Source organism: Arvicanthis niloticus, chromosome 5 (assembly GCF_011762505.2).
Source record: "Arvicanthis niloticus isolate mArvNil1 chromosome 5, mArvNil1.pat.X, whole genome shotgun sequence".
NCBI classification, from domain to species: domain Eukaryota; kingdom Metazoa; phylum Chordata; class Mammalia; order Rodentia; family Muridae; genus Arvicanthis; species Arvicanthis niloticus.
The window spans coordinates 27,257,046-27,378,941 of NC_047662.1; the positions used below are offsets into that span (position 1 = coordinate 27,257,046).

Consider the following 121,896-nt stretch of genomic DNA (forward strand, 5'->3'; position numbering starts at 1 on the left):
GAAGACTGAGACAGGAGGATTGCAAGTTCAAGGCCTGGCCGGGCTGTAGGCTATGTTCAAGGCCAGCCTAGGAAACTTACCTATCTCTGATCGAAAAATACTGAAACCTCAGTAAATGAATCTTTGTGGTAGAGAATTTACTGTGTATAAGACCCTGGCTTCAATCCTCAGTACTGAAAAGAAACCCAAAAATCTACCACCACACATAGTGATCCCGGAAGGTAAGATCCCAGGAACCACAGGTCTTAAGTCAGAGCTGGTTTGAGATCTATTTCATGGACTGTTCTCTGGGCCCCGAGTATCTAGCCTGAACCCCTTGCTTTCAAACTGAGCAAACCCCTCCACCCTGCTGTCTGATTCCAGGCCCTCACTCATCTTCCCTCACCATCTGAAGCTCTATTTTTGTTCTGTCCTTATCCAACCACACACCTGCTTCCTGTCCCTAAGGTCCTGGCCTGAGAATCCAGTCCAGAGAGGCCTGGCCTCCTGCAGTTTAGCTGTGGGCTGAACGCTCCATGTGGGCAGCCAGCACGGCCCCAAAGGGAGCCCTGGAAGGTGACTTCTCACCTGTGCTGCGTGCCATAAATCCAACTTTGAACCTGTGAGGAAATCCCCAGCTAGGGGACCTGGTCTTTAGTGTTATGGCAATCTGAAGTTATACATGACCTGGCTTCTGGGTTTACTGTTTGCCCCCACCCCTTGGCTGGAAGTTAATTTCAGATCAGCAGAATTGTGATCCAGCTTACCCCTCCCCAACACTGCCATCCTCGGGACCCGCAGCAGAGCCTGAAGCATGGTGGCTGTCAGTTAGGTGACAAAATCAATGAGCTTTTTTTCAGCCCACAGTTGGTTCCCCAGGCACAGACCCGTGTGGAGCCTGGACCTGAGGAGCCTCAGTCTCTGAGTACACTGACCCTTAAGCTGCTGCAGGCTCTGATCTCCAAAGCCTTCTATACTCAGCTGCCTTCAGTCCTTTGTTCCCAGGGGAATCTGAGTCTTTCCTCACCTGGGAAACCAAGCAGGGACCTCAGGGATGGAAAAGGATAGTAGAGGAGAACAGGGTTACCAAGCAGACAGGTCCTGCCAGCCATGTGGTGGTGGGGAACAAAGGGGTTAGGGGTTCAGGGCACAGGACATGACACAGACAGATGGAGAAGAGACCCAATATTATTACTCACACAGAAAACCCAGCTGACAAAATTTGAGAAAAAAATTACTCAAAAATGTTTAAGTACTTTATTTAAAAATATTATTTATTCTTATTTTAAGTGTATGAGTGTTTTGTTTTGTTTACGTACGTGTATGTCTACCATGTATTTGCCTGGTGCCCTCAAAAGCCAGAGAGGCCATTGGATCCCCTGGAACTAGAGTTACAAATGATTGAGTGGGAGCTGGGAATGGAACTTGGGTCCTTGAAAGAGCAGCAAATACTCTTGACTGCTTAGTCATCTCTCCAGTTCACCCCACAAAAATATATATTTTATTCTTAATTACGTGTGTGTGTGTGTGTGTGTGTGTGTGTGTGTGTGTGTGCACATAGTTACAGGTGCTCATAGAGTCCAGAAGACAGCACTGAGTTCCCTGGAGCTGGACTTGGAACAGTTGTGGGCCCCCCACTGTTGGTGCTAGGAGCCAAATCCCGCTCCTCTGTGTGAGCAGTAAGCGCTGTTAACCAGTGAGTCACAAGGTCCCTTTTCAACAGCAGGTATTACCAGGTTTAAAGAATAGTAAGAAACACTGGTTGCCAAGCTCAGAGCACATGCCTGCAATCCCTGCATTTGAGAGGTAGAGGCAGAGGGATTAGGAGTGTAGGGTCATCCTCAGATACGTAGAGAGTTCAAGGCCAACCTGAGCCACACAGACCATGTCTTGAGAGATGTAAGAAGACTGATAATGAGATGAGAGTAAAGCAAGAACTGAGTCATTCAGTAGTTTTTATGTAGTCGCAGAGGGAACCCTCCTGAGAAAGCTAGAATAGAGTCCACTGTGGTAGAGGTGACTGAGGCAAAAGTATTACACTGTTCTTTCTTGCTTATTGCGGCAGGTTGAGACTTGTGAAAGACAAGCTGGAGGACAGTGAGTTTGAATAAGGAAGAATGATGTATGGGTTCAGGCAGATTTCTCTTCTTGGGCATCTAACTTTGCTCCCTCGTCTGACCTTGTCACCAGCCTTTGATAAGGAATCCATGCGGTCGGTGGGTGGTAGTAATTGGGGTATGGAATTAGATTTTCTGATTTTGAATTTTTTTCAGTAAAGGAAAATTTTTGATATGATATTTTCATTTCAAAAACAAATAAATACACAGAGAAGAGCAGATTAAAATTAGCCTATTTGGTGCTAGCATTGGCAGCACATATAACAAGATTGAAACAACACAGAGATTAGCGTGGCCCCAGTGCAGGAATGACATGCCAATTCGTGAAGCATTCCATAGTTAAAAAGGCAAAGGCACTTGCTGCCAAGCCTGATGAACTGAACTCGATCCCGGGACCCACAGGGTAGGAGAGAACTGACCCCTGAAAGTTGTCCTCTGACCTTTACAAGTGTGCCATGACAGACACGCATATGCACACACATGCACACACACACACAAATAAATAAAATGCTATTTAAAAACGAAATGCATGTTACGAGGATTTTAACAATTGTCTGGGAAAACACTTCCAAACCATTCAGGCTCACTTCAAAAGTCCCAGAGGAAAACAGACAGAACTTAGGTCTGCACAGCGCTCAGGCTGAGAAATGCAGTTCTGACCACTGCCATTCATAATAGATTGTGCTACTGACCCTGATTCCTCATCCTTCCCTGTCCACAGCCTTTGTCATCTGACTCCGAGGCTTTTCCCACTGACAAGGCGGCATCTTTATGCCCCCCTCTTGTGGTCTGCTCTGCCCAACAAGGTGTAAAAGAGATAACTAGATTCTAATTTTGAGTCAAGATCTGCAGAGGTCTTTATGTCTGTGGCTGCCCTGCTTCTAACCCTGCCAAGATCACAAGCTTGGGTCCACCTGTAAGTGGCCACGCCATCATCCTGGCTGAAATAGTCTAGATCTGTCAACAACCAAGCAACCAGCAGACCTATAAAGGTCCCATCCAAAGCCAACAGTGCCATTTAGTCAAGCTAATTAACCCCAGGCCCAGGAGCCATACATCTCTCCTGATGTATATTGTGGAGATTGTGTGCTTCTTACACAGCCGAAACTGACAGATACACTCTGCGGGCAACTCTTGGGTTAATTTAATTCATTCTAGCTTCATTCCTCACAGTTGCCCATCATCTCAGACTGTAACCTCCACCAAGAGGAACATTATCTCCAAAGACAGACAGCCCATTTCAAAAACTGTCCATATTTTAAGTTTAAATTCTTTCTTTTAAAGTTTTCTCTCTTAGTTCACACAAGACAAGAAGCCCTTGGCTCTCTGGAGCCTCTGTCTTCCCCTACACTGAAAAGCTGCCAAAAGGTGAAGATTGGATTTCCCCGGGGTCAGACCTCACTCTCCAGGGCTGGCTCTGCATGCCTGGCCTGAATCCCTCCGATGATCACCTCCCTGCCAACAGCCACACCTCTCTATTCCTTCCTCCATAGCAGCTGTAGAACCCCACTACCCAGCCTGTTCAGAGTGCCACCTGATCCTGGAACTGCATGGAGAATAAGGACATAAAAGGTGTAGTCCGTGCTCTCCAGGAATTCAGCAGGTGAAGAGGCTTTGACGGTCTAGCCCAGGGATCTCTGTCAGGACAACACATCCTTCACTGGATGCCTACACAACCAAGTTGTTTGTTCATGCTTATCTATTTAGTATGCACTAAGAGGTCAAAGGACAACTCGCAAGACTCAGTTATCTCCTCCTACCATGTGGATTCCAGGCAGGGTTGGAACTGACATTGTCAGACTTGGTGACCAGCACCGTTACCTGCTGGACCACCTCATCAGCTGCCAAACTAGGTACTTTATATCATCCTGTACCTTATACCAAGATACTTTATATCATGCAGCATCTTAAGTCCTTGCAACACATCCTGGAGTTTTATTATCTTTTCTTCTTTATTTCTGTCTTTCTCTCTCCCTTTCTCTCTCCCTTTCTAACTTTCTTTCTTTCTTTCTAACTTTCTTTCTTTCTAACTTTCTTTCTTTCTAACTTTCTTTCTAACTTTCTTTCTTTCTTTCTTTCGTGTGTGTCTATCTATGTGTGAGACAAATCAGGGGCTCTGTTCTACCACTGAGACACACTCTCAGTCCTGTATCTATTTTGTTTGTTTGTTTGAGACAGGGTCTTATTATGTAGCCCCAGATGTCCTGGAACTTGTTCTGTACACCAGACTACCCTTGACCTCCCAGAGATCCACCTGCCTCCCTTCCAAGTGCTAAGATTAAAGGCATATGTCACCACCACCACCCAGCTCTGTGTCCATTTTTTATTTTATTTATTTATTTATTTATTTATTTATTTTTTGGTTTTTCGAGACAGGGTTTCTCTGTGTAGCCCTGGCTGTCCTGGAACTCACTCTGTAGACCAGGCTGGCCTCGAACACAGAAATCCGCCTGCCTCTGCCTCCCAAGTGCTGGGATTAAAGGCGTGCGCCACCATGCCTGGCCGTGTCCATTTTTTGAAAAGACATTAAAGCTCAGAAAATTCATATGACTTTCCCAAGCTAGAGTTTATACACAGCAACATCTGAATGTCAGTTCAAAGCCCTACGTTTCCCTATGCACAAAATTGCCTTTGACCTCATCTACTGAAAATTTTTGTGACTTCCCATGGCCAATGGACTAAAAGCCATTCTCTTTAGTGTGGCCTCTGGGGCCTCTCCTGTTATGCTCACCCTGAGCCAGCATTCCCAGGCTTTCCTACATTCAGAGGTTTAGATTGCTGTCTAATCTAGGATATCCCATGCCCATTCAGACCCACCTCCTTCTAACTCCCAGCTCCAGAGTCTTCTGCTGGGACTCCCCTGTGTTCGCACAGCACTGTGGCAGACTTGCCCTGACCCAGGCCAGTCTCTCCCACATCAGACATAAGGGTGTGCAGAGACACAGATGGAGTTGGTATCCATGATGCACCCCTCACAGGGCCAACATCAGTTATCAGTGGGTCTAGAAAACTAAGACTGTAATACTGACAAAACAGGGCAGTGGACACAATCTTGGTGCCAAAAATGGCTAGTTTCATTCAACCAAAAAACCTGTTAAGTTTCATATAGACCAGGTTGACTGCAAACCATGAATTATGACTCTCCTGCCTCCATCTCCTGGGTGCTGAGATTATAGGTGTGCATCACCAAGTCCAGCTGCTGAAGTGTTGGAGGGGGGGTCAAACCTGGAGCTTCATGTGTGTGAGACCCTTAACCAACTCAGCCTTGTCCCAGCGCCATCCAGTCAACGTTTCTTGAGCACCTCTATTCAGTCAAGATTCCTATTACAAACAGCAGTAACAATTCAGCCTGATCTGAATGGAAATCCACTGAAGAGATGCGCAGGATCCGTGGGAAGAATCAAAGTGAGTACTAGAGCAGGCAGGCGCTCCAGCTAGCTGACACTGTACTCAGAGAATCCATGCAGAATGCCACCACAGATGTCCATCCATGCCTGTGGGCATGCTTTCTCTAAATGACCCCTCTGTTACCCCTGGAAGTTTGGGTGGACCCGCCTCTCTGAGTTCACAATCTAAATTATGTCACATGTCCTTGAGTATTCTGCTTCTACTGACCTCTGAAGGAATGGGAGACAGTTCTTCTCTGCCCCACCCCCGAGACTGGAAGGAAATTCCATGAAAACTAGTAAGGGGCTGGGGTGCTGTGCAGCCAATATTTTACATATACACACACACTACCACCACCACCACCACCAACAACAACAACAATGACACGAATTTTAGAGGCAGGGTGAGGAGGAACCTTCGAGATCACCTGTTAGAATATCTCCCAAAATGTAATCAATGGAATGATAGGCAGTCAGGATATGAGAAGAGATCAGGGGTCAAATAAGTTATTTGAGAAACACTGCTTTGAACGTCTTTAAACCCATCAGAGCTTCTACTGTGTACTGTGCCTACACAGGGATGAGTGGCATCCTTGCCTCTCATGGTCACACAATCCTTTTCTTGAAGAGTGCTCTACAGGACTAAATCCAGCAGGCCATGTTGAAGGAAACCCAAGAAACCTATCCTTCATTATCAGACAGGGAAAGTGAGGGGCTTTCCTGTCCTCATGGCCTCTAACAGGCAACCCAGGACTCGGGGAAAAGATCAGTTCCCAGCAGGCATCAGAGTGATGGAGGTCAGGACCTGGGCCAAGGGACCAATCAGACCCCCCCTAGCTTGGCACCAAGTCTTTATTCTGCCTGCTGACCCAAGCACCCTCCAGGTGCAGCTAAACAATACATTCACTCTGTTCCCGCAGGTCTCACTTCCATCCTCAGGGAAATCCCCACCAGGACAGAGGGACAATATCATGAGAAACACTGGGAAATAGGACAAGATCTCCAGCTGTCCCAGGAGCCAGAAGCATACCCAGCAGTTCGCAGGTGCTCAGTTCCTCAATATGGAGTGGGGTGCAGATGCCTACTGCTGGTTCTTCCACACATCTGGGTGACCTTGGAGAAAGGTACATTCTCTCAGCCTTGGTTTCTTCAGCCGGTTGACTCAGTTCCTATAAACATCCAATGAAGTATTAAGCATTCTTTAGATTACAGTCATTATCATATTGGACATCAAATAAGAAGCAACACTTTTCCTACTTAAGACCTAGAAAGACCTTTCAAGTAGATCACATAACACACACACACACACACACACACACACACACACACACAAACTATATACATTCATTCTTACATGTATACATATACACAAGTACTCACACATACACACACAGTCACATACAGCCACATGTGACACACACATACTATACACACACACACACAAACACACTTGTGCATACACACATCATGACATCTTGTCTCTTCATCTCTATAATCTTCCTCTGATGGTCCAGGCTTTGTAGCATAGGCACGCCTATCTTTCTCTGGTGAATTTCTGTTCTCTCTTCACAATCCCAAGAGCTGCCGCCTCTTCAGAGAACTCCCCCAAGACTCTGCTCTCCTCAGGCTCAGGCAGGTGCCTGCTTTTCACACTGACTCTAAATCTTCATCACTTAGGCACCTAGGCCAAAATGTCTCTCACTTGTTTGCACACTCTTGGCTTCCAATAGTCTGTGACTTAAGAGCCGTCAGTCATCTGTGAGCTGATGCTGTGGCATATGCAGTTGAGTGAATAAGCTCAAAACCCAGCTCTCATCTCTCCTTACTGAGGGCAGCCTCAGGCTTTGCCTTCTGTCAGCTCTCAAAACAAACTCCACATGGTCGACATTTCCCCTAAAGAAAGCACCATGCACACAGCCTCCGAGCACTAAAGATTTTGTAAGGATGGAGGAGAGAGATGCACACCACACAGTCTCCAGATACTTATGGGATGTGTTTATTTGTTCTTCCAGGGACTAATATTCTTGAACCAAAACACAATGAGCTTCAGAAACTTGCCAAGGGGGCAAGACACATCATTAAGTTAGGGTAGCTGTCCTCGGCCTCCCTGGGGAAGCAAGGCTACAGTTTCCCCTCAGTGGTGCTATGCTGAGAGAAAGGGATTAGAAAATGGTTAGGAAGGGTGAGAGAAACCCCACTGAACTCTGGAAGATATAGAGGCTACCATCAAACGAGCTGTCCTGTTGCCTCAAACAGAAACACCATGCAAGGAGAGACACTGAGAGAGCCAGTAACACCCACCACCAACTGGAGAGGTGGCCATGGAAAGAGAACAGCTGAGTATGCTGGTCCGGGTTGTTCCCGGCCCAGCCTCCCGCCAGTCCTGGGACAGAAAATAGCCTGGCTGACCCAGAGCACACAAAGCATTTCCTGTGCGGCCCTGGGGACCCCTGAGCTGTACTTTCTCAGGGGTGGGGCTGCCTGAGGGGGTGAGGGCAGAGGAGGAGGGGACAAGCCACCTTGAACTCTGTCCAGCACCAAAGTGGCCAAGGATAGGAGGGAGTGGCATGTCTGTGCCGGGGCGCATGCATGTGTAGGTGTGTGTGTCCCGGTTTGTGCTGGGGTGGAGTGGTGGCCATCTCTCTGTGTGGCTAATCTTGGGCTCTACGTGCGTTTTCCTGGGAACTGAAAACTGGATAGACACACAGCCAGTCAGGCTGGCCACCTCCCTGCCTTAGGTCCCAGAGTGAAGGGCAAGTAGATACCTACTGGTGTCACAGACATCCACCCCCTTCAAACCCTCCAGACTCAATATTCATGGAGCAACTGTTGCTCTCCCGTTACCTTGTCCCATCCCACAAGACACACCTAGTGTGTTCCCTACTGTGTCAACAACTTGGTTCTGACTTTGTGGAGAACCAAGCGACCAACCAGAACTTTTACCAAGGGCCTTTCCCAGGAAACAGAAGAGGGGTCAAGGACATTCAGGCCTGACTTTCAGAACCCAGAGTAGCTGACTGTGAGGATGTCCCTTTGGGACGATTCCAAACATCCCCAAGTGACTTCTCCATGACAGAGCCTAGCCCTTCCTCCCTTCCCTTGCTCAGTCCTGGCCCCTGTCTCCCAGGCTTCTGTTTAGAGTACTTGTCTTTAAACCTGCTCCTCCGCCTCACCCTTAGACAGTTCACGGCCTACCTCTGTGTGGTAGTTGTGACAGCTTGTTATTGTTGTTGTTTGCTTGTTTTGCTTTTTAATTGCCTCCTGTTGTACAACACTATCCTCTGAGCAGAACTGCCACCAGCTGTGTCTGCTTTCAAAAAGCCATCACACAGGACTTCTTGAGGTCCCCTCATAGGAGGGGCAGGAAGAGTCACTGGTCTCTCAGCTGTGTATACAGCCTCTCCTCCAAGCCAACTGTATGCAATTCTGCCCTAACTGCACACAGCCTTGGGGGTCCCTGGGAGAGGATAGCGTACACTGGCCAGGAAAGTCTGAGAGGAAGGGGGCTCCATCTGTGGAGCCATGGGGAGGTCATCATTCATGTTGTGTGCAGACCTTTGTATGTGGCAGATTTCGGGCTAGGCCATAGCTCTGTAGGAAACCTAATAAACTCACCGCATCCCTAGGGTAAACTGTAGTAGGGATCAAGCTTTGGTTTGTCACTGGGACCTTAGGGAGGATGTCACCTACCTTCCCCATCTCCCAAGAAGAAAATTCTTACAATAGCCTGACATAAGGAGATAGACATTACTGTCTGCTTGTCTTGCTGGCAAGAGCAGTGTAGCAATTGTAGCAGCAGCAAAGAGGTGGGATTCCTCTGAGAGGAAGTTGAGCTTTCGTGTTTCAGGGTGGTAGACATGTTTGCACACTTGCATGCACGCACACATGTGTGCGCACACACACACACACACACACACACACACACACACACACACACGTGCACATGCACGCACGCAGATATGTTTTCCAAGTGAAACACTGCCTTTCAGAACACCCAAAGTCTGAGATCTCCTGTCTTAGCCAAGTGAGTCTCCCTGACCCTTGTCTTCTGACACACGGTACCACTAGCCAGGTCCACAACCCTGGCCCCCATGGAGTTCCCTGTTATAGATTCAGACATGCTGAGCGCCTCCACCTCCATTACAGGACACAAATGGAGGCATGGTGGAAGGAGAGTGCCCACCATGTATCTCCATTAACTGACCCAGTTGCCTTCTCAGGGGAACAGCAGTTCTGGTAAAGGCTTTTCTGGATGAAGTTACATCAGGAAGTTAATCAGAGTGTGATTATATCAGACATGTTACACCTCTCAGTGCTATGCACCAGAGGACAGCCTGAGGCAGAAGTTTCGAGGAGGCCGTGACCTTTCCCAGACCAGCTCCCAGGACTGGGTCAGAGCCTTAAGACAGGAAAGGAGGAACTCCCAGCAGAGTCCACGGGAGCAATCTTTCCTGAGGAATGTTTGGAGAGAAACGCACAAGCATGCTATTTTGAGGTTCAGGGACAAAGCATTACCTGAATTTGCTAAGAAGAGTCCCCAACACACACACACACACACCCTTCATGAGACTTTAAATGGATTTGTAATGACTGATGGAAACTTGGTGTAGCCACACATAGTAGCACGTATATTGATCCCAGTACTCAGTGAGCAGAGACAGACAGATATCTGTGAGTTAGAGAACAGTCTAGATTACATATTGAGTTCCAGGACCTTGTCTCCCAAAACCCAAACAAACAAACAAACAAACAAATAAATAAATAAACAAACAAAGCCATAGATCAAAGCCAACCATCTGCTGTAAGATCTAAGGCAGTGCTTCTCAACCTTCCTTCCTTTTGATACAGTTCCTCATGTTGTGGCCCCCAACCATGAAATTATTTTTGTTGCTACTTCATAACTGTAATCTTGCTACTGTGGTGAATCATAACATAGATATCTGTGTTTTCCGATGGCCTTTGGGGGGTTGTGACTCGTAGATTGAGAACCACTAAGACATGAGTGGTGTATGCTCTGCATAGACAGGTCTATGCTATGGGGCTGATGGAAACCTGGTGTCACCTGGAACCCAGGCTGTCTGCAAATTGAGGCCTGCAGGGCAACCTCTGGACACAGAATGAGAACTCTTCCAAGTACCCTGTAGCCCTGTCGTGGCTTGGGAGGTCTGTAGGGTTCCGTTATGAGACAGTAAGTGGTCACCATGTGAGCTATGACCCACCTCTAGTGGACAGGAGTCAGGGGTCCACAGATGTGGAGCTGAGACAGAAAGGGAAACATTCGAGCCAGGCTGACTCCATTTGCAGCTGTAGGTTGGTAACTTTGGTGGAGGTAAGGGGGGTGTGGGAGGGAAGAGAGAGAGAGAGAGAGAGAGAGAGAGAGAGAGAGAGAGAGCCCTAGCTGGTGACTTACATGTTAGTCTCTAGGGTAAGTTACATTGTGGTCCCTTGTTTAAGCCCATGCATGCCCTTTCCGGTCAGTCCTTGAATAGGAAGGACAATAAGCTACAGAGTCAGGGAAAAGAAAAGAACACCCTGGGGAATGGGGGTGGGGGGGGGAGAGCACAGGCTGTCCCTTGGGCTTCTCCCAACAATGGTATGTGTAGCAACATTGTTTGTTTCTGGAACCAAGACCCCTCCCCGGATACCCACACCTCTCAGTGGCAGTTCTATGAGGCACAAGGAGGAATGGATGGGTCTTTGGAAACCTCCTGGTGCCTGGGGCACCACCTCTATGACCACAACTTTATTTGGCCAGGAGCAGTTGAGAAAGAGGTCAGACAGGAAGAGAACAGATTGTTCTACATAAGAGATGAGAATGACTCCGGGTTTAGACCGAGAAAAGGTGGGCTGACCCACCTGAGTGTTTGGCCCCTACTCCAGCCTCAGGAGCCCTCTATTGTATAACAAATGATAGACACAGACAACCCTCTGGGCCAGAGACCCAAGTCTGGAGATAAGTCGGTCTCCCATGTAATTCCAGATCAGCTCCTAACCTAGACACCTCCTCAGTGCCCTTAAACCCAAAACTGCAATTATGTGTTAACCTACCTCCCCAAGGTGGACAAGCCCACAGTGTTAGCATTCTGTCTAAGCTCCACCCCACAGTTACCTGGCAATAGCCAGGTAGGCCTGACCCATGATAAAAGGGGCTGTTTGTCCCTCCTCTCTCTCTTGATCCTCTCTTGCTCCCTTGCTCTTCCCTCCCCCCTCTCTCTCCACATGCTCATGGCTGGCTTCTACTTCTCTACTCTCTCCCTTTCTCTGCCTCTACTACCCTCTTGATTCCCCTCCTCATGCCCTGAATAAACTCTATTCTATAATATACCGTTGTGTGGCTGGTCCCTCAGGGGGAAGGGATGCCTCGGCATGGGCCCGCTGAGACATCTCCTTCCCTCATACCTCACCACACCTCCATAGAACACATCCCCTCCTTTCTTTATCTTTTTATAAATACAACACAGAGGGCCTTCGAAACCATGCCCACCACTAGCAACCTCGGTGCCAGGCATGCTGGGACTTCACTGTTGGTAAAACACAAAACCAGGACCTGGGCAGAAAGAGAGTGAGCTACTTCCAAAGGTGTCACCCAGCACACGAGCTGGTGGATGTCAGAACAGAGATTTTGAAGTTTCAGGAGATGGGTGTGATCAGAACAGGATGTCAGGTCACAGTTTAGAGACACAGAGGCCAAGCCCTGCTCCTGCAGGAGACAGAGAAAAGGCCAAGGCAAGGCTAGTCAGGCGTCAGAAGTAATCAGAGGCTATAAACCATAAACCAACCAGACAGGTGTCATGGAGCCTAGATGACTAAGTTCTGAGCATGTCCACAATTCACTGCACATTCAGACCCAGGTATGAGAACTCTTGGCATGGGTCAGTACAGCCAAGCATACTGTCAGGAGCAATAGACAGTCACCGGCAGGAGCCACCATCCACGATCACAGGATGACCATGCCGTCAACAGCTATGTGGACGGCTACTGTTTCTACGTAAGACAAAGGGAACAAGGGAAGAGCATCAGCCCTCAGGCTTTGGGATAAAGAACCTCATAGTGGTTCTGGCTTCCAGAGGCCTAAGCAGCACAATTCACATCTGGTGTGGGTCATGATACACACACACACACACACACACACACACACACACACACACAATTATCAATGAGGAGGTGACCTGTGTCTGGGCCAACTTGAGCAGCTTTCTTAGACCAGCTACCAAGGCAGCCCACGCATCCTCCCGATGAACATCACGAATGGGGCAGGGTGCAGGGATAAAGAATACAAGCCCTAGAGACCCAGAATGCACAGAGCTGTAGTATGGTCCCAGCTCTCAGCTCCGAGTTCTCTGTCCTAGTGAACGTAGATCTAGTGCAAGTCAGGTACCAAACAGCCTCCATCCAGCTCAGCACCCAGTAGGACAAGCCTCCATGACAGAGTGTTCCTTCTCTGCTGACCAGCAGAGTAATCACTAGACATGTGTTGTAGCTGAGTACTTAGAAATTGACAAGCCAGACCTCACCTGACGTCGGTTTCTTGCTCTTTTGGCGACCACAAGTGGGCTGGTGGCTTCCATGCTACACAGCCCTGTCCAGGCCCTCCCATGTAGTGGGCCCAGTAATGATGCCGCAACTCAGACGGGGCAGCACTTAAATGGACAACCCTCTGGGGATGTCCCTCCCCTCTGCCCTTTATGCATCCAGCACGGGCCTCCATTCTCTTCCAGTGAATCACTTTGGGACACCTGCCCATCTCCAGATCTGGTAAAATCTCCATGCTAAGTAAGGTGTACACTCCCCCAAGTCTGTCTCAGTACCAGCTCAGCTCAGACAGTATCAAAGGATGCTCCATGTGTTATATTTGATCCATCGTCTGTGATATTTTATCACAGCTCCAAGAAGACATTAAGAGGCATGAGGAAGTTTGTCCCTCTTGCTCTCTACCATGCCCTTAATTTACTAGGCCTCATGGGTAGCATCTCGACTCCCCTCTCAGATATCTTTGACATAATCTCAGAAGACTTTATCCTCAGGGAGACATCAGACCAAAACCTGATGGTTTCTGTAACAGTATCCAGCCACTATATAAATACAGTGCTCTCAGTTCCCTGAAAGTGGTCCATTTCACATCCAAATTTTTATAGATTGGGAGAACTAGATCATCACAGCAGCAAATAGCCTTTTCTATCCTGTCTAGCCTGATATTGCTGTGCCCCACCTTAAAGACATTCCCATTTCCTTGGTCTCTGCCCAGCTCTCTCACTTGCTCTCCTATATGCTAATGCTGTGTGGTACCTTCTTCGTTAAATGCTTCTCTGAAAATGTTCCCTCTACCTCTCAGCCAGGGCATCTGCAGAGGCTCCAGGTCCCAGGTGGCAGCCTCGAGTTGTAAGCACCCGATTGCCCCCTCTCTCTCCTGCACCAGCCCACACTTAACAACTTCCTTCACAGGAGTGACAGGCTAGACCCTGTTTATCACACTCAGCCTCTCCAAGCTGGTAAGCTTTCACCCCACAAATCTCATAGCCACTTCTTTCTCCCCTCCCCCTCAGCTCTCAGCCACAAAGCTCTCTCTTCCTGCCCACCGCTCTGATTCCTGCAGCATTTACATCCTGCCCTGCCAGCCACAGCTCAGTACCTAAAAAGTCTTTCAAAAATAAATAAATAAATTAATTAATTAATTAATTAAATGGGGTTTAAAGTAGCCACTTCCCTCTACAAAGGAGGGTCTCAACCCATGCATCACCACCCCCTTTGGGGTCCAATGTAAGATATCCTTGCATATCAGATATTTACATTACAATTCATTAGTATCAAAATTACAGTTGTGAAGTAGCAATGAAATAATTTTATGGTGGGGGAGGGGGTCACCGCAGCGTGAGGACCTGTATTGAAGGTCCTCAGCATTATATACTGATCTATAACCTGGTCCATTCACACAGTTTTTTTTGGGGGGGGGGGGCTCCCACCATGATCACACTCTCTCTTTGCTGCCACCCCCAGCAAGCCACTGCCACCTGCTAAACTGTCTATCTCCCCCCAGCACACACGCCCACATTGACTGAAGTTCTGTCTCAGTGTTCATAGTTTTCAGTGGGGTCACACAAAATCATGCTGAAGATTTAAAAACCTGTGGTGGTTTAAATGTGTTTAGCCCAGGGAGTGGGGCTATTGGAGTTGTGGCCTTGTTGGAATAGGTGTGTCACTGTGGATGTGAACTTTAAGACCTTCATCCTAGCTGCCTGGAATTCAGTCTTCCACTAGCAGCCTTCAGATAAAGATGTAGAACTCTCAGCTCCTCCTGCACCATGCCTGCCTGATTACTGCCATGCTCTCGACTTGATAATGAACTGAACCTCGGAACCTGTAAGCCAGCCGCAATTAAATGTTGTCCTCGAGTTGCCTTAGTCATGGTGTCTGTTCACAGCAGTAAAACCCTAAAACAGACAAAACCCTTACATGCTGTCACCATATAAATAAGTGTGTTGATTGTCTCCTATTGGCCCAAAGCTGTCATATCTGTCCGGACTTATTCAGTGCATGCTAATTTTATTTTTTAAATTAATTTAGATAATAAGACATGTCACTTCTAAGCTCATGAGACTTGCCTGAAGTCAAGACAAAGGCATTTGGAGGCTGGAGAGATGGCTCCTCAGTTAGGAGCACTGGCTGCTCTTCTGGAGGAACTGGGTTCAATTCCCAGCACCTGCATGGTGGCTCACAGCTGTCTGTAACTCCAGTTCCAGGGGATCCACCGCCTCCTTCTGGCCTCTGTGAACACCAGACATGTAAATGGTGCACAGACGTGCATGCACGCAGAGCACAATACACATAAAATGAAATTGAAATTTAAAAAAGAGGTATATGCTTTTTCTGTTTCAAAACTAACTTCCTAAGCTTTAATCTGACTTCTTACATTTTCATTTGCCTAATTTAAAATATATACATTTGGTATATTTCAAAATTGATGAGTTTTCATTTTTTAATCAAAAAGCTGTTTTCAAAAAATTCTAACAATAACCAAAATTATAAGGTTAACAGACAAAGGGTTTGTTTGTTTGTTTATCCTGTCTTAGAAACAAGGTAATTTACAGCTCTTGCTTCAGATATAATTTGGAATTTACTAAAACTGGGTCTCATAAAATACTAAAATGTCACAAGAACTAGGATGCATTTGAAGGTCTGCTGTTGTATAACATTGTCTTAAGCTAAAACGACAAAGGCAGAGTTTGAACATCTCTGCAATCTTGGAAGCTCCTAGAAAGTTACATGATACAAAAATAAATAAATAAATAAAACCAAAGAATAATATGTGCTCAAGAGCTAGAGAGGTGGCTCCATGGCTAAGCTCTAGAACTCTCGGCTCCTCCTGCACTTGTTGCTCTTGCAAAGGACCCTGGTTCAAGTCCCAGTACCCACAATCGCAGGGCATAACCATCCACAACTCCAGTCCAATGGGATCCAATCCCTTCTTCTGATCATTGAGTGCACGAGGCATGTATATGCAGACAAAACACTCAGACACATAAGATAAATCTAAAAGTAATAAATAAATAACACATGTTCAATAACCAAGTTAGTTATTTATTCACTCATATGACTGTTAGGTTAGAACATAGGACTAATGAGACCTCATTTCCTGCCATCTTACAGAGGGTTAGCACATTCCTATGGGGAGTTTGTCTGTGACAGACTCCCCAGGGGCCTCCGGAAATGCTAAGTCCCCCAGGCACTGCAGCTTGCTATCTCCATCTTCTTCAGACAGTTCTCATAATTGTTCCTGTGCTTACTACAGATGCTGTATAAAGAGGTAAATAGCATGCCTGGGTTTGTAAAGCGGTCTCTCTAAGCATCCTGGGAGAACTATGGGCCTCTAGGAAGTCAGAAGCTTTAGTTAAACATGACCCACCCATCCATTGAAGGCACCTGCCTTTCCCTTCACCCCCCTCCCCACATCTAGGTTCAGAACTTCCCCACAATGCAAGACAACCCCCCTCCCATACACAATTGCCTTAAAGCAGGCTCCCTTAGCCTTCCAAGCCAGTCCAGTCCGGTACTTTCCCTCTTCTTTGGACCTGCCACATCTCTCTGGTGTTAAATAATAGGTAATAAGTCATCGTCCTCATCCTCATCCTCATCCTCAAGGACCGATCTTTAATGTCTACATCCTCTACTGTATCAGAGACACAGGAAGAACAAAAGCTGACCTAAACGGTTTTGTAGAAGATAATCACTTACTGATGAACTAAGATTTAAACTATTTGGGGTTTTATCTGAGTGCACAAACATTGTTAAATGTTCTAAGTATTAAGAATAAGACCTAATCATTTTATGTTATAAAGTATTGTACAATAAGTGGTATACATGATTATGAATGTAAGTATGACTGTTTCTGTATATAATAGTTTAAGGTGAAAGGGATTTTGCTCGAAGACATCTTCTGTTAATAAGGTTTAAATGTAACTTCTTCCCCTCTCCCCTTCCCAGAGGCAGAATCTCACTATAGAGAGCAGGGTGGTCTCAGACACATGTGGATCCCCCTGCTCCATTCCCAGCTATAACTTATGCCTTTATGATATGCTTTTGATAATAACTAATTTCCACAGTACAAGATGATTTCCTGATTTCTTATTTGTTTATTAACAGACTTAAGAGTTACAGACATAAAGTGTAGATTTGGTAAAAACAGGTATTTATCTAATGAATGCCTTTAGATTAAAAGAAGATTTATGTGGGAAACTTATAAAGGATGATTATAGTAAAAATCACCACTTAATTGTAATTCCCAAGGTTAAAATTTTGCTATACTTTGATAGAATTGATGTTAACTTTCTGTTTGCAACAATAGAGGTTTTTAAGTAAAGATTTATTTCTTTTATTTTATGTGTCTGGGTATTTGCCTGCATGCTTATCTTCGTCATGTACATGCCTGGTGAGTGAACTGGATAGAAGAGGATTTCAGATCCCCTAGAACTGGAGTGACAGATGACTGTGAGCCTCCCTGTGGGTCTGGGAACAGAATCCTGGTCCTCTGTAGGAGCAAAAAGGTGTTCTTAAACTGCTGAGCCATCGCCTCTGAAAACTAAATATATTTTCTTATTGAATGAAAGCCTTAATTTACTAAATAAATACCTTCCTAAAGGTAAGAACAATTCTATTATAAAGAATTTTTCCGGTTTGACATTCATACTAAATAGTCAACATCAGACTTATTTTGCTAAGCAACTACTTAAATCTGACCCTATTGTACAAGTTCCCTGGTGTCTATTCGCATCTGGCTATATAAAATCCCATTCTGTCCTTTCATCCTGTGGATTGATAATTAAATACCCACTGCTAATTTTGAGTTCTCCACAGTAAACCCCCGTAAAAGTAAAACTAACCGGACGATCACACTAATTCAAAGAGGGTGCCCTCCATGCAGCTCGGGTCATGGCTGTGCACAGCTGTGTATCCCACACGCTATGTTTACATTTCTCACTGACCCTACATGATGTCTAGCTTCCTCCTTCCTGGGCTCCTGACTGCACCCCAAGTACTGACCTCTCATGTCTGGGCTTCTACTCTTATCAGAACTTCTGTCCTTGCTTCCCTTCACCCTTCTGAGTCCTGTTCACTGTCCACTGTGCTGGTCTCCAAGTTCACCCATCTCCAAAAGGGAAGCTGAGGCTCACGAGAACATCTGCCTGCTCTCTTCAGTTATGAAGAAAATCAAAAGTCTTTTGCATATTACATACGTTATATGGCCAATTGTCATGTGCTATTTAAGCTCACTTGGAAGCTGGCGAAGGAAGTAGATTTAACCTGCTCACTTCAGATTCCAGTATCTCAACATGTCCTCAAACTCATCTGTCCTGGGACAGGTTGGCCCTTGAATCTGTAACAGGAAGGAGAGAGGGAGAGAGGGGAGGAGGGGGAGAGAAAGAAGAGGAGGAGGGGGAGGGAGAGAAGAAGAGGAGTGGGGAGAGAAGGGGAGGAGGGGGAGAGAGAGAAGGGGAGGAGGGGGAGAGAGAAGGGGAGGAGAGAGAGAGAAAAAGAGGGAGAGGAAGATGAGGGAGGAGGGGAGGGAGAGAAGGAAAGGGAGAGAAAAAAGAGGAGGGAGGGGAGATAGGAGGAGGGAGAGGGAGAGAGGGGAAGAGAGAAAGGAGAGAAGGGGAGGAGGGAGGGGAGACTAAGAGAGAGATGGAAAAAGACAGGGGGAGAGAGGAGAGGTGTAAGGAGAGGGAGATGAAGAGGAGGAGGAGGAAGGAGAGAGGAGGGGGAGGGAGAGAAGAGGAGTGGGAAGAGAAGGGAAGGAGGGGAGAGAGAAGGGGAGGAGGGAGAGAGAAAGAAGGGGAAGAGGGAGAGAAAGGGAGGAAGTGGAGAGAGAGAAGAGGAGGAGGGAGAGAGAGAGGGGAAGAGGGAGGGGAGTCTAAGAGAGAGATGGAAAAAGACAGTGGGGGAGGAGAGGTGTAGGGAGAAGGAGATGAAGAGGGAGCAAGAAAAGAGGGAGATAGGGAGAGAGAGGAGGAGAGAGCAGCAGAAATATAGCACTGTGCCTTGAAGAACAGCTAGAAGGTAAATTGCTCCTAGCATCAGTGACTACTGTCACCCCATAGCATAAATGCCTCTCTGGGGATGGCCAGCAGGAAGTTTCCCCATAGGGAGGCCCGTCTGCTTAAAAATCCTCGACCAATAATTCCAGCATCGGAGTTTTAACAAGGTCCCTTTAGTTGATTTCTCTAGATGCCATGGATATGCATTTGACGGCGGTTTGCTATTTATCTTCTGCTTGTCTCTATTTTCTACCTACATGCATTCAGATGAATAAAAGATGCCAAATATTAGCCTTGAGCAGTAATGCTGACCTTAACCTGGTACGATTACAAATAAAGGTGACGACAGGTCCTTACTTCAACCATCTTTTTAAAAAGAGGTTTTAGTTTATTGCTTGTGTGTAGGCGTGTGTCAGTTATGTGGTGCTACAAGTGAGCACAAGGGCCTGCAGATGCCAGAGGCAGTGGATCCTTCAGAGTTGGAGTTACAGACAGTTGTGAGCCCCTTGATGTGGGTGCCGGGAACTGAACTCAGGTCCTCTGGAAGAGCAGCCAAGGCTCCTACCTACTGAGCCAGCTCTCCAGCCCCAGCCTCTAACCACATTTTTTTGTTTGTTTTGTTTTGTTTTTCAAGACAGGGTTTCTCTGTATAGCCTTGGTTGTCCTGGAACTCACTGGGTAGACCAGGCTGGCCTCAAACTCAGAAATCCGCCTGCTTCTGCCTCCCAAGTACTGGGTTTAAAGGTGTGCGCCACCACCGCCTGGCTAACCACATCTTTTGATGTAACTATTTCTCAGACACTATATCTCTCTAAACCAAGTTTTTAAATATTTTCACTAGGGTTCAAGTGCTTGGGGCTAGAACAATGGCTGCTGTTCTAGAGGACCTGAGTTCAATTCCCATGGTGGCTCACAACTGTTTGTAACTCCAGATCCAGGGGATCGGATGTCCTGTTCTGACCTTCCATGAGCAGGAAGAATGCACATGGTATACACATGGTATATATTGCATATATAGAGACAAAATACTCATACACATGCAATAATAAACAAAATACATTCCTTGTCTTAAAAGTCAAACGCTTCACTGTCTTTGTACAAGAACTACTTCATTCACTAAATTTTAAAGCCGAGCCAGTAAGTGACAGGCAAACTTTTTCTATTTTTGCATGTTGACTGAGTCCAGTGGACTAGATAGCTACTCCTTTCTTAGGCCAATTCCAGCCCCTCCACACTAAGGGACCCTGAAGATTCAAATCACCTCCCGATCAAAGGCCTGCTGCCTTCACCTGCTATTTTTACTACTTTCAAAGTTGTTGGGTTTTTTTTTTTTAATTATTTAAATATTAGCCATAATATTTGTTACATCCATTGTTATTTCAAACATAGAGAACAAAAATAAGTAATTAACCCTGGACTATAATACAGCTGATAGATAATACAACCCAAAATAATTTCTTTTAAAGATATTTATTTTATTTTATTTTATGTGCAAGCATTTTGCCTGCACGTGTGTCTGTGCACCTGGGGCTTGCCTGGTGCCTGTGGCAGTCAGAAGAGAGCATCCAGCTCCCTGGAACTTGGACTATGAATGCTTGTGGGCCTCCATGTGTGTGCTGGAGACTGAACTTGGGTCCTGTGCGAACACAGCCAATGCTCTTACCTACTGAGCCATCTCTCCAGTCCCCATGAAATCCCTTTCTTGGTGGCTTTCAGTAACCATTTCTGCCTCGTGAGGGTCAGCCTTTCTGACACGTTAACCCCCTCAGATTCCAGAGTAAGCTCCAAGCTATATTAGGATGTGAGCTGCCATGTTCTATAGGCTGAACCTTCAGGAAGAAGTCACATCTGCGCTGGGCCTTCAACAGTCCTGCCCTGTGGGGACGTCACAGATCCAAATGTTGGGCTACATCAATCAGCCTTTGTAATATATGGCATGGCATTCATGTAACTAACACTCAAAAACTTCTTAATGAGATTAACTTTAAGAAGAACCATAGCATCCTACTGAGACTGGCCTTTTCTCTCTGCCTTGCCCATGACCTCTAAAGACAATACTCCAGGTCTTAAGAGCACTCCCTCCTCTCACACCTGTTCCATTTATTAGCTCCTCTACCAGCCTGCACCCCTTTCTCCCAGGAGTTCTTCATGGACTCCCTGACTTATGACTGAATAATCCTAAGTACCACATGCATGCAGTCCCTGTGAAGGCCAGGAGGGAATACTGAAGCCTCTAGAACTGGAGCTGTAGACAGTTGTGAGCCACGGTCTGGGTGCTAGACATTGAACCTACATCATCCTGAGGAGCAGCCATGGATCTTAGACATCGGGTCGTCTCTCCAGCCTAAGGTAGACTCTTAGACTCAGCAGCAGCTCTGCCTCTGCCCCAGAGACCAGAACTTGACTACTTTCTCTAGATAGGGCGTCCTCCACCCTAATCCCAGGACATCCAGTTTCAGCTCACAGGACATTAGATGAGTCCCTCATCCTCTGCCCCTTGGTTTTCCTTCTCTACGTCTGTCTTATAAAATCTTCTATTTCTTTTTATCTATAACAAAAGGCTGGAATGTAAGGATATGATATCAGAATTCAGGCTCTGCACAGGTCTCCTCTCCTACATACTGATTGGTACCCTACTGGGACATTGTCTCTGAGCCCAGAGACTTGCTGGTGCCAAGACAATTCACCTGGGAGTGTCACATTCTGCCCTCCATCCCATCCCTGACTCTTGCCTGGGAATCAGAAAGCCTGACTCAGGCTCTGGCTATGAGATGGCCCAACCCCCTCCTCAAAATAGGACTGGGTATCCATCCCTTGTGCAGTCACCAAAGGTAGCCACTGATGTGGATGTCAGGAAGTGCATGCTAACAGGATCCTGATATAGCTGTCCCCTTAGAGGTCTGCAAGAGCCTAAAATATACAGAGGTGGATGCTCACAGCTAACCATTGAACTGATCAAGAGGTTCCCAACGGAGGAGTTAGAGAGAAGACTGAAGGAGCTGAAAGGGTTTGCGGGCCCCATGAGGAGAGCAACAATACCAACCAACCAGAGCTCCCAGAGTCTAAACCACCAGCCTGGGAGCACATAGGGAGGGACCCATGGCTCATTGTCAGGCATAGGTGGGTGAAGAAGTCCTTGGTCCAGTGAAGGCATAGGTGGGTGAAGAAGTCCTTGGTCCAGTGAAGGCTGGACACCCTAGTGTGGGGGAAATCGTGGGTGGAGAGGTGGGAGTGGGAGGGTTGGTGGGGGCATAGCCTCATAGAAGCAGGAGGAGGGAGGATGGGGGTTCCTGGTGGGGGAGAATGGGGTAAGGGAATAACATCTGAAATGTAAATAAAATATCCAATAAAAATTTAAAAAAAAAAAAAAAAAAGGATACAAGATGCCAGCCCCTGCTACATAAGTGCTCATTCCTCTCAGAGGCTTCTCCATGAGCTGTTTCTGGTACTAGAATTTGATTTCTCACTGAAGACCCTGCCCAGATCTTGCCTCTGTCTGTTCGTGGCATCAAGGATTCTTCTAGAAAACTCCTTAGTCCCTAGTAATTGGTCTCAATGTGCTCTTGAATCCCCACCCCATCTGTGCTGGATAGTTTTATGTCAGCTTGACAAAAGCCAAAGTCTTCTGAGAGGAGGAACCTCAACTTAAAAATTGCCCCCATAGATTGGGTTGGTGAGGCACTTTCTTAATTAGTGGGGGGAAGGGTCCAGTCCATTGTAGGTGGAACCACCCCTGGAGTCCTGGGTGCTGTAAGAAAGCAGACTGAGCAAGCCATGGAGAGCTAGTCAGTAACATTCTCCATGGCCCCTGCATCAGCTCTTGCTTCCCGGTTCCTGCCATGGCTGTTTCTGTCCTGACTACTTTCAGTGATGGATTACAATGTAGAAGTGGAAGCCAAATAAACCCTTTCCTCCACACATCACTTTTGGTCACGGTGTTTCATTACAGCAAAAATAACCCTAGCCAGGACACCATCACAAACCTAGCAAAAGCATATGCTGGACGTTCTTCAGCATAGCCAACTGTTCTCTGCTCAGAGTAGAGCTGAACAGCAGGGATGTGGGGAGAGGATGAAAACAGAGCCAGGTGATGGGACACATAGTCCTTTATTTTGACCTCACAGGAAGTCTGCAAAGAAAATATCATTAATACTTAAAAGTACTAGACTTCAAGGTGGCTCACAACTGTAACCCAACATGCAACAGGAGGATTGCCACCAGTTCCAGGTCAGTCTGGGTTGCACCCTGAGGTTCCAGGCTAGTGCGGTGTACAATATGAGACTCCATCTCAAAACAACAGCAAAATCTGAAGGCACTACCATACAAGCAAAGAGACGGAGACTCAGAAAAGCCAACAACTTGCCAGGGCAGCTATTCATACCAAATCTACGATCTGACCACAGTGTCTTACTCCAAAGTGCACAGCCTTCTGCCTCCCAGAAGCTGGGACAGAAATCAGCCTCCTTCTGGCACCGACAGCTTACAGAGCTGAACAGGACAGAGCCATAGGCTGCCACAGAACTCCGTAGGCTCATCCCCTTCTGGGCTGGGTTTGTCCTGTTACAACTTTTAGAAACTAAATACAGCCAGATTCACACATAAGGCAAAAGGCACATGGCCAAAGAAATAATATCTGCTGCTTCTTTGCTCATTAGCACAGATGATAAAAATCTTGGTGTAAAGGAAGGGAGAGAAAAGGTTGGCTGATGTTAAAATACCACACACACAGTTTGCACGCACTGATTGGCTCACTGGAGGACCACTGGGGTCAGACGTGAGCCATGGAGGAAGACAGGAGTGAGGAAGGCACTAACAACGTCTTAGACGCCTGGAAAGTACCAGAAACCCAGTTAAAGTGCAACAGATTATCTTAATATCTGCCCTATGACTCTTCTCATTCTACAAGACCTGACTGAAGTTCAGATGGGTGAGGTAACTTGCCCAAAGTTACATGATTGACAGTGATGGAGAATGACCAGAGAACCCAGATCTCCAGACACCATGTCTATTTTACATCACATGGCCCCTGGCAGAGGGCTAAAAACCCCACTGACACCAAAGAAAGGCTCCAGGGCTAAGGAAGTCCTGGGGCACCTTTCCAGTCATCTGGTACTGAACTTGAAGCCAGACTCCTGGGCGGCCATCCCTTCTTCCTGAAGTCCACTCTCCCACGAACAAGAAAGAACTCCAGCCCCCAGCCCCATTGTGCATCGGATGACAATGTGAAGCTGGCGTCCCCTTTCTTACCCACCACCTTCCTTCCCACCCTGTGTGGTGCTGCCAGTTAGCACAATAGTGTATTCTGTGTCCAAGGGCCTCTGCTGGCGGCCCCCAGGCTTCGGCAGCCCCAGTAGACAATGGTAGGGCCCAAAAGGCCTGATAGCCAGTGACAAATGTATGTGAATGACCAGCTCACGGGAAGTGGCCTTCAATAGTCCGATAGCTTCCTGTATCCTGACATTGTGAAGGCCCACTTCCTGCTCTGTCTCCGAAAATACAGTCAGGCAACCAGGGTGGGGGTGGGAGCAGGGGCAGAGGCAGAGTTCCCCATTACCCCTTCCGGGCTCCTACACTATTCTGAGGACAACACCAGTCTCTCTTGCCTTGTGATTGGAGAGTGAATTCCTCCTGGCCTCCGACAGTCAGCTCCTCTGCCTTCGGCCAGCCCCCACCCAAGTCCAGTCAGCGCAAAACGACCTATTTTTAAAGATTCTCACAACCTCAGCCTTCCTCAGTTTCACCAGCCACACCCGGTCTTTCCAGGATCTCAGGCCTTCTACTGCTGGGAAAGGCTTTTCAGGACTCCTCGAGTACCTCCGTGGCCCTCTCAGTACATTTCCTGGTCAGAGCTGGTCACTCTGCTCTGAACGATAACCTTCCTGGGCTCACAAAGGATTCACAATGCAACCTTATCTTCCCAGAGTGGACGACCCTCAATTCCTTCAGCTTCCTTTAGGTCGTGAAAAGCAAGACAAAAAAACTGGGAGAGCATGGAGTATTCCCTTATCTCCTTGCTCTGGATGGGCTAGGAAAAGGCTTTCCCAGGGTTGTTAATCCCCACTGCACCTGGCCTCCCAGCAGAGGTTAGGCAAAAGGCAAAAGACCAAGACCCAACTAACAGGACAGCAGCAGGCAGGAGAGAGGTGGATGGTGTGTGATGCTGGGCGCTGTGTAGAGAGCTTTGCCTCTCAGTTGGTTGGTGAGGTTTGGCAGCCCGGTGGTTCACACCTTTAATCCCAGAACACAAAAGGCTGAGGCTGGAGGAATGCCGAGAGTTGGAGGTAGAACCTATGCCTCACAGCTCTACCTGGTGCAGGGATGCAGGTTTAGATGCAGAAGATGGGGAGGCTATCATTCTCATCTCTTATCAAACCCTTCTTATCAGATCTTAGGACCACCACCCATGCTTGAGACATAAAGAAGGACCAATGACTATTCCCAACCTACGGGAAGCCTATCTGTTGTTTTCCACTTTCAACAAAGCAGGCCCTGACTCAGCCTTAAGCCACTGTAGCTGCCGGGCTTGGCAGGACTGGCATGGGAAAGGGGACAGGTCAAAAGGTGCCAATTCGTTTAGTCCTTCTTAGGCCCCTGGAACCTGAGAACCCCTAGAGTCTATTCAGGAATGGGGGAACAAAGATGTCTCTAGAGACAAGAAGGAGGCAGAGGGGAGCAGCTGGCTCCAACCTCTCACCCTCTACCGCCTACTGTCCAAAGGGAAGAGAGACAAAGGGCACAGTAAAGTTGGAAGGGACAGACAGCTTTGCCACAGGACGTCTTGTGCTATTTGGGAATTAGTCAGCCTTTTAGCCTCGGTTTCCTTGTCAAGGCCAGGCAAGGCACTCCAGATGACCAAAAGAAATATAAAGTATCCAGTCCAGACACCTGAAGAAGCCCAGTGAGCAGTTTTCCTTTTCTTCTTTTCTGGGATTCTTCTGTTTCAACTTCCCCAGAAGGACAGAAGGTAGTGGATGGCCAGAAAAAGAGAATACCCTATCAAAAAAAAAAAAAAAAAAAAAGCCCCTGAAATGACTTTGACATCACCTAGTAGGACTGTGTGAAAAACAGTAGAGAACTCAGGGAAAGAGAACTCAGGGAAGAAAGGCAGGGAGCACAGACTCCCAGCATGCATGTGCATCGCTTCCCCACGGGGCCTCAACTCTTCCCGGAAAACACGTGAGCCGAACGTCTTTACTAGCATGTGAGCCTGAACCAACCCAGATAGATAAAATTTCTGGAAAAAATAATATAAGTGATGTTTGGATTCCCCGAGCCATCTCCACAGCTCATGTCATAGCTAGTGGAGTGTACAGAGGCTTGCAGGGCTCAGCTACAACTAAGGTCAAAATCATCTCATCTCTGACTCGGAAAGCTGGTGGTCCCAGTCGGGAAGCAAGCGGAAAGGCGTCTACGTTCTGATAAAGTGAGGGGAAGGATGAGACGGTGCCTGAGGCCTATTGACTGACTGCTCCCTCACCCCAGAGAACACAGCGATAATGAACTCCCAGAGCCTTCCGGCCCACCCTAAGGTCTCTTTTGGGTGGGAGGAACCACCAGAGTCAGCAGACCTGCTCACAGAAGGCCAGCACCTTCATAGGCAAAGCTGTGTGCTGGACAGAACATTCCTCAGACACTGTCATCTGTCCTTAAGCCATGGGCTCAGCGAATCCCTCCAAAGATGCTCTGTCGAAGTTCCAGACTCCAGTGCCTTTGATGGTGATTAGATTACAGCGTGCCTGGTAGGACGGACCCTAACAGAACCTGGCTGATGCTTTGGGTTTGGTTTTTTTTTTTTTTTTTTTTTTTTAATTACTATTATTTTGAAGAATGGGAGATTGAACCTAAAGTCTGGTGCTTGCTAGACAAGTACTCTACCACTGAGTCACAGTTCTCTTGTCTGTCTGTCTGCTTGTTTGTTTTGAGTCAGGGTCTCACTTTGTAGCCTGAGCTGGCCTGGAACTCAGACATAGATCATGCTGATCTTGAACACCCAGCTCAACTTTTTTTTTTTCTTTTTCATTTTTACTGTGTCGCTTGTCAGCTCTTCCTCCACTGTGTTGAAAGATTTTTGGTGAAGGATATTAAAGCTGGATTTTTTTTTTTTTTGGCAAAGGATATTAAAGCTGATGTTGGGGTCCAGAAGTCACCCCACAAACTACACAAACACTGATCTCAGTTAAACAGGGATGGTTTATTGAACACACACTCCAAGAATGACCGACCAGGGCAACCGCTCAAGCTCAAGAGCTGAAAGTGGTGTGCTGGACCTTTCTCACGGCAAGCTTACAAAGACCAAAACTACAAGAACAACAATTACCTCATACGCAGGTACTGGAAGTGCTGCCCAGTGGTCAGCCCTGACTCAAGCCGTTTTAGACATAACAGTTCATATTGACTTTTAATTTTCTAGGTCCTATGTGAAGCTTATGGTTGTGGAATTTCTTAAGATTAACAAACCTCATAACATACAGAACACAACAGGGTACATGGTCAGCATGGCCCCTGCTCTGAGTCATTATTTTTCCGTGTCAATGACTGGCAAGCATAGTACAGCAACAATATGAAATAGCTGGAGGGCATGGAACAAAATGGCTGCAGCTATGCTAGGGGGGCAGGCATCAATGCTGGACACTTGGCAGATTACTGGAGCATACTAGAAACATCAACTTCATGGACAGAGCAAGAGCATGGATGGTAGGGATATGAGGAGAAATTAGGCCCCAGCAGCAGAGCCAGATAGCATGGCAGGGACTCTGAAGAGAAGAATCAGAGTCCATGTGGCAGAGGTGTGTGTGTGTGGGGGGGTGCTTTATGAGAATTCGGAAGGTTTCAGAGTGAGAGCCTGCAGCCAGGCTCTCAGGCAAGGAGGCAAGGAATGGTGCGGGAGGCAGGATGTGTATGACCAGTATTCCTTTTGATGTAAACTTGCTTCCCAGGTAAGAGATCCTGGCACCAAGAAGTCTGTTAGACTCACAGACAATGTCTCAGTAGGGTGCCAGTCAGTTTGTGTGAAAGGGGAAGAGACAGCTGCCAAGTGCTGGGGCTTGAACAGCAGCTGATATTTTGTCTACGCCCAAGAGTCCTAAGGAGTCTATACCCATGAGTTCCAAGGAGTCTATACCCATGAGTCCTAAGGATTGAACCCAAGTGTCAAACCCAGCTCGGGCATTTTTGCCTAATGACCATCTCACCAGCCCCCTCCCCATTTAACTTTCTTTTTAAAACAGGATTTTTATTTTTAATTGTGTGTATATGAGTGTGTGTGTGTGTGTGTGTGTGTGTGTGTGTGTGTGTGTCCTTGGGCCTCTAGTTCCCATCGCATATTTAACTAACCACTGGGCTATCTCTCCAAGCTTTTTTTTGAAACAAGGTCTCAGTTGCCCAAGTAGGCCTTGAACTCAAGCTCTGCCTGACTCAGCCTTCCTAGCAAGAGGATTATAGGCGTTTGCCAGTAGGTTCTTCCATTTGTTTTGTTTGTTGTTGTTTGTTTTCTTTGTTTTTAACCAGGGTCTCTGATTGCCCAGGAATTCACTATGTACCAGAATGCCCAAGCCTACCTCTACTTCCTAAACACTGGGATTATAGACTCGTGCTGCCAAGTCCAGACCATGATGTGACATCTTTATAAAACAAAATTTAAGCCAGGTCCAGTGGTTTATACCTATAACTCCAGCAGCCAGGAGGCCTCAAACTAGGCTGCGTGGCCAGATCTTGACTCAAAAACAAAACAAGGGGCAATGAGATTGTTCCTTTATTAAGGGTGCTTACTGCTCTTACAGGGGACCCAGGCTGGGTCCACAGCACCCACGTGACAGTTCACAACTAGTTCCAGAGAACCTGATACCTTCTCCCATATGCTCCTTCATACATGGTACACATAAACCATACAGCGTTCTCTCTCTCTCTCTCTCTCTCTCTCTCTCTCTCTCTCTCTCTCTCTCTCTCTTTCATACACACACACATACACACACATACACAGACACACACACACAGACACACACACACACACACACACACAAATAGAAAATACATCAATAGGTCTTTAAAACAAAAAGCTGTGGGGGCAGGGGAGCAATGCTGCCAGGCTCTTGATCTTGGGCTCCCAGGCCCCCAAACTGAGAAAACAACCTTCTGCTGTTTAAGCCATTTTGTGACCCTTTCGCTGTGAAAGCCCACCCTGCAAGCTAGAAACCTCTCCTGGTTTGTCCAGGGACCAAGAGAGATTGGAGCTTCTTCTGCATGAACTCCCAGCTCAGTCGCATAATGGTTTAGAGCTTCACAAACTGTACAAATGTCCCTTTCAGTTCATCCAACAGGCTTTAGGTGGAAAATCAGAGTTCTTACCACTCCGCAGCCCCTGACCCAGTTGTAGGCCTCTGTTTCCCTCTATACTAAGCACCCCTCTTTAGAACCCAGAGGCAGACCAGGGTCTTGAAGTGTGGCTAAATGGTGCTAAATTCTGCTGACCACATTAACGAATTTATCATAACTGCATGCTTATGATTATGTGATCCAAAAAAGGCCTTGGTGTGTACAGTCCTCAAATCACTCTGCCGTGAGGTCAGGTAGGTATTTGGCCCTCGTTTGACAGATTTAGTTACTTGGAAGTTGCTGTCCGAAGTGCACACAGTTCTAAGTGGCAGCCACGGGCTTTAAGTGGAAGCCTTCTAACTCTGGAACTGGTTTGTTGTTGCTTTTTCTTTCTTTCTTTCTTCTTCTTCTTCTTCTTCTTCTTTTTTTTTTTATTATTTTCTGGAAAACTTAAGAGAAGTCTGGGATTTGAGCCCACCAAGGCCCAATATATGTCACATGAGGTAAAAGGCAGCCAGGACAGGGCTTTAGGGACAAGAGTGAACTGAACAGTCAGTCCCTTGTCATCTGACAAAATGATAAACATACAGGGTTCCCATCTGTGGGAGAGACCGTGACCTCCTACCCTCCCTGCACGGGGAAACAGCTTGAAGAGCATCAAAGGGCCAGAGCTACCCCGAGAGTCGATCTTTTGTCTGCAGACTGGAAAACAAAAGTCAAAGAGGCAGGAAGAGCAGGCTGCAGCCTGCAGCAGGGCAGAGAGACGGGGATGCCAGCCCAGGGGCTGTGGCAGCACCTGACAGCCAGCAGGTGCCCAGGGTGTCCCCTTGTCACATCAGCTACCCTGCAGGCCAGAGCTGACCTCGGTTGGTGTGATGACAAGAAGCAAGCTGGGAAGGGGACAGGGTGAGGCTCAGGACAGGCTCTGCCAAGATTCCCATGTTATCTTGGGCGAGCCATTTCCCGTGCAAGCCTCTGCCCTTCTGTTAGCTTGAGGAGAACCAGTCAGTGCCCGTCGTTGTCTCTTCTCTTTGAATTCCTCGGGGACCAGGACACGTGCAAAGAGGGTTCTGGAGAAGCACCAAAGTCATTACACCAGCTCGGCTTGCCGAGTTGTGTTTTTGTTGTGGCTGTCATTTGATTTCTTTTTGGGCTCATGGATCAAAACTAGGACTTCATGAGCGTGACCTGCAAACTCTACCACTGAGCCACTTGCCTGGTAAAAAAGAAAATTCCACAGCCTGGTGAAGGGCAGACATCTCTTTTTGTTCTCCTGTGTTAAGTATCTAATCTGGGCCTCATACATCCCAGGCGTGTGCTCTGCCCCTGTGCTACAACCCTACTGGGTTGTATGTAATGTCAGGCTTTTAGTTTTTGCTTGCTTTTGCTTTCTTTCCCTCTTTTCTTTCTCTCTCTGTCTCTCTCTGTCTCTCTCTGTCTCTCTCTGTCTCTCTCTCTCTCTCTCTCTCTCTTTCTTTCTTCTTTCTTCTTTACTTACTTAAGATGGAATCTCTCTGGACAGTGGTGACACACATTTGTGACAATCCCAGCACACAGAAGGCAGAGGCAGGCAGATCTCTTAGTTCTAGACCAGCTTGGTTTACAAAGTAAGTTAGTTTCAGGACAACCAGGGCTACACAGAGAAACCCTGTCTTGAAAAAACAAAAGGAGAAGGAGGAAGAAGAAGAGGAGGAGGAAGAGGAGGAAGAATAGGAGGAGGAAGAAGAAGAGGAGGAGGAGGAGAATGAGGAGGAGGAGGAAGAGGAAGAGGAGGAGGAGGAGGAGGAAGAAAATAAGAAAGAAAAAGAAGAGGAGGAGAAGGAAAGTGAAGTCTTGTGCGCCCAGGCTGGCTTTGACCTTCTGATCCCCCTGCCTCCTCTTCCCATCGTGCTAGAATTACAGGTGTGTACTGTCATGCCAGACTTATCCAGCTTCTTGGTGACTGGGGAGCTCGGCTAAAGGGAAGAGGGTGCTAAGGAGAAAATGAAAGAAGAATGGAAGCATTCCAGGCCAGCTCCTGTAGACTCTTTCAGAGATCGTCCCAAGGACTTCCTTAGCCCAGAGGCTGCTGGGACCTGCTGAGTGTGTGAACTCCACCTGGCAAGTGCATTAAGTGACTCCTTGGGCTGCTGGCCCAGGTCCTTGCTGGGTTCCTTGGAGTTTCCCCGTCCACCCTGCTGAGCTGCTGCGGGGCTTTGATCACCACTACACGAAGGGTTTCCTGAATGCTTTCCTGAGGACATTGTTCCCCTCTGCAGAGTCATCAGGGTCAAATTCATCATTGGCTGAGCTGGGCTGGTCCAGGTCCTACCCGATGGGGAAACACAACCCTCTGCCCAAGCCCCACTTCCCTTGGAAAATTAAACCACAGTTTGTGTTGGGGGAGACAAAGCTGCCACAAGCAGAACACTGCTTTTCCTGCCCTGGTGCCACACTGCTGGACCCTCAATACACAAACCATTGACCCTGCTCCCTAAACACTGTCTCTGCATTCAGGGCAATTCCTCTCCCTCCCAGAATCACTCAAGGGCCCCTATTTCAGCATTTATTGATAGTAACTATTATGTGAGACATCTTCCCGAGGCAGAGGGAAGACTTGGTCTTTGCCTTCAAGGACCTAAAGCAACATGGTTGCAAGGGTTTCAGGGGAGTTGGCAATAAGGGTGTCATCGCGGAAGAGCTGGCCTTGTCACTTGTCTGCCGTGTGGTAATGAGGCAAAGGAGAGATTCCCTCACCACTCGTGGCAGGCAAGAGAGCTGGCCCTAGGGTCATAAGAGAAGCTGACCTTGCCCCTCACTGTCTGCAGCACTCAGGAGAGCCACCCTGCACCTTGCCTGGGCAGCACAGTAAAGTTGGCCCTGCTGGCCCCGAGGGCATGAGAACAGGAGAGCTGGCTCTGCCCCTTGGCAGCTGCATCATTGGGTGAGCTAGTCAGGGCAGTGCTGGAGAGCTCACCCTAGTGGTGTGGGTGCAGGAGAGCTGGTGGGCTGACTAGTTCAGCTACCACCCAAGCCTAAATCCAGGGCTTTGAGTTCACTCACCCCTAACGTCTACCCCATTACGAGCTGCTGGAGTACAAGAAGCAGGCCTGACCTACAGACCCAAAGCTGCAGTATCTGAGAGGAGTCCAGGTGAGGACCCAGTATTTGATAGTGTAACAGAAGCCAGAGGCCTCAAACCAGATCAATGACTCATTGCAATATTTGCTAGCAAAGAAGTGTGCACAAAGGGGATATACTGCACGACACACCATGACACATTACAGCTTCCACATCGAGATTTTCTTTCTTTCTCTTTCTTTTTTTCTCTTCTTTTTTCTTTTGGGGTGGTGTAGTAAAATTTTTGTTAAAAAAAAAAAAAAAAGAAAAGAAATATAAGAATGTGTTTTTGTTTTAATCCCAGGTGTAGGATATGAGGCTGCTTCATAAGGTGACTATGATCTGCCTAGTGCTCTAGCAGGGGTGTGGTTTTACCAGCTACAGATAGTTTTTGCGAGTGTGTGACATTTGGAATTCCGGGCACCTTTCAGAGGATATTTAAATGATAGAGCCCTGTAGTATGGGGCTGGTCTGGTTGACTGGATGGTGGTTGGATGCAGTTTGTTGTGGTTTGCCAAGTAGTCGTGGGCAAAGAAGAAATTAAGTATCCTGATGTTGAGATCAAACTTGCCCCCAAAGAACTCATGTCCTTAATCAGTAGGAAGTAGTCCAATGATAAATCTGAGGATATCTGTAGCAGGTAATATTTAGAAAACAGTACCTGGTCCGGCTTGTTCCCAGGCAGCACCATGTTCCTACTGGCTCTGACTGGGGCTCCGGCTAGCTAGATACACAGCCCTGGCACCCACGAGATGCCAGCGTGCGAGATGGCTCTGCCAATCCACCATGCTGTCCACAATGCTTGGCTGAGCCCAGACCATTCCCGCTCTGCCTGCGGTACCCGGTAGAATAAAGACTCTTACTGCTTAAAGATTATCCAATAGATTTATATATTTGGAAATGCTCAATTGACAAGATGCCCTCACAATTAGAATTGTTGTCCAATTATCTAACCTAGATATTATAACTACCTTAGACTGCTAGAGACATGCATACATCCGCAGGCATCTTCTCTCCTTCTTCGCCTCCTTCTCCTTCCTCCCCTTCACTCAGCCTACCTTTCATACTGCCCAATGACTGTGCTTTGTTGCAAATATATATAGGGAAAATATCCAGCTACAGATATCACTGCTCCCCTTTCACCTCTATCCTTTTTTCTCTCCTACCTAGTGTTAGGGGGTTGAAAGGGTAGAAGAAAAGGGGTGGAGAAGGGTGGAAGGAAAAGGAACCCACAAAGTAACAAAAGTCTGGCTATGGAGGGGAGTGACAAGGGAGGAAGGTAGGTATGAAGTGACTTTTTAGAAGGACAGAGGGCTCGGTGACAGGGAAGAACTGAAATGGAACACAGAGTGCTGTCAATGTCAAGGGATATGGCCACAAAGACACCACTAAAATAAGATTGTGATGGGGTTGGGGGCTAAATCGAGAACACCAGATATGTCATCCCAAAAGCTTTTAGCCCAAACACCTTCAGCCCTGAAGTGGCTGAACATCAAGCAAGAAGCAAAGGCCCGAGCACAGAAACACCGCCAGGGGCTTGAAGGACTTAGAGAGGCCTAGCTGCACATCTTACAGAGGGTGTCACATCCTGAAGTCACACATGGACAGTGCTAGGCAGCCTGGTGATGCTAACTGCTTCAGGTGCACCTAGCAGCTCAGGCTGAGGGGCAAACGGGATGATCAGAAGAAAGGAGTTGGATGTGAGGCACAGGAAGAGTGAAGGGGCACAGACCACACCTCTGGGCTTTTCCCAACAACGAGAGCCACCTTGCAGGGAAGCTATCGATTTGTGTAAGCCTCAGTGATCTCGAGGACTCATCTGATATGTTTTGAAAGCCATGGCTTGCCTCTGTGTTGTGTAAAAAAAAAAAAAAGATTTCAAAAGCAGATAAATAATGTTAGCAAGTGTAATTCATAATGAATAAACTGTTTCCAAGAGGTTGAGAGCCACGGCTGGTGCAGGATGAAAACTCGTCTCCCAATTGCTAATTACTCTTGACTTTGTAGCTGACCCCCTCCAGAGACTTCTATTTAGCAAATACTTTTGAAAGAGGCTGTGTACAGTGACAGAATCAAAGACCACTTGCTTATATTTCCCTGCTCAGACTGGCCGACATCCCACTCAAACAGGCTTTCCTGGGTCATTATCAGCAGGGGGATCTAGTAATGGCGATCCTGTTGTGCGTCGGGGGAACCAGGAGCCAGGAGACGGGAGGGCAAACCCTACACCAGCTGGTTCTCTTGTCTCCAAGTCCAAGGCTCTGTCTCCTTCACCCATTCTCCAGATCGGTGAACTTCTGCTGGCTTCCTCATTTTCCAGCTCTGACTTTGCGCACCAGAGATCTGAAGCCTGAGCCCCCTGAGCCCCCTGGTCCAGTTGGAGCCTATAGAAATAAGATGTCCTTAACCAGAGGGTTGTGAGGGACCTCTGTCACCACCATTCAGCAAAGGCTGCTCTATCCTCTTCCCCACTCACCAGGATCACATACAGCTATTAGAAAAGACGTTCTCAATGTGTGGGTCCCAACCCCCTTGGGAGTTAAGCAACCCTTTCGTGGGAGTTGGATATCAGGTATCCTGCATATCAGATATTTTACATTGTGACTTATAACAGTAGCAAAATTACAGCTATGAAGTAGCAATAAAATGCTTGTACGGTTGGGGGGTGGGGGTCACCACAATATTAGGAACTATATGAAAGGCTCGAACATTAGGAAGGTTGAGAACCACTGCTGAAATGTTCATGTTATGTATCAAAAACTCTTACCCCTTTTATAGGCAAAGACACCAAGGTCCAGAAAGCCTCAGAGACTCAGACAGGAGCATTTTGGGGTAGCTGCTCAGGCAGAAGACAAAAGTCAAGTCTGCACCTGGCTCACTGTTCCTTCTGCTCCACTCCCTAGCTCAGCTCAGTGAGCACAAGGGACCAACCAGAGTGAGAGAACATGTCAATCAAGACAGAGCCACTCGGGCTAAGGAGATGGAGCAGTCAACGTGATCTCTGGGGCTTGCTGGCCCAGCAGTCTAGCTCAGTCGTCCAGCTCTGGGTTCCTCGTGAAACTTTATCTCAAAAAAATAAGAGGAAGAGCAAATGAGGAAGATGCCTGATGTTGACCTCTGACCCCCACACACAGGCAAGCGGGTGCGAATGCACCCATACACACTTGTATGCGCATATGTGCAGGGAGCCTCTTCACTCTTACTGCCTGGTTCCCAAACCAGACTTCTGTGATGCTAATTCCTCACTATCTCAGAAGTCTGCTGACAGGCTCAGCAACCCAGGGCCCTGAGAGGCTGACAAAAGTCAGCATGTTCCCTGGCAGGCTTGTCCTGGCAGCTGCCCAGCCGCCGTACACTAACCCAGCCAACAGACACAGGAAAGAGCCTAGAAAGTGGAAAAGCACCAGTGAGCCACTGAGGGGACAGAAGCAAGTCCTGCCCTGCTCAGACAGGATAAGCCTGCCCCAAAGGCTTCATCCTGGGGCTGGGGAAAGACCCAGGGAGGGCTGGAGAGCACACAGAAAGTTCCAAGTACATTCATTCAGCGATGTACCTCAGTGAACCCTGACTGTTGGCTCAGTCAATAGATGGCCACACGTCTCCAAGGTGAATCGTGCCGACTCACCAAGATAACCATGCTTTGCTCACCACAGCAACCCTGACCTGCATTTGGCCACATGTACCTAAGTCCTGCTACTTTAAAAAAAAAAAAAAAGTCGCCTGCACAGAGGCAAAAGAGCAGGCAGCTTCTTATCGCTGCTACTACAGTAGCCACAGACCTCAGCCAGCCCGTGGGAAAGAAAGTTCTGGCTGAGAATATTAATAGACTCACTGGAGGCAGAAATTCAACAAGGACATGCCCCAGGAAATAAAATTATTTAAGAGGAGGCACAATCAAAGTGAGACTGGAAGAGAGAATCTCTTGGATTTCCAAAGATGGCAGGCCAGGCGCGGGTAGGAGGTGCACCCGTGGGGACAGGGTTATTCTAAAATATCTGAAAAAAAAAAAATCTAAAAACGTCTATGGGAAAACCTTCTTGTTGTTTCTGCGTCTTTCTTTCCATCCTTCAATGTTTTCCAGACTGTATGAAGCCGCACCACTCTCACTTGGGATACTCAAAAATGGTTGTGCTTTTTGTTTTTTCCTTTGGGGGTGTTTCGCTTTTGATTTTTTGACACAGGTCTCACTATGGAGCCAGGCTAGGCTTAAACTAGATATATGGCCGAGGCTTCCCATCCTCCTGCCTCAGCTTCGTAAGTGCTGACTATAGGCATTCCCTGCCACACCTGGCTCCAAATGTTTCCATGGAAATCCAACTCTGGGGTATAGTCAAAGGGCATCCCCCTTCGATCTTCTCGGGGAGGGAATTTTTTCCTCTGTGGTGATAACTGGAACATTTTGGAGCACGTGCTCCCTAAGAGGGGCATTTTGAGAGGTCAAAGATTGGGAAGCTTGACTTTAATTATATTCTTGTTTATTGCATGTGTGTATACACACACTTGCCACATCCTATGTGTTCAAATCAGAGGACAACTTGTGGAAGTTGGTTCCCACCTTCTACTACGTGGGATTCAAGGATCAAATGCAGGTTATCAGGCTGGGTGCCAAGTGCCTTTCCCCACTGAACCACCTCACTGTTCCTCACGTTCAATTCTTGGTTGTTTTTGTTGCTGTGAAACAGTATCTCTTATATCCCAGGCCTTGAACTCACTGTGTCTGCGGCGGCCGTGAACTGTTTCATCTGTGTTACTGTTTATATGTGGTTTGCGTGCTGAATGTACATGCCACGGCGCAACCCAGATGATGGCTAGACTACAACTTGGTGGAGTTGGCTCTCTCTAGCCACCATTTTGGGTATTCCTGAGATTGAATTCAAGCCACCAAATCACCCACTGCGCAGTCTCACTAACCTGACCCTGAAATTCTGATCTGCCTCTATGTCCCAAGTGCTGAGATCACAGGCACGCCCACAGAACACGCCTGGTTTATATGGTGCTGAAGACAGAACCCAGGGCTTCATGCATGGGTAGTCAATTACCTACTGAACTAATGTCTAGCCTTAGCTTTTCCTTAATGAATTGTCAATATTTAGAAAACAGGTTCTACAGACAGAAATAATAAGAAAAACTTCATTCTGTTTCTAGCGTCTCTAATGGGGGAGATATAGAAAACTTAGTGCCCCTGAGTGAGCTAAACAAATGGGAAACTGAGTCTTTACTGCCCCCTATTGACAGGCCTGTGGTTTCTACTTTCCAGCCTGGCTAAACCAGTCACTCGCTTGGCACCTGACTGCCCCCTGCAGGCATCAATGTTGACTCAAATTTAGCCCAGTGGAACGGTCACAGGCCTGGTAATACTTAGAACGGCCACAGAGTGGCAGCACCGCGCTATTAATGAAGCACATCACTGGCCTAGCCCAGGCTTGCCAAAGCTCAGCTTAGATGATGCTTTCAGAGCCAGCAATCTTTTCATCCTTACTTAGGTGGCACACAGTTACTCCTAACACTCTCCACAAGATCTGTTCGAGCAATGATGGCTCAGCTCTGCAACTCCCTTAGGCACACAGGGGACGCTACTGACTGGATTTCCATTCTTCCAGGTCACCACTTACCCCTCTTCCCAGTATACCCACTCCATAGCTGGCTTCTCTATCCGAAGTCATCCATGAGACCTCTGGGTAGACAGTTCCTGAGATAAACAGGAGAGGCATCTTCCTCAGTGAGAGGCAGATCATGCGTACTCAAATAAATTCCATACTTTCTCCACTCACTTGGGTTAGCCACCCGCTTCTTCTGGCCTTCTGCTCTCACCTCCCCAGCAATATGCTGGAAAGATGGTTTGTATTATGCATGAAGACATACTTCATCCACTAAGGTGCAGACACACGCACACGCACGCACAAAAATACTTCATTCAAGGTCATTTGCTGTTCCTACCACTGACTTCAAAATGGAAGAAAACCCTCACATAAGACAGTCATTGCAGTGTTTAAACTCATGAACAAGCAAAACAATACCCACATCCTGCACTAGGGAAACTTGAGAATCAAGTTTAATAATTTGTACAGCTATTAAAGAAAGTGATGAAGGGGACTAGAGAGATGGCTCAGTGGCTAAGACCCCTCTCCTCCAGAGAACCTGAGTTCAGCTCTCAGCACCCAAAACCAAGTAGCTCACAATCACCTGTGACTCTAACCCCAGGGGATCTAACACCTTCTTCTGGCCTCAGTGGGGGGGGGGGGGGCACCAGCACATACTAACACACACACAAGCAAATATTAAGACAAACAAAAACAAAGAAGAGGACTTGAAAAATGTTACAGCAGGTACCTACTTGCCAACTTTGATGACCTGACTTTGGTTCCTGGGATCCACATGGTAGAAAAGAACGGATTCTCAGAAGTTGTCTTCTGCCCTCCACACGTGCACTAAGGTGCAGACACACACACGCACACGCACCACACACACACACACAAATACTAAATAAACAAATAAATATTTTAAAGTACTAGAGGGGTTAGAGAGATGGCTCATGGGTTGAGAGCACTGACTCTGACTGCTCTTCCAGAGGTCCTTAGTTCTTCCCAACACCCACATTGCAGCTCACACCTATCTGTAACTCCAGCTCCAGGATACAGCATCTTCACCCAGACATACATGCAGGCAAAACACCAATGAACGTAAAACATAGTAATAAAAAGTATTAGAAACACAGCCTGGAAAAGAAACAATGATAGAATCCATCCTGGTAGCACAATCCCAGCTACTCACAGGGCTGAGGCAGGAGGGCCAAGAAGTCAAGAACATCCTGGCAACCTAATAGGACTGTTTCTTAATTAAAGATTGAAAACAGGGAGGAATCCAAACTGTTAGACAGTGACTAACATGTGTGGGGCTCTGGGTTCTACCTCAGCAACCTCCACTCCAAAAACAATGCCAACTACCATATGGTAAGACAAAAATAACAATCTGTAAAAATAATATAAAAGGATAACCTTGGAACCCCTTTTAAGCCTACACAGAAAGCTAGGGGTCAGGGGGATACATGCCTTCCATCTCAACTCTTAAGAGGCAGAGGCAGGCTGATTTCTCTGGATATGAGGCCACCCTGGTCTCTGTAACAAGTTCTAGGCTAGCCACAGTGACTCTGTTTCAAAACAAAGCACAATTTAAAAACCCACACAGACATGAGCAAAAACAACAAAACGTTGCCAGCAGCCGACCCCTTATCATTCCTGCCAGGTGTTGTGAAAATATCTCTGAGTGTATGTGCTGCCATGTTAGACCCTAGGGATGCTGCAGCCTTGTGCAATCACAATAAAATGACTCTTGGGATCCTGTGTCTCTGGGAGACTCAGCTAGCACTCGGCAAAACACAGCTTCCAGCTGTGCTCAGTCTTGGGAAGTCATCAGACAATACTGATGACATACCCCAAATGTCTGCTCTAACTCCAAGAACCCAGACCCCATCCAGAAAATAGAACTCCATCAATATGTGTCATGTGCCTCTTTAATTGAGTCCTCACTCCAATGAGGAAGGATGGAAGACAGTGATTATTTCTAGGCTTATGCCCCATCAGCCCCAAGGTAAACAGCCTGAGCTCCCCACAATAGAAACATGTTTTCCTTCCCCTGAGAATCCCATGCCTGAGCCAATAAAGGGAAGGAGGCACACAGAAAAATAAGAAAAACTCATTGAGGGAGCCAGGGACGCTTCTGAATTCTTTCCAGTGCAAGAACTAGATATGGAGGTGCCCCTCCTAATGGCAACAATAAACCCCAACTATTCCCAGCTGAGACCGAGCCCCTCCCCAGGGAGCCTGAGACCATGGTTCTTTCCCCAGGGCTCGTCCCTGCAGTGCTCCCAGGTAAGATCAGAAGCCTGCCCAGTCATGGAGAGAGCCCATTGAGCAGATGCAGTCTTCCTCTTTGCTGGCCCCTACTGCTACAGCTGTTCAGCCATAAAGAACCAGCCAGTACATGGCGTGTGTGGCTGTGGGTGCCCAAGGGGCCGGAGTGGGCAGCAAATCAGACGTATGTTCTGAAGCTGGGTTGACATGGTGGCAGGACATGGCATATCCCTGTGCACCACAGGGGCCTGAGCCCTCCATTAATTCTTCTCTGGACGGTTTCTGTTCAGGACTGCTTTAGGGGCAAATTCTAGCTTGTCCTTAAGGCTCACCACCTGAGTGTGGTCCTTGCCTAGCATCTCATCCAGCTTTCGGTCCTCTCGGCGCTCCAAGATGCTCTTTTCTTCCTCCACAGGCTGAGGAGCCTTTCCCCTGATGAACCACTCCAGGTGGTAGCCCACAGCCCCGACCACAAAGGCCACAGGGAAGGTGACGTAGGGGGCATAGGTTCGCACCACAGTCCAAAGCACAGGCCACATGACACCTGCAGAAGAATACAGAGAGTGTTAGGGAGACATGAGCGTCCCCTCCTCTAGCAAGTGTGGATAGCACATGGGGTGCTCTACTTACCAGCCACCCAGCAGAGCAGCCAGCAGCCACTGTGCTTTGTGCAACAGTTGGGTCCCGAGATACTCTAGGAAGTTGCAAAGGATCCGACTGTTAAGAAAGGGGACAAACACCTCCGTGAAGCACACAGTGCTTCTGTGTGCAGATGCTCCTCACAAGGAAGCTCCAAGCCTAATGAATGCAACTTCAGACCTGCTATGACCTCAGGTCCCCTCCTCCAGATATCTGTCAACATCTCGGGAAGGGAAAAGAAGTCTTTTCTCTGCTCTATGAAACTTCACATGCAGACACACAGCCTCACTCTGAATTCTGGCCCTATGATGATAAGTAGTTCCTTTTCCTTGGGTAAAGCACAGAGGCTTAAGTATGGCCCGTTACCTAACTGTTCTGACCTAAGATGGAGAGGGCCTTTTGAAGCCTATTCTGCCTTGGCTTTCCTAACAACCTACAGTTAACAAATCTTGATCAAAACAACTTCAAAATACATGACCTGCAACCACTGACACACACATGCTTACACAGTTAGCCCCTGAAAACATCACATATAATACAGTATTCCGGAATGCCCTAGAACCCTAATACTTTTTTAAAAAATCCCTGTGGAAAACGCTGTAGAATAACAAAAATTGTGGAGCTGCCCCTAGGGCCTCCTGCAATGAAACACCAAAGTAATATGCAAACCCACTCACTCAAATGGCAATTGATTACCACTATTAAATTACTATTTATACCATTATTTAATTACCGCTACAATCATAAAAGCCCACTGGCAATGAATGTAAGAATGCTAGCTACCACCATCTACTGAGTGCTTCTTCCAAGCTGGGCCTTGGGCTAAGCACTTCACACACACAATGCTCTCCAGCTCCACATGCACCCTCCAATCTTAGTCATCAGCATGAAGCCACTTGCCTGTGTTTATGGTTCCACAAGTGTTTCTCCAACATTGCCCTCTCTCTTTCTCTATTCTAGGGCGAGACACCCAGACCTTATGGAGGATTTGAAAGCTCCTCCTTTCTCCCTTTAGTTCTGATTCTTGTTGGGGGAACTAGTGTGTCTTGTAGGCCCGAGACTATACATGGACCGTCAGAGGTGAAGAACTGCAGCAGATTCAAGTTTCTCTTCCTGGTCCTTTGACCTAACACCATGCCCTGTGCTCTACGATATCTCCCCCTGGTCATCGCCTGACCCTCACAATACCTCTATGATGTAGGAACTATGTGCCCAAATTCTTGTCCAAGGCCATAGTGGCTCGAAGACACTGTGTCAGCTTGCCAAAATCGCAGGCCCACTGGTTTGGAGGTCGAGTCTGGGCTTTTTTTCTAGCAGAAAGAACACTCTGCAGATGTGAGCATGGTGCCCATTCAAACCCTGGATGTATGGAGTGCCTCCTGCAGCTCCCCATTAGCTCAGCTTCTCATTATATCCAAAGACTTCCTTGTGAGCGGTAAACGAGACTTGAGAGATCCTACAATGTACACATTAACAAAGAGGGAAGCTCCGAAACCCTAAACTCCACTCTACTTTCATTTAAGTTTTGGGGTTTGTTTGGTCAGTTGGTTTTGGTTTTTTTGAGACAGGATTTCCCTGTGTAGTCCTGTCATTCCGACTCACTCTGTAGACCAGGCTGGCCTCTCACTCAGAGACTGGCCTGTCTCTGCCTCCTGAGTGCTGGGATTAAAGGCATGTGCCACCAACCACAGGGCTTGTTTTTATTTTTAAGACAGGCCCTTGTGTCGCCCACCTGGCCTCAAACCCTCAGTGTAGGAGAGGAAGACTCTGACCTGCTGATTGTCCTGTTTCCAGTCCCCATGTGCCTATGATTTCAGGGTCACACCAGGTGCAAGTCCTTTATACTCTTCCTGAGTGGAGACTCTCAATTTTCCAATTTCTCTTAGGATGTATCAAAAGAACCAGTCCATGAGTATTATTCTTGTACATATAAAGCACAAGTTCTATGTGGCCTTGTTCGGATTCCAGTCATCCATGTATCCGACACAGCCTTCTCTGCGGCAGGCACTATGTGGGCCTATCCTACCTGCCTACATCTCTCAAGCACCCTGGAGCTCCAGAAGTTTAAGAACCAAGGATGTTCGGATCGTCCTAGGCTCTGTACCTCTTCCCACCCTTGCTGTCCTCCCTGGCAAAGAGCTCCAAAAAAAATGTTTGAGGGTCGAATGAATGACAGGCAGCATAAACACGTTGCTTTGTTTATGGGAAACTACAGGAGTCTTCCACCCGCACTCACAAAGGGCTAGGGATACTATCATAAGCAGCTAGACTTTATGAAGTATCAAAATGTAAGTAGCACAAGTGTTTGGCAAATACTGCGACGCCTATTTCCAGCCCGACACGCAGGGGAGCCAGCCAAAGGCTCCAGGTACAGGTCAACCGGGCCGCCAGGAAACCTGTCCCAGTGCCTGGGCCCACCGGAAGCTACACTCCAAATTCGAGAGCAGTCATAGAGAGGTCCGAGAAGGTGAAACAATCAGCCTTGACAGCTACTCCAGTCAAGTTGGGATGAGAGCACCAGTGAGGTCCGGGTCATCAGCTCCTGTCCCCTGTCCGGTCACGCCACACGCGTGGCCTCATCACCCTCCTGCCTGCAGGTGCCTGAGGCCGACAAATTCTGACCGCAGCCCACACTCGGCCACCAAGAGCTGGCCGAGACAGTCAGGGAGACGGTCACTCCCTCAACTAGGAGGTCCCCGTGGGAGTTCGGGCCAGCGATCCTGGGAAGCGAAGTGCCCTTAGCCCTAGCAACTCACCTGCGGCCCAGCCCGCACAGCCCGGACCGGCCCCGCGTTACGCCCGCTAGCCGGGAGCAACACGGACGTCTAGGCTCCCAGTGGCCAGCAGGGCGCCGCCCGAGGCCCCGCCCACCGGCGTCCGGGCTCTCTCGGAGAGTAGCGATTGGCTGAGCTCTGGCCAAGCTACAGAAGAAAGGAAGCCAGGCACCCGCCCCTATGTCGGTCTAAAGGAAGAATAGTATAGCGCCCCCTGGCGGCTCGGAGGCTCCCCTGTGACGTTGCCACATGCTAGTAAAGGGAAGTGAATAGTCAGTTTTCATTGATCTAAATGAAGTTCATTAGGCATCATTGGTCAGGTGTTACCGAAACCGAAAACTCAAACCTCTGACCTCCAGAAGCTCCCTTAGCGGAGAATAACCTAGTGCTTTAAAACCTCTTGGGATCTGTGCTTTCAGGCTGTGTGTCCTTGGGAACGTCATTAATTAATCTGAGCCTCGTTTCTTCTGCATAAGGAGCGTTAACACCATCCATTTTCGCAGGGATTTTGTGAGGGTTAGATGATGTTTGTAAAGTATCGTGCCAGGAGCACAACACACAGGGAGCTAGACTGTAGCTTTAGTGAGTCTACAAATAGCTGAAAGTACCAAGACCCTTTGATTACAAGTACCCACCCTCCTTCATGTTTCTGCCCCTGAGCAGACTTGTATTTATCACATACAGGAAAAAGCCTCATGTCCCAAGATCTTTAATGGTCCAACATAGTCCTGCCTTCCCAACCTGCCCACACTGATCTCAACCTGACCAGTCTCCTTACCAATAACATACTAAAAAAATCAACGTTCGGAGCCTGTGTGTCCATGTTGTTTCATCTACCTGAAGTGCTCCACCCACCTTCCCTGAAGTTAGCTGTGAGCCATTTCTCAAGGTCATGGGTACGCTCACAGGACGCTTCTTCAAGACTGTACCGTGGAGTTAGAGATTCTTCCTATTTTAGATCCAAGAGCCCAAGCTAAGCTTGAGAGCGAAGACAGGAGGAAGAAGCTGCCAGAAATTAGCAACCATAATTATCAGATCTTGATTATTTGTGCAGTGAATCTGTGGGGGAAGAGAAGAGATCAGAAATGTCTAGAACACAGGCTGGCATTTAGTTAGCCATTCTACAAGCTAGACATTGGAGGTACACATGGGGACCGCCCTCGGGCGTTTTCTGGATAAAGAGGAAACAGGTAGGCCCACACAATGTCATAACAGAGGACACTATCAGCCCATACAAGAAGAGTGAGTAGAGGCTACCTGGAAGGACAGATCCCTAAGCTGGGTTTTAGTAGTGACTAGAAGTTCCCTCCAGCAGCTCCGGGTAAGTGCAGAAGCCCTAGCTTAAGTGGAAATGACAGCACCTTGAGAAGTCCTGAGGTGCAAGACCAACCTCGGCTATAAACTAAGACTCTATATCGATTGAGGGAGGCAGAGGCAGGCGGATCTCTGTGAGCTTGAAGCCAGCTTTGTCTACTTAGCACTTCCATATCACACAGAACTACATGTTGAGACCCTGTCTAAAAAATACAAAATAAAATATCAAATATTAAAATTAGTTACAGATTCAAATCTTGACTCTGTGGCCTGCTAATCTAAGAAAATATATTTATAACCTTTTAAGAAGGATTTTAATTATGTGTATGGGGGTGGGGCGGTGTGCAATGGGCACTGGCACCTGTGGAGGTCAGAAGAGGGCGTCGATCCCCTGGAGCTGATGATACAGGTCATGAGCTGTCAGACATGGATGCTGAGAACCAAACTTGATTCATCTGCAAGAATGGTGTGTTCCCTTAACCACCGAACCATCTCTACAATGCTATTCGTGTTTAAAAAAAAAAAAAAAAAAAAAAAAAAAAACAGTAAGAAAATACCCTAGGGCTGGCCAGATGGCTTAGGAGATAAAGGTATTGCCAGCAGGCTGATGGCCTGAGTTAAATCCCCAGGACCCACATGATAAAAGGAGACTCTTGACTCCTGAGCGTTGTCCTCTCAACTCCCCACAGGGTCTGTAACATGTGAGCATCCACCTACACACCCACACACAAATAAATAAAAGTAACAAAAACATTTAAGACATCCTCCAGGGTTGCTGTTTTAAACCTTGTTAATGTACAGAAAGCATTTGCCACAGTTCTTGGCATCTGATCAATGAGTGTTTGGTAGTGAATGCTTCTTGACATGCTAAGATTCTCCAGATTTGTGCTTCTTTCTGCAGTGTTCATTCCAGGTATTACTTCACTAAAGGGGGAAAAATCCAAGTAATATCTTCAAGTTTGCCCAGCCTACAGCACCTATGCTTCTAACTGCCCCTCAAAGTCAACACCGTTGCCTCTTACCTGGACCGTATCAGCAGCTCTCCACCCTCCCACTTCCCGTCAACACCATGCCCATTACTTTGGCCAAAGGACCCTCATAATTTAAATACAACAATAGAATCCCCAGTTTAGCCACCGATCTCTTCTGGCCACGTTATCCAACCCTGGGCTGCTCTGCCTTGTTCTAGCTTACTTTTCCAATCACTCCAAACAGTCATCTTTCCAAGCCTTTGCTGGAACTGAATGTCCTCCCTTCCACTCACTGTGCTGCGGATGGATATTCACTCCTGTTAGAAAATACGCTGAAATCTAATTACCATTGTAACCATGCAAAGAGGTTGGAGTATGTTTAACAGTGATCAGGTCACAAGGACCCCAAATCTATGGGTGAGATTGCAAAGGGGTGTTAGTCTCCCTCAGCTCCTTTTCCTCCTCTCGATCGATCTCCAGCATGAGGGAATTCAGGAAGAAGGCCTTCACCACCACGCAGGCCACTGTGTTGTTCGTTCTAAGAGCAGGTGGGTCTCATACAACCCACACGGGCCTTGAACGTCTGATCCTCTGGCCTCCAGCTGGGATGACAGGTATGTGCTGGTAGCTTCTTGTGTTTGTTGGGTTTTTTTTTTTTTTTTTTTTTTTGAGATAGTCATTTTCTTTGTTGTTTTAAATTTTACTAAAAGTTATGAGTGTTTTGCCTACGTGTATATCTGTGTACTTCATGCATTCCTGGTGTCCTTGGAGGTCAGAAGAGGCTGTCAGATCCCCTGAACCTGGAGTTACAGTTTATGAGCCATCATGTAGGTGCTGGGAACCAAACCTGGCTCCTCTGGAAGAGCAGCAGCCAGTGCTGTTAACAGATGAGCCATTGCCAGGCAGTGGTGGTGCACGCCTTTAGTCCCAGCACTTGAGAGGCAGAGGCAGGCAGATTTCTGAGTTCAAGGCCAGCCTGGTCTACAGAGTGAGTTCCAGGACAGCCCAGGCTACACAGAGAAACCCTGTTTTGAAAACCAAACAAACAAACAAACAACAGATGAACCGTCTCTTCAGACCCCTTCTGAGTCAGTCTTGCTATGTGGCCTACGCTGGCCTTGAACTCGATGCAATCTTCTTGCCTCCGTCTCCAAAGTACTAGAATTACAACCAGGCCTCCAGTTGTTGTTGTTGCTGTTGTTGTTTTATTAATGGTGGTGCTTTTTAAAAGATTTATCATTTTGTGTGAGCATTTTTGCCTACATGGATGTATGTGCATCCATCACATGCATGTCTGGTCCCCAAGGAAGCCAGAGAAGGCATTAGAGCTCCTGGAATAGGTTTTACAGACAGCCATGTGTCTGTGGGTACTGGGAATGGAATCTCAGTCCTCTGCAAGAACATGTGGCCTGAACCACTGAACCAGCTCTCTAGCAATACCGTTACTTACTGTGGAGATGGGATCTTGATATGTTAGCAAGGCTGGCTCAGAAGGAGGCTCAGATGCTCCACCTGCCCAGACTCCCAAGTAGGCGGGGTTTTAGGTACACACTATTGTGCCCTGCCGTAGGAGGTTTTTGTTTTTGTTTTGTTTTGTTTTTTTCATTTTGCTTTTGTTGCTTTGCATTGTTTAAGATGGTCTCACTGAGCAAGGTGTCATACGTGCCTTTAATCCCATCAAAGAATCTCATGTATACCAGGATAGCTTCAAATTCTCTATGTAACTGCAAAGGACCTCAAACTTCTCATCCTCCTGCCTCCACTACCCACGTGCTGGGATATGACAAGCATATGACATCACACCTAACATTTGCCATCTAGAAATAAGACCTCCCAGCTCCAGAACTCTGTTCATTAGAAATTCTAGAATCATCGTTCTGTTATAGCTGTATATGTCACGTGCTCAGCTCCTCTGAGAACAGGTCCCTCTTCAAACTATAGCTTTCTGCTCCTGTGCCTGGTTACTATCAGGCAGAGAACCACTTGTACACAACGACTGTATCTCCTGGGGCACAGAATACTTCTGAGGCACAGAATAACTGCCTAGGTCACAGGACCAATACCAAGAGACCAGCCTCAAACGCTGAGGACATTTTATTTTGATAGTTTTGAGACAAGGTCTCTCTATGTAGTTCTGTCTGTCCTGGAGCTTGCTAAGTAGACCAGGCTAGCCTCAAACTCAGAGACCTCCCTGCCTCTTCCTTCCAAGTGCTAGGACTAAGGTGTGTGCCACTATGTCTGGCTCCTGGGGACATTTTAAGCATATGCTCACACAGGATGACCTACTGGCATTGACCTGCTTCCTTTTGCGTATTTACATCTACTACAGGACCAACAGGAAACCTACCCCTGTTTCTGAGCAAGGACACAGATCCCTGTGAACACTGTAACATGGTCCAAGTATAATGCAGACTCTGAGTCTTCCTAGCTTCGGGAATAGGGGTAAGGAGTTTAAGCGCTTCAAGCTTGTCTCCTCAGCTGCAAATCACAAAACCTGCTACACAGAATTGTTCTGTTCACTCAAAAATCACTTGCATCCCAATTTCAGGATGTTAAAAAAAAAAAAAAAAAAAAGCAATCTCAAGAGAAACTCAGCAGAAAATAGACAACTTTTAGTCCAAGTTCCCACATTTGGTTGTATGTCAGAATCACCTGCAGCATTGTTTGAAGCCCACTGGAGGGGGGCTGGAGAGATGGCTCAGCTGTTAAGAGCACTGGCCTCTCTTCCAGAAGACCCAGGTTCAATTCCCGGCGATGCGCAACAGTACCCACACGCAGCTCCAACCGTCCAAAGTCCACTTCCAGAGGATCTTCTGAATTCTGAGGTACACATGTCACACACATACATGTATACAGGCCAACACTCATGCACATAAAATTAAAATATAAAGGAGAGGCATGCCTTTAATCCCAGGCCTCAGGAGACAGAGACAGGAGGATCTCTACCATTTTGAGGTCAGTCTGGTCTACAGAGCAAGTTCCAGGACAGTCACAGCTACACAAACCCTATCTCAAAAAAAAAAAAAAAAAAAAAAAAGCAAACAAAAACAGAAACTAAGAGCTCGGTAAAGTGGGTAAGGGTAGTAGGCCAAAGGATTGCAAAGATGGGGACCCAAATTTGGATCCCCAGAACCCACACATAAAACGCATGGCGCTGAAGCGGATGCTTGTGAGCTCAGTACCGAGGAGGCAAAGATAGGACCCCTAGGGGTTGGTGGCAGTCATTAGAGCAGAATAGACAAACTGTAAACCTGAACATCAAAAAACAAAGTGCAGAGTGACCAAAGACATACACTATCAACCACTGTTGCACACGCGCGCGCGCGCGCACACACACACACACACACACACACACACACACACACACACACAACTTTTAAAAGACACCTCCGTGGTGCCTGCCAGAGACTAACATTTCCTGAACAAAAGAGTTGGCTGGTCCATCCAGTGTGGCCCCAAACAACTGCTAGTGCCAAGGCTGTTTCCTCCTGCCTCAGGGTAAGACATCAACCCCAAAGGGATTATAAAAAGGACTTTTGAGGGGTGGGGGCTGTTGTCACGTTCCTTCTAAATTGGGGACATCATAGCATCATAGATCTAAAAATGTCATGAATTGGCATCGGACCTGACTGGGCCCACTGCTGCTGGCTTTGTGACTCTGGAGAGCCCACTTAAGCCTCCTTGAGCTTCAACCCTTTCTCTGTGAGGCACTAGTCCCTTGGCTGACCCTTAGGAGGCATTCAAAACAAACAAACAAACAAACAAAAAAAAACCACCTAGCCATGCCTCCTTTAAGTTTCTTAGTGAAGTCGTGTCCTTTATAACTCCTGCAAAGTGTCCACCCACAGGAGGCATCAGAGAAAAGGGCAGCACGAATCTGGAGTTTGCAGCTGCTGACTGGATTAGACTGGAGCATGGAAGAGCACTTGTCTGTCCTCTGTGGAAAGCGAACGTGCGCATTCGATGATTTCTAACAATAACCTGGGCCCCACCCACCCTCCCACCCCACCTATGCTCGTTAGTACAACTGCCATGTGCCAAGCACTGAACGTGGGACTTTCCTTTCTGGAAAGGCTGGGAGCAAAGGGACCTGGTTTGAATGAGGGGCAAATGGGTTCATTCCCTCTCCTTTACATTTCAGCAGGACTCCTCTCAGAAGGCACAGGTCCTTATTGGGACGACCAGGACCCCCTTTCTCCCAGCTAGCTCTAACCCCCAAAGAGCTCAGGTAACCCCTGAGGTCCAGAACCAAGAGTGCTCAAGCCCCTGGCCCCTTCTCTTCCTCTCCCCCACTCCCATCTTATCAGATACCCCCTTTCCCCAAGGTGGCCTCTTCTGGAGAGAGCTGGCTCCGGTGCAGTTCTGCGGTTTTATTTTTCCTGGGATACTCAAAGGGATGTGGGAACAGCCACAGGTGTGGTGAGGGAAAGCCCCTGTCTCCCCTCCCCAGATGTGGGTAAGAGGAGAGGCCCAGGCGCCCTGGTCCTGGATTGGTCCAGCCACTGTGGTCCCTGGGCCCTGTGGGCAGAGGGCTAAGGGTGGAGCCCTGGGAAGGTGGGGCGGGCTCCTAGGCGGGGTTCGGGATTCTTCATAAAAAGCCACGAAGCTTGATCCCCACGAAGCCCAGCCCCGCGGGGTGTGGGGGGGACGCAGAGCCCAGATGGGGGACCCGGCCCGGCCTGGCCCGTGGAGGGGTAAAATAATGGCAGAGATGGTGCCCATGGGGGGCGGGGGGAAGGTGGGGGTCAAAGCGTCGGACCAGGAAGATGGGAGTTCCAAGTGAGGGGCGCAGGGCGGAGAGGCACGACCCCCAGCCTAGCCCGGGCGCCTTTGCGTGGGATCAGGAAGGTAAAAAACCCACGAAAGCGCGGCGGGCAGGAGCCGGGGCGTGCGGTGCCGGCAGGGCGGGCGCACGGAGCAGCCCGCGTTCACAGTGACCTCGACGCTGGGTGTACAGTACGGGTAGAAAACCGCGGGCCCGGGTCCGGTTGGGCGGCCCGGGCGGGTCACAGCCTGGTCTGGGCCTCGGGGATGTAGATCTCGATGCTGTCCGCACTCTCGGTAGCCGAACTGTGGCGGAACGAGGCGGCGCGCTTGGCCGCCAGGAGCCGCTTGCGCGCTTCCTGCCGCTGCCGGTCCACCGAGTCCAGGGAGCGCTCCTTCACCGGCACGCCCCGCCCCCGCGAGGGCTTCTTTGGTATCGGCGGAGGGACCTTCTTCTCCTCCTGTCGGGAGAGCGCAGAGCTGGGCCGCGGGGACCACCGCAGCATCCCTACTCGTGCCCCGCATCCCTCCATCCCCAAGGGGATGGAATTTGTATCTCCCAACGGGACAGCGCCTAGAATTGTCCACTAACGCCGGGGACCGGAGGGTGCAGGCGCACGTTATTTCCACAAGGTCAAAGCTGGTCAAAGCCCCTGTACGGGTCTCCAAATAACGACGGGGCTCGAGCGCCCTCTGGTGGAACGGTTTTCAACAGCTAGCACCTGCTTGCAAGCTGAGGGGTTGTGGGGAGCATTGTCAAAGGGCTTCAGGGGCCTGCCGGGCCTCACCTGCGACACCCATCTCAGACGTAAGTCTAGCCAGTAGAAGGCTGAATATCGCCTAAAAAAAATCTAGCTCTACTCCCCACATTGCAGTTGGCTAGAGTGTGCAGCAGTGTGAACAGCTGGACAAAGCACGGGGCCATGGTCCGGAGCATGGCTGGTTTGTCTAAAGCTGTTCCTGCTGCCCGGGCGTCTGTTTCCCTGTGACTTCTCCATACCCACACACCCCTTCCTGAGAAGGACATTACAGAGTGTGGCTCCCTGGCCTGGCGGGGGCCCACAAGCACACCTTAGGCTCCAGGAGTTTCCAGCTGTTGGCCTTGAGTTGTTGTAGCTCCAGGAACTTGAGGGTCACATCCTCAATGGAGAGCTGCAGGAGGTCCCAGAAACCGGCCAGGTCCTGGAAGGTGGGCACAGGGAACGCAGTGGGGTCCTGCCGTGGTGGGACACACAGGGGAGGCAGCCAGTCAGGGAGGTCTGACCGCAGGCAGGCTCGGGGAAAGCTATGCTCAGTCTCACTGTCAGGAAGCTCAGTCTAGGGGAATGGGTTGAGGAATGGGAGACAGGGACGAGGAAAAGCCCAGGTCTCTCCAGCCCGGGCACAATGGGTCAAACCTCAAGGCCCAATACAAGTCACATCTGACCTTTTGGTTTCTTTAGGCCACACATAATCCACCCCTCCAAGTCCACAGACCTGGTCTTCTCTCAGTCACGCTCCACACACCCCACTCTCCCCTCACAGACACTCACCAAGCTTTGCTGACACAGCCTGAAGAACTGCTGGACCTTCTGAGACAGGAGGAGTTGTGTACTGCCCACGGCGCTTCGAATCTTCTCTAAGACTAAAAGAACAGAAGAGAGGCTCAAGGGGGCTGGGGTGGAGGTGCTCAGCTCCTGGCTAGTGCACTGGCTCATCTCCTCCAGCCCCTTTCCCATCATCCATTCTTCAGACTTGATGACAACAGCTCCTATCCAGCCACCCTGGAAGACTTTCATCCTCAGTGAAGTTCCTTCCATTACACAGCCTGCATTTACCAAGCGCTGGTCCTTCTGTAGGAGGAAGGCCTCCCAACTGTGTCGCTGCCCACTCCATCCCCTCAGCCCTCCATCCTTGGCCAGGACATTAGCTCAGTGGTCAGTCACTGGCCATATTCTGTCACTGATCGGTACATGCCTCCTTGGTTTGTTAAAGATTGTTGATTCATCTCAGGGACTTAAAGCTGATCTTTCTGGTTACTCTCCCATCCATTTAGGGATTCTGTGGGAAGCCTATGGCTCCCCTCAGAATGGTCTCATGGGGAAGGGGTATACCGTTTGCGACAGGGCTATGTTCCATGCCCACCCTCCATTTCTTCCTCAGACTTGTTCTGTCTTGAACTGCCTCCTCTGAATTCCTCTCTCACTGAGGAATCCCAGCATCCTCTGGAGAGCCCATCTTAACAGCTCAAATCAGAATGTCTGTCATATGGTCCCAGCTTCACTGTCAAGCTTACATTGGATCCGTACAGTCTCAGATCTGAACAGATTGTTCCCCATGGAGTTATTGACTTAGACTGGTAGCCACCTACTAGAAAATCCAGCCTTTTGCCTGGTCATGATCCTCCTGAGTCCTACCCTTAGCCTCTAAAGATGGCCCCTTCAAGGGGCTCCTAGCATGTCCTGTTCCCAGTAGGAACCTCGGGTTCTAGCACTGAAGGATCAAGGAAGAGACAAGCCCAAGCATGAAGGGAGGGACCTGCTGGTGCATTGCAGTCAGGACCACCATCACGATACCCCGTGCCTGCGCAACCCCAGCACAGGATGCCAGCGACCCTCTCCCCTGTGTGGATGGCAGGACTCACTCTCCTCGGGCAGCTCATAATCCTCCGCCTCACGCTCCATCTGCTGGCACCAGTGTTCCAGTTTCTCCACCTCTGCCCGCAGCATCTTGATGAACCACTCGCCATCCCGTGGGCAGGGGGACGTGCGACCTGAGTCAGGGAGGCTACGTGAACCCCGCTCCATCCAGGAATCACGGCGGCCAGACCCGGGGCCGGGGGCAGGGACAGGGGTAGGGCCAGGCGACCCATCGGTGGCCGGAGGCTCATACGGCAGTGGGTAGCCCTCGCGGTAGGCCCACTGGCCCTGCGTGTGGACCGTGCGGAAGACTGAGTAGGTGGGGGCCCGGGGCCCGGGCTGGGGCTCAGAGGCATGCCTCTGGAAGGAGCGTCCAAACTGCAGGGCCTTGTCTTCCGTGGCCACAGTGGCCAGGCCAGCCAGGCCCTCCAGCTCCAGGTCTGCTTGCACACCGGCTGTCACGCTGTTGGAGCGCTTGAACCTTGCCCGCCTGTGGAAGGAGATGCCTGTCGTCTCTGCTCCGGCTCAGGTCACCCCAGGTCACCACCCTTACCCCAAACTCCAAGAAAAAAAAAAGGAAGGCTATTGAGACGAGGAACCTACAAACTGGTGGCCACCAATCCATACACACGAAGTCAGTCCTTGGAGCTGGTAGGTATCCAATATACCTCTACTTTTTGCACTGACACTAAACAGCCAGTGACAGTCAAAATATTTAACTACCTGTACCTATGACCAGAAGAGATGCTGGAACACTCCACACAGAGCAGACACTGGCCTGCAGAAGCCAGCTTTGGGACCCTGTTGGTGGTAGCTTTTGACCAAGGCATACAGAACCATTTTGTTATTTCTTTTGTTTGGAATTTTGCTGTTTTGAGACAAGGTCTCACTGTGTACCCAAGTTAACCTGGAACTCACAACAAATCCCCAGGCTTCACTCACACAGTGATCCTCCTGCCTCAACTTCCCGAGTACTGGTATTATAGGTGTTGACTCACCACACCCAGCTTACAATAGAGTAGTCTAGAAAGGCTGTCTCTGCTGGTTTACACTGGCTGTACAGTGATTCCTAGGCCTACCGAGAATTGAGTAAATGGGGCTCAAAGGGGTCCCAGGCTATCCAGCATCGGAGTGGCAGAGCCAGGATTTGGCTCAGGGCAGCACCAGCTACAGAAACGCCTGTGAGCAGCTTGGAATGAAGAGAGTGTACAGCCTGGAAGACTTCACCCCTGGGGACCCCGACGGCTCAGCCCAGAGCCTGTCCAGACAGTCTGCCAGAAGCAGTGGAGCTGAATTAAGCTGTTGGCAGGAATGACACAGGGCCTGAACATTTCTTGTCTTTAAGTTAATTATATGCAAATCCTATGCAAAACAGAAAGTCAATTGGCCTTGTTCATTTTTCCCACTCTGAGTTCAGAGTAGGGGCTCTTTTCTGCAAAGAAGTCAATGAGCCCTGTGAAGCCTAAGGTTGGGGCCAGACAATACTTTAAGAAGTGGGAGTTAGGTGGAGGTGGGGAGGGCAAAGATGAACAGAAGTTGAAGTAGTCTGGGAATTCAAAAAACCTCAAAGGAAAGGCCCATGGGTCTTTATCTACCTCCTCCTCCTTATGGTCGAAAGAGAACAGAGGGTCCTATGGGACATCTCCATGGGCCTGTCCAGCTTCTCAAAAGTCTCTCCCAACCTCCCCACAACCCCTCCAACTTCAACCTTCCTCCTGTGGCCCAGGCCTTCTCTCCAAGCCTGCCTGCCTGCTTCCTTCCAGCTGGCAGGCTGCCTGCTGGGAGCCTGTTGCCATAGAAACCAGACCCAGAAGGATGCTGCAGGACTCAGGAAAGAGAGATGCACTCATGTGCAGTCTCCAACGAGCCCTATGTCCCCACCCCCACCCAGAGAAACGAAAAAAAAAAAAAAAACCATACTTTCGTTGCTTTCCACGTGCCCTTCACCTTGATATCTGCCCTGAGCACCATTCGTGTTCATTACTGGTCCAGCCACCTCCAATCAGATACCTCTGCATTCATTGAGTATAGTGAAGGGGAAGGAAGAGCCCTAGACCAGGGAACACACCTGAGTTCTAATGCTAGCTTTGTCACTGTGCCTTAGGGAGGTTTTCCATCCAAGCCATCTAGTATGTGTGAAGTTGCATGTAAAATACAGTCAAGTAGCCCCAAGTGGTGGTATACACCTTTAATCCCAGCAACTCAGGAGGCAGAAGCAGACAGATCTCTGTGAGTTCCAGGCCAGCCAGGACTATATAGTGAGATCCTATCTCAAATAACAACCAATACTCTGATTTTAAACATATTATATATAAATACATATACATAACAAATACCATGTACACACATATAAAACCATAGGAATGCGGCTTAATGTCCCATAGGCATGGGACAATAACTGCCGGCGTGTTTCCTGTCTAAATATCTTGTGTATGTTAAAATCTAGAGCCCAGCAATCCCTGCCCAGATCAGTATTCCTAACGGTAAGTTCTTCTAAGTCATTCTCCTGCTCAAAAACCTTCCCATGCCTCCCCACTGCCAGCTAGGGAAAGCTCAAACTTCAGGCTAGCCCTGACCTGAAGCCCTAAACTCTGGATGCACCCCCATCTCCAGCCTCCTCTCTGCGTTCTCCTTTGATCCCTAAACAGATTACATCCTGACCACCAACTTCTTTTGAGTATGCTGTTCCCCAGCCTGAGATGGCCGTTTTCAGTCTGGCTCCCTGATCATTCTCTGCTCAAATCCCTCTTGGTCTGTGAGTCTCCCCACCCCACCCCACCCCAGCTCCCCTCAAGGTCACTCGTCAGTTCTGTAGCCCCTCAACAGTTTTCCTGCATTTAAAACAACCCCACTATTTTGATTAATTAGTCTCTCTCTCTGGTGAAAGCCATGTGCTCTAATTATACTCTCAGGACACACCTTGCTTCTTTATGAATCTTTGTGCTCTTGAACTCCAGTTGGCTCTATAGATCCACCTTCCAAGCTCCAGCATTTGCAAACACCAGGGGTCACGATACGTTTTCCCAACAACTACATTTCTGAAGAGGTATCATCCCAACATGTTCCCTGCTGTAAGTTTTGTTGGTTTGGTTTTTTTTTTTTTTTTTTTTTTTTTAAAGATTTATCTATTTTACATATGTGAGTACACTTTGCTGTCTTCAGACACACCAAAAGAGGGCACCAGATCCCATTACAGATGGTTGTGAGCCACCATGTGGTTGCTGGGAATTGAATTCAAGACCTCTGCAAGAACAGTCAGTGCTCTTAACCGCTGAGCCATCTCCCCAGCCCTGGTTTGGGTATGTTTGTTTGTTTTTATCTTTTGAGATAGTTTCTCTGTATAGCTCTAGCTGTTCTGAAACTCATTCTGTAGACCAGGCTGGCCTCAGAGATCCACCTGCTTCTGCCTCCCAAGTGCTGGGATCAAAAGTGTATGCTACCACTGGCCGGCTCCTGCTGTAAGAGTTTTGAGTCCTAAATAACCCCACAGGTTCTTGTGTTTGAACAATTGGTCCCCAGGTTTTGACAATGTTTGAGAGGTTGTGGATGCTCTGAGACCTGGAACTCAAGTAGCAGAAATGGGTCACTGTATGGTGGACCTTGAGGACTATCTATTCTATTTCCGATACAGGCCTTGCCTCTCTGCTTCCTGATCTACAATAAATGAACAAGCCACAAACTCTTGTCATCATGCCTGCCCCCAGTGACAGCCTGCACTCTTTGAAACTCCAACCCAAAGTAAAGTTTTCCTCCTTGAAGCTGCCTCTGTAAGGTCACTCCCCATTAAACACACTGTGCTCTTGGGCTCCACTAGTCTGACCCCTTCATCTGACCTCTGGAAAGTCCTAAAAGGATTCTAATCATCAGATTCCACACTGTCTAAGACAGAAACATGAAATGCACTAGGCCTCATGGGTCTGAGTCCCCCTTCTTGAGAAACCATATCAACCCATATACCCCAAGAAAGGCTGAGAGAGCTGAGAAGCTCCTGGGCTCAGTGAAGCATGGCCCTCAGATATCATTCCCAGCCAAAACTACACAGGACAGGCAGGAGTCAGCTATCCTTGTGAACTAGGCATTAGTGTGGGGCAAGATCATAATAAAATGAACATTACATCAAGGATCTAAAACCCCAAGAAAAGCTGGACATTTCACAGGTAGGTGAAGACAGTACAATACATAGCAAGAATGCAACCAGAGAGGATGGGGGAGGGGGCAGGAGAAGTCGAGATGGCTCAGTAGGTGAAAGTGCTTGCTGCCAAGCTATATAACCTGAGTTCAAGCCCCAGGTCCCACAGAATGTAAGGAGAGAATCAACTCCTTCAAGTTGTCCTCTGACATTGCATGGTGCACACAGGTGTACATGCACATGCATATGTGTGTGCATACATACACACAGATAAATGTAATTTCAGAAAGAAAAAAACCCATTAAACCAGGAGGAGTATGAAAAGGCAGACAGAGGAGAAGAAGGCCTCAAGAAGGCCCAACCAAGCATCCAGCAAGGGTAAGCAGCTGATTGAGAATGAAGGTTGGCCAAGGCTCTGCTCCTGCTGACAATAGGCAGAGAAGGTTCGGTAGGGTGTGAGAGCCAGTGTGTGGGCTGCACTGGCTGTCAGAAGGTGGGCAAAACTAATTATAAAACAAGCTTATCAAAGATGGTGTCTGAAAAGCAAGCTAGAGTAAGGGGAATATCCATTGAAGGAGGAGAGCGTGTTTGTGGAGCTCTCCATAGCCATACCTTGGCGGGAAGGGAAAACCTGTGGGAGATCGGTGAGATAATAGTGTCCAATAAGGTTCCTTTCTTTTGCCATTTCTTCTTCTTCTTCTTCTTCTTCTTCTTCTTCTTCTTCTTCTTCTTCTTCTTCTTCTTCTTTTTTAAATCTTAAGTGCATCGCTGTTTTGCCTGTATGTATGTCTGTGTGGGGATGTCGGAACCCCTGGAGCTACAGATAGTTTTGAGCTTTCACATGGGTGCTGGGAATTGAACCTGGATCCTCTGGAAGAGCAGTCAGTGCTCTTAACCACTGAGCCATCTCTCTAGCCCCAAGAGGTCCCTTTCTTAATCCCTGATAGGTATGCTATCTTCCATGGCAAAGGGGACTTTGTAGACTTGCCCAAATTCAGGCTCCTGAGATGAGATGAGTGTCTTAGATTATAGATTTGATGATTTGTCTTAATAGTCAACTGTCTGGGATTCAGAATCACTCAGGAAGCAGACCTCCGGGCATGTCGGGGAGGCCACTCCTGGAGATGTTTCACTGAGAGGAACCAGAGCCACCCTAAGCAAACTGAAAGCCGGTTAGGCATCTTGTTACTCTGGGCATTCATCTCTTGGCTTCCTGACTGTGGATGCAATGTGACCACCCACCTCAGGCCCCTACTGTCTGCCTTCCCTGCCTTAAAGGACCATGTCCCCTAATCACAGAGAAAGCTTCCTTCCTTAAGTTTTTGTAATAGATACTTTATAACAGCAACGAGAAGAGAGAAACATGCCAGATGTCTGCAAATGAATACCATGGGTCATTCTAAATAAGGGAGAGAGGCCAGGAAGGAGATAAGTGAAGGTCTGATATGCAGCTCAGGGGAAGACTACTTGCCTCACACACACACACACACACACACACACACGCACACGCACACGCACACGCACACGCACATGCACACACACACGAAGCTCTGGGTTCAATCTCCCAATATCACAAGAAATAAAGAAGCGAATAAACAGGAAAAAGCAACAAAATGGCTTCTTTCTTGAACCTCTAGAAGGGACATTGTATTGCTCAGACTTTGATATTAACCCAAATAAATCTAGAAACTTCTGAGCCCCAGAAATGTAGGATGGATGAATTGATAGATAAAAAGATAGATAGATATAGATAGTATAGACATTATAGATATAATATAAATTATATTAAATTATATATAAACATAATTTATATTATAAAATTTATATTATTTATAAAATTATATCTATATATAATTTTATCATCAACTATCATGGTAGGGATGAGAAACAAACACAATGGGTAAAGATAAATTGGATGAATCAGAGAAGAGAAACAGTTCAAGTGGAGAATGAGATAACAATTAACATTTTCTGAGCACTTAGTATGTGCTAAGTTAATTAGTAGTTCAGTGGGAAAGAGCTTTGCCTAACTTGACTAAGTTCTCTGAGTTCTCACAATCAGGCCGAGCATCAGGGTGTCATCACCATCCCTACTCACAGATGAGAAAAGCTACCCTTAACAGGCAAGGTGATTTCCTGAGACGGGACAGTGACTAGGCCACCTCAGGTCACTGTGCCTCACCCCAGGCCACCCTATACTTAGGAAGACAGCAGCAATCAGTTGCCTGACCACAGATGCAGGGCTGACGGCTAAGAAGAGGGAAGAGGTACAAGCAGGGTAGGTGCTGGTGTGGACTAAGTGGACGCAGGTCCTGAAAGATGGCCCCTGCCATCACAATGAAGTGCATGAGGAGCCAACCTGCTGGGGATTTGTGGGGGTCAGGAGAGGAAGAAGAGTGAGCTTTGGGGGCGTGGGGGTGTCAGCAGATTGGAGGGGTTAAATCTGTGTGCTCTAGAGCCAGACTGCCTGGCTCCAAAGCCAGCTGGATGGTTGGAGCCTGTCATCTTTTAAGTGAGATTGACAACAGTAGCAGCTCCAGGGTGCTGGGAGATAATGTATGGGAAGAAGGGCCAGCACCTGGCCCACCATTGTGCGAGCTATTGTGGAGATGCAGGGAAGTTTGTGGCTCTCGCTGCCACAGAGAAAAGAAGCTGGCCTAACACAATAGCCCAGTGTAGCGCAGTGGGCCCCAGCTCGGGCATTGTAGTCATTAATTATTCTGATTGCTGTTGATCATTTCCATCTGTTCTCCCGCAGCACTCGGAACAAAACCTCCTTTATCCTCCCCATCACATGGCACGGGAGTCCGTTATTTGCATATCCGTCTTTCTCACTAAATAGAGCAGTTCCTCAAACGTCAATGTTGGCTGGGTGGCTGATGGGTTGGTTGGCTGCTGGGATGTGGGGAGTATTAATTATCCCCAACATCCACTCTTCCTTTCTTCCTCAGTCACAGAATCCCATGATCTGAAGCTGGACAGGTGGCCACTTGGGATAACAATTCATTTCCCAATCTCCTTTATAACTTACACGGTGTGGCAAAGTTCTAGCCCATGGGATGTAAGCAGAACTATTGTGTACAACTTCCAGAAACTGTTCTTTGAAACAAAGTGTTGGGCTGGGAATGTAGTTTGTTGGGAGAGAACTTTGCCTCGCATGCACAACGCCGTAATGATGATGTTAAAAGTAGGGTAAAAGGCAGCAGGATGGCTTGGTGCATAAAGGAACATGCACCACGCCCAGTCACAGGAGTTCCATCTCTGAGCCCCATTTAGTGGAAGGAGAGAAGCAACTCCCACAAGCTCTCCTCTAACCTACGTACACATACACACACAAACACAACGTGAAAAAAAGGAAGGTTATAAACTTTTTGTTGTCCCTTCCTCCTCCCTGATGACTATAATATAGACTCAATGACTAGACCTCAAGGACTATTTTAGAACATGAGCCACCATGTGGAGAAAGGAGTAGGCCAGGAACAGCCTGGGCTCTGACCCTGTACAACACCAACCAGCCCTTTGGCTACCTTAGCAAGCAAGAAAACAACTTCTGCCATGTAGAAGTCGCTGTCTTTCATGGGTTTTCTATAATTCATGCCCAAACCTAATCCTAACATTAACATGAATTTTCAAGGTCTCAAGGTCCAGAACTTGCATCCCCGTTTGGTTTTGGACTTGACGGTCATGGCTGTGGTCTTCAGTAGCTGTAAATATCAGGCAGGAACAGGCTTCCGCTGTCAGTTTCCACTCATGTGAAACTGAAGCCTGGGAATCGTTATCATGGCTACTTCGGGGAGTTGTCCCTTCTGTGGCTCTCTGGGCAGAAATTGGATTACCCCAAGAGACATAGTATTCAGGGAACATTCAGTACCCACGAACTGGCAAGGGTTTTGCCAGGAGGGTTTGGCAGCAGGATGGCGGGGGTGGCAGAGGAGTGGGCAGGGGAGAGGGAATAGGGACATGTCAGTGCACCAGTCTCTGGAGAAGTAGCTTATCTCTGAAAGAGCAGCCAAGACTCAAGCCAGATCCAGCAAGACAGAATTAGCCGTCACAGGATCAGCTAAGAACCTCTCTGGACACTCATGAAGAAGAGTGAAATTGTGACATTTACAGGAGAGGGACATTATCATGTTAAGCCAAGTAAGTCAGACTTGAAAATTAAGTCAGACTCGCAAAATAGCCCTGGTTTTCTCAGATGCAGAATCTAGATTTGTGTCATATATATATCAAAATCAGAATGGAGACAGTTTAGAAAAAAAGGGACCAAAATGAAGGACAGAAGAGTGTAACAGGGGTGGAGGCGATGGCTAATATAGGCAAGGTACAATGCTATACCAGTTTTAAATTAGAAGAGATCCACCTGCCTTTGCTTCCCCAGTGCTGGGATACAGACTTTTGAGTCCTAGCCTACATGACACCATATTTCTAAACATAAAAAAAAAAAAAAAAGCCGGGCAGTGGTGGTGGTGCACGCCTTTAATCTCAGCACTTGGGAGGCAGAGGCAGGCGGATTTCTGAGTTCAAGGCCAGCCTGGTCTACAGAGTGAGTTCCAGGACAGCCAGGACTACACAGAGAAACCCTGTCTCGAAAAACCAACAAAACAAAACAAAAACAAAAACAAACAAACAAACAAAAAACAGTAAGATCACCTTTTCTTTGGTCCCATGAATAGCTTTTCTGCATATGCTGTATTTTTTAAAATTATAGTCCAAGGGGCTGGGGCTGGGAAAACATGTGCAGTAGGAACGTCTAATTCTGATTTCTATGAGAGGCTTGGATGACCCCGAGGCTAAGCCACAAAGGGTGGAGGGGGGGGGGGGGGGTGTTTCAGTCTCACTCTGTTCAGCTCAGTAGCCTGGTATCTACACAGTACTTAACAAGTGTAACAAGGACCCGGTAACCAGGTAAGCAGGGATGAGGGATAGAGGAGATGGAACTGGTGAGTTCAGTCTCACTGATGATGGGCAACTGAAAGCATCCACAGACAAGCCTCAGAAAGAAGAGGCAGTACACTGGAATTCCACCCAAGACGCTAATATGGAGCGCACTGACAGGTACTATCTTTACATTTATTTGTTTGTTTGTTTTGTGCATGGGTGCCTGCCGCAGTGCAAACATGGAGATCCTGGGAGAGCTTGCAGGAGTTGGTCCTCTCTTTCCATCATGGGTTCCAGGGACTGGACTAGGGCTGTGAGATTTGACAACAGGCAGCCCTCTTGCTGACGATGCCTAGCCATTTTTTAAAACCAACATACAGGCTGGCGAGCAAAAAAACTAAGAATCCAGAAAAAAATGGGTGGCAGTTGTTGAGGTATGGTCTGTTACTATGTATTGTAATGGTAAATCCTCACATACACCAAGTGATGCTACATGACCTTGCTCCTTAATTTAAAACTATTGGTTGAGTAAAGATGCCATCTGCCTATAGCTCTGGAGAGGTAGGTGGGGTTTCAGTTCCCAGTCTGGGGGTCTGAGGAGGACTGGGAAGGGAAAGAGAAAGAAGGAGAGAAGAGAAGATGCCATGAGGTAAACGATCATGAGAATTGGCCATGAGGGCTAGCCAGTCTGAACAAGAGAGACCCAGACAGAATACGGCAAGTCATATCTTGGGATAACTGGCAGGGAAGTAGACATAATAGCATAGAGATTAGATATCTGCCCAGGTCTAGTGCTGATTAAGGCTTATTAGAAATATAAAAGTTTTGTGTTCTTTTTAATCTGAGAACTGAATGACCAAAGGTGGGGTAGAACTTCCCCACCATGACCACCAAGATTTAAAAATTAGTACAACGGACAGTGGGTAGAGGGAGCCCTGGAAGCTTGCCCAGCGAGGCTACTGGACTCCACAGCTCACCTCTAGGGTAGCAGTTGGGGCGTGGTAAATGGTGAGTGAGTACTGGGACAGACGGGATGGCAAGTGTGGGTGTATAAGAAAGGATGCCTTCAGCAGACAAGCAAAGAAGGCTGGCCAGAGAGATGAGCCAGATTCAGCCTGTCCCCACCTGTCCCTCCCTCTAAATTCCCAGTATGATCACCTGTCCCTGAGGCTCAGTTCTTCATTATCTCCCCTCCCCCACACTCACCACCAAGCCCTCACCACCTTCCCTTCCCCTTGCCTTCCAACTGCTTCTCCATTTGATCCACTTCTCTCTGGGTTGGCTGCTATCAGCCTTGTGGAAATGACTGATCAATACAAGAGAAGGAATGGAGGAAGCACCTACCCACACCCAAGCACCTAGAAGAACTGGAGAAAATAAAATCAGAATGGTGTTTCTACTCCCGTGCCAGGCTTGAAAATAGGAGACAGCTTCAGGCTCCAGAAACACAAAGCAGACTTAAAACCTGAGTGGTGAGTGGATTTCGAAGCCAAGCAAACCACAGGAGGATCGAGCCAGACATATGCTGAAGGCTGGAAGGGAGGGAGAGAGGAGAGACCCCAGACCTAGGCTCCATGGGGAGCTGGAAGGAGATTTCCTGCATAAAGCCAACAGCCAAAGAGGTCAGCTTTGTTTATAAATGCAGACTAAAGAAAACCTGACGCCCATGTTTCAGGAAGGCAGCCTAGAAGGAGAATGCTGGGAAACCAGAACATGAAAGCTGTTTTGTACGGGGATGTGGGGTTCCAATGTGTTCTACCAGGGAAACACAGAAACTTCAAGCTGAGATATTAATTTTCAAATGGATCTAGCACTCAAGTAGTACCCCAGAGAGGAGGAAATGTCGCACCCAAGGAAGGAGTGGGCAGTAACAGACTGAGAACACAAGTCACTCAGACATGTTTGTAAATCTACACTATTAGACCACAGAGCACAGAACAGCTGATTAGCAAAGCCCTTTGAAGAGGTATAAACAAACTGCTATATAAGCATACACACAGACTAGGAAGAGGGAGCTAAGATGGCGAGGTAGGCGTGCCTATAATGCCAACCAACCGGAGGCTGACCCAGGAGGATCACCACGCCTTCAAGATTAGCCCTATGTCACAACAGCCCCCTCCAAGAAAATCTCCATGAAATAAAGCACTCCAAGGCTCTCGTTTATGGCTACAGGGGACCACTGACTAAGTGTGTTACTAGAAAAAGCTAAAAGTGTTATCAATCGTATTTATAGATTTTATTTTGAGACAGTGTCTCCCTATGTTGCCCTGAATGGCCTGGTACTTGCTATGAAGACTAGAATGGCCTCAAACTCACAGAAATCTACCTGCTTATGCCTTTTTTTTTTTTTTTTTTAATACGGGTCTCACTATCTTTTCTAGGTTAGCTTCAAACTCTTGGAATACTTCTGTGAATCTGTTCTTCTTTCTTTTTGAGGCAGGGTCATATTACATAGCTCTGGATGGTCCAGATCTGGCTATGCAAACCAAACTGGCCTCCAACTCATAGAGATCTATCTGGCCTTGACTCCTGATGGCCGTCATGCCCAGTCCATGGGAGACATTTTTACACATGTCTCTGCCTGAACTTATGAATTAAACATATCAAGAAAATGGAAGATAAACATCTGGAAGTTATAATTTATAAGCCTAATCATATATGAGATATCTAACATATATGAAATATACATCTATTATATGTATGTATGCATGAAGGAGAATATCTCAATAATCTAAGAAACTGGACTGAAGAGCTGACTTGGCACTGAAGAGCACTGGCTGCTCTTCTAGAGGACCCAGATTCAATTCCCAGTACCCACAGGCAGCTCATATCCATCTGTAACTCCAGTCCCATGGGTTCCAACAGCCTCTTCTGGCCTCCACAGGCACAACATGTATGTGGTACACAGATATACATGCAGGCAAAACACCCATATATATAAAATAAAATATAAAGTTAAAAAATATTTAAATAGAAACAATCTAAAGAATGAAAGTCAGACAAAACACATACTATAGCCACATGTAGCAAATTCAGAAATTAATAATGAGAATATATACTCCATCCCTCTAAAACATACATACAGAAAATAAAAAGACAACAAATTTCTTCTAAATAATATACGGGTTAAATTAGAAATTATGGGCCAAGTGGTGGTGCACACCTTTAATCCCAGGATTTGGGAAGCAGAGGCAGGTGGATCTCTGTTGAGTTCTGAAGTCAGCCTGGTCTACAGAGCGAGTTCCAGGACAGGCAGGGATACTCAGAGAAACCCTGTCCCAAAAAATTAAAACCAACAACAACAACTACGAGGAAGAAGAAGAAGAGGAAGAGGAAGAGGAAGAGGAAGAGGAAGAGGAAGAAGAAGAAGAAGAAGAAGAAGAAGAAGAAGAAGAAGAAGAAGAAGAAGAAGAAGAAGAAGAAGAAGAAGAAGAAGAAGAAAGGGGAGGAGGAGAGAAAGAGGGGGAGGAGGAAGAGGAGGAGGAAAGAAGAAAAGGAAAGAAAGAAAAGGGGAAAATACTTATGAAACTATTTAAACTATTTAAAACTGAGCTATTTAAACTATTTAAAAGGATACTAAATTTGAACACTTAGAAGTTCCAACAATCACAGTATAGTGAGATGGGATCTTAGAACCCTGAAAGCACACATTAAAAGCCAGGCGTGGTGACACATGCCAGCAATCCCAACCCTTGGGAGGAGGAGTCAGAGTGACCAAAGTCATCCTTGGCTATACATCTAGTTCAAGGGTAGCTGAGATTACATGAGTCTGTCTCCCTCCCTCTGTCGCTCTCTCTCTGCACATATTAAGAAGTAGGAAATACTTCTCACCAAAACTAAAAGACAAGGTTCAAAAACTAATAAGAATACTTTAAAATGTGTTTAAGTGTTAAATACAAAGCTAAAAAAAAATACAAAGCTGATCAAGAAAGAGGGGTCACACATAAACACGTGTGATGGTTTGGATAAGAATGCCTGCCCCCAAAGGGTCATATGTTTGAGCACTTGGTCCCCAGTCAGTGGAACTGTTTTAGAAGGGTTAGGAGGTGTGGCCTTGTTGGAGATGTGTCACCAGGGGTGGGCTTTGAGGTTCCAAAGTCCATACAAGACAGTCTAACTGCCTCGCTTCCTGCTGCTTTCAGATCAAGATGTAAAGCTCTCAGCTACTGCTGAAGCACCATGCAGGCTGGCCTACCTGCCTGCTGCCATGCTCCTGCCCTGATGCTCACAGACCAACCCTCTGAAACTGTAAGCAAACCCACAATTAAATGCCTCCCTTTGTAAGTTGTCTTGATCATGGTATCTCTTGACTGTAATAGAACAGTAACTAAGACAACATGGTGTTATGAATGCAAAAAATAAACAAATAAAAACAACCTACAGAAAGAACATATATTTATAGCATTATAACAGGGCAAGAAAGAATATTTTGTGCCAAACATTTTGTAAACTCTCCATTTTTATACAATGGTTTAAAAATACTGACTCAAGAAGAAGGAAAAAAATAAAACCAGACTAGATTAACAAGCAGTAAATAAACTAAAGGTAGTTTAAATTTTTCTTCAATTCCCAAAAGACACTAGACTAGAAAGTTTTTATGGGCAACTTTTGCTAACTCCTAGGGAAAAGATCACCCTGCTTTATAAAACTGTTTCTAAGAACACACGGAGAAATCTATCAAACTCAGTTAGAAGTCTAGCATGAGCTTGATATCTCAACTGAATAACAACAGAATCAAAATTATGGCACAAGCATGGTGGCACATACCTGTAGTCCTAGCACTTGAGAGATAGAAATAGGATCAGAGTTCAAGGCCAACCTGCACTATGTGAGACAGTATCTAAAAAAAAATGGACCAATATTATTTATGAACATGTATGTAAAATTTTTCAAGGAATAGTCAAAGATCTAATTATACAAAAAAAAAAAAAATACAGCCAAGACTGATTTTTAAAAGTACTAGGGCTCCATATATCTATTTTTTGTTTTGTCTTTAGCCAAAAAAAAAAACAAAGGCCCTAATTGTTAGCTGTGTGCTTCGTGGGTTAGACTATGCTTCACAGCCTCTCTTGCCCCCATGTGATGTGGTTACAGTAAATGTGATCTAAGTGAAGGTGCTATAATTTTCAGGAATTCTTTTATAAAAGAAGACAGTATCCTTCTCTTTCCACACTCCTTCCAACAGCTAAGAATACAGATGCTAAAATACAAATATAATTTTTGAACTACACTCCTTTTTTTTTGGCTCTAAAGTCATACAAGGAGGTGGAAGAGCAGGAAGTGAGAAGGAGCCTAGGGGTCCTGACATTACATTGCCTATGTCAAGGCTAGCTTTTTCAAAGCAAGAAATACACTTGCTTATGGCACTACTGAAACCCCGTTAAGCCAAATTTAATCTAAGCACACAATAGGATCAAGCAGAGATTATCCCAAGTTTGAAAGACTAGACCAACGTGGGAAATGTATTCATCTACTACATCACATGCCACATAGAAAAAGAAAGTCTAAGATCATCTCAGTAGACTCTCAACAGTCAATTAAATTCTACTCAGATCTTATATTTTTAAAACGTAGGATGAGGATGTAGCTCAATGGTAGAGCTTTTGCCTAATTTGTGCAAAGCCTTAGACTGGAGTCCCACCATCAGAAAAAAAGAGCTGGGGGAGAAAGGGTTTTCATTTATAATAGAGTAAAAATTGGAAAAAATTCCTAAATACAACAAAAATGGTACCCATCACAATTTGTAACAAATGTCATCTTTAGAAGTCTATTGTGAAGGCTGGAGAGATGGTTCAGTGGTTAAGAGCACTGGCTGTTCTTCCAGAAGACCCAGGTTTGATTCTCAGCACCCAAATGGCAGCTTACAATCATTTGTAACTACAGTTCCAGGATCTGACACCTTCTTCTGGCCTCTAGGAATCCTGCATGCACATGGTGTGAGGATACACAAGCAGGCAAAATACTCACACATATTAAATAAAAATAAACGAAGTATATCTTGGGCTCTTTTTGTTGGGTCTAACATTTGATCTTTGGGACCCACAACGTGGAAGGAGAGAAAGAAATCTTGCAAGTTATCCTATGACTGCCACACATGCACGCACAAATAAATCACGAATGGGATGATGCCCCCACCTCTCAGCAGGGAACTGAAGTCCTACTTGACACATCATCATAAGAAAAAATTTAAACAATATCTTACTCTGTACCTCTGTCTGATCTGGAATTTACTATGTAGGTTAGGCTGGCTTTGAACTAACAAAGGTAGAATCTGCATGCCTCTGCTTCCCAAGTGCTGGGATTAAAGACATTCATCATGATGTCGAGCAAAGAAAAATAAAATTTAAAATACAGATTTGAAAGAAATAGCCTCACTTGAAGAAAACAATCAATTGTATAAAATCCATCACAATTATCAGATAACTTGATCAGAGACCTAATAAGGGACCAGCAAGATTGCTGAATACAAAATAAATATCCAAAACGTAACAGCTCACAAACACTATCACTAGCCACTTATAAACACCATAGGAGAAAGGTCTGTTGTAATAGTCACCAGAGTTCAAACACCACCCACCACCAGCCTTCTGCATCATGAAAGTCACCCTGGTTAACTTCATTTCCTCTATGTCTTCCTCAGACTCATTCTCCATTTAATGCTGGCCTTGATGTGGTGGAACACCCCTATAATTCCAGCATTTGGGAACTGAAGGCAGGGAGATCAGAGGCTCAGGGTTAGCCTCAGCTACATACCTGAGTTCTAGGCCAGCTAGATACATATGAGATGCTATCTTTAGAAAAGAAAAAGAAAGAAAAAAAGAAAGAGAGAAAGAGAGGAAGAAAGAAAGAGAGGAAGAAAGGAAGGAAGGAAGGAAGGAAGGAAGGAAGAAAGAAAGAAAGAAAGAAAGAAAGAAAGAAAGAAAGAAAGAAAGACTCCATTCAGTAGTTAATGTTCTTTTGTAAACATAAATTAAAGTGTGTTGGGCCATTTCTTTAACCTTTTAATAGCTACTTATTACTTATAATTAGAACCCAGTTCTTTTAGCTTGTGCCCTGTACAACCCGGCCCAGGCATTATCCAACTCTCTCTCAGCACTGCCCACCCCCTCCACACTGGCCACATGACCTTTCTCCCAGATCCCAACACATGCCCAAGTCTCCACCTCCCCGTATGCTAGTCCATCTCCCCAAATGCTCGATCCCATCATCAGCCCAATGCACTCCTCACCTACTGCTCCAAGTTCACTTTACCCTCCTTTCTTTTGTAGCCTCTGTCATGCATTATACCATTACATAGAATCATGGATTATTTACTGTCTTGACTTCCCTCTAGCCTGTAAGTTCTACTGGGGCAAAATTCCTGCCTTTGACACTTCCCGGGACATTCAATACACAGCCCAGGAGCCGTCACATACCAAGGCTCAGTGCTCATCAGTGAATGGCTGGGTACTCATAAAAGGCCTGCTGCACCATTTGCAGGTCTCTGGCTTGTTAAAAGGAATGGAGGAACCACCCTCCAGTGTGGACCTATCTTAATGAGGAGTCAAAGGGCCTTCTGAGAACCAATGATTTGTGGGGCTGGTTTTAAGGAAGTCAGGAAGGAGTGTGGAGCACAGAACTGTCTCCATCCGTGACTGTTACCACTCTCAAGGATTCAAACCATGGTTTGATGGACGTTGTCATGCAGAGTCACTGTTCCATCATTCTTATGGCATGTTAAGGGTTTGGAGGACAGTGTCTACAGGAATAGGTGAGGCAACTGGGCGGCTTTTGCCTCCCCAACATCTCAGGGGCATACAGTGTTTCATGGACCTACAGTCGTAGGAGAGAACAGAAACAGTGACTCCCCTGAGAACCTCAAGATTTGACCAGGCACTCAAACAAAGCCACTTTAGGGGGCCTCAGAAACTGTAATAACCCTAGGAGGGTTGGAAAGCCCTGTAAAGGTGCCTACGAACATGGAGAACTGTAACCCAGGCTCCAGTTTCCTTCTTGCCGTGGATACAGCCTTAATGTCTCTCATTACCACGAAGCCCTCAGAGCCAGTGCCAAGAAGGTTCCCAGCCACAATTCTCCAGCCTGCCAGCCTGGTGTCATTGCAGCTCAGAGGACATGTAGGGCCACAGTGGCACTGCCACCTGGTCATTAGAGAAAGTATCTCCCTTCAGGCTCCCCCCACAAAGCAGAGAGGACTCTTTCCAGGACTCCCTCTAGAGCTCACAATGTTAATTCTTCACCTGGAAATTAAGGAGGCAATGTTTCGGAGGCCACCTAATGCCAGAATAGTGGCTGCTGGCAATTCTAGTATCTCTGATTCACCACCAATTCAGGCACATAATAGGTACCCCCTACTGGTTAAATGCTTGTGCGAGCCAAGTGAGGAGGAGTGTTAGAGCTGCCAAGGACCTAGGAGAGGCAATCTTCCTGTTTGTTTGTTTCTTTTGAGCTCATACTTCTGTACACCACAGGATGTAACAAGGGACTGGCAGAATCCTGTTATCTCCAGCTAAAGGACAATTGCTGGAGGGCCAACCTATAACCCACCCACGGCCATCCCCTGCAGCCCTCTTCCTTCCCTGACCACCTTATCTCTCCTGCAGCCTCTGATCACCTGGGTCGGCAGGAGTTCAAGCCCTCAGTGTAGACCCGATGGCTACCGTGGCAACATCCGTGTACAACACATATCTACCCTGACTCTTCCCCAGTAGAAAGGTATGGGGAGAGAGCTCAGTGGTAAAGCATTTCTCATAAAAACCACCAGGACCTAGGTTTTCTCCCCAGAACCCGCAGGAAAAAAAAGCCAAGTGTGGTGGCATGCACTTGTAATAGCAGCACTGGGAAGGCAGAGGCAGGAGGATTCCTGGGACTTGGTGGCCAGCCAGTCTAGCCTAATTGGTGAGTACCAAGCCATCGAGAAACCCTATCTCAAGAAAACGAGGTGGGCTGGGGAAATGGCACAGAGGGTAGAAGAAGCTCTTAGTGCAAAAGCCTCATAAAATCATTGCAGAAGGTGAGAAGCAACTCCTGAAAATCGCCAGCATTGGTATACACACACACACACACACACACACACACACAAAACACGCACACACTTCTAGGTAAATAGCATATGCAAGAACAGTAAGCCAGCAAAGACTTTACATTTTACACAGCCCTGGCTTCCCTTCATCCTCAAAACCCAAGGACACCTGAGAGACCCCCCACACACACACACACAGTGACCTACCTCTTGTCCTCTTCCACCTGAACCCCAATGGAGTGGAATTCTCTTCGGCTCCTGTTCTCCGTGTCCGAGTCTGAGATTGTCTCCACCTGGTGGCAGGGTGGAGGCGTCAGTGGCTGTGGCTAGCCAAAGAAACACATGGTCCACATAGGACTAGAATGGCCAGAAGTGGCTAGGTACTAAGCTAGCTGTCCCAAACAAATGAGACCAGGGAAGGGCGATAAACTGTTTAAGGGCAGCCTTGTCTATCAATGGGGTCTACTCACAACCCAGGGAAATGTGTTTGTTTGTTTAGGTCTGTGTATGCAGAAGTCCTTTCTGATTTCCTCCATCCATTACCAACGACACAGAGCCAAAGCCCTGGATAGCTATTACTGCCAACCATACCTGCACCCCAATGGACGGTCGCCACTTCCGCTGTCGCGCCAAGCTCCGCAGCTCCTCCCGGCCAGGGATGGTCTTAATGATGAGTGTGGGGGGCTTGGGGCTGGCCCGGGGTGGCACCGGTGCCAATTCGAGGGTGCGTGCGCCCATGGTGGGGCCGTCCAGCCCGTCCGCGGAGCTGCAGCGCCGGGCCGGGCCCTCTGCTGCGGTGAAGCTCTCGTGGGCAGAGTCGGTGCTGCTCTGGGCGGTGATGGAGATGCGGGGTGGGGCCTGGCTTCCCGGCGGGATGGGGGGCGGGGCCTTTCTGAAGTTGAAGGCTGCAGAGGGGATGCAGATGGTCGCCCATCATTCCTACACAGCCACACCCGGTACACAGGACCCTTTGGCCAAGGACCATTCCTCCCGCCTAATCCTACCCAGAGAGAGAAGCGATGGGCTGGGCGCAACTGGCAGTCAGGGGCAGACAGAGGACATACTCACAGGAGCCGGGCCTCCCTGAGACAGAGGCAGGGGCAGCAAGGAGGGGTAGGCAGTCGTCATCTTGAGAGCAGCCGGCCTGGATGGCCCGGAGGTAGCTGTGGCTCCGCATGCGGAAACAGCCGGGCAGGTCCAGGGCGTCCACGGCCTGGGACTCAAGCTCCCCAAACACGGACCCGCACACGGCCTCCAGCTGCTGGTTAAACTCTTCGCTTAGCTGAGGAGGGGACCAGGAGGACCTTTATTGAGATGCTGAGATAGGACAGGGTGAACTAGGAGCTTCACTTTGGAGAGCACCTAGGTCTACAGCCTCTGTGCGACCCATCTCCACTTGGAGACAGGAGATTCTCCAGGCCTGCCTTGGGGTTACTCTGGTCCATTCTATCCCCTAGACACACAAACCCCAACCTACACCTCCCTTCAGGGATGCTGTACGCTAGCTAGACTCCAGACCTCCACCTAGTTCCATGCTTCATGTTCTTCTCACTTGACCTTGGCAGAGGGAACCAGGAACTAACATCCACCCTCCTGGCTGGCCAGCTTCTGGTGTAGAGCTGACTGCAGGAGTAAATGCTTTTTGTTATGACTTTGTTCTGGTTTTGTATGTTTTTTTTTTTTTTTTTTTTTTCTAAGACCGAGCTCATTGACACCAGGTGCGCAACAGAACTCAGAGCACTCCTCCTGCCTCAGTCTCCCCAGTGGATGGGATCACAGGTGCTCATCACCATGCTTGGTTATGAACTGATTAAAAGCAAAGAGCAGGTAGACAATGGTGGGTAGTTGAGCAAAGTGTCCTACAAGTGTCCCAAGCCCCTCCCCGCCAAACACAACTACTAACTATGGCTCTCCTTTAACTGACTGGCCACTGCCCTGTCCCCACAGTCATGGATATGTCAATAGCACAGCACAGGTACAAAACCCAAGCATCACTCTCCATGGGTATGAACTTGACCCTGGGTCAAGAGTGTGGCCTGGGGGTGTAAAAATCTGGGGCCTCAATTTGCTCAACTGTCCAGTGGGAGTGCTAAGGACACTAGCTTAGGGCTGCCGAGAAGATTGAAAGACACACAAGGCATTTGGAGCAGAGACTGCCATAGTGTGAACCCTCCCTGGCATGTGGATGTCCCAGGGCCTACCTGGTAAACACAGGCCAAGTGACACCACTGTCACCACTGAGCCCAGGAGCAAGCCCCCGGCTGATGGTTATGCAAAGGCCACTAGATGAAGTCCTGGACGAGGTTCTCAAAAACATTCCAGGGGCACTACAACAGCAAGTGCCTTTTGTGACCTCTCCCTGGAAAGATTCATGTCACTACAGTGATCTGTAGTAGCAAACCTGAAAAAGTCCCTAAGTAGAACACAGCTCAGTATTTCCCTAACTCAGCCTCCTCCACTGTATACAGGGGTCTCACTAGACTCTGCTCAACTACAGCAGGCAACTCCAGCCCCAACTATCGGCTCAGGAAAGCAGATTAAATTGTCCAAGGATGCCCATCTGGTGGGCAGGAAAACTGAATTGCAACAGCTTATGTCTTGGGTCCCCAGTAAAGTTGGCTAGTCCTCAGAATCTCTGAGGAGCTTGTGGAACCTGGCCTTGAGGTACAGGTGTTGCTCTCTGCTTTTGCTACTTAAAACCAAAACTGCAGAAGATACTCCGTGACTCCTGTATAGACCCAAGGAATGACACAGGACTGTGTCTGTGTCTTTTGGACTTCCTGTGGCTTTCCCCCAAGCAACTTGGTTGCCAGTGTGCAGAAGTCCAAATACTGTGCAGATCCTATCCTGTAGCATTTAAGTTCTCTGCAGTGGCTCTCCCAGGATTCCAGTACCTGGCTCAGTCCTCCTCTCCAGGACATCAAGGACAGCATGGTGCCAGAGTAGTTCCAGGAAGCTCAACTAACTGTTCTTCCTGGCCTTGAGGGGCTCCCTGCTGAAACTATCCAGCCCAAAGAGTTCTGCCCAGAGCACAGAGGAGTTGATCTAACCCGAGACAAGGATGTTCTGGGCTTGAGTTGTTGGGGCCTCCAAGGTAAGATGACTCTCTCCAGCACCCTGCAAACTCCAGCCCTCTTCCATGTGCAAAGCGTGAGACACACAACAGATGTTCAATAAACATTGGCGACATCTATGAACATCGAGAGTGTCTTGGATCATGTTGACAAGACCACTCAGAAAGAAAGGCCTCTTTTTTCCAGAGGGTACCAAGCCCTTAAAATTCCACCCACAGGAGTACTCAGAATGAACTCCATCCAAAGCAGACAGAGAGAATGGAGGAAGAGAAAGCAACTGCCATCTTCCAATAGAGTTGGCCAAGAGGTGACTTGGTCCCAACAATGAACCAATGACCCTAGGAAACCGCAGGCACATAAAGACTCCATGAACTGATCTGTAGATCTGTAGTACACTCGTGATTCTCAAATGATAGCATCTTACTGTGAATATTACAATTAACCCTTTGTGGACTTCCACTCTATTTCTCCCAATACCCACTTGCAGGAGAGTTAGAGTCCTCTTGGGAAATGAGATCCTCTGCCTGACTTCAACCTGAGGCAGAACCACAAGCTGTTTTCAAACGGAGAGGAAAATACTTTGTCTGGATCTAACTGGAAATTGTTCATGCTAGAGTTGGTGGGTCCAGCCAGCGGCCAGGCAATATTCTGGACACCCAAAGGACAGTATTCATTTTAGCTAACCTTTGGAAATGGCCTCTGATTTCAAAGCAGTCCACAGCATTGGGTTAAACATAACCAGTGTTGTTTTATATGCATAGCTGAGCTCACAAGAAAAGCAAGATCAGTCCCCAGGGGACCAATGCAAAGAGGAGCCTGGGAAATCAGAACATGAACTGTGTGTGCCGATGCTGCAAACAACCGGGTGGAGGCAGAAGGTTGGGGGCAGGGGCTACTGGTCTCAGCAACCAAAGGTTTACATGTTACCACCCACTCTGGTGCAGGAGTGAGGCTTTGGGCCTGTGCGAAGCCCAAATGAGATGCAGAAATGAGAACCATCATAAACCTTAATGATAATGTAGACTTAAAAAAAAAACTATCAGTCATCAGTCATAACCACAGGCCCATGACAAGAAAGTCAGTTTGTAGCTGAGATACCAAAGAGAAGAAGGGAAGCAATCCTCTATGAATCTGTCTGCACACGCCAGTCCTCCTACAGTCTCGGGGCTGTGTGTACATGGGCTTGCATGGCCCAGATTAAAAATTAACATCAAGAAGTCTCAGATCAGAAACGTTCCAACAGAAACAACCACAGAATGTATCCCAGGAGATCATGCCTCACTGAAGTGCTCTGGCCTCACTTAGAGAAAGCCACATTGAAGAGGAGGTAACCTTGTCTGTATCCAAGATAAAGTAACCTTGTCTACATGTTAATAACATCCTTAACAGCACATACGTCCTCTGGAATGTGGGCTAGATCTGGTGATCCACTTCTAAAGAGTAAAATGTAGCAGACACAGTGGCTTCCACCTTAGTTTCTGTCTCTCTGGCCCCCACCCCCAGTAACCTCTTTCTACCATTGCTACAAAGGAGGTAAAACTCTTATCACTGCCCAATAAGCCACGGAGGGCCGAGTCTTCTTAACAGCCATGTGGGTACGTTCTTCAGGGTTGTGCGATAACTGCAGCCTGCCCATCACCTTGACTGCAGCCTTGTGGGACACCATACCCAGCTGCACAGGGCTAAGGTGTACTCAAAAGAACTGGCCCACAAAGCCAGAAGATAATTTAAGGCTCTTTGTTTGGGCAATTCATCATGTAGCCACGGGTAACTAATTCAAACTATGGCATTAAAAGAAAAAGAACTAAGTCATTACTGGGCTAAGTCATCCAGAAGCCAGGCATTCTGTTACAGCAGCTAATGCACCTTATCTATAATAAAATCTCTTTTAAACCACATTGTGCTTTGTGATTATGAGGGCTTTTGATGGTGTTGTTGTTGTTGTGTTTGTTTGGCTTTGTTCTAAATTTTGTTGTGATTTTGGTTTCCTTGTTTGTTGTCATTGAAACAGGGTCTCCTGTAGCCCTGGCTGGCTTTGAATTCACAGTGGAGCCAACCCTGGCCTTGAATTCCTGATGCTCCTGCATCTACCTCCAACGTGTGTGCACCACAATGCCTGGCTAAATAATGTTGTTGTTTTAAGACGAGTCTCTCTATTTTGCCTAGGATACCCCCAAAATGCTAGGCTCAAACAATCCACCTGCCTCATTCTCCTAAGTACTGAGGCTATACTGTACCCAGTATTAAACTAGGTTTAAGAGTTCATAATGTAAATGATAAAACTAGGTGAATGTTTGTAATCCCAGCACCTCAGAGGTGGGGGCAGGAAGATCAAGAGTTCAAGGACATCCCCCATTACAGTTGAGTTCTATAAAAGCCTGAGAGCTACATGATGAGACGCTGTTTCAAAACAACAACAAAAGAAAACAAACAAACAAACAAATAAAACTAACCCCACATCGTTAAAAATAATATCGGCAAAAACAGAAAGTTGGCTTGGGGGTGGATATTAAAGATTTGAAAAGAAACCCCAAGAAATTTCTAAAAATTAAAAAAAAAAAAAAACCTCAGTGAAATTTAAAGTACAATTTATAAGTTAATAGTGCTCAAGAAATAATAGAAGCAATTTTAATACAGTGTCAACACCAAGAGGCAAAGAAATGGGGAGCCTGAGGCTACAAGGAGGGAGGGTCCCCAGCACAACTAGCCGGAGCTCCAGATGGAGACACCAGGGGCACAGGCTGGGAATTCCCCAGACTTGCTCAGGGACTTCAGACAAAATGAGAACAACCAATCTCAGTCCCCAGACAACTCGCGAGATGGACACAACCGTCAGAAACAACCATTTTGTCACTCTGAAGACTGATCAAAGGCACACAGGAAAATGACTATGCTTTTGGGTGAGAAGGCAGGACTCTGATCCTGTTCCCAATCCCCAAGGCCCCAGCTCCATCTGTGGCAGCACGTCAGGGACGATGCTGCTGGCTATCCACAGAGCTGCTTTATTGCCTCAGCCAGAGGCCCCCCTGAAGTTGCAGCATCATCAGGAATAGTGTAAGAGCAGGAAGGCCAGCCACAATGCTAGACTGTGCAGCAAGCAACAGGCTAGCTAACTAGACTGTTATTTTTTTTTTTTTAAGATTTCTGTGGTGGTGGTGGTGGTGGTGGTTGTGGTTGTGGTTGTGTGTATATTATGTGTATGCACGCTTATGCCATGGCACATGTGTAGGAATCAGAGAACAACCTTGTAGAGTCTGTTTTTTAGTTTTTGGGGTTTTTTTCCCCCATCTTTATGTGGGCTCCAGGGATGATACTCTGGTTGCCAAGTCTACATATGAAGAAGTATCTTAGTATCTTAAGAAGTATCTTAAGCACCAGAGTCATCTCGCCAGTCCTGGCCTGATCCTTTACAGAGAATTTTGGGAATTAGACAGAGAAGGGTTTGAAAACCTGTACACCATCACCCAACACCCCTCAGCAGGGAAACCTCTACATACATGCAAAGAAAACACAAGAGACCCTAGTGGTGATTGAAAGCCAGGGAGGCTTGAAACCAACCACAAGCAGAGAGAGGAGACCTCAGTGGCTCAAGTGTTTTGAGGTCAACTTTTACCCCATCTTTGGCCAAAACAAAGCCATGCAGACACTGGAGCAATCTCTAGGAAACAAGGCTTAAAAAGCAGAAGAAAATGGGGGGAGGGGGAATAAAAAAAGAATGAAGACTCAGAGGCTCCCTGTTTCAGGAAAAGCAGATTTCACAGGTTCGTTCCAGGAATTAACACAAATAAACAAAGCAACAGCAGTCTTTAGGAGGTAAAAATAAGAGCCCAGAATTGTCACACTATATTACCTAAAATGCTCAGTACTCAACAAAATATTTTGTCATGCAAATAAAGAAGAAAGTATAAATGGTCTCAGAATGTTGGGTTTATCACACACCAACTACAGGGTAGTTATTATAATCATATTCAAAGAGCTAAAGGGAGCCATGTTTAAAGGCTGAAAGGCAGGCATGGCAACAGTGATTTCATGGATACAAAGTCACAATCGTCAAATGAAAAGGAGAGGGAGGGGCTTAGACAGTGTTTCCTGGCAGTGCCCAGGCCAGCTTTCCTCACCGAGTGGCCCCGGCTCACTCTAAACTTTGCATCATTCTATATTTGCTTTTCAAAACTTCAGGCCTGGGTTGTTTTTTTAAATTCAGTTTAAAATTATGAGTATATGTGCATTCAGGTGCCCTCAAAGGCCAGAAGAGAGCATTGGCTCTCCCCTCCTCCACCCCCACCCCCACCTCACCCCTGCCTCCTGGAGCATTGGAGTTAACAGCATGAGGTGGTTTCTAAGAACCAAACCTGGGTCCTCTATAAGAGCAATGTGCTCTTTTAAGTGCTGGGCCATCTCACTGGGCCCTTAAAATCATTAATTTGTTTAAAGAAAAACAAGTGTGGAGCCAGCGAGATGGCTCAGCATGTGGGGGCTCTTGATAAGCAAGCCTGCCTGTCTTCATTCCCAACCTGTAACACTGCAACTGTGCACTGTGCCATGCGTGTGCACCAACACACACACACACACACACACACACACAGAGAGAGAGAGAGAGAGAGAGAGAGAGAGAGAGAGAGAGAGAAAATTTGTAAAAAAAAAAAAATTAAGAAACAAATATCCATTCAAGAACTGAAAAGTCTAATAACTGAAATCAAAACCTCCATTGAGAGGTTTAATATAAGATGTGATCAGCAAGCCTGAAGACAAAGCAATACAGATTGTTCAACCTAAAGAATGGAGAGAAAAAAACTATCAAAAATACAAACATAGGACAACAGCAAGCAAACGGATATACACTCGGTGGGAGACCCAGAAAGACAAGGAGGAGGAAGAGGAGGAGGAGGAAGAAGAGGAGGAGGAGGAAGAAGAGAAGGAGGAGGAAGAAGAGGAGGAGGAGGAAGTCAAGAAGGTAAAAAAGCTATGGCCAAAGGCTTCAATGTAGCCTATCTGAAGAGTTCTTATCACCCAGGACCACCTGGGTCAACCTCCTCCACCACATAAACCAAACAGGCGTGGGACCACAGCTTTATAACCCCACCAGGGAAGCTGGGGCAGAAGGACAATAAACTCAGAACCCACCTGGGCTACAGACTGAGTTCAACTTCAGCCTGGGCAAATTCAAAACACCCTGTCTCAAAAAGAACAGAACTTTTGTTCTGACAAGTTCTCACTATATAGCTCTAGTTGGCCTTGAACTCGAGATGTAGAATAGGCTGGCCTCAAACTCACCGAAAGCCAGCCTCCCTCCCTGATGCTGGGATTTAAAGGTACAAACCACTACACTGGACAAAGAGGAAGGGGCTGGGGTGTAGCTCAGTGGTAGAGTATTTCCCCAATGAGTGCAAGTCTATGGGTTCAACTGTAGCTTGAGGGCAGAAGCTAGGTAGTGAGGGTATACCAGGCCAGTAAGTATGCAGGAGGCAGGGTGGGTTTTTCTAAATTCATGAAAGTACAAATCCTGATTTAGGGAGTGGACATACAAATACGCACAACATAGTAGAGACGCAAACACCAAAGTCTGAGCAAGCTCTTAACAGCAACCAGAGAAGAACAGGAATTGTACACAAAGACAGTCAGGTTGCAGCAGACTTCTTAATATCAGACAATGAGAGGGACTGACACTGACTTGGATGTCCCCTGGTAGGCCAAATGTCATCCATCCATTGTCAGGGCATGCTACCAACTACCACTGAGAAACTAAAGAACACACTTTAGGTGGAAGGAACTCATAGATGAAGCTATAATGACCTGGAAAAGAGTGTGTGTGTGTGTGTGTGTGTGTGTGTGTGTGTGTCTTAGGAGTGATAGCGTAAAAACTAACAAGGAGCTGCGAGTCGGCTCACCAGAAAAGTACCTTCTTAGCATGCATGAAGCCTGGGGCTCCAGACACAAGAAGGCCTAAAACCAAGCATAGTGGTACAGGCCTGTCATCTCAGAACTTGAGAGGTAGAAGCAGGAGGACTGGAAGTTCAAGACCATGCCTAGCTACCCAATGAATTTAAAACCAGTCTGAGCTACATGAGACCCCATCTCAAAAAACGAAAATCAAATGTCACATGCTCTCACCAAAAATACCCTCAAAATGGATCATATGCCTAAATTAAATTGGAAGGGGCGTTAATTTTGTTGTGATCTTGGATTAAAGCAGATTTCATTTTATATTAAGACAATTTTTTTTCTGGGGGAAAAAAAGAGAAAAATTTGTGAGATATACCTCCTGTGGTCCTTGAAATATGCTTGGCTTAGGGAGTGGCACTATTAGGAAGTGTGGCCTTGTTGGAGTGGGTGTGGCCTTGTTGGAGTGGGTGTGGCCTTGTTGGAGTGGGTGTGGCCTTATTGGAGGAAGTGTGTCACTGTGGAAGTGGACTTTGAGACCCTCCTCCTAGCTGCCCAGAAGTCAGTCTTCTTCTGACTGCCTTCTGATCAACTCACAGCTAGATCAACTCTCAGTAGAATTCTCAGCTCCTCCCGCACCATGCCTGCCTGGATGCTGCCATGCTCCCACTTGAAGATAATGGACTGAACCTCTGAACCTGTAAGCCAGCCCCAATTAAATGTTGTCCTTATAAGGGTTGCCTTGGTCATGGTGTCTGTTCACAGCAGTAAAACCCTAACTAAGACACCTCCATTAGAGTTAATGTGATTTATCAGGCCTTGCGGAACAGGATTGTCGTCCTGATCAAGAGGTTGAGACAGGAGGATAGTAATTTCAATACTAGCTTGAAAAAGAGACTGGAAGGTGGTGACACATGCCCTTAACCCCAGCACTTGGGAAGCAGAAGTAGGTGGATCTCTGGGTCTGCGGCCAGCCTGGCCTACAGAGTGAATTCCAGGACAACCAGGGCTACACAGAGAAACCCTGTCTCAAAAACACAACAACAATGGCAACAACAAAAACCATTTCTTTAAATAAAAAAGTTAAAAGGCTTCTAAGGGCAGATGATGGCTCAGCAGGTGCAGGGGCTTGTTGCCAAGGCTGGTGACTTGAATTTGATCTCTGAAATCCACAGGATAGAAAAAATAAGACCCCCACAAATTGTCCTCGGATCTCCACATGTACACTGTAGGACACACACACTAATATAAAAATATAACTTAAAAAGTGAAAACAAAAGAATTCTGGGGCTATAATACAGCAGTATAGCACATACGCGGACGTGTAAGGCCCTGGCACTGAAGGACGGACAGTGCTGTGAGATGACACAGAAGGTAAAGGTGATTGCCACCACCAAGACCAATGACCTCAGAACCGACTCTTCCAAGTTGTCTTCTGGCCTCTGCAGTGTGTGCCGAGGCACATAATAACGCAAGCAAAAACCCGTAAATAAACGAATAATAAATAAATAAGTGTAATACTAATAACAATAGTAAAATGTCTTTTTTTACACAACATGAGAACACAAGTCCCTCTGTAGAGGAAAGCACTATAGCTGACATGTTAACACTACATTTCCAGCACCTAGAGTTTCTGGAAAACAGTAGGGTTTTTTTGTGTGTGTGTATGGACAGTGGGGAAAAAACCCAGGGCCTCGCTCATGCTCGGCAAGTATTCCATCGCTGAGCTAGAACCTCCCTCTCCTGCCCCCAAATAAATTTCTATGGCTTAAAAAGGGAAAAAAAGAGGCCATCAAAATTAAAGTACCCTAAGGACTGTGCATTATTCAGAGCGAGAGTAGGAAGCCTTGTCGGCTTCAGATGAAGTCAAGTATGCACATTAAAATTACAGGAGTAACCATAAAGAATAAAATGGAGTATGTAACTGTCAAACCAGCGTGGGATTTGGCAGAGAGAAGAAGAAAGCAAACTCCATCAATCCAAAGGGGTAGAAAAGCACCAACTCTGCTGGATGTGCTGACATAAACCTGTCATCAGCCCTTGGGAGGCTGAGGCAGGAGGATGGTCACAAGTTATAGGCCAGCCTGGGCTACACAGTAAGACACTATCACAACAAAAATGAAAGAAGTACAGATAGACAAGCATAAAGGAAGGAAGGAAAGTACTATCTAAGAAACAGGATAGGGCCAGGCAAGGTGGCTCCACAGGTAGAGGGGATTGCCACCAAGCCTGACGACCTAAATTCAATTTCTAGGATTCACGTGGTAAAAGAAGAGAAGCAATTCTTCCTCCATGTTGTCATTTGACCTCCACACATGCACCCCAGCATGCACTCCCAAACCCCAGCAGGATAAGTAGAAGGCATGAAGTAAGATGACAGAAATAAAGCCCAGCATACCACAATAAATATAAACGTACAAAACTCTCAGGCAATTACCAAATGGATGTAAGATCTCTGTCATAAACTATTTAAAAGGACATACCTGAAACATATGGGACAAAACACTCTAAAGCCAAAGATGGAAAAGGATGTCCAAGGCAAACACTAAAGAGATGAGTCCACTCAGGAGGAAAACCATCATTAGAGACAACAGGGCAGTGTCTTTGCTGCTTTAAACCTCTCCTCTTCTGTAAAGCAAAGACTCCAAGTCACACCTCCAGGAGAAATATGCCAAGTATATACACTGTTAGATAATGTGAGGTGGGAGGAGGAGAGAGAGGAGGAGGAAGGCGAGGAATAGGAAATGTTTGGAAGGTTTAGATTAAAATTTCAGAACACTTGGAAAAAATCTGAAAGAAAGAAAGAAAGAAAGAAAGAAAGAAAGAAAGAAAGAAAGAAAGAAAGAAAGAAAGAGTAGGAAAGAAAGTGAAGGAGTGGCCCTCAACAGAGTCTTAGAGAGAGACACCCAGGCAGTAACAAATGCTCAAGTCCTAAGGGTGGAGTCTAATGTCCATGTCTGGGGAGCAGGCAGGTGCAATATGGAGGAGGGAGGGAAGGAAACAGAACTAGAAGGTAAACACAGAATCACACTGGCTGGCTCGTGCAGGGCTTTGTAAACCCCAGCAAAGCCCTGGCTGGTTACGCTGAGCAAGGCCAGGGCTCTGAGCAGAAAGGCAAACAGATGTAGTTATATTTTTAAATAACAGTTCTGCCTATACTGACAGAAAATGAGTTGCAGTCAGGACAAACACAGAAGACCAACAAGAAGGCACCGTAATGGCCCCAACCAAGCCCATGGGGCTTGCAGTGCACTTGGTGAAGGGTGGATAGAGCCTGGGAATATTGCGAAGAGGATTTGCTGAAGGACTGAAGGATAGAATGATGTCTAGCAGGGAGAGCAGTCTGACTTCATGGATTGGGGGTATAGCTCTATGATGGAGTGCATGCTCAACATAAGTAAGGTTTAATCACAGCACAGAAAGGGGAGGGAGGGAGGGAAGGAAGGAAGGAGGGAGTGGGGAGGAAAAGGAAGACCAAAAAAGACTGACTTTGGGCTTTTAGACCATAAGTCCTAGAAAAATAAAACTGCCATTATCTGCAAAGGAGAAGATGGGTGGAGTAGCGGTTTGAAGAGGAAGAGGAAGAGGAAGAGGAAGAGGAAGAGGAAGGGGAGGAGGAAGGGGAGGAGGAAGGGGAGGAGGAAGGGGAAGGGGGGGAGAAAGAGGGGGGAGGAGAAAGATAGAAGTGTCTGCAGCAGCCAGCCAAGTGAGCTCCAATACACAATTCACATTTCATGTGAATGCCTGGCATCTTAGGGAGGCTTTGGGCTGAAGTTGTGCATCTGGGAGGCATCAGGTTCTCAGTAATATTCAAAGCTACCAGCCTGGATGAGCTCACCCACGGAGTGGGCGTAAAAAGCAAAGAAGGGACAGAGCCCTGGAAAACTCCAGTGGTGACATCCAGAGACACAGATGTCACCACAGTCATGGGAGGAGATGGGGGGGGTGTGTCAAAAGCCACCAGAGAAACATGTTCCAGGAAGAAGGGTCCTCAACTATGTTAGATGTCACCGATGGTCAAGGAACATTAACCGGTGGGCCTAGGAACAGAAGCGCCTGCAGAGAGACAGCTCAGAAGTGCCAAATCAGAATCCCTGATTCAGGAAATGGAACAAAGGGTTTCCGAGAGACTGCCGAGGCTCACAATGGGAGCCGATGGACAGTCTTCTGCATGGCTCTTTGCATGGCTCTCACCCCACCCCACCCCCAGCAAACAGTAAAAATAGCTAACCTTTATTGAGCACTGGCTATGTGCCAAGAATGCTATTATGATGCCTATTTTTAAATAGGGAAGGAAGGGGCTCAAAAGTCATGTAACTTGCCCCAGGTCACTCAGCTGGTAAGTAGTTCAGCCTCTCTTCAACCCTGTTCCTACATTAAAATATAAACTGCCATTACCTCCTTTAATGAAAGGGGAGGCCTGCCCTTAGGTATAGAAGTGGCTTTATTTTCTTTGAAATGCGGTTTCTTGGGCCCCAGGCTGGCCTCCAACTTGCTAAGTAACTGAGGATGACCTTGAGCTTTGGATCGTCTCCCGAGATAGGCATGTGCCACCATACCCAGTTGTATGCATTGCTGAGAATTCAACCCAGGGCTTTGTGAATGCTCGGTGGGCACTTTGCTAACTGAGCTAAATCTCCAGTGTTGAAACTCACTTTATGAAACATCAGTTTTGGACCAGCGCCTTCTGTTTGAATGATATTTTCCACTGAACTCCTACAAATCCCCTGAGAGATATTCAACACTAACATTGCTTTGTGGTTTTGTTTCTTTGAGTGCTGAGTCTTATACCAAGGTCGGCCTTGAACTCATGATCTTGCCCACCTCCACCTCCCAAGATCAGGAAACAGGGGTGTTGAAAGGGAATGTGGTCCGAGGGAGTAGAGGTCGTGCCTGCAGAACTCGGGCCCAGATGGCCCAGGAGACTTCAGTTCTGCCTATGCCTTGCCTGTACCTTTCATTTATGAATCTGGAGCAGTCAGGCTTAGAGAGGGATGGAGAACCCAATAGATGCTGTCCTTCACACATGCTCACCATTTTGAGCGTACTTGGGTGGGTTCTTTGGGATTCTCAGCCCAGGGCAGATCTGGAAGCCACAAGCAGGTTTGGGGGCTTTCCCAGAACCAGACTTGCTCTCTCTCCCTCCACACAGAGACTGACATCACAGCCTAGAAAGAGCACAGAGCTGGCTTCCCTTTCCTACCCTTCCCTCCGTGTATACAGGGTCACTCCCTACCTGTCCAGTTGTGAGGGAACGGCTGTAGCCAGGGATGGAACTCCGGGGATGGATCCGTGGTGGGACACAGCAGCTGAAAAAGGCAAATGCCCGAGTCAGAATGGGAGTACCCTAGAACGTGGAGAGAGGGCCTGAAGATATCACGGCCTCTGACCAGGTTCTGTTCCTCATACCCCACACACAAACACAAAGAGACTACCCAGGAGACAGACTCAGAATAAAAGGTCCTGATCCCGACCCCGCCCTGACCCCACACGCACACAAAAGAAACACTAAAACAAAGTCTATGACTCCACTCCATTTGGGGCAGAGCAAGATAATAGTCTGTTGAATCCTAAGCAGGGCTACCCATCCAAAACCCTTCACATACAGTTCCTGCAGGAACTCGGAATCATCTCTGACACCCCTCCCCACATCATCCTTACTTGATCCTGGCTGTGTCCACGCTGGAGGAACGGCGGGAGGCAAAGCGTCGGGCAAGTGCTTTTGGAGACGTCTTGGGGCTACCATCGGAGTCTCCGCTCTCCTCATCCCCCATGGCTTTGATGTAGCTACCGCTCCGCATCCTGCGGCAGGGGATCTCCCCATCCTTGCCACCCGTGGGGTAACCCCCCCAGTCATCTTGCGGCACCTGCAAGGACAAGGGCCTCTGTCCCTCAGACACATTACTAGTTGGCTTAGAGGAGAAGGCACTCTTCCTCCCACTGACAGTAGGAGGCGCTCTGCCCTGCTGGGGAGCAAGCCACACTGAGCAAGTAGGCACAGAGGACTTGGAGGGAATGTGTCAGGGTGTTCCCCTCTCTTGTGGGGGTTGCTGCATCATCCTCCAGAGACCTTTAGCTACTCAAAAGAGGGTCAGCTGAAGAGACAAGATGCCAAGACATTGAAGACCAGAGGCCTGAGTGGCCTGTCAATCATATCCTCATATGTGCAGCATAGCCTGAACTCAGTGACCTTTCACCCTTCCTCCTCCATCCTTTTAACAGGGTCCACTCGACTTCATGACTTCAGGGACCACAGAAGGTATCAGGCAGGGAGCCTATCAGCACATTCCACTGTCTAGACTGAAGCTGGATGGTCAGGAGATCAGGCCCGGGCAGAAGCTCAAGTGGCAGGAGGGAAGCCAATTAGGAGGCTGAGGCTGTTCTGCAGGCAAGGGATGATGAGGCCTAAATTAAGACAATGAGAATAAGGGAAAGAGGAGGAGCTGGAGATGAGATGCACTGAAGAGCGTCAGTGAGCCTGATAGTGGGGGAAGTAAGAGGAGCCTGGGAGGAGTCCAAGATGGCTGAGAAGGGCGGTGGCTGAGGACCCGGGGGTGAAGAGTGCTGTCCCCGCACTGAACCACAGAATCCAGATTTGCAAAGGGGTGACAGGTTCAGAGTTGAGCACCCTGAGTTGGGCCTGGAACACCTGAGAAGATGCTTGTTATGCACGGTCTTGGGGTTTACTGGTAAAGGCAGGCTGAACGCAGACATGCAGAAATCAAGGGTGGTAACCAGATGCCCAGGAGTAAAGGAGACACCCCAGGGGGAAGAGGGAAAGAACTGAGGAAAGACCCGCTGACATTTTAAAAAGGACTGCAAAGAAAGGAAAGAGGGCCTGTGAAGTCACCTGAGAAAGAGTGGGCAGAGGGGTGGGAGGGAGTCAGGAGAATGCCATGTCACAGAAACGAGACATTTCAAGAAGAAAAGGGAGTCGATTATGTCAAATGCCACAGTGTTCTCCAAGGTCAGTACCTTGTGCTCTGCGGTTAGGAGACCCAGGGCAAACACTGGCCCTGTCACTTGCTAGCCAGGTGAACTTGAAAAAAGCTAATTAAGCTCTAAGAATCAGTTTCCCCAGGGCTGTAAATTGGTAAAAGTAATTATACCTGCATCAGAATGGTCGGTGGGTAAGATAAACAAGCAATTCAGAGCGCCTGCAACACAGAAACTGCTCAGTAAGCGTTGGCTATTATTACAGGTGTTCAAGACTTTGTTGGGGAACTGCTGCCCAGAGTCTGCCAGTAACCACTGCCAGGGCACGTTCAAGGGCAGGGTGTGGAACTCTGACTGCGGTGAGAGCTGAGGGAAGTCGAGGAAAGCAGTCTATGCTCTGAGACGGTAGGTAGAAAAGGATGTCAAGAAGTGGTAGCGGGGGGCGGGGGGGAGGTTTGGAGAAATGTTTTAGGAGAAAAGCGGCTGTGGGTATGCTTTCCAGAGAGCACAAGCAGACACAGTAGTCTCTAATTTCAGGGGCAGTTGAGGGATGAAGTGGCTGAGGAGCCCTGGTTGGGGAGGCATCAACTCCATGGGTTGGAGTCCATGATGGTCCCCTGCACAGTGAAGAACGAGATTTAAGGAGAGAAGGCTGGAGGAGGCAGTAAGGAAGAGGTTAAACAGAGCAAGGAGGAGAGGCTCCACAGAGCCAGGCTAAGGGAGGGGGAGTCATGGGAGGAAGAGACCCTCATGAGGGAGCAGGCTCAATGAGGGCCAGAACTCAGTCTGAAGACAGAATCAGAGAGGACGAGTGATGCTCTGAGTGGCATGCAGGGATCCGGAAAAGGCTCACAGGCACACTGGTATCCAATGGGAGACAGGCTTCGTTAAAAGTTAAAGGGGTAGGAAGCTAGGTATGGTGATGTATCCCTGCCATACCCAGGAGGTGGAATGGAAGCAGATGGAGGTAACCTGAGCTACACAGGGAGTTGGAGATCACCACTGTCTACATGAGACCCTAGCTCAAAAAAAAAAAAAATCCAGAGAACACCCCAATAAAGACACCATGTCACATACAACCAGCCTCCCCTGCTTACGTGACAAGGAGCATCAGGCTGCCTTGAAAGGTTCCTGCAGCCTTCGGTTCACCCACCCTTGGGCTCAGGCCCCCATTCCTCCTTCCCCATCATTTTAGAATGCTCTGGAAGCCCAGGCCCTGAGAACCATTCCCACCCCCATCCTCTACAGAGAGGAGTGGCAGGAGGCGAGGGCACACACTGCCACACTGCAGGGCTCCCACTCCACAGCTACTGCAGAGCTTTTTCCTCCTCTGCAGGACACTGTGAGGTGCATGTTAAAAAGGAAGCCCCCAGGGAGGTCAGGACAGCCCTGGAGAAGCAGCAGGGAGCAGCACTATGGTAGCAAGGTCTGGTTACAGGGGAGGGATGGAGTGCTTTCCCCTGCCCTCTTCAGTTCTCAGCCTAGCGCCCCTCCCTACCCAGGGAGGGAACAATCTGAAGCTAACCTACACGGTCTCAAACCCCAGAAGCCTCGTCCTGTTTTTGCTATAGCACTATTTGCTCTCTCGGGCTTTGACGCGATTCCCCCAGGAGAGTACTAACATGTGTACAACTTTCAGGCAAGGCCAATGTCACCCCAAAGGCTCATGCAAGCTCACCTCTCCATCCCTTCCAACGTGCTGTAGGATCTTCCTGGAACACCTTCAATCTGTACTCAACTAACTGCAACTCCTCCACAGAGACTCAGCTCAGGAGACATTCCTCACAGGAGCTTCCTGGAGCCACCCCTAGCCACCACCCACAGGTGAGTGAGGAGCCTCCTCTGTGTTCCCAGAGGACCCAGGCCTCTCTTCTATCACACAGCCTACCATCTGCTTCCTGGTCTATTCCCTGGAAACCATGAGCTGTCGGCAGCAGAGGTCTTGATCACTGTACCATGGATGTGCTCACTGAATGAATGAATGTGGATTAACAGACAACCCAAGAGAAATTCGGACTTCGGAGATAGCCCTAAATCTGATGGATCTCCAAAACTTGTATTGACTTTTCCCCCCCCTAAATGGCCAGGAGCATTCACGAAACCAGTACAGGCTGGTTGAAGCTGGAATGAAAGCCTCAGAAAAGGACTCAGAGCTCCTTGTGGCAAAAAACAAAACAAAACAAAAAAAAACAAAACAAACAAACAAACAAAAAAAAAAACCACGAGGTTACATGGGTAGGATGAGAGAGGGCCACAACCATCACTTCTCCATCCGTCCTTAAGAAGCCCTGCTTGAATGACAACAGAACTCAGACTCCAGTGTGTCAGCCTCAGAAAATCCCCCAAGAGGCATTCCTTCAGAGTCCTCCATAATTTTCTGGGCTGTCCCACCACACCATAGCCCAAATGACAAACCCAAGTAGAGTCATGTTCTGGAATCTGATCTTCATATTCCAATAAACTGGACCACCAGGATTTGCATAGAAAAGGTCTAGAGAGGACTTGGAGCAGGAGGAACTTCTTCCCAACTCCCAAGCTCCAAGGCAATACTATAGGTAGTGCCATTATGTCCTGTCCACTGCCTTCCCTTAGCTTCATACCGCCTTCTGCCCCAGACAACAGAGGTCAGCACATCTCATCCAAACCAAAAGGTCAAGAAGTCTTCCTATTATCAACATCATTAGTCAGATTAGAGGGGTCCCTTCATTGTACAAATGTGGAAAGGGAGGCCCCAAAGGGGTTCAAGATATCATGAGACAGAGCCTCCTTCCTGCAAGACCTCCAATACTGGGACAGCTGGACTCCACCCAACCATATCCATCGTTCCCCCAGCTGACCAGACTGGTGAGGACTCAAAACATGGTTCCCTACCCCACCAAGCCTCACCTGCAAATAGTGATAAGTCCTGGCTTTGGCCTTGGTCTCTGGGCCCAGGAGCCCCTTGCCTGGCCCGGCCCCTGGGTATCCATCCCGGCCCTGGCTGACCATCATGGTATGCCAGGCACTTCGCTTGACTGACTGTCCATCCAGGGACATGGACATGCCAGTGCAGGCAAGGCAGCGGCCTTCCGACCCGCCCGAACGCCCCTTGAAGCTCAAGTCCCGGTAGGACCCATCTGGAGCATCCAGGCAGAAGGGACCACCAGGCTCTCCAGGGGGCCTCCCACCCAGAAAGCCACTGTCACTGTCCAAATTGTCATCAGAGCTCCACCAGCCTGTGGCCTTGGTCTGGTGTCGCCCATCCCCCTTGCGGTCCTTGCTCTTGCTCCGTTTGCCATGCCGGGACTGGTGGTGGTGGTGATGGTGGTGGTGATGGTGGTGGTGGGAGGTGGGGGGCCCTCCAGAGCCTGGACCAGAGTAGCTGTCTCCCCCAGAGCTACCTCTTCCTTCAGCCTTGGGCCCATTATAGTCTCGCTTCCCAGGTGCCTCCAGAGAGTGAGACTTGGCAAAGAGCTTCTGCACAGAGTGAACCAGGTGCCGGATGCGGCTAGGACTCTCGCTGCGAGCCTCAGGGGCAGCTCCAGATCCAGGTCCAGGACCAGGCCCTGCTGGACCTCGCTGGTATGGGAGTGTGTGGAAGCCATCTTGTTGAACTGGCAATTGCTTTTCAAACTGGTCCAGGAGTGTGGGAGGCAGGCGGGTGGCCCCCTTGCCCTGTGGGTGGCCCACACAGTCTTCACAGGTGTCGAAGGGGCCCTGGCCGGGGTACATCCTGGGGAAGGTACTGCTGCCTCCCCCAGCCCCCACCCCCCCGGGGCCTCCCTCGGGGCCTACTGATGATGGACCCTCACTCAGGCTCAGGGGTCCTTCTGGAGAAAGGTGTCCCAGGCCAGCTCTTGGGGCACAGAAACGAGGCTCGGTGGAGAAGGCCTCCCTGGAGCCCAGCAGGTACGGGGCCCTGGCAGCTGGGCCCACGTCCATATGCTGTTGGTCAGCAAAGCGGGCTGGGCGGGGATGGCTGCCTCGGTCGCCATGGTAACCCCTCATGGCCTCAGCAAAGGCTCTTCATATTGTTGGGGGCCAGGCCCCAGGAACCTCCTGAGAAAATAGAGAGAAAAGAGATTTGAACTCAACAACAGGCCACTTTACCTAAAATCATCTTTCACCAGGCACCGTGGCATCTCTGTTGGTATTGCCTACCAATTTATTGTGATTAATTATACTATCTTTCCACACATGGACTGAAAAGTCCTTAAAACAGTCATAATAGACAAAGACACAAGGGCACAGGATAATCCCACCATTCGTCACTGTTGCAAATTTGATAAACACTTATCCACCAGAGGAAATGCTTTCAGCCAAATGGGCTTTTAAATATCTTTAGATTATCAAAAACAAAAGGCGACCCAAGCAGACATACACATATTCAAAGGAACCAGTCATTAGGTGAACTGGCTTTTTAACAAGCTAAGCTGAAGCAAATTGATCCACAGCCATTCCACCGCCCCAAGCCTATCCCGCATCCCCCTGCTGCAGTTGCCAGGAAGACAACACTAACTTCAAGCCTGCATCTCCATGCAGCTCCATAAAACCTCTCTGCCTTCCATGTCTACTTCCTTGCATCTGACTGCAGGCCCCGCCTCTTCCCTCCTCTCGGGGAATGCCATAGGCAGGAAAGCTTGTGTTGGCTCCTCCTATCTTCGCTGACTTCCAGGCACTAACCACTGGAGTCCCCTCCTCCTCCCCTCGCCTATTATCCTTTGCCACACTCCCTCTCCAGGAGATGGCATCTGGGGGTGGGGGTGGGGGAACTCCAGAGAAGGCTGGCTAGACCAGGCAACATTTGACCACTGGAACCACTGGAAGCCGGGAGTTCTTCCTCCCAGGAACAGTGGGCCAGTAAGGCTGGAAGCCAGTAGAGAAACCATTGTGGAACTGGCGTCCCTGGCCCTCATCCCAGGCTTGCCGAGGCGACAGGACAAGAGAGGTCAGCTCTCAGCAAGAGGTGCCTCCAATCAGGACTCCAGGAGCTGCCAGGACAGGAGCTATGGCAGGAGGAGGTGACAGCAGGAGGGACAGGGACAGAGGATCTGGCAGACGGAGCCCTCCCCCATCCTAGACCAGCTCCTGGGCCATCTGCTGACTAGGAGATGACAGTCTCAAAGACTCCAGACAGCAGTACCTCCTAAGACTCAATCTCCCTCCCCACACCGCTTCCCCTCACCCATTCTGCCTCTGGCTTCTTCCAGATCCTGCCCACAACCCATCTCCTACTATTTCCCTAGCATTAGTGATTTACCGGGTACGGTGCACACCTCAGTCTCTGAGCTGACTGAAAATCTTGTCGTGTAGACATTATCCACACTTACCGTGAGAAAATGGAGCTCAAAATGGGGAGATGAAAAAGCCAGTAAATGGGTGAGTCACTGCGCATCAAGTATTTGGGTTCAAGAACTCCGAATATAACCCCCATCTCCCAAATATTCTAACACTCACCATCCGGGGTGTCCCATCCTTGATGTCAGGATCCCCACCACCAGGCAGAATCCTAACTTCAGCAGGCGCAGGACCACTGGCTCCTGACAGGAAAGAAAGAGGTAGTCAGCCAAGGAAGGATGTTTCTCTGGAGTCCTCAGGACAGGTCTCTGCCCTGGCAATTCTCTCTCCCAACCCCCCAAACCAGGACTGGTTGGATCCCCCACGATGCAGAGGCTTCAGACCCTCAGGGAAATGAAGTTGGCTTCATTATGCAAATGTATGCAAATTTGCTCACAGGTTGGACCACCTCCAACTGCAGGTGTCTGTGTGATCTGTCCGTGATGCTCAGCTACAGCGTTTTCATTGCCCTTAAATATGGCTGCGGTCCACGGACATTTGTAGAGTGCCCACTGCAAGGCAGACGGAATGAGACACGTACTGAGTTCATTTGAGTGTGGGCCCTGTCCTTGAAGGGTCTGTAGTCTAACGGGAAGAATTTCTCTGGGGACAGAATTATCAGGTCCCTATATTCTGGTTCAAGCCCTTCCTTCCTCCTTGGATCTCCCTTCCCTCGAGCTCTCCTCCTGGCTAACACTTATTCGCAAGAAGCCTCAACTTCCCATGGAGACTTCCTGTACTCTTTATTCTGGATTATGCCTCTCATTGGTCTCTTATGACACTCCGGGTACCCCCAAGAAGCAGCAAGCACACTGGATTGAAATCATTGCTTTGATTTCCATCTCTCCCACTGCCACTCCCAAGGTTAAAAAAAAAAAAAATAGGTTCAGTCATCTCCGACTTGAGCCGGTCCTAAGTCACTGTTCCCTGTGGGTGAGGATGTGGCTGCACTGGAAAGGTGACAAAATATCAGGCTGGCTTGGATTAATAGCTAGAGCAGATTCAGTAGAGAAGAAGGAAGGAGGGTTTCCGGGAGAAGAGGGCATTTAAAGTACAATATGGGTAGACAAAGGTTGGCTGTGGGCTAAATTCCCAGTGGAGAAAACAGTGGGTACAAAGCAGACCCCCCAAAAAAAAATGCAAATACCAAATCCTGGAGGCCAGACTTGGAATGTTCCAGAAGCTGGAACTGGAAATACTGGAAGACGGAGAGTCAGAGAGGAAGACGACTCTCAAGTTTTCGGTAGCCGTGACTGGAAGACTAATGATGCCATTATTAGAGACGGGGTGTCAGAGGAAAGAGCTCGCTTTGGGGGCATGATTAATAATCGTAAAAGAGACGCAGTCAGACATCAGGAAGAACTTCCTGACCCCGAGGAATGTGACACAACGGAAAGGACCATGGGAGTCCGTAAGAGTCTATAGAGGAAAGGTTTAGACATAAGCTGCTCCCAGATCCAGGGCTCGAACCAAGGAGCTATTCGTTATCTTGCCTAGAGAGACACTGGGGTGACATTACCAATACCAAGAGCCTGGCTCTATGGCAATTCTCCTTTATTGTCCTTTGCCAGGCTAAGAGGAGGGAGTTCAGACCAAGAAGCTTAAGCTCTTGTGGAAAACAGAAACAAAGCTTTGATTACCCTGAGCTTTATCTGTGGCACATTCACAGACAAAAGGGGGCACATATCAAACTGGAACCTCACACTGAACTTCCCACCGGTGGATGTCTGAGTCTGAAGGTGTTCTCTGCCACCAGCTTCCTACAGCTGCGGCCGCCAAGCTGCTGGGTTGCTACTGGGATGTCTTGTTTTGCTTTGTTTTTTCTTTTTCTTTTTACTTAAGATTTATGTACGTTATATGTATCAGTGTTTCCCCATCTTGCGCATACATGCATTACACATGTGCCTAGTGCCTGCCAAGGTCAGAAGAAGGTGTCAAATCACCTGGAACTGGAGATCATTGTGAACCACAACATGGGTGCTGGGAAACAAACCCAGATCCTAGCAAGTGCTCTTAGGTACTGAGTCTGTCTCTCCCACCCTCTAGGTTTTGCTTTTGGAGAAAGGTTTCTTGATTCCCAGACTAGCCTAGGACTCTTTCTATAACCAAGGGTGACCTTGAACTCCTGACCTTTCTGCATCCACCTCCCAAGTGCTGGGTTTACAGGTGTGAACCACGCCACCCAGCTTGTCATCAAGTTCTTATTAAACTTGGTTCTCGTTCTCACCAATCCATGTTCCCTTAGCTCTGCTCTCAGACAGGAGCTCCAGTAATCGCTCCTCTCCAGATAGACCACTAGCACCCATTCACTACAGGACAGAACTGTCTAGGAATAAGACACAGCCCCAAGACCTATGGTATCAGACAAACACTGTGATCTTCCAAGTTTAATACACCTGTCCACACATCATCCAGAACATTGGTGAACATCAAATGACACAATACCTATGAAACCATTTTAAAACCCTAGAAGTTGGAGGTCAATGAGATGATGGCTCAGTGGGGGAAAAAATAAGGGGGGGGGCTTGCTACCAAGCCTGACGATCTGAGTTTGCTCCCCAAAGCCCACAAAGTGAAAGGAGAGAAGAGAGTCCCAAATGTTGACCTTTGACCCCCACATGTGCCTCATGACATTTGTGCACACTTCCATGAATGTGTTCACAATAAGTAAATAATAAAATTAAATTTAAAAGTTTAAAATATCACCGGGTGGTGGTAGTGGTGCACCCATTTAATCCCAGATCTTGGGAGGCAGAGGCAGACAGATCTCTGAGTTCCTGGCCAGCCTGGTCTACAGAATGAGTTCCACGACAGTCAGGGCTATACAGAGAAACTCAAGCTCAAAAGACAAATCAAAAAAAAAAGTTCACAATGTAATCTCTAACATAACACCTTTGTTTTGTTTCATTTTTAAAAGATATGTTATTTTCTATTACATACACATTGTGTGTCTATGTGGGGTATTTGGATGTGAGTATCCCCTTTTCCTTCCTGGGGCTGGAGTTACAGGGTTGTGAGCCACCCCACATGGTACTAGGAATTGTATTCAGGACCCCAGCAAGAGCACTACTGCCTCTTAACCACTTAGCCATCTCTCCAGCCCATACTTTTTTCTTTTTCTTTTTGTTTAATTGAGGCAGGATCTTACTATGTAGTCCAAGCCTGAAGGCCCTCCTCCCTCAGCCACTTGAGTGTTGGGATTACAGGTGTTCAAGCAAATCTACCAGAAGCCTTTATTTGGGTGTCTAGAATCTTCAACATGCAAACAGCAAATAATATAACTAAATACAAGCTACTGAAGGAAGGGGATATTTCATTCCTGTACTTAAAAAAAAAAAATTACTCTCATGGTAAAAGTGACCTTGAATTTCTGATTCTCCTGCCTCCACCTCCAGAGTGCTAGGATTGCATTTGTTTGTCACCACACCCAGTTTTAAAGGAAAGATTTAATTATGAACGTCTATTCCTCAGATCCCATGCCTCCCCCTCGGCCCCCACCTCATCGCTAAATACAGTGAATGGGAGGGAGAACCAATCAAGGAGAGCGCTTGAGTCCAATCCATCACCCCTTCCTATGGATTTCGCTTCCTAAAAATAGCTGTGCCCACTGAGTCCCATGCCCACCAATCACTGCTGGCAGAGGAGCAGCGAAGACTGATTCCCAAACCCCTTTTCCTTCTTCCCAGCCTCCCTTGTGATGAAGCCATGCCATTCCATTGTGGCTAATGATTTATACATGAAAATATGAAGTTCCTGGGGGGAAGTCTGCCTTCATGACAAGGGATGGGGCTTTCGGGTGCCATCCTCCCTCTCCTGCTTTCTGACTGGAATAAAACAATGATGACCAGATCCAGGGTACCCGGCTTGAGAAAGAGGCTTAGAAAGTCGCAGAGATGTTAGTCCTGACACCATTGAGCCACAGATCCAACACAAGCGGTTGCCTTTCTCCAGGCCTATCTGTGATGAGGAACAGACTCTATTTTAAACCCCTGTTGGCCAGATTTTCTGCATTTGCGGCAGAAAGCGGTGCTACTGAATCCAGCTGCACCTCAAACATCACCTTCTGCTGGGACATATGCAGGAGGCTCCTAACTTGTCTCCCCATTCTGGTGGCCCAAATTATCACTTGGAGATGCAGATGTGACCGTACCGCTTCTCTGCTTTCTTCACGGGTATCCTTAAGTTAGCATCTTAACCTGGTCAGCCAAGCCACACACCTGGTCCTTTCTGCTTTCCCAACATCCTCTCCCCACACGCTCCCCCCTTGCTTGCTCTCTCTGCTTCAGCCAAGCCAGCCTTTTTCAGTTCCATGATCCCTCACACCATGGGGCCTACTCCCTGTCCAGAGAGCTTTTCCCCCACCCACCTCTGCCTTGCCGACTTCTGTTTCCCCTTCAGATCTCAGCTCGGTTATTGCTTCTTCAGGGAAGCTTTCTCTGGCCTCCCTGACTAGGTCAGATCTCCCTGCTGTTTGCTCTCAAGGCATCCTGTACCCTCCTCTTATCTAGTTGCCATTTTAAATCTGTGTGATTCTGTGACTGTCTTTCTCTCCCGATAGGATGTGAATTCCAGGCAGGAATTCTGACCCGTCTTCAACACATTCCTCCAGCCCCTAGGCACAATGCTCGGCACATAGTAGGTATTTGTTGAGTATGCCTGCAAAGAACAAGGTCCTTTGACTTAAGGCGTTTTATTTGATCCCCAAAACTACCCCAGGATGTGACTTCATTCCTCCATACATTCCCATCTAAAGAAATTGAACCTGAAGCTACCAATCACACTGAGAACTGATGGCAAAGCCGACATTGCCCGACTCCACAGCCTGATGGCTTTGCTACAGCCTGCACAATTAGCCTTGAGAAGCTGAGCTTGTAAAATGTCATTTGAAAGTAACAGGTATTAAGCAACCGAACAAATAAAAAAGACTGCATACATACCGCACAGCTAATGAGAGCCCTCATTTAACTTTCCTCTATGTGGGGAATATAACCTCATGCCAAGTCCAAGGTCAAATAAAGAGACTAAAGGAAACTCCCTGAAGTTTCCTCGACACCGGTATCCTTGGGTTAGCATCTTAACCTGTCCAATTGAGCCACACATCCTCTTCCTAAACACTCCACCCTTGCTTGCTCTCTCTGCTTCAGCCAATCTAGACCAAGGCAAGGTCTCAAGTAGCCTGAGCTCGTCTCTAACTCACTATGTATCAACCTTAAATTCGTAACCATCTTGCCTCCATCTCTGAGTCCTGGGATTAGAGACACGCCTGAAGTCTGGTTCATGTGGTGCTGGGGACCAAACCACAGGGCCATGTATTTGCATGCTAGGCAAACACCTCTACCGACTGAGCTACATCACAGCCCTACTTTTTTCTTATTGCATGACACAGAAAGCCGCCCAGATGGTGAAGGCAGCCACTTCTACAATTACCTGTGGCTGTCTGCGAAGTGGAAAGTGAGTGGAGTCCAGGAGGGTGCTGTGTGACAGGTTCTTCATGATAGACCTCAAATCTATTTGGTAATGGAAGATGAGGCTCAGATGCCGTCACCAAGAAATTACCCAATTTAGCACCAACTACACAATCCAGCAATTAGTTTCTTAAACCGGAACTTGCTGGGGGCTGCCAGGCTGGTGAGGTTGTTGTTACAAATCTCACTGGGAAGCCAGCTGTGTAATTCGCCAGGAGGTTGTCACTGCCCCAAGCAATTACCTTCCAGAAAAAGAATGGAAAAATAGAAGAAGGAAAGGAGCTGCAGAAGAAGTCAGATCGCCTCCTCCCCTGCCCCAGGGTCAGCTGACACACCTTTCCTGAGACCAGGTGACTCCCTTGCCCATCCCTCATCAAAGCACTCACAGGAGTGGCAAAGCCATCTCACAATCTAGGTTCAAATCCCTTGCTCCTCACTTGCTAGCTGCATATACAGGGGCCAGTGATTCGCTGAGCTTGCACCATTTTCTCATCCATAAAATGGGGCCATTAGAGCCACCGTGAAGGTGTTAATGACGTGGCGAATACTTAGCACATCAACTCCTTAGCACCGTGACTAACACAGTAAATATTCTGCACAAGTGGCTAGCACTATGTGCCGTTTTATTTTTCTTCCTTCCTTCACCCGTTTACAGCTCGACCTTGAGCAGGTCATTTACTTTCTCTGAGACAACCTCCTAAGGCTGGTAATCCTCTGCTGGCCAAGAGACAAGTTGTTCTTGACGGTCCATATCTGGAGACCAGGGATCCAGATGTGCTCAAGAAAAACTGGTGTCTTGGGGACTTACACATGGGCTGGCTTAGGTAAAGATGGAGATTTCAAAATTAAATATTAGCTGATTCATTGCTTCCTTGGGAAGCTGCTGGGAGAACTAGACAGGATGGTCCAGATAGCTGCAAAAGGATGTTGGGCTCTTTGACAGGGGTCAACCTTATCCCTTTCCACAGGGCCTAACAGGTCATCTCCATTCTGGTTTCAATAGAACAGATCTCCCAGCAAGTGAGGCCTAGGATTTGTTTTGTTGCTGGGAGCCTGGCTTCCTCCATGCCTGTGAGTGAACTATGTGTGCTGTTGGGAGTTTTAGCTTCAGGTTGTGCATAGCTATCCCCTTTCCCTGTGTTAACTGAGCTAATGCAGCTAGGAGTGTACCTGTTTCCCTGTTTGACAGCAGCTGCATGCCTACTGGGAATGGGGTAGGGAGGCACTGGACCGTAACACAGAACCTCTGGCCCACAACTCATATTCCACAATTATTTATCTCTGCCCATGGATTCCTCCCACCGCCTCACCTCTCCTTGCATCCACTTTCATCTGAGCCCCCTTAACCAATCTGACCTTAGTTCGGCTCTGGTATCTCCATCAACATCTCTGTTGCTAAGTGGGTGCCCCAGTCCCTGGATTCTCTTTAAGCCAGCCCCATGGCCCAACCCTAATCCCCAAGACTCCAAGGAAAATGCCTCCCTTACTGTCCCTGCCACAGCAAATAAGGAGGAGGGAACAGAACAGGAGGGAAGCTTACAAACATATACCCTTACCTTCATTACTTTATTTAATCAAGTCTTTCTGGGAGCTCAGGGCAAGAGGGCTGCAGAAAATGGGCTTCCTCTTCCAAAACACTCAAGACATTTCAGCAGGGCTGAGTCTAAATGCATCTCCTGACCCATCAGCCAGCACTCATGCAAGCCTGTGAATAACCCATACCACCTATAATCTCTTTGAAAATCCCACCTCAGGGGGCTTTGCACTTGATGTTCTCGCTGCCAGAACACTCTGCCCCAGATATTCCCAGGGCTTCCTCTGTCTCATCTTGCTGGGCTCAGTTCCGACAGGCTTTCCCTGACCACTCACTCTAACTAAAATCTAACCTTATCCTCCCCGGGGTTCTTTCTACACCACCCTGGTCTGCTGCCCCAAAGCACTCATGGATCTTTGAAATGACTTTCTTCACCCATTACATTTTTATGGTATGTCTTCCAGTGGTAAAATATCAGCTCCAAGGGGGCAGTGACTAGGCCTGAAGTCGTCTGTGATCTAGAAGGCCTGGTACTAGCAGACTGGAGTGAATGGCTTCCCCGCTGCCCTCGCCCACTCTCCTGTGCACAGAAGCTGGAGGAAAGGGCCTTCCCAGCCTTCCCTCCAAAGGCTTTGGAGAGTTCAGAAAGACCAGTTATTCAAAATCCTGTGTCTAAACACAGCCTGGCTCTTGCTGTTTGCTTGTATCAATCAGATGTGCTCTTTTGCACAGGGAAGGCGTGGTGGAGAAGGCAGAAGGAAGGGGATGACCCTTACTTAACAGTGAGTTCTGCAGAGACAGACAGCCTGTGAGGAGGCTCTTAGGGACTGAGTTGTAGGAGCCAGGCTCAGTGTCCACCACCAGCCCCTAGTAGGTCTTGTCATTCAGACTTGTTGGGCCCCAGTTCCTTCTCTAGCTGTGGCCATGGAGCCAAGAAGCCCTGCATACCAAGTGTGAGTGTCCTCCTCCTTCTCCAGGGCTTCCAAAAGGTCTCTGAGATACAGCCGTGCTGACCAACCTTCTCTCTCAGGGCCAACTGTTTCCAGTCCATCTACTCTTAGGTATGTCTGCCACCACCCCACCCCACCCCACCCCAACTCCTCAAGGGTCTCCAAGAGCCCAAGTTTGGCAGCTTCCCCCTGCTGAGAGGAGTAGTCTCAGAACCAGAACTCCTAGGAGGCTCTACCGAGTGGTGGCTTAGTGACAGAGAGTGCCTTTTCTAAGTTTTGAGCTAAACAATTTGGGTTTATAGTCCACCAAACATGGGCCTTAAGGAATTGGCTTCCTCTCTGACAAAGCCCCTCTATGCTCAAAAAGGGATAAGAATGGTCTCTTTCTCAGATCTACAATGCCACAAGGGTTAAAGTAACGCAGATAAGATGTCCAGCACAGTGCTGAGGGCTGGCTGAAGATGAAGGGAAAGCCATTTAAATGCATGCGAATTAAACACAGGGCCTCTTGGATTTCTCAGACAGCCTTGGGCAGAGACCTGCAGCCATGCCTGGTGTATCAGAAATGGGTGCTGTGGAAACTCACTCTTTCTTTCTTTCTTTCTTTCTTTCTTTCTTTCCTTCCTTCCTTCCTTTCTTTCTTTCTTTCTTTCTTTCTTTCCATCCAGGAATTTGTTTGCCTAGAATGCTTTTGAACACCTCCCACATCTCCAGCACGCAGAACGCAGCAGAGCTGCCCTGGTGTCCTAAAATGAAGGAACCTGAGAGAATTAGAGCCCGCAGGTTCACAGACCTCTAATGACAGACCTCCAGAGTCCTCTGTAGCATTAAATGGCAGTCTCTCTTCCCACTCCAGAGAAGAGAGGAGAACTCAACAGTCTCACACTGAGGACTGAAAGGACGCTATCTACCTGCTCCAATGCTACCTTAGTTGAACTCTAAACAGCTTGTTTTCTCTGCCTGGGTTTCAATGTTCCCATCTGTAAAATGGAGACGACAATGTTATTTCAATGTTCCCATCTGTAAAATGGAGACAATATTATTTCAATGTTCCCATCTGTAAAATGGAGACAATGTTATTTGCCTCCTTGAGTTGTAGACACCCAATAACTAATTGATCAATCCAAGACAGAGTGTATTGATCTCCATCCTCACATCTGTTCTAACATGAATACCACAGCATCTTCCTTCATTTGTGTGTGGCTCGCTCTGGCCTCCAAGGTGTTGCCAGACTGGAGCCTGCCAGGGCCACCAGAGAACAAGAACAAGTCCCAACAGGGGTCCAGTGGACATGTGATTCTGTGCCAGGCAAAGTCCACAGCCTTTTCTACTTCCAGTCTAGCCAACTGGTCATATGTCTCTGTCACGGAACCTACTACTTAGGGTTAGCACACCATCCCCAAGCCCTCTATATAACTGGCACAGGAATGTTTAGCTCAAAGGCCTTTCCTTTCCTTCTGGGACCATGCCACAGGAGAATAAAGTACAAGGCTGGACCCTTTGAAGGGGCTTTTGTTGGCTGACGCTTGGTTGGAATCTCCTCCCCTTCCGCTCTGCCCTAAGTCTGCTGACCCTGTCCCAGGGGCAGGGATGCCCAAGCCCCGTTTTCCTCTGAATCTCTGGACTTTGAGGATCTGAGAACAGACTGGGAAGCTGAGGGGTGGGGAGTACAGCAGGCAGGTGTGCGGGGCAAGAAGCAGCATAAACTATAACAGCCAGCCACAGAGCAGATTTTCCTGCCAACTGCACCTCTGATGTATTTGAGACAGGCTCACAAGTAGCACAGGCTAGCCTCAAACTCACTTTGTAGCTGAAATTACTATAAATACCTGACCATCCTGTCTCTACCTCCCAAGAACTGAGCTCCTAGGCATGTGTCATGCCCAGTTTATGCAGTGTTGAGGATCCAGCTCAGGGTTCTGTAGAGGCGGGGCAAGCATTCTATCAGTTAAGCTACATCTCAGCCCTGCATGAAATATTAAGAGTTGCCTTCCCATGAAGCCCGAGACAGAGCAGATGCTACCTCTTCTTCTGTCCCGTACCCCTTATTCTGCATGGTAGGATAAACATGGGGTGCAAGGGTTAAACTCCTTAGAGGCTAAGATCAGATATCTATTTCTACATGGCCAAGCAATGCATACAGTAGGTTCTCAATGAGTTCAGCTTCAGTGACTGAGTCATCAAGAAGCAGCAACCAGCAGCTGATGCACCGGAAGGAAGGGAAAACGGCGCTGCACCTGAGCCAGACTTCCAGCACAGACAGAGCTTGTGTCCTGCCCAGGGTGAAATTCAAGCAGAGTCCAGCACAGAACAGAAAAACCTCAGCTGCCTGTTAACTTGGAAGTCTATGGTTTGTAGCTCAAGCTGGCCTTGAACTTGCTATGTAGCCAAGAATGACATTAGTATTAGTAGTAATTATAGTCGTCTGTTTGTTTGCTTTTTGCAACCGAGTCTCACTTCATAGCTCTGGCTAGTCTGGAACTCACTATGTAGACCAGGCTGGCCTTGCATTCACAGGGATCTACCTGCCTCTGGAGTGTTAGGATTAAAGGTGTGTGCCACCATGCCCAGATTTTGTTATTTTTACTTTTAAAGGAAAGAGTCTTTAAAAAAAACCAAAACCAAAACCAAAACCAAAACAAAAACAAAAAAACCCAGGCCTTTAATCCCTATACTTGGAAGGCAGAGACAGACAGATCTCTGAGTTTGAGGCCAGCCTGGTCTACAGAACAAGTTCTAGGACATCCAGAGGTATACTGAGTCTCACTATGTATCCCTGGCTAGCCTGGACTTACGTAGACCAGGCTAACCTCAAAAATCACAAGTTAGGCTGGGAGATAGTACAGCGGTAGAAGGTTTGTCTAGCATCATGGGTTTTTGATTCCCAGCATCATCATCACACACGCAAAACCCCAACAATCTGCCTGCCTCTGCTTCTCCAATGCTGGGCTTACATATGTGCACCACTATGCCCAGCTACTTTAAAAATTACTTACTCATTCATTCATTCATTCACTCTTACTCATGTATATGTGTGTAAAACTGCTTGTCTGCACATGCACCATGTATGTACAATGCTCACAGGGAACACAAGAGGGCATTGGAATTACAAGCAAGTATAAGCCACCCAGTGTGGGTGCTGGGAATCCAGCCCCAGTCCTCTGCAAGAGCAGCAAGTGCTCTTAACCACAGGGCCATTTCTCTAGCCCCTAGTTTTGGCTTTTGAGACATCTAACTATACATAGCTTAGGGTGGCTTGAAACTCAATGTATAGCCTAGGTTAGACCCAAACTCATCAATGTATGATCCCTCTGCCTCAGCCTCCAAAATACTGGGGTTACAAGAGTGCACCACCACTCAGGGTAAGTTCAGCTCTTTGAATTCTATAAGTGTACAAGCATTGTGTTAAATTGTATAGGAGAAAATGTCTTCTCACCCGGTTACCCAACTGCCCATGGAGCACACTGTGTCATCCATCCATCTTACAGATAAGGAAACTGTGGCTTAGAATGTAAAGAAAACTGCTTGAGGTGATACAGGTGGTAGAACATGGGGCTGATACCTCAGCCTCCAGGAGACCAGGTTCAGATTGAACAGGTATGTATCTTTTTGAGTCAAGATCTCAGATGAGGTCAGCTGATAGACCCCCCTGTAGGTCTGGCTCAGCACTCACCTCAGGAAAGCTCCCCCCACCTACCATTTCTCCCTCACACATGGCCACACAAATACCCCAAACTGCCCACTCACCTTTTCCCGCATGTTCATCCAGATGTTAAATACCACAGCCATGCAGTCAGCACACACCTCTTACACATCACTTACTCCTATGGAGAGTCCTGGACACTTAACATATAGAAATCCCATTCCCACAAGAGTTCTTCCCAAGTTTGCGCTATCACCCAAAAGACACAGATGTCTGGGTGCACAGATGCTGCACAGATGCAAACATGACACATATGTCCACACCCTTATCTCTCTGTGAGAGTTCTATGTGTTCATATCTCACAGGCACCCACATCCGCTCAATGTCATACATCAAATCCTCCCCCAACAAGAACTTTATCCATTGTTCCCAGATCCAATACTAGGCCCAGGTGAGCAATGATGCTCCCCTCCTCTGGGGTTGGCCAGGCAGCCCAAAGAGCGGGGAGAAGGCTCGGCCTGCTCGTGATGGATGGAATTAATCTACTGAGCTAGAGAAACTAAATAATTAAATCCCTAATCACCCCCCAAGCCAGCCCAGGCCAATATAGTTGAGGGAAGGGGGGGGAGCTCTGAGGCCCAGACCAATATCCTAGAAGAGGAGGGGCTGAGAAACAAGGCCCAGGCAGAACCCTTTTGAGGGGGTCTCTTGGAGGAACTGCAGCAGGCAGAGAAGCATGAGCAGACCTTCCTTTTCACTTGAAAATGAACAGCATAGGAAGCTACCACCGGCCACTGAAACAAACTGGGTGAAGGCACAGCCTTCCCACCATTCCCAGAATCGTTTCTGGCACTCTGTGAAATGGAAGGTGTATTCTGGGACTTTCAGGAGCTAGGAGAAGGGTCACTCGAAAAGCCAAGGGCTGTGGCAGTTGAGGGCATCTGCCCAAGAGGCTGATTGCTCTCAGACCAGCTTTGGCCCAGCCCTACCACCCCCCAACCCTCCAGTCAGAGCAGGCTCTTCCCTAAGCCTAGTACAGATGGCAAGGAAGAACCCCTTCACAGAGGTGCACCTGCTTCCCCACGAAGTGGGTCCAGCACATGGCAAAGAGGCTGAGGAACGGGGCAGAGGCCTGGGCAGGGGGGCTCCGGGAATCAGCCTGGGAACAGGCTCCAGTCCGATTGGTTGAAAAGTGGGTCATTTTCCTTTTGAAAAATAGTGAGAAAATGGAGAAGTAGGTCGGGCTCTCATCCCCTCAGCCCCAGGCACCACCCCCCGATTTGTATGGGGAGACATGGAGAAGTGTGCATGTGCAAAAACTCCATGTTCCCCAGAACCCCAGCCAAGTTCCACGTGTAAGAGGCCAAGGTCATCATTACTCAGGCCACTCAAGGACAAGCACACTCTGTAGCCAGGATGGAAACACAGCCACACCCTCCCCTGGGGTCCCTGGAGAGAAAGGAGTTAGGGCTGGCCCAAGCTGAGGAGTGGAGACCCTAGCATAAGGAACTCTGAGAAGCCCCCTCCCATCTTCACATCGCGACACCTCTCCTCTCTTCTCCTCCCTTTCCTCTTCGTCCACGTGGGCAGAGTCGTTGCCATGACACCGCGGGCAGGTGGGCGGCTCTGGCGGCTGTTTCGGCCCAACCCCCAAGCTCACAGCCCAGGTGGGAAGGGAGAGGCTGCAGCACCCGGCCCCTAGTCCCCAAAGAGATAGGAGAGCAGCAGAGGGGGTCCCCTCCACCCCACAACCTAGAATGGGTTTTAGTACCAGCCTCTCCGTTGCAAAGCAACCCAGCCCTAGGTGGAGAGGTCTGGAGAATGAACACTCAAAAAGATCATTAGCTTGAATGATCCCTTCCCCGGAGGTCAGGCAAGGGGGGGGGAGGTTGTGTGTGTGACCCACCACCCCTATTTCTTTCTCTAGTTCTCACCATCAGTGATCACAGACTGTGCCTTGCTCCCTTCTAGCTACCAGCCCACTGGTCCTGCCTGAGGTCTGACCTTAGTTCCCCATTCTACAATACTGGCCCCTGTATTGTAGAATGGGGAACTAATTCCCCATTAGTTCCTGGCTCTCTTGAGAGAGGAGGAAATCATCTGTCAAAACACAAAGAGAAATTCCTCCCATACTGCCAAGCCCCAGACCATCTTATAGAAACGGGACCTGACTTCACATCAAAGGCCCAGGGACCAACAGATCCCAAGCATCTTTGGCTTTGGTACCCACTGCACCAGAGGAGGGGTTGGACTGGTCCGAGAGAATGCCACAGGAAGTCTGAGCAGTGCCTAAGCTCTCCAGCTTGCCCTTCCCTTTCTCTGTCTCCAGGGCTGTGTCTGTGGCTCTGCCTTGCTAAGGTCCTTCCTGTTGTTCAGTGTCCCGCCTGCCATCTAGCCTGTTCCCTAAGGCAGGAGCTTTGCGTCATCGATGCAATGGAACCACAGAGACCCTGTTTAGCAGCCCTCTGCAGCCTGGCTGGCAGAGGTGGGCGTATGTGGGTTGTTAGTGACAAAATCCTAAAGAAAGGGGGAATGGCAGCCAGGTTAGCTGGAGGGTGTCCAGTTTCTCATGGGGGTATTAGTCTTGACATACAGGCAGTGCTCACACGCACGCGCACACACACATACATACACACAACTTCTACTTCCTTCCTTAGCCTTCTGTGTGTGTATGCACATGTGTGCATGGGTGTGTATGTCTCCTTTCCTCTTCCTCCACTGTTAATACCCTACATCGGGCCACCCTTGTCCTCACCTCTTACCAAGTCTATCACAACAGCATCCCAAACTGGTCTCCCTGCCTCACACCTTGATGCACTCATCCTATCAGCATCCAGTGTGTGATCCACTTATAATCTGTTACAAATACACTGAGAGGGCTCCACTTGGAACCAGATACGCTTCCTGACACAGTCAAGAACACAATGAGCAAAGCAGACGAACCTCCCATTCCTGGGAAGTTTGTGGTCTGGTGAGATGGGGAATGAAGATATGAGGTAATGGTGGTGGCAAGCAAAAATTTAAAATATATATAAACTGGGGTGAGGGAGTAGAGTGACAAGAGGCTATTTAAGTTAGACTGCTGGGGAGGGAGGCCTCTGCAGAAGAGAGACTTCCGAGCCAAGATTTGAAGAAAGGGAGGGGGGATGGCGTGAATGTCTAAAAGAGCATCTTGGGCTGAGGGGAAAGGAAAGCATCAGCCTCGTGGTGGAACTTTCCAGCTTCTTTATGGGATGGAAAGGAAGCCCCTTGGGACCAGGAAGGCGATGGGCAATGGTTTTACACTTACTATTTGGGCCCCACCCACTATGCACTCCCAGTGAGATGGAAAGCAAGACCATGCTGGAGATGGGCTTGCCAAGCATGCACAAAGCCCTAGGTTCAATCCCCAACACTACCTAAAATCTATCATGGTGGTGCATGCTGTAATTGCAACACTCAGGAAGTAGAGGCAGAAGGAAGTGCAAGTTTAAGTTCATTCTCCACTATTTGGTGAGTCTGAGGCCAGCTTGATTTGAGACCCTGTCTCAGAAAGGGGTGGGAAAGAGGCAGCAAAGAAGAAGAGAATGGGGGTACAGGGGGAGGTACAGTCTTACCCTATTCCAGCCTCTGCATCCATGGAGCAATAGTGGTGGATGGGAGACAGGCTAGGACCTCTCCTTCTTATGATTTTTGATACATTTGTTTATGTGCATATTTATTTATTCACCTGTGGCCTGCATGGTGTACATGTGGAGGGCAGAGCCCCTGAGGAAGGCAGCTCTTTCCTTCGACCATGTAGGTTGTGGGGACTGAATTCATCAGGTTTGGCGTTAAATGCCTTTACCTTCTGAGCCATCTCACCCCTCAGTTGGACACTTCTTACTGGTCCCCTCGCTTGCTCACATGCCGAAAGCTCGCTCCCCTTTTATGCTTTAACTCCACCCCCTCCACCTTCTTTGGGTCCTTGCCAAACTCTTCCCTCCCTCCCACTCCAGAGCTAACCTAACTTTCTCCTCAGGTTCATGGTGCCCCTTAGGCTCACATGCCTCCACATTTCCTCCTTAGACTGCAAGCCACTCGAAGTTGAGGGGCATCTCGTATCGAGTACAATCTGTGGAATATTGTCAGCATAAGATAGACATTGACTAGGTAGCTAAGTGCCCTAGGTGAGGCACATGGAATGGGACAGGGATGGCTGATAAGCCTTGGATGAGCCAGGCATGGTGGCTTATACCTGTAATCCCAATACTCAGAAGGCTGAGATAGGAGAATTGCCGTGAATCTGAGGCCATCATAGACTACTTATTGAGTTCTGTGCCATCCCATAGTACAGAGTGAGACTCTGTCTCAAAACACAAAAAATGGAATGTGTGAAATGCAGAGGTTTATGGCTACGAGTTGGTATTAGGGCACAGTCACCATATACTGGGATAGTTCATATACACTGTTCACATATGTGTGTGTGCTAACATGAATGAGCATGTCCATATGTGTATGTGTATAAATTTGTTTTCATATGCATATTAGAAAGCACACTAATGTTATATGTGCATATACTACCATAGGTAAGTAATACACACATTGCTTGCTACATGCCCCATATGGGCGCGCACGCGCGCGCACACACACACACACACACACACACACACACACACACACATATATATATATATATATATATATACTGGGCCTCCTTAATGTCCCTTGTCCCCTTCTTCTATCAACTTGTTCTTAATTCTAGAATAGTGTTGCTATTTCTCCTCTACACTTCCCCACAAACACCCCTAAACATCACAGCATCTGGACAACATCAGGACCAGATCTCTTTCACAGCTGTCTTCAAGATTTCCCTCTGCAAACTGCCTTTACATGAATGGTGTTGGGCACTAGCTGGCTTCCCAGTACGTGGGAATTAGAGACACCTGCTTTCTGGAGAAGAGCCACAGACATCAGAGTGGATCAAGTTCAAGCTAGTTGGAAAATAACTTTCAGACAGAGCCAATGTTGAGTCAAATTCAATACCTATCTCCCTCACTATGAAACAAGTTTATGCACATATATGCATATGCTCCTAAATCATTCAGTAAATATGTATGTATTTATTTATACATAAGTACATACACAGACTCACTTCATGTTCACATACACATGGTCACACATCTATATCCCTGGGTGAGCACACCATACACCCATCTGCTGGTTTAGCTGCCTTCACAGTCACATGTATAATGAATGTATAAAAGTCATACATACACTCATGTATGTATGTGCCCACATGTATACACACACACACACACACACACACACACACATGCACACACATGCACACGTGCGCGCACACATCACCACAGATCCACTCACAGCACAGGTAGCTTCCCTTCATCCCCCAAGCTTCTCTATCCTGTCCACAAAGACAGAAACCCATCATTCTAGTTCCTAGCAACAAACATATTTGCAACTTGCAAGTCTCCCACTTCTCCATTTGCAAAGTTGTTCCTGTTAGTTACAAGGTACACCCAAGTCCTGGACAGGTTTTGAAATCCCCTTGATCTGTGCCTGGCAGAAACAGTATCTGCTCAGACAACTGAGGTGAAGATAACAATAAAGTTGGTATAACTCATCCTATCCAAGAGGCAGCCCACTGCCACACATGCATCCCTTAGTTGTTGGAGAAGGGGAAAGACAATTTCTCTTAACACTTCTGGGTATGTTTCTCCACTCCCAAACTCTGAGACAGATACTGAGAAAGAGAAAGAACAGTAACTGAACTACTTTGTGTCCTGAAGCCTCCTGGGACACCCTTCTTCTTCCCTTCAGAGTAGCTCCGTGATGTCGTTTCCAAAGGCAGTCTGAGAGCCCTGACAAGGGAGAGGGCAGACTAGAAATCCCACAAATGTAAAGGGGATGACGGGGGCTGAGAATCATAAAAGCAGGTGCTCCTAAACAGGAGCCACTCAGGGACAGGAAGGCAAGCTTCGGACACCTCCTGGAAGAGAAGTAACCGCTAGAGCACTGGGTCATGGATAGCAGGACTCTCTAAGGGGCCAGGGAGAAGGGGGTGGACACCAAGCATTCTATGAGGGGGTGGAGGGGTGACTGCTTCAGGCGGTAGCAGCAGCTTCAGAGCCTTATCAAAGCTGTTATGTAACTAAGGGAGCCGAGTGGAGCATAAACACCTCCCCTCCCCAAACAGGCACCCACACCCACACCCACCACCTCCCAGCACCCACAAGCATACGGAAACTCAGCTCCTCTCAAGCACCTCAAGAAGGGGGAGTCATCTTGAGTTACATCAAAAACATGATGGGTGGAGGGCCCCTTGTTAACCCAGAGTCCTATCAGGGAAGGAGAGATTGGTTCAGTGTGAAACCTCTGGAAATCTCTCATGTCTTGAATTTCCTGCCACACCCAATGGCTGCCCAGAGTCATCTGGAAACCGTTCCCTGCCCCTCCCCCTAAGAAGGATCCCATTTGAATATTTGATTGTGCTCTTGGGGATGGGAGGTGAGCTGCCATCAACCCCTCCTGCCTGTTGTTTCCCCCCACACTCTCATCTGCATGTCCTGACATTTGGCTCTCATCCCCCTGGGATGACAAGAAAAAGGACCTGGAGAAATAACTCCTTGCTCTATTCCCTCTGATTACAAAAGCAAAGCAGAAGAACCCAGATAGCGTACATGACCCTGACCGCAGGTCAGTAGGGGAAAAGCCATCCAGAGGAGCTGAGTGTTGAAACCCAGAACTCCCCCTTCGATTTGGATATTCTTTTACTCCCCCAGATCCTCCTTTTCCCTGCTGCCCTGTCTCCAGTAGCCTCCTCCTCCTCTTCTCCATGGCACTGAACAACCCCACCCACTCCTTGAATCCTTTGCTGAGAAATCTTCCTCCCCAACAAAAGTCTCTCCCAAATGATGCTTTGAGCTAGAGATGGGGATGGGCAGAGCGCAAGCAGACTTGCAGAATATTTTAGGGCTCCTCTTCTCAAATCTAAAGTTATGGTTAGCAGGTTGGCTCCAAGTGGCCAATCAATTATCCTCAGCCCCATCCACTATGGTCTACCCTGCCAGACTCAAACTCTGAATGTCTTGAGTCTGAACTTCCGGGACCTGAAAGGAAACTTATGGACTCACCCAGGGTCCATAAGTTTGTTGTACTAATATGATCTCAGAAGACTAAAGCTCACGGCCACAATTGTATTGCCCCTTCCTAGCCCCACACTAACAGGTTTTGGCAAGAGGAAGGCAAACTCAAATAGGGAAAAGAAAGGCTTTTTACCAAATGCCACTAACAACTGTGAGGCCTGAATTCATAAGAATGACCTCAGAATTTATAATTCTATCCAGGGACTCTGCCCTTGGAAAGTGGGTCACTTGGGAGAATTTTTCTAGTGAACCCTCAATACTGCCCAGGCACCTTTCCGTCAATGGCCCAAAACCCTTTTCAGCACCCTGGACAGCTCCAAAGGAGCGAATCTCCTCCGAGTGTCATTCAGCACTGAGGACAGTTCCCACAGCCACTCTGCCAGGGGGTTCCAAAGCCCAGACAGCAAGAAAGAAGCTTTATCCAATAAAACCCCTCTGACCATAAAACTCCCACCTTTGCTCCCGTCCCTTGGCACACTTCACATCCCTCCCTTCCTTGAAGGTCTCAAAAGAGAAAAGAAATCCAAACCGGGAGCTTCCCTGAAGAAGCCTAGAGATAGGACCCCACCCACCTCCTTTCAGTCTTGAGCCTCTCAACACCACTCACAGCTGGTTCTAAAAAGCATTCTCTTTCTTCACCACCACCCCAAAATAAGATAAATACTCACGTGGGGGCTCTCAGCCCTGTAGGCAGATGTGCTGGGAAGAGAATGAGAGAGGTGGCTCCCCACACCCTGTCCTGAACCCCCTTTCTGAAGGAGCCAGCTCCCATCTGGACTGGGGGGAGGAGAGGCATGTGGAACCACTGAGTGAGGGGAAGAGAGAGGGGAAGAAACAGGAGCGGGGGACTGCAGGGCGGGGGTGTTGGGATGGGGGCGAGGGAATCCTTTTTAATTTCATTCTCTCCCCATGTCTACATCAGCCCTGCAGGCTCAGCTCTTTAATATTTACACACAGGAAGAGGAGAGGATAAGAAAGAACAGAGAGAGGGGGCAGGGGCTACCTGAGCTCAAAGGGCACAGAGGCAGAAGACTTGGAGAGCTGAGAGCTTGGGTTCCCTGTACCATCCCCAGCCCACTCCCATACTGAGCTCTGGACTGGAAGGAAGAGGAACCCTGGGACCATTCTGTCCCTTTGTTAACAAGATACTTTGAAGCTGCATCAGAAAAAGATCAGATCCCCACCCACATACCTGGACACCCCCACAAACCCAGATTTCTTGGGTGCCTTATGTGCAGACGGGAGAGGCAGTATTCATACACAAGTGTGCTCAGATGCTTGGAATGTGCTTGCCTGTAGGCTGTTGTATATATGCACATGGATGTGTCAGCTAGCATGCACAAGTTTATGAAAGCATGAATCTAGTCACCCATTAACAACCCAAGAAACCAAACCGGTGCGACCACATTTGGAACTCAGCTCCCAAGCCACCTCACCTCTTTCCCCATGGCTCTCAGGCAAAGGAGCCCAAGGGAGAGGCCATCCAGCCTTCTCAGACTCTCTTTTTTTCCCAGGCCCTTCCTTCCTAAGCCTCACTTTTTCTGTCTGTAACATGGGAAGAAGGGCTAATAGGAAAGGATGCTGCACTGAGCCCAGGGGCCCGACAAGTTATTAGCAACGATGAGCTGGCAGCTCGTTACCATAACGATGGTGCCACTGCCTCACCCCAGCTCAAACCCAGACTCCCCAGACGGCAGGAGGCCCGCTGAGCCAGCAGCCTTCAGACTGAAGGAGGGGTAGATAAAGAGGGAATTGAGACATGATGCTTGCAGAGTGGAGGGTGGAGGGTACGCAGCTGCTCTTCCAATCCCCCACTGAGAAACAAAGCTTTGACTCCCCCAAGTAGGAGTAAAATCCGAGTCTGAGAAGGCTTCTTGACCATGGGGATGGGAAGACACTGGGAAAGTCTCTAAAGCTTGTCTCAATAAAAGCTTCAAGATTATACCCTCTCCCAACACACACACACACACACACACACACACACACACACACACACACACACACCTTCACTTCAGGCACCTGAAACCAAACAGAAAGCCCCTCTCATTCAACTGCAGTCTCCTCTCCAGTAAAAATGAGGGCAATTATGTTTACCATTTGCTCTAAACTCCTAGAAGACTGAGCCAGAAAGGGTTCAGATAGCTATACACTCTTTTCAATCAGGCAAGACTCAGAAGTTTCTCTACCTAGCAGAAGCCCAATAAGGTAAAATTTTTTTTAAAAAAATTAAAAATTAAAAAAAAAAAAAAAAACAAACCAGGCCAGCTCGGTTAGAGGCAAAATGCAACAAAGGAGCGAAGAAAAACACCAACATGAACTACAGGAAATGTTACATGCCAGGCAGCTGCTGAAAGCAGGCATCAAGAAAGAAGAAAGTCTGAAGTTGGGCCTAGAGCAGCGCCCGCTGGTAGCCAGCTGGAACTAAGCCAAAGCTATGACCTTCCTCTGTGGTGGGCCTGCCAGGTATCCCCATCCCCAGGAATACCTACCTACCTGTAGCCTCCTCTACTCAGAGCATAGTCCCAGGTTGACGGATTGACAGCCTTAGACATTGAGTCTTCATTTCCCTACCCGCCTGCACATTCAGCTGAGGGGCGGGGGGAGGGTGGTGGGAGTTTGGGGATGGAATGTGAAGGTTAGGAAATTACCTAAGGGGACACTAGCCTAGGAATCCACAGGTTCATTGTGTGACCTTGAATAGGTCTCCTCTCTTTTTCAGATTCCCCAATTTGTAATTAAGAGGTTGGACCAAGTCAACTGTAAAGGTTCTTTCTCTGCCTGTCATTCTATAGCTTCATGCAAGCTCATTCCTTGGATGTGAGCCCCCTGGCACAAAATGCAGTGGGCAACTGCCTGCCAGATCAGTGGGGCAGTGGGGGGTGCGGGGGCTGCATTTGAGGCTGTTCATCCTGTATTCACGTTCCTTTTAGAAACACCTGCCACCCTAGCCCTCCCAGCTCTCTTTTTAGACCCTGATTCACTGCCAACTCACGAAGCTCTCCCTCCCCTCCCTCCTCTCTTCTCCCTCATCTCTCTCTCTTTTAGGCACTGACAGCTGGGTACAGAAGTAGACCCCCCCCACACACTCAGGGGATAGTGGACAGAAGTGGAGGGCAGTGATCCAGTGTCAGAGAAAACACACTACAAAGTGCTACTCTCTAACTGTGACCTAGCTGGGTTCCTTGGGTCAATGGAAGACCTGGGTGAGAATGTTTCTCTACCACTGTCTGGCAATGTGTGGTTGTGGGAACTGTACTTCCCAAGGCTCAACATTCTCTTCTGCAAATTGGCATCATATTAGATTAAACCATGTGGAATGGCTGTTTTTGCAGGGTTTTTTTTTTTTTTTAACAAAACAAAACAGTTCGGTACTGTCAATTTCATATGTCTTAACCTGACTGCATCTCCACCTGCTTCCAAGGCAGTTAGAGAAACAAGAAGAAATGAGAGGAACATTTTTTTTCAAAAGTCCTAGACTGATACAAGTACATTCTTCTATTACTACTTCAAGGAGCTAAGTACAGACCCACCTGAACCGTGAGCTAAACCAATGACCCAGAACTTGGAGATTTGGGACTTGGAACTCTGGGAGAAAGCCACCTGCTCCAATGACTAACAAGGTAGATCTTCCTCCTGGCCTCCTCAGCGTCTGATTCTAAAGGGCCTTTGGCCAAGCATCACTGAAATGACACAAGCTTCTAGCACTCTTATCCACCCACCCCCCCAAAAAAGTATCCCCACACACAGGTATACAGTCTTAGGCTCACCACCAGTAGGAACCCAGCATGCAGGGGGTGGGGGGGATATCAGTGGCTTCGCAGAGGGTGCCCCAGGAAGTAGATGAAGGTGCAGAGTGCTCTTATCTAGGTTCAGGATAAGGAGACCCTGGAGGGAAGGGGCGGTCTGACCTCGGAAAAGTATGATCTTCCCTGCTAAGTCCCACCAGGAATGGGGGCGGGGCAAAACCCAGGTGTGGGTGAACCCTGCTTGGATATATTCCCACACAGTCACACAGTACACATACCCAGACCCATTCACAGAGACAGTCGCACATGCACACGCACGTCCATTCATACACACTCAGACACCTACATACACAGCCACACAGTGACAGCACACACTCAACCACACATATGTCGACAGATTCATGGACGGTTAACACCCTGCACGCTCACTGCATTACACTCACTCACCCACAGACCCACACGGCGACACCCTCATCACACGCACGCTCACACACCTGCAGAGGAAACTTCTCTCCGGATCTCCCCAACACCACGACTTCCCCCCACAGCCAGCAGGCTACTCCCTCCCAGATCCAAGCTTCCATTCCAGCCCGGCAAAGGCTGGGCGGGCGCTGGCCGGCCTCCCGCGGTCCGGCCGGGACAGCGCATCTGCGGAGCGCGTGGTCCCCAACCCGTTCCCGGGGTCAGTCACGCCGGCCTCCAGGCCCAGGGTGAGGCCGGGGGCGGCCGCAGAGGCCCAGCCCCTCCCCCTCCCCATCTCGGAGCCCGAGCCCAGGCCGCTGGAGCCCCGGGCGTGGGCGGCGCCGGGGCTGCAGCGGGGCCGAGCCTGGGGGGCGCTGCAGAGGGCGCGGCAAGCGCGGCCCGGTCCCCACCCCTCCCGGTTGCTTACCTGGCCCGGTCGGGCTCCGGCCGGGGTTACATGGTGCCGGCGGCCCGGGCCGGGGGCGCTGCGGCTGCGGGAGCGAGTGCGAGCTCCCGGACCCGGCACTGCGGTGCCCCCGGCGGAGGGGCCGCGCCGGCTGCGGAGCCCCGAGCGAGTGCTGAGCGGCCGCGGGCGCGGGAGCCGGAGGCGGCCAAGCCACGGAGGCTGGATTTCCCGGGGACCAGGACGGGGAGGCGGGGGGATCCCGCCCGCGCGCTCCGCCCCCGCCCCCGCCCCCGCGCAGGGCGGCCGAGCCAGGAGCCCGCGACAGGGAGGGGGCCCGCGCTCCCCGCCCCCGCAGCGGCCCCGCGAGGACCGAGGTCGCAGCCGGCGGGCAGCCGCCGCGGTCCCGGAGGAGCGCCCGGGTCTCTGAGCGACAGCGCCGGGGAGGCCCAGCTCCGGGGTGCGAATGTGGTCCCCGGGGTCGGTGTGCACCGAAGACCCAGGAACCAGCACATTCGGTGTCACGACGGCGCACAGCAGACCTGGGCACCGGGACCCAAGCCCAGAGCGCGGGCAGCTGGGGAGACACACGGCAGCCTCACCGAGGCAGTCACACCCTGAATGTCACACACAGCTTCCCCCTCGCAGGCACGTCCTCTTAGGCTACTGTCCTTAGTTTCCCGGGTCTGTACCCCGACCTCAGCTCTTGGCCTGGGCTCTAGGAGTCCCCCTTCCCCTCTCCAGTCCCTTCTGCCCCACCCCTGCCAGGGCGGGGCGCTGTGCCTGGCCTCCGAGTCTCTGACAGGCGTCCCTCACCCACAGTCCGCCAGCGGAGGCAATCCCCAGTGTGCAGGGAGAACCCCGCTATACCTGCCGTCTTAGCTAAGGGCCCCACCCGTGCCCACTGTGCCCGCCCACCTCTGGGCCCCGAGCCAGGGGCTGTGCCATGGCGGGGGTGGGGTAGAGGAGGGGAATGGGACTGTCCGAAGCACAGCGCGAAGCTGCAGAGCCAGGACACAGGCTGCAGAAGCGCGGAGAGCTGACTGCAGCAGTCCCTGGCTGAAATCCGTCTTGGCGCCCAGAGCGATGCTGTAATCGGGGGGAGGGGGCCGCGTGGGGAAGCCGCAGGAGGAGGGGCTGAGAAGATGGGGGAGGGGCCGGTTCTGAATGCTGACTTTCCCAGCGGTTGTGAGGGCACGCTGCCGAGGCGCTCCAAGTTGTGATAGAGGGCGAGCTACATCCTCCACCTTGTCTGGTATTGAAAACTTAAGGTGGTGAGGTGTGGGCTTGGGAGCCTTGAGAGACAGTCCACTACCCTAGGGACAGACCTTGGGAGACGTTCTGAGTCAAGGTCCCCAACAGTGACTCCTATTTCTCTGTATTCCTTTGGGGTCACTGTCTCCCCTCCCTGAGTAACCGGGCAAACTGAGGCACGGTAAGTAGAAGTCATGAGCCCTAACGAGCTAGAACCTGGAGCCAAGCCCACACCCATTCCCCTGGGAGATCTTTTAAGGTACCACATTACATAAATGACAAAAAAGAGACCTGGAGAACCCTTCTCCCCCGGGAAACCAAGGAGCTAGTGAGATGAACAGACTGGCCAACTCTTTCCGCCCACGAGACCACTTCGTTGTCCCTTCAATCATGTACTGAGGCTGCAGACAATTCCCAGACCAGCGTTTATTCAGCCAAGAGCAGATGTCAGAGAAAGTAAGATAGAAAGTTGGTCCAGGAACACTTTGTAGAACTGAGAGAAATGTCTCATTTCCCATGGAGCATAAGAACAGCCATTCATGTAGGATGCTAAAAGGTACCTCCATGCTCTGTCAGTTCTGAGATGTATTTTGTAAACCGGAGGGCATTTTACAAAGAACGCGGACATTTAGTATATAGCTTTTCTTCTTTTCTGTTACCCAAGAGCTGTGTTTTCAAATTGAGAACCTAAGGGCTGGTGAGGTGGCTCAACAGGCAAGGATGCTTACTGCCGAACCTGATGACTGAGTTGCATCCCCAAACCCACACAGTAGAAGGAGACAATAACTAATTCTCCCCAATTGTTCTGACCTCCACACAAGTGCAAGAAGCATCGCTGTGCCTGTATGCACTATCCCGTGCCCCCATACACACTAAATAGATATTAAAGTTTAGATTTTTCAAACAAAAACAGAAAGAACATGACGGAGTTTCCATCCTGGAGCCTACTAATTAATCAAACAGGTTTACCTCCGATAGAGAACACCAATCCAGTAAATAATAAGGACAATGGCTATTTAACCTACTAATAAAGGCTCTCCGAGCCCACTCCCTGGGAATCTGACTCATGCACTCATTCACACACAGAGAAAGACCTCATTCTTCCACTGACCCACCATCACTGTCTTTAGACAGTGTGTGTGAGAACATGAATGGGGGGGGGGCTCGTGCACATGCATGTAACAGCAGAGGACTATCTCTGGTGTTCTTTTTTAGCCATTCATCAGATTTTTGAGGGGGTGTGTCTCTCACTGTCGTGGAGCTCAATGAGTGTGGTTTGGCTGGCTGCCCAGTTGAACCCCAAGGATCCACTTACTTCTGCCACCTCAGCCTTGGGACTCACTCACTACAAGCTCTCACGATGATGACTAGTTTTGTTTTGTTTTTAAATATGGGTTCTGAGCATCAAACTCAGAACCTCCTGTTTGTAAAGCAAGCGTTTTACCAGTTGCACTATCTTCCCAGCCCAGCTTGAAATTGAAATAACTTTTTAACATGGGGCTTTACGCTCTGTAAAGTATGACCCCTAGATTAGAAACTGTATGCCTAACAGACACAAGTGTATTTTTTTATAGTCTAGAAGCAGGGGCTGATGAGATGGCTCAGCAGTTGAAAGCACTGGCTGCTCTTCCAGAGGACCCAAGTTCAATTCTCAGCACCCACACATAGTGGCTGATGACCATCTGAAAATACAGTTCCAGAGGATGTGATACCCTCTTCTGGCTTCTGAGGGTAGTGCACACGTGTGGTACACAGCCATGCATACAGGCAAAACACTCACATATAAAATAATAAAAATTTAAAGTCTGTATGCAATAGTTAGCTCTGTCTAGCTTAAGAAAGGCAATCAAGGACACATAGAGAATTTTAGTAGAATCAGAAAGACTGGGAGAGTTTCAGGAAGAAACATATGTGCAAAGGTATGTCACCCAGCTGTCAATCAAGCAAGGTGTATTGGCACAGGTCTGTTATCTAAGCTTTCCGAACTAAGGAAGGAGGTCATTATTTCAAAGCCATTCTTCTATATACACTCTCTCAAAGCACTAGGCAGAGGTAGTGCACACCTTTAATCCCAGCACTCAGGAAGCAGAGGCAGGCAGATCTCTGAGTTCAAAGCCAGCCTGGTCTACCGCATGAGTTCTAGGACAGAGAAACTCTGTCTCAAAAAGCCAAAATAAATAATAAAATGAATCTTGGGGCTGAGGAGTTTGCTATTAAGAGCATTTGCTGCTCTTGCAAAGGACCAGGATTCAGCTCCCAGCAGCCACATGGTGATACTCAACCCCCTGTAACTCCAGTTCCAAGAGATCTGATGCTCTCTTCTGACCTCTGGGGCTCTAGACACGTGTGTGTGTGTGTGTGTGTGTGTGTGTGTGTGTGTGTGTGTGTCACATATACATACATACATGTTGGCAAATGCCCATACACATAAAATAAAAACAAATCTTTAAAGTGATAGGTAAGGGCTGGCAATGTGTCTCTGGTGGTAGAGTTCTTGCTTAGCATGCTTGGTCTTTAAAGGCACCATATAAAACTAGGCATGGAGGCACCCACCTGTAATCCCCAAACCTGAGCAGTAGAGGCAAGAAGATTAAAGGTTCAAGGTCATCCTTGACTATTTAGTGAATTTGAAGCCATCCTGGGATACATGAGACCTTGTCTTACAAAAAGAAATAAAGAAATAAAGAAAGAACAAAAGAGAGAAAGAAAGAAAGAAAGAAAGAAAGAAAGAAAGAAAATACATATATAAAACAAGTAAAATGTGAGTTAAGCTTTTTAAAAAAAATTCTTAAATATATCAATGTGCTAGTGAGAAAACTAAGTCCCAAATATAAATGAAGGCAGAACCAAAGAAGAATAGAGCATGAAGCCAACTTTAGCACTGAGATCTAGATAAAACTGTTGCAAAAAGGCTACCATTTGAAGCTGGCCAAGCTGGGTTACATGGAAGGTGCCCAAGCATTTGCCTTCTGTGGACTAGCCGGGTTTTGCTATACAGTCGCTGGCTCATCATGGCTCTTGGTCTTCTTTGGTAGCTTCAGCCCTTCCCATGAAATTGAATACTGCACACCTTTCTGAAATATTGTGGGCACTGCAGTGATCTTAATTGGAAGAGAAGGAAACACTTTAAAAAAAAATGAATCCTTGGAGAAAGAGATGCAGTGCAGGGAGCACAGCGGTGAGATGCCAAGGACATGTCTATCTTCCAGAGGTACCTGAAAAATAGGGCGTATTTTTCATTTGATGTTTTGGTTGACAGAAAACCTTAAGGGTTGTGGGGTTGTGGATTGGTAGACTTTTGGCCTCCAGACTCTTTGTTTGTTTGTTTTGGTTTTTTTTGTTTGTTTGTTTGTTTTTGTTTTTTTGTTTTTTTGTTTTTCGAGACAGGGTTTCTCTGTTTAGTCCTGGCTGTCCTGGAACTCACTCTGTAGACCAGGCTGGCCTCGAACTCAGAAATCCGCCTGTCTCTGCCTCCCACGTGCTGGGATTAAAGGCGTGCGCCACCACCTCCCGGCCTGTTTTGGTTTTTCGAGACAGGGTTTCTCTGTGTGGTCCTGGCTGTCCTGGAACTCACTCTGTAGACCAGGCTGGCCTCGAACTCAGATATCTGCCTGCCTCTGCCTCCCAAGTGCTGGGATTAAAGGTGTGCACCACCACTGCCCCTCCAGACTCTTTTAAATGGAAAACAGCCCAAGAAGAACAGAGAAATGGGAAAATAGAGATTCTGGGATTTGTTGACCCTGGCACTGCAAATTCCACCCACAAACCATTCTTCTTATGTTTATCTCCCTCAATGAAATACTTTAAGTTGATAAGAGAGTGATAAGACAGTGACGAATTCTTCAACTGTCTCTGAAGAGCTTTTTTTTTCCATGTGACTTTGCAACTGTCTAACCTAGACAGACTCTGCTTTCCCTTCAGTCTGGGTGGATCTGTGACTTTTAAGTAGCTTTGGCAGTCTGCAATGGGAAGTCCACTCTTCCTCTTGACCTCCATGAAATCCAGGATTCATGCTGGATTTCAGTTCGAGGGGGAGTTCACGGAAGACATGGCAACAGGTGGCTGGAGCAAGAAGCCAAGAGTCTTCAGCTGTCTTCAGCTGTCAACGTGAAGCAGAGATGGAGCTGGAAGTGAGGCAAGGCTATAAACTCTCCAAACCTCTCACAGTGATGTGTCTCCTCCAGTGAAACTTGGTTTCCTAAACCTCCCCAGCAGCACCACCAATGGCGACTCAAGTGTTCAAATACATGAACCTATTGGATGTATTTCTTATTCAAAGCACCACATAAGCCATCCCAGCCAAAACCACGACAGACCAGCCTAGAGCCAACTGACCTCTGAATGTGGGTGAGTGCCCTGCCAGGATCCCTGGAGACACATAGTGGGCCACATGATACTGTGGCAAGTCAGGAAGCCCAAATGACTAGAAGAAACAGGAAGCCAAGTCGAGAACTCACAAGCAATAGTAAAGGCTTATTAACTTCATTCATGGAGTTTTGAGTTGGTGTGTTATACCTCAACAGTAAAGCTATAAATAATCAATACAGGGATATTTGCTGAAAGATGAAATTTAATCAGTTTTCACGGTCTCTTGACTCATGAGAAAATGAAGATAAAACTTGGAGTATGGGAGCTGGAGATTTAGCTCAGTGGAAAGGCGTTTGCCTAGCAAGCATGAAATCCTGGGTTCAGTCCTCAGCGTCGAAAAAAAAAAAAAAAAACCAAAAAGAAAAAA

General features: G+C 48.1%; 2 protein-coding genes and 1 non-coding gene across 8 annotated transcripts; 1 reads left to right on the plus strand and 2 right to left on the minus strand.

Moving 5' to 3' along the window:
* The first annotated feature begins 2,335 nt into the window (after positions 1-2,335).
* Positions 2,336-2,439, plus strand: LOC117709788 (U6 spliceosomal RNA). Its single transcript, XR_004607003.1, has one exon. It is a non-coding gene; the product is annotated as a U6 spliceosomal RNA (small nuclear RNA).
* Positions 2,440-39,910: 37,471 nt separating this feature from the next.
* Positions 39,911-43,804, minus strand: Smim12 (small integral membrane protein 12). 3 transcript variants are annotated; one of them, XM_034504138.2, is made up of 3 exons: positions 43,664-43,792; positions 40,899-40,985; positions 39,911-40,812 (listed from the first exon to the last, which is right to left on the minus strand). In XM_034504138.2, exon 3 carries the CDS (start codon positions 40,805-40,807, stop codon positions 40,529-40,531), a length of 279 nt encoding a protein of 92 aa, XP_034360029.1. In that variant the 5' UTR covers positions 40,808-40,812; positions 40,899-40,985; positions 43,664-43,792; the 3' UTR covers positions 39,911-40,528. The 3 variants fall into 3 exon arrangements, with proteins under 3 accessions (XP_034360029.1, XP_034360031.1, XP_034360030.1); XM_034504140.2 differs by having other exon boundaries at positions 40,899-40,962; positions 43,664-43,783; XM_034504139.2 differs by lacking the exon at positions 40,899-40,985 and having other exon boundaries at positions 43,664-43,804.
* Positions 43,805-50,316: 6,512 nt separating this feature from the next.
* On the minus strand, positions 50,317-116,954 carry Dlgap3 (DLG associated protein 3). 4 transcript variants are annotated; one of them, XM_076934179.1, is made up of 12 exons: positions 116,826-116,954; positions 92,701-92,783; positions 90,151-91,302; positions 85,990-86,195; positions 85,565-85,637; positions 72,443-72,656; positions 71,966-72,279; positions 71,582-71,667; positions 53,354-53,838; positions 52,263-52,354; positions 51,802-51,912; positions 50,317-51,191 (listed from the first exon to the last, which is right to left on the minus strand). In XM_076934179.1, exons 3-12 carry the CDS (start codon positions 91,249-91,251, stop codon positions 50,973-50,975), a joined length of 2,901 nt encoding a protein of 966 aa, XP_076790294.1. In that variant the 5' UTR covers positions 91,252-91,302; positions 92,701-92,783; positions 116,826-116,954; the 3' UTR covers positions 50,317-50,972. The 4 variants fall into 4 exon arrangements, with proteins under 4 accessions (XP_076790294.1, XP_076790292.1, XP_076790293.1 ...); XM_076934177.1 differs by having other exon boundaries at positions 51,802-51,945; positions 116,826-116,953; XM_076934178.1 differs by lacking the exon at positions 116,826-116,954 and adding an exon at positions 111,965-112,107 and having other exon boundaries at positions 51,802-51,945.
* Between the last annotated feature and the right edge of the window lie 4,942 nt (positions 116,955-121,896).

Coding starts and splice junctions, on each gene's coding strand:
- Smim12 (XM_034504139.2), bottom strand. CDS start 40,807: ATGTGGCCTGTGCTTTGGACTGTGGTGCGAACCTATGCCCCCTACGTC.
- Dlgap3 (XM_076934177.1), bottom strand. CDS start 91,251: ATGAGGGGTTACCATGGCGACCGAGGCAGCCATCCCCGCCCAGCCCGC. Junction 52,355..53,353: donor TTATGAGCTGCCCGAGGAGA/GTGAGTCCTGCC, acceptor CTGTTCTTTTAG/TCTTAGAGAAGATTCGAAGC. Junction 51,946..52,262: donor GGCTGTGTCAGCAAAGCTTG/GTGAGTGTCTGT, acceptor CCACCACGGCAG/GACCCCACTGCGTTCCCTGT.